The sequence below is a fragment of the Lotus japonicus genome, chromosome 4 (genome assembly GCF_012489685.1).
Source record: "Lotus japonicus ecotype B-129 chromosome 4, LjGifu_v1.2".
Taxonomy (NCBI): domain Eukaryota; kingdom Viridiplantae; phylum Streptophyta; class Magnoliopsida; order Fabales; family Fabaceae; genus Lotus; species Lotus japonicus.
Genome location: NC_080044.1, coordinates 76,571,105 through 76,707,908, shown reverse-complemented (window position 1 = coordinate 76,707,908; position 136,804 = coordinate 76,571,105). Strand labels below are relative to the sequence as shown.

At 37.8% G+C, this 136,804-nt stretch overlaps 20 protein-coding genes and 1 non-coding gene across 25 annotated transcripts; 16 read left to right on the top strand and 5 right to left on the bottom strand.

Moving 5' to 3' along the window:
• Nucleotides 1–19,601: 19,601 nt before the first annotated feature.
• Nucleotides 19,602–22,946, bottom strand: LOC130711807 (legumin B-like). The gene is made up of 4 exons (XM_057561554.1): nucleotides 22,664–22,946; nucleotides 22,124–22,335; nucleotides 20,684–21,413; nucleotides 19,602–20,148 (listed from the first exon to the last, which is right to left on the bottom strand). The coding sequence occupies exons 2-4, from the start codon at nucleotides 22,317–22,319 to the stop codon at nucleotides 19,995–19,997; spliced, it is 1,080 nt and encodes a 359-aa protein (XP_057417537.1). The 5' UTR covers nucleotides 22,320–22,335; nucleotides 22,664–22,946; the 3' UTR covers nucleotides 19,602–19,994.
• A 1,848-nt stretch (nucleotides 22,947–24,794) lies between these two features.
• Nucleotides 24,795–27,431, bottom strand: LOC130715229 (legumin B-like). The gene is made up of 4 exons (XM_057565306.1): nucleotides 27,272–27,431; nucleotides 26,706–26,913; nucleotides 25,635–26,364; nucleotides 24,795–25,042 (listed from the first exon to the last, which is right to left on the bottom strand). The coding sequence occupies exons 2-4, from the start codon at nucleotides 26,899–26,901 to the stop codon at nucleotides 24,889–24,891; spliced, it is 1,080 nt and encodes a 359-aa protein (XP_057421289.1). The 5' UTR covers nucleotides 26,902–26,913; nucleotides 27,272–27,431; the 3' UTR covers nucleotides 24,795–24,888.
• Nucleotides 27,432–31,108: 3,677 nt separating this feature from the next.
• On the top strand, nucleotides 31,109–35,973 carry LOC130715940 (kinetochore protein NUF2 homolog). Of its 2 annotated transcripts, XM_057566099.1 has the most exons (12): nucleotides 31,109–31,348; nucleotides 31,439–31,657; nucleotides 31,733–31,826; nucleotides 31,918–32,100; nucleotides 32,599–32,688; nucleotides 33,320–33,427; nucleotides 34,145–34,198; nucleotides 34,447–34,561; nucleotides 34,871–35,028; nucleotides 35,109–35,204; nucleotides 35,498–35,613; nucleotides 35,745–35,973. In XM_057566099.1, exons 1-11 carry the CDS (start codon nucleotides 31,179–31,181, stop codon nucleotides 35,588–35,590), a joined length of 1,380 nt encoding a protein of 459 aa, XP_057422082.1. In that variant the 5' UTR covers nucleotides 31,109–31,178; the 3' UTR covers nucleotides 35,591–35,613; nucleotides 35,745–35,973. The 2 variants fall into 2 exon arrangements, with proteins under 2 accessions (XP_057422082.1, XP_057422081.1); XM_057566098.1 differs by having other exon boundaries at nucleotides 31,110–31,348; nucleotides 35,498–35,973.
• An 895-nt stretch (nucleotides 35,974–36,868) lies between these two features.
• Nucleotides 36,869–41,964, top strand: LOC130715718 (putative transferase At1g60990, chloroplastic). Its single transcript, XM_057565836.1, has 11 exons — nucleotides 36,869–37,253; nucleotides 37,507–37,540; nucleotides 38,412–38,485; nucleotides 38,613–38,678; nucleotides 38,802–38,866; nucleotides 39,038–39,125; nucleotides 39,201–39,266; nucleotides 39,781–39,946; nucleotides 40,380–40,463; nucleotides 40,612–40,739; nucleotides 41,350–41,964. The coding sequence occupies exons 1-11, from the start codon at nucleotides 36,948–36,950 to the stop codon at nucleotides 41,533–41,535; spliced, it is 1,263 nt and encodes a 420-aa protein (XP_057421819.1). The 5' UTR covers nucleotides 36,869–36,947; the 3' UTR covers nucleotides 41,536–41,964.
• A 1,217-nt stretch (nucleotides 41,965–43,181) lies between these two features.
• Nucleotides 43,182–45,408, top strand: LOC130715715 (probable receptor-like protein kinase At1g11050). Its single transcript, XM_057565834.1, has one exon. The coding sequence runs from the start codon at nucleotides 43,238–43,240 to the stop codon at nucleotides 45,176–45,178; it is 1,941 nt and encodes a 646-aa protein (XP_057421817.1). The 5' UTR covers nucleotides 43,182–43,237; the 3' UTR covers nucleotides 45,179–45,408.
• A 1,609-nt stretch (nucleotides 45,409–47,017) lies between these two features.
• LOC130715716 (probable receptor-like protein kinase At1g11050) lies at nucleotides 47,018–50,031 on the top strand. The gene is made up of 2 exons (XM_057565835.1): nucleotides 47,018–47,165; nucleotides 47,991–50,031. Exons 1-2 carry the CDS (start codon nucleotides 47,108–47,110, stop codon nucleotides 49,829–49,831), a joined length of 1,899 nt encoding a protein of 632 aa, XP_057421818.1. The 5' UTR covers nucleotides 47,018–47,107; the 3' UTR covers nucleotides 49,832–50,031.
• Nucleotides 50,032–58,140: 8,109 nt separating this feature from the next.
• Nucleotides 58,141–59,887, top strand: LOC130713695 (probable receptor-like protein kinase At1g11050). Of its 2 annotated transcripts, none has more exons than XM_057563491.1 (2): nucleotides 58,141–58,294; nucleotides 58,674–59,887. In XM_057563491.1, the coding sequence occupies exon 2, from the start codon at nucleotides 58,948–58,950 to the stop codon at nucleotides 59,791–59,793; it is 846 nt and encodes a 281-aa protein (XP_057419474.1). In that variant the 5' UTR covers nucleotides 58,141–58,294; nucleotides 58,674–58,947; the 3' UTR covers nucleotides 59,794–59,887. The 2 variants fall into 2 exon arrangements, with proteins under 2 accessions (XP_057419474.1, XP_057419473.1); XM_057563490.1 differs by having other exon boundaries at nucleotides 58,143–58,450.
• A 6,211-nt stretch (nucleotides 59,888–66,098) lies between these two features.
• LOC130710808 (transmembrane 9 superfamily member 1) lies at nucleotides 66,099–72,922 on the top strand. The gene is made up of 12 exons (XM_057560175.1): nucleotides 66,099–66,291; nucleotides 67,827–68,025; nucleotides 68,109–68,213; nucleotides 70,079–70,096; nucleotides 70,197–70,294; nucleotides 70,380–70,532; nucleotides 70,654–70,788; nucleotides 70,896–71,062; nucleotides 71,285–71,379; nucleotides 71,471–71,844; nucleotides 72,062–72,335; nucleotides 72,446–72,922. Exons 1-12 carry the CDS (start codon nucleotides 66,202–66,204, stop codon nucleotides 72,511–72,513), a joined length of 1,776 nt encoding a protein of 591 aa, XP_057416158.1. The 5' UTR covers nucleotides 66,099–66,201; the 3' UTR covers nucleotides 72,514–72,922.
• A 1,169-nt stretch (nucleotides 72,923–74,091) lies between these two features.
• Nucleotides 74,092–74,809, top strand: LOC130711442 (ferredoxin). The gene has a single exon (XM_057561063.1). It carries the CDS (start codon nucleotides 74,187–74,189, stop codon nucleotides 74,613–74,615), a length of 429 nt encoding a protein of 142 aa, XP_057417046.1. The 5' UTR covers nucleotides 74,092–74,186; the 3' UTR covers nucleotides 74,616–74,809.
• Nucleotides 74,810–74,948: 139 nt separating this feature from the next.
• On the top strand, nucleotides 74,949–81,852 carry LOC130711441 (phospholipase D delta-like). The gene is made up of 10 exons (XM_057561062.1): nucleotides 74,949–77,371; nucleotides 77,988–78,104; nucleotides 78,293–78,487; nucleotides 78,739–79,011; nucleotides 79,273–79,341; nucleotides 79,621–79,768; nucleotides 79,906–80,054; nucleotides 80,472–80,645; nucleotides 80,756–80,953; nucleotides 81,427–81,852. Exons 1-10 carry the CDS (start codon nucleotides 76,433–76,435, stop codon nucleotides 81,718–81,720), a joined length of 2,556 nt encoding a protein of 851 aa, XP_057417045.1. The 5' UTR covers nucleotides 74,949–76,432; the 3' UTR covers nucleotides 81,721–81,852.
• A 324-nt stretch (nucleotides 81,853–82,176) lies between these two features.
• TRNAR-UCG (transfer RNA arginine (anticodon UCG)) lies at nucleotides 82,177–82,250 on the top strand. The gene has a single exon. It is a non-coding gene; the product is annotated as a tRNA-Arg (tRNA).
• A 1,478-nt stretch (nucleotides 82,251–83,728) lies between these two features.
• LOC130711440 (magnesium transporter MRS2-4) lies at nucleotides 83,729–87,271 on the top strand. The gene is made up of 4 exons (XM_057561061.1): nucleotides 83,729–84,207; nucleotides 84,471–84,916; nucleotides 85,509–85,787; nucleotides 86,544–87,271. The coding sequence occupies exons 1-4, from the start codon at nucleotides 83,877–83,879 to the stop codon at nucleotides 86,820–86,822; spliced, it is 1,335 nt and encodes a 444-aa protein (XP_057417044.1). The 5' UTR covers nucleotides 83,729–83,876; the 3' UTR covers nucleotides 86,823–87,271.
• A 1,467-nt stretch (nucleotides 87,272–88,738) lies between these two features.
• On the top strand, nucleotides 88,739–93,920 carry LOC130711439 (uncharacterized protein At4g06598-like). 2 transcript variants are annotated; one of them, XM_057561060.1, is made up of 6 exons: nucleotides 88,741–88,905; nucleotides 89,037–89,077; nucleotides 90,316–91,060; nucleotides 91,769–91,844; nucleotides 91,966–92,092; nucleotides 93,262–93,920. In XM_057561060.1, the coding sequence occupies exons 3-6, from the start codon at nucleotides 90,333–90,335 to the stop codon at nucleotides 93,459–93,461; spliced, it is 1,131 nt and encodes a 376-aa protein (XP_057417043.1). In that variant the 5' UTR covers nucleotides 88,741–88,905; nucleotides 89,037–89,077; nucleotides 90,316–90,332; the 3' UTR covers nucleotides 93,462–93,920. The 2 variants fall into 2 exon arrangements, with proteins under 2 accessions (XP_057417042.1, XP_057417043.1); XM_057561059.1 differs by lacking the exon at nucleotides 89,037–89,077 and having other exon boundaries at nucleotides 88,739–88,905.
• Nucleotides 93,921–94,794: 874 nt separating this feature from the next.
• On the bottom strand, nucleotides 94,795–98,158 carry LOC130713866 (ubiquitin-like domain-containing CTD phosphatase). Its single transcript, XM_057563686.1, has 6 exons — nucleotides 97,785–98,158; nucleotides 97,547–97,691; nucleotides 97,337–97,451; nucleotides 96,852–96,915; nucleotides 96,596–96,761; nucleotides 94,795–95,471 (listed from the first exon to the last, which is right to left on the bottom strand). The coding sequence occupies exons 1-6, from the start codon at nucleotides 98,048–98,050 to the stop codon at nucleotides 95,226–95,228; spliced, it is 1,002 nt and encodes a 333-aa protein (XP_057419669.1). The 5' UTR covers nucleotides 98,051–98,158; the 3' UTR covers nucleotides 94,795–95,225.
• Nucleotides 98,159–100,948: 2,790 nt separating this feature from the next.
• On the top strand, nucleotides 100,949–102,181 carry LOC130713383 (protein FAR-RED IMPAIRED RESPONSE 1-like). Its single transcript, XM_057563155.1, has 2 exons — nucleotides 100,949–101,905; nucleotides 101,992–102,181. The coding sequence occupies exons 1-2, from the start codon at nucleotides 100,992–100,994 to the stop codon at nucleotides 102,179–102,181; spliced, it is 1,104 nt and encodes a 367-aa protein (XP_057419138.1). The 5' UTR covers nucleotides 100,949–100,991.
• A 595-nt stretch (nucleotides 102,182–102,776) lies between these two features.
• LOC130713493 (protein MAINTENANCE OF MERISTEMS-like) lies at nucleotides 102,777–104,062 on the bottom strand. The gene is made up of 2 exons (XM_057563257.1): nucleotides 103,308–104,062; nucleotides 102,777–103,219 (listed from the first exon to the last, which is right to left on the bottom strand). The coding sequence occupies exons 1-2, from the start codon at nucleotides 103,959–103,961 to the stop codon at nucleotides 102,878–102,880; spliced, it is 996 nt and encodes a 331-aa protein (XP_057419240.1). The 5' UTR covers nucleotides 103,962–104,062; the 3' UTR covers nucleotides 102,777–102,877.
• Nucleotides 104,063–106,031: 1,969 nt separating this feature from the next.
• LOC130711201 (guanosine nucleotide diphosphate dissociation inhibitor 1) lies at nucleotides 106,032–111,252 on the top strand. The gene is made up of 13 exons (XM_057560717.1): nucleotides 106,032–106,307; nucleotides 106,457–106,519; nucleotides 106,597–106,680; nucleotides 106,904–107,011; nucleotides 107,103–107,275; nucleotides 107,762–107,873; nucleotides 107,999–108,079; nucleotides 108,188–108,250; nucleotides 108,733–108,834; nucleotides 109,265–109,389; nucleotides 109,908–110,118; nucleotides 110,211–110,285; nucleotides 110,994–111,252. The coding sequence occupies exons 1-13, from the start codon at nucleotides 106,221–106,223 to the stop codon at nucleotides 111,042–111,044; spliced, it is 1,335 nt and encodes a 444-aa protein (XP_057416700.1). The 5' UTR covers nucleotides 106,032–106,220; the 3' UTR covers nucleotides 111,045–111,252.
• An 870-nt stretch (nucleotides 111,253–112,122) lies between these two features.
• Nucleotides 112,123–119,686, bottom strand: LOC130711396 (acetolactate synthase small subunit 1, chloroplastic-like). Its single transcript, XM_057560989.1, has 12 exons — nucleotides 119,338–119,686; nucleotides 119,026–119,239; nucleotides 118,802–118,885; nucleotides 118,611–118,679; nucleotides 117,511–117,594; nucleotides 117,219–117,371; nucleotides 116,435–116,521; nucleotides 115,591–115,695; nucleotides 115,351–115,473; nucleotides 113,812–113,964; nucleotides 112,892–112,957; nucleotides 112,123–112,417 (listed from the first exon to the last, which is right to left on the bottom strand). The coding sequence occupies exons 1-12, from the start codon at nucleotides 119,550–119,552 to the stop codon at nucleotides 112,334–112,336; spliced, it is 1,437 nt and encodes a 478-aa protein (XP_057416972.1). The 5' UTR covers nucleotides 119,553–119,686; the 3' UTR covers nucleotides 112,123–112,333.
• A 3,521-nt stretch (nucleotides 119,687–123,207) lies between these two features.
• LOC130712789 (integrin-linked protein kinase 1-like) lies at nucleotides 123,208–127,826 on the top strand. Of its 2 annotated transcripts, none has more exons than XM_057562602.1 (12): nucleotides 123,208–123,894; nucleotides 123,997–124,071; nucleotides 124,211–124,315; nucleotides 124,825–124,910; nucleotides 125,140–125,260; nucleotides 125,446–125,525; nucleotides 125,624–125,686; nucleotides 125,797–125,921; nucleotides 126,162–126,247; nucleotides 126,973–127,097; nucleotides 127,178–127,309; nucleotides 127,436–127,826. In XM_057562602.1, exons 1-12 carry the CDS (start codon nucleotides 123,466–123,468, stop codon nucleotides 127,440–127,442), a joined length of 1,434 nt encoding a protein of 477 aa, XP_057418585.1. In that variant the 5' UTR covers nucleotides 123,208–123,465; the 3' UTR covers nucleotides 127,443–127,826. The 2 variants fall into 2 exon arrangements, with proteins under 2 accessions (XP_057418585.1, XP_057418586.1); XM_057562603.1 differs by having other exon boundaries at nucleotides 123,318–123,894; nucleotides 123,976–124,071.
• On the top strand, nucleotides 127,586–131,001 carry LOC130713382 (protein FAR1-RELATED SEQUENCE 5-like). Its single transcript, XM_057563154.1, has 4 exons — nucleotides 127,586–127,648; nucleotides 127,773–127,858; nucleotides 129,525–129,657; nucleotides 129,741–131,001. Exons 1-4 carry the CDS (start codon nucleotides 127,586–127,588, stop codon nucleotides 130,962–130,964), a joined length of 1,506 nt encoding a protein of 501 aa, XP_057419137.1. The 3' UTR covers nucleotides 130,965–131,001.
• A 36-nt stretch (nucleotides 131,002–131,037) lies between these two features.
• On the top strand, nucleotides 131,038–133,315 carry LOC130714334 (uncharacterized). Its single transcript, XM_057564233.1, has 3 exons — nucleotides 131,038–131,319; nucleotides 131,402–132,264; nucleotides 132,370–133,315. The coding sequence occupies exons 1-3, from the start codon at nucleotides 131,040–131,042 to the stop codon at nucleotides 132,553–132,555; spliced, it is 1,329 nt and encodes a 442-aa protein (XP_057420216.1). The 5' UTR covers nucleotides 131,038–131,039; the 3' UTR covers nucleotides 132,556–133,315.
• The last annotated feature ends 3,489 nt before the right edge of the window (nucleotides 133,316–136,804 follow it).

Below are 136,804 nucleotides of genomic sequence, written 5' to 3'. Positions count from 1 at the left end.
ACAGCCTTGTTTAATTTGCAACAGAGGCATAATGAAAGCCTTCAATCCTTTATGGGGCGTTTCAATCAATTGTCCGTGCATTTGGAGGATAAAATGCCTGAAATTTGCATTGCGGCTTTTGAATTGGGTCTTCAATCAGGAAGTTTGAACAGCAGTTTGAGTCGTAAGCCCGTGGAGACAATGGCGGAGTTGCGAAGCAGGGTACAGGGTTTCATTCGGGAGGAGCAAAGTGATCGCATAAAGAGAAACCGTAAAAGTGCGGCGGTAACTGGCCAACAACAGCAGTTAGATTCGAAAAAGGCGGTGGTTAATGATCAGCGTTTGGGCGGAGCGGTTACAAAAGGAGAGAGAGATTACAATAATTCAAGTCGTTTTGATAACCGCTCTAATTTTCACAATCGTGCTCAGCCTTATGGAAATCGTGGTTATGGATCGATGACGTGGACCAGAAACCAACAAGACAGGTCGACCCCACTCGCGGTTAATTTAACTGAAGCATTGCACATGTGTCTGGAGGCGAACACAATTCGTTTTCCTAAACAACCAAAACGCCCACCAGGCAACGTGGACAGGAGTAAGTGGTGTGAGTACCACCGAATCGCGGGACACAATACAGATGATTGTTTTACCCTAAAGAAAGAGATTGAGGCATTAATAAAAGCAGGCTACATGCGTCAACTGGATGGGCGAAAGGAGTCAGAGGGAGCTGGAACCTCAACGAAGCGTGATGATACAGGGAAGGAAATTGAAGAGTCTGAACCAAAGAAGCAAGCTGGAGGTGAAACTAAAGGGCGCATTCATTCTATATTTGGAGGATTTCGAGGAGGAGGTATGACTAATTCTTCAAGGAAAAGGTATGTTCATTCCATTAATGCTGTCTATACAAATGATTGGGGAAGCTGGGGAATCAATCAGCCCGATATTACATTTACTGTTAGAGATTTTGAGGGAGTACAGCCTCATGAAGATGATCCCATCGTGGTGATGTTAAAAGTTGCTGATTACGAAATTGAGAGGGTACTGTTGGATCAAGGGAGTTCTGCAGATTTGATATATGGCGATGCATTTGAAAAGTTAGGGCTTACGGAAACTGATCTGTTACCGTATGATGGGACGTTAGTTAGTGGACTGGGCGAGCCCCTAGAGGGGCAACGCCCAGCATATATCCCGCCCTGAGGCGGGGCCCTGGCCTTCAGTTGGGCCTTGACCTCGGAGGCCCAATTGGCCCAATAGGTAGTACCCAAGCTCTATAAATAGGAGGTAGTTATCAATTGGAAGGGACTTTTGGCCCATTTGATGAAATAACACTTGAAATTCAGCACTCTCTCTTATTCTCACTCTCTCTTGGCACAATCCCTCCACCTCTAGGTACTATGCCTCTCTTCAATGTTCGTTCCTAGAACATTTGGCGCCGTCTGTGGGGACCGAAAACTTTCTACTCCCATTCACGTGGATTGATTGTGCATGAGGTTACCTCTGATTGTGATTAGGCAATTCTCTGGTTTTCCGATTTTGATTCTGTGACTAGTGTTGGTTCTCCGATCGAGTTTGCATCATTTCTGGTTTGGATGGAGACTCGACGCATGAGGCAGCATCATTCACCAATGCGACAGCGGATTTCGCCTCCTCGGCGGCCTCATCGTGTGGACCTGGATTCTCCGGTACGAACGACAGGAGTACAGTCGCCTTCTCCTCTTCCATCACCACCACCTCCTCCATCGCCTTCACAGGTAGGATCTCTGGAGCGCTCACCAGAGAATTCACCTGCTCCGGAACAACAGCCGGCGGTGACACAGGAGCAATGGCGCCATTTGATGCGCAGTATTGGCAACATCCAGCAGCGGAATGAGCATCTACAGGCTCAGTTAGATTTCTACCGTCGCGAGCAGCGAGATGATGGAAGCAGAGAAGCAGACTCCGTGGCTGAGTTCCGTCCGTTCTCGGAAGATGTTGAGAATGTGGCGATTCCGGATAACATGAAAACGTTAGTTCTGGATTCTTACAGCGGAGATTCCGATCCGAAAGATCATCTTCTGTATTTTAATACGAAGATGGTGATAATTGCGGCGTCAGATGCGGTGAAGTGCAGGATGTTTCCATCGACGTTCAAATCGACGGCGATGGCGTGGTTCACAACTTTGCCGCGTGGATCGATTTCAAATTTCAGAGACTTCTCATCCAAGTTTCTAGTGCAATTCTCGGCAAATAAGAATCAGCCGGTGACAATCAATGACCTATACAATATTCGCCAGCAGGAGGGGGAGTCACTGAAAGAGTACATGGCAAGGTATAGCGCGGCGTCGGTAAAGGTAGAGGACGAGGAGCCTCGAGCTTGTGCTTTAGCATTTAAAAACGGTTTGCTGCCGGGAGGGTTGAACAGCAAATTGACACGTAAGCCGGCGCGCTCGATGGGAGAGATGCGTGCTCGTGCCAGCACTTATATTCTCGACGAGGAGGACGACGCTTTCAAAAGAAAGCGCGCGAAGTTGGAAAAGGGCGACACGTCGCCCAAGCGCGTGAAAAAAGATAGGAGCGGCGAAGATAAGGGGGATGGCAAACAGCAGAGGCCGGGTAAGGGGAAGTCGGTATTCAAACCGACCAAGGAACAGTTGTATCCACGGCGCGATGATTATGAACAACGTCGGCCTTGGCAATCTAAGTCTCATCGCCAGCGGGAGGAAACTGATATGGTGATGAACACAGATGTATCGGATACGCTCCGAGGGGCAAGCGACGCAAATCTAGTGGATGAGCCGGAGGCCCCAAAGTATCAGCCACGGGACGCCAATCCCAAGAAGTGGTGCGAGTTCCACCGGTCCGCCGGGCATGATACGGATGACTGTTGGACTTTGCAGCGGGAGATTGACAAGTTGATTCGGGCGGGATATCAAGGAAATCGTCAAGGCCAGTGGCGCAATGGAGGCGATCAAAACAAAGCGCACAAGCGGGAGGAGGAGCGAGCGGACACTAAGGGCAAGAAAAAGCAAGAATCAGCGGCTATCGCCACAAAAGGGGCTGATAACACGTTCGCTCGACACTCAGGACCGCCCGTCGGGACCATCAACACCATCGCCGGGGGATTTGGCGGCGGTGGCGACACTCACGCGGCGCGTAAACGCCATGTTCGTGCCGTAAATTCCGTTCATGAGGTCGCTTTTGGATTCGTACACCCTGACATAACAATCTCGATGGCGGACTTTGAGGGGATAAAGCCTCATAAGGACGACCCGATTGTGGTGCAGTTAAGGATGAACAGTTTCAACATTAGAAGGGTACTCCTGGATCAGGGTAGTTCGGCTGATATTATCTATGGTGATGCATTTGACAAGTTGGGACTAACTGACAATGATCTAACTCCATACGCGGGAACCTTGGTAGGTTTCGCGGGGGAGCAAGTAATGGTGCGGGGATACATTGATCTAGACACAATATTTGGGGAAGACGAGTGTGCTAGGGTTTTGAAGGTAAGGTATCTGGTTCTCCAGGTGGTAGCATCCTACAATGTCATCATTGGGCGAAATACGTTGAATCGCCTTTGTGCTGTAATTTCGACAGCCCACTTGGCGGTCAAGTATCCGCTAAGCAGTGGAAAGGTGGGAAAGCTGAAAGTGGATCAGAAGATGGCGAGGGAGTGTTACAATAATTGCCTTAACTTGTACGGCAAGAAGAGTGCGTTGGTTGGTCATAGATGTTATGAAATCGAAGCTTCGGATGAAAATCTTGATCCCCGGGGCGAGGGGCGAGTAAATAGGCCCACGCCAATTGAGGAAACGAAGGCGCTAAAGTTTGGCGATCGCACTTTGAAGATTGGGACCAGACTGACGGAAGAGCAGGAGACGCGCCTGACAAAACTGCTTGGGGAGAACTTAGACTTGTTTGCTTGGAGCTGCAAAGACATGCCTGGAATTGATCCAAACTTCATATGCCATCGGTTAGCATTGAATCCAAGTGTCAAGCCAGTTTCACAACTTAGGAGGCGCTTGGGTGGCGACAAAGGGAAGGCGGTGCAACAGGAGGTCGACAAGTTGTTGGCGGCAGAGTTCATCAGGGAAGTGAAGTATCCGACGTGGTTGGCAAACGTCGTAATGGTGAAGAAGGCGAACGGGAAATGGCGAATGTGTGTAGATTACACAGACTTAAACAAAGCATGTCCAAAAGATTCGTATCCCCTTCCCAGCATCGATAGCCTTGTTGATGGTGCCTCGGGCAACGAACTGCTTAGCTTGATGGATGCTTATTCTGGCTATCATCAAATCCGCATGCACCCGGCAGACGAGGACAAAACGGCTTTTATGACTGCCAGAGTCAATTATTGCTATCGCACCATGCCGTTTGGACTAAAGAACGCTGGGGCTACCTACCAAAGATTGATGGATAGGGTTTTTGCTAGGCAGGTGGGAAGAAACATGGAGGTTTACGTTGATGACATGATTGTTAAATCAGTACGAGGTTTAGACCATCATCAAGATCTGGAGGAAGCATTTGGCGAAATAAGGAAGCACAGTATGCGCCTCAATCCGGAGAAATGCTCTTTTGGTGTTCAGGGGGGCAAGTTTTTGGGATTCATGATCACATCCAGAGGAATCGAGATAAACCCAGAAAAATGCAAGGCGATTCAGCAGATGAAAAGCCCTTCCAATGTGAAAGAGGTCCAACGTTTGACGGGGCGAATAGCAGCTTTATCTCGGTTTCTTCCCAAGTCTGGTGACAGATCTTTTCCTTTTTTCAAGTGTCTTCGCAAGAATGTCGTATTCGAGTGGACGGCGGAGTGTGAGGAAGCTTTCGTTCGCCTCAAGGAACTCCTATCGTCACCGCCGATCTTGTCGAAACCAATACAGGGACACCCGCTGCATTTGTATTTTGCTGTGAGCGATAGTGCTCTGAGTTCTGTGATGTTGCAGGAGATAGATGGCGAGCATCGAATTGTTTATTTCGTTAGTCACACACTCCAGGGCGCGGAGGTCAGATATCAGAAAATTGAGAAGGCGGCGCTGGCGGTCCTCGTCACCGCCCGGCGGTTGAGACCTTATTTTCAGAGTTTTCCCGTGAAGGTGCGGACGGATTTGCCCTTGAGGCAAGTATTACAAAAACCGGATTTATCAGGTAGATTGGTCGCCTGGTCGGTTGAATTGTCAGAGTATGGTTTGCAATACGATAAGCGGGGCACGGTTGGTGCGCAGTCACTAGCTGACTTTGTGGTCGAGTTGACTCCAGATCGGTTTGAAAGAGTGGACACTCAGTGGACTCTCTTCGTGGATGGATCCTCCAATAGTAGTGGCAGCGGCGCGGGAGTAACGTTAGAAGGGCCGGGGGAACTAGTGTTGGAGCAATCCCTGAAATTCGAGTTCAAAGCAACGAACAACCAAGCAGAATATGAAGCTCTCATCGCCGGATTGAAGTTGGCGCGGGAAGTGAAGATCAGGAGTTTGTTGATAAGAACGGACTCACAATTGGTGGAGAATCAAGTGAAGGGAACTTTCCAGGTCAAAGATCCTAATCTGATCAAGTACCTTGAGCCGGTACGGTATTTGATGACACTCTTTCAAGAGGTCGTGGTGGAGTACGTTCCTCGGGCAGAAAATCAGCGGGCGGACGCGCTAGCCAAACTGGCGAGCACGCGGAAGCCCGGCAATAACAAAAGTGTGATTCAGGAAACGCTGGCGTACCCAAGCATCGAAGGCGAGCTCATGTCCTGCGTAAACAGAGGGAGAACATGGATGGATCCCATAATATCTATCTTGGCGGGGGACCCGGCAGAAGTGGAGCAATGCACGAAGGAGCAGCAGCGGGAGGCGAGTCACTATACTCTCATTGACGGACACTTGTATCGCCGTGGTTTCTCGACGCCATTGTTGAAATGTGTATCGCCAGAGAAGTACGAAGCGATAATGTCTGAAGTACATGAAGGAGTGTGCGCGAGCCACATCGGGGGAAGGTCTTTGGCTTGCAAAGTGTTGAGGGCGGGTTTTTACTGGCCCACCCTCAGGAAAGATTGTATGGACTTCGTGAAGCAGTGCAAGGAGTGTCAAGTGTTCGCGGATTTGTCTAAGGCACCGCCAAAGGAGTTGGTAACGATGAGCGCCCCGTGGCCTTTCGCCATGTGGGGTGTGGACTTAGTTGGACCTTTCCCGACCGCCAGGGCACAAATGAAGTTTATATTGGTGGCGGTGGACTACTTCACTAAGTGGATTGAGGCTGAACCCTTGGCCAAGATTACTTCTGCAAAGATAGTCAATTTCTACTGGAAGCGTATTGTTTGCAGGTTCGGGATCCCAAGGGCGATCGTATCTGACAATGGGACCCAGTTTTCAAGCAGTCAAACAAGGGAGTTCTGCAAGGAAATGGGCATACAGATGAGGTTCGCCTCTGTTGAGCATCCGCAGACGAACGGGCAGGTGGAATCTGCAAACAGGGTAATCCTACGAGGACTAAGACGACGGCTCGCGGAGGCTAAGGGAGCTTGGTTGGATGAACTTCCGGCGGTGCTGTGGTCGTACAACACCACCGAGCAATCTACTACAAGGGAAACCCCCTTTAGAATGACCTATGGGGTAGATGCCATGTTGCCGGTGGAGATTGACAACTTTACATGGCGGACTCGACCAGGTTTTGAAGAGGAAAATGAGGCCAACATGGCGGTGGAGCTGGACCTTTTGTCGGAAACGCGCGACGAGGCGCACATTCGGGAAACAGCGATGAAGCAGCGCGTGGCGGCAAAGTTCAACAGCAGGGTTCGCGTCCGAGATATGCAGGTTGGCGACCTGGTCCTCAAGTGGCGATCGGGAGCCTCGGGGAACAAGCTTACCCCCAACTGGGAAGGGCCCTACCGCATTATTAAAGTTCTTGGTAATGGGGCCTATCACTTAGAAGAGCTTGATGGGAGGCGGTTACCTCGATCGTTCAATGGTTTGAGCTTGCGCTACTTTTATAGTTGATTGCAGGCGAGAAAGTGAACAAGTCGGAATCGCCGGAGCCAGATATCTTTAAGATTTTCCGAAGTGTTTTCAAATTGTCCAATGTACTGCAACGACAAATCAATAAAATAAGACGAAAATTCACGAAATTCGTGTCCAAAAAATTCCAGGGATTCCCTGACGATCGGAATTGCCGGTCGACATAAAGAATTACGGCGATCACTAAGTGGGACAAGCTTGATCCCCAAAGGGGCTTGCTGGAACCCTGAAGGTTGTGGCGATTCCACAAATGGCCTTTGACGCCTGGGAATCACCCTCCGGAAAGTCTGACGTGATCGCCGGTCCCGTAAACGATGTGCTGGGTAAGTCTCGCCAGAATACGACGAGCGCCGTTAACTAGGCAAAAGTCTTGGGACCCCCAAATGGCCATTGGGATCCAAGCATTGTAAGCCCCGAGCGGGCAAAGCCCCGGGCGAAGTCCTCGAGAATGGAGGCCGTTTCTTCCTATTAGGGAAAAAACGTCTAAAGTCTTGGTGGTGGAATACCAAGCAACAAGTCCTAGTTAAAATTAACGCACGAAATCGTTAGGCGTAATTCAATCATATGACGCGTGAAAAATAGCGCAAGATATAAGGTCGGCGAATGAATAGGAGGGAAGGCGAGGCGAGTAGTGTACGGCGAAAGCATTCCAATATGACTTACAACATATCCAACGGCGATATAAAAAGCTATGGCGAAGGGTTGCTTAAACATAGACGAATGGCGGAAAAGTACACTACAAGGTGACAGTAAAAGATAAAAGTAATGTTAAAAATTACATTATTCATTGTTTTCTTTCTCCTGTTCTTCTTCTTCCTCTTCTTCTTCAGTCGCTGTCCAGAGGTTTTGGTCAATCAGGGGAGGATCGTCAGGACCAACCAGTCCTGCGGCGGTTATCTCTTTCATTACTCCCATGGCGCTAAAGTCAAAGTTCGGGTACAAATGTTGGGCCTGGTCTTTGGCGAGGTAGAAACCGCGCTCGCGGTTGTCAAGGGCGATGTCAGCGGCTTGTTCCCTCGCCTCAATGGCTTTGGCCTTCTCCGTCGCCAGCTCGTCCTCTAGACTTTTGATCTTTGCTAGTTAGGAAGCAATTTCAGCATCTTTCGTGGCGAGGGCCTCGGCATGAGTTTCGGTCGCTTTCTTGATCTCCTCGGACGTAGCCTGCATCACCGCCTCCATGTCAGATTTCGCCAAGGCCAAGGACTCCGCAGACTTTTTCTCTTGCTCCGCCAACGCCTTTTTCACTAACTCCAGCTCAGCGCACAGTATGGCAAGCTCTGACTCCTTAGCAATCAGCGCCTCGCCTCGGGCGATCAAGTCCTTCTCAGCTTGCTCTTTTTCCTTCTTGCAAGCTTGAAGGCTTGCATCAAGCTCATCTGCTTCTTCCTTCATCAGCGCCAGCTGATCCTCCAGCTCGCCGATTTTAATCCCCGCCGTGCCAATCATCTTGTCGGCATAGACTTTGTCTTTTCCTGCCTGCGTCGCCAGTTTGTCGAAACGCTTTTCCCAAGCAGCGGCGGCTTCTTGATGCTTAGCACTTTCGGCCTTCAACCGCTCAGCTTCAACGTTGGCGGCATTGAACTTCTCAAACGTGTGAGCAAAGATGCACCCAGCGCGTAGGAGGCAAGCAAGAGTCTCCTCCTTGGTGACATTCAGGCCCTGACTCAAAACTTCTTTTTCTATAACGTCACGGTTGAGACCAGCAAGTAAGAATTCTGAGGGTTCAATGGCGTTGGGGAGCATATTATAGTAGCTTGAAGAACCGACCTCAGGAGCAGGGGCTTGTTCAATTTGAGCTGCTTCAGAGGTAGTGGCAGCGCCAGGACAGGATTCTTCCCCTTGATGAGGCGGGGAAGGCATGGAGCCCGCGTCATGTGTTGAGGGCGGGCTAGGAGGCGCATCTTGGCGAGGGGGAGACTTTGGGGTTTCATTTTCTTTTTCCTTATCTCCAATAGGAGTGTCGGAAGATGCAGCAGCTTTTGTGGCTTTAACGCCGGCGGAGGCGACTGTGGCGCCAATAGAGGACTCAGCGGCAGCAGCAGCGGTCGCACCGGCGGAGGCAGGGGAAGAAGCCTGTACGGCGGTTGGCTCGGTAGCTGCGGCGACAGAGGCTTCAACGACTTTTTTGCCTTTAGGCGCAGCAGCAGTGGTGGGCTGAGCGCCAGGGTTGGATGTGCCGGCGTCGGAGGAGGCTTTGGTCAATCTTCTCCTTTTGGGAGCTTTGGTGCTCTCGACTTGGTTATCAGCACCGCCCCTTTTTTTCGCGTCACCCTCAGTGTTGAATTTTGGGGAAAAGCGAGCCATTCTCCTCTCGCGGGCCTTCAGGAGCTCGGCGTTCGTGAAATTCATATCTTCTGTAACAATAAAAAAAAACGATCAGTGATAACATAGGAGTCGAGAAAGGAAATGTCAATAATAAAAGTGCGCTATGGGCAACCTAAGTATTTGGGAGTTCTTGAGAGGTCAGCGCCCTCAAGGACTGTTGTGCAGTCAAGGATGGGAAGTGGGGCAAGGAGATTAAGAAAGGCTTTATCGTTGGCGGACAAGGAATCCTCTGAAGGATCGGTGATCCCGTTGGGCTTCTCTGTCCAGTAAAGAGGAAAGAGGGCGGTCCCGTCTCTGAGGGTGAATGCTTCTGGGTAGGCGGGATGAACCGCCACACGGAAGTACTTTCGTGCGAAAGAGGACTTCGCGTTACTTTTGTGGGGATGCAAACACTTCCGGCCGGCTCGGGCCTTCAAGGAAATCCATCCTTTGTTTTTGATGGACTTGGGGTCGACGTCGTAAAGGTAGAAGAAACTGGTGGGGGATGGGGCGATGCCGACAGCGGCGCTTAGGATTTCAAAACATCGAATGAAGGCCCAGGCGTTAGGGTGGAGTTGACAGGGAGCCGCGTTGATGTCGCGGAGGACGGTTTGGACAAAGGGCGAGAAAGGAAGCCTGATTCCAAGCTCGCTAAACATGTATTCGTACGCAAAGAAAAAATGGGATCTCTTTACGTCGCCGTCTGGCTTGTGAAGCCAGGGGCGATCCCCGGGACTGCAAACCCAGATCCTGAGTTTGGCGTTAAACTCATCGTCATTGGACAAGCCACCCAGGGAGTTCACGAATTGCACAATGGGATCGCTGTCTTGGAAGATGGAAGGTTGATCTATAGCCTCGTGTTTGGGGGCTACTTGGACTGGAAGGGGCAGAGTGGCGTAGGTTTGTAGTCGGTGAGCTGGGATCTCCGGAACCTCTAAACGGAGGCCGCCGGCAGTGGTGGAGTCAGGGTCGCTTTCGGAGGAGGAAGAAGAGTGATTAGGGGAGGTAGGGTTTGAAGCCATTTTTAGAAGGCAGTGAAGTGAAAGAAAAGAAAAGATCAGTATGTGTGCGATGTAAAGATAAGGACAGTGGGACTCACCGGAGTAGGATGTGAAGAGTGGGTAGCGGAAAGGGTGATAAGCGACGGCTCCGGAGCGGAAGTGGGCAGAAGGAGTTTGGTAAGCGATTAGGGAAGTGAAGAGGGGTCTTGGAAAGGGATGACAGTGGGGAAGAAGGGTTTTTATAGGAGAAGGGGAGAAGCTGGAAGGGTGACGCGTGTTGGACGCGTGTGGAAGGTTGGAAGTCATGGTGGTTTTGGGGAGGTGGGTCGCGTGCAAAGGGGAGTTACTGCGCACGATGGGACGGTTATGAAAGGTGAAGTGACGGTTCCGGAGAAAGAGGGAAATTGATGTAACCAACACATCACGTGGGGCAGCCACGTGAGGCAGATAGAAATTTGAAAGGGTTTTAAAATAAGGGTAAAAGGCGCGAAAAGCCTCGCCACTATAAGGATCAAACGCCATCGCCTGACGATTGACACCAACAATGAAGTTCGGTCGCTCATCGGGGTCACCGCCAGTCAATGATTGAATGATCGGCACATGACCCATGCCTGCCACCTTTCCCGCCGGCGAGAGATCATACACCTGCTCCAACTTGTCACCAATACAAGGTAGTCGTTCTCGCCGCTTGCGGACTTGTGGACTTGCCAGCTTGGTTTGCTCGTCAAGTCAGTGGACTGGGTAACTAAAAATGCTAGTTTCCTTTTGCTCACGCCATGTTGGCGGTATAGTTAACTTCTCTTTTCTCAAGCCATGTTGGCAGTGTAGATTCCGGTGTACAATAAGACATGTAACAGCATCTAAAAGACACCCTTAGCTCTCGAACCTCGAGCTCGGTGTCTTGTGGACTAGTGGACTGGGCGAGCCCCTAGAGGGGCAACGCCCAGCATATATCCCGCCCTGAGGCGGGGCCCTGGCCTTCAGTTGGGCCTTGACCTCGGAGGCCCAATAGGTAGTACCCAAGCTCTATAAATAGGAGGTAGTTATCAATTGGAAGGGACTTTTGGCTCATTTGATGAAATAACACTTGAAATTCAGCACTCTCTCTTATTCTCACTCTCTCTTGGCACAATCCCTCCACCTCTAGGTACTATGCCTCTCTTCAATGTTCGTTCCTAGAACAGTTGGTTTTTCAGGTGAGAGGGTATTTGTTAGAGGATATGTGGAGCTAAATACTGTGTTTGGTGAAGGTAAAAATGAGAAAGCTTTTGCTATTAAGTTTCTTGTGGTACAGTGTACATCGCCGTATAATGTGCTTATTGGAAGACCATCGCTCAACAAGCTTGGGGCGATTATTTCAACAAGACATTTAACAGTTAAGTATCCATTGGATAAGGGCGGAGTTGGAACTTTGAAGGCTGATCAGGTGGTTGCTAGGAAGTGCTATTCTGACAGTTTCAAGCAGTATGGTCACATGGGGAAAAGAGCAGTGAAGGAGGGACATAGAGTTTTTGGAGTTGATGTTGATCAAGATGAGGTTAGTTTGGACCCGAGAGAGGGTTTTTCAGATTTCAAGGTGACCCCGGAAGAGGAAACGAAGACAGTGAAGGTGGGCGAAAGGAATTTGAAAGTTGGGGTAAATTTAACTTCAATTCAGGAAGGCAGACTGGTGCAATTGTTAGCTGAGAACATGGATTTGTTTGCTTGGAGTGCACGCGATCTTCCAGGAATTGATCCAGAGTTCATTTGCCACAAATTGGCATTGAACCCTGGTGTGAAGCCGATCGCCCAGTTGAAGCGTAAAATGGGCGAAGAGAAAGCACTGGCGGTGAAAACAGAAACTAACAAGTTAATTGATGCAGGTTTTATAAGGGAAGTGAAGTATCCTACTTGGTTGGCTAACGTTGTCATGGTCAAGAAGAGTAATGGAAAGTGGCGAATGTGCACAGATTATACGGATTTAAACAAGCACTGCCCAAAGGATTCATACCCATTGCCAAACATAGATAAGTTGGTGGATCGGGCTTCGGGATTTGGAATGTTGAGTTTGATGGACGCATATTCGGGCTATCATCAAATTCGAATGTATGCGCCAGATGAAGAGAAAACATCATTTATGACGAATCAAGCGAATTATTGCTATCAAACCATGCCGTTTGGGCTTAAGAACGCAGGAGCAACTTATCAACGATTGATGGACAGAGTCTTTGAAAAGCAAGTGGGGCGTAACATGGAAATTTATGTGGATGATATGGTGGTCAAGTCAGAGGAAATGGGCGGTCATTGTACGGATTTGGCTGAGGCTTTTGGAGAAATTAGGAAGCATAATATGCGTTTAAATCCGGAAAAATGCTCTTTGGGAATTCAGAGTGGAAAATTTTTGGGCTTTATGATTACTCGGAGAGGAATTGAAGTTAATCCGGATAAGTGCAAAGCAATTCTAGAAATGCAGAGCCCAACATCAGTTAAAGAAGTGCAGAAGCTAACAGGAAGGATTGCGGCTTTGTCACGATTTTTACCATGCTCAGGGAGTAAGGCAGCTCCGTTTTTTCACTGTTTGAGGAAGAACAAAGCTTTTCAATGGACAGATGAGTGCGAACAGGCTTTCCAAACTCTAAAGGAGCATCTAGCTAAGCCTCCCATATTGTCAAAACCAATTCCAGGTATTCCGTTGTCAATTTTCATTTCCATATCAGATAATGCTGTGAGTTCTGTCTTATTGCAAGAATGTAAAGAGGAGTTGAAAATTATATATTTTGTGAGTCATGCTTTACAAGGGGCTGAGATAAGGTATCAAAAAATAGAAAAGGCTGCACTAGCCTTGATTATCACCGCCCGGAAGTTGAGGCCTTATTTTCAAGGTTTTCAAATCAAAGTCAAAACTGACTTTCCCCTACGCCAAGTACTTCAAAAGCCTGATTTAGCAGGGCGTATGGTTTCTTGGGCTGTTGAATTGTCAGAATTTGGTATAGTATTTGAGAAGAAGGGACAAATAAAGGCGCAGGGCTTGATCGATTTTGTGAATGAGATGTCTCCGGAAGAAAGAGTACCAGAAGAAGTGGCATGGTTTTTGTCTGTGGATGGGTCATCAAATCTGAAAGGAAGTGGAGCTGGTGTAGTTTTGGAGGGACTAGGTGGAGTAATTATTGAGCAATCTCTCAAGTTTGACTTCAAGGCGAGCAACAATCAAGCAGAATATGAAGCAATAATAGCAGGGGTGAGGCTGGCCTTGGAGATGGATGTACGTTGTATTGTAATAAAAACTGATTCTCAGCTTGTGGAAAATCAGATAAAGGGAGATTATCAGGCGAAGGATGTTCAGTTGGCTAAGTATTTGGTAAAGGTTCAGGAATTGTTGAAGCAGATGGACAAGTTTCAGGTAAATCATGTTCCGAGGGAGGAAAATACAAGGGCTGACATACTATCCAAACTTGCAAGCACGAAGAAACCAGGGACAACAAGTCTGTGATTCAAGAGACTTTGAAGGGTCCAAGTGTGAAGGAGGATGATGTTATGATGGTAACGGGCGGAGCAACTTTAGATTGGATGGATAGAATTCGAATGTGCCTGGAAGCGGATGGATCAGATTTAGCTTTGTTTTCAAGAGACCAGATACGAGAGGCGAGTCGTTATACAATGATGGGTGGACAACTTTACAGGAGGGGCGTAGGAATACCATTGTTAAGGTGTGTTAGTAAAGAGGATGCAGAAAGGATTATGTTTGAAGTGCATGAGGGGGTTTGTGCTAGTCATATAGGAGGAAGATCTTTGGCTTCGAAAGTGTTGAGGGCAGGATTTTATTGGCCTACGTTAAAGGGCGATTGTATGGAATATGTTAAGAAATGTGAAAAGTGCCAAGTTTTTGCTGATCTTCACAGGGCACCTCCTGAAGTTTTAAGTTCAATGAGTTCTTCATGGCCATTTGCAATGTGGGGCGTAGATATTCTGGGTCCATTCACTCCGGCAGGGGCGCAAGTCAAGTTTGTTTTGGTGGCGGTGGATTATTTCACAAAGTGGATTGAAGCAGAGTCAATGGCGAAGATTACAGCTGAGAAGGTTAAAAAATTTTATTGGAGGAAGATAATCTGCAGGTTTGGAGTGCCAGCAACCATTGTTTCTGATAATGGAACACAGTTTACAAGCAGGAAGGTTAGAGATTTTTGTGCAGAGATGGGAATTGAGAACAGGTTCGCCTCAGTTGAACACCCGCAATCTAATGGGCAGGTTGAAGCAGCAAACAAGGTGATTTTGAATGGCGTAAAGAAGAGATTGGGCGAAGCAAAAGGATTATGGGCAGATGAATTGATCACAGTGGTTTGGGCTTACAACACAACACCCCAATCCACTACTGGAGAGACACCTTTCAAGCTTGCTTACGGAGTTGATGCAATGATTCCAGTGGAGATACAAGACATGACTTTTCGAGTGGCTACATATGAAGAAAACCAGAATCGGGAAAATGTTCTAGTGGACTTGAACTTGGCGGATGAGGTAAAAGCAGAAGTCCGTTTAAGGGAGGCTGCAGTCAAACAAAGGTCAGAAAGGCGTTATAATACACGAGTGGTGCCTAGGAGCATGAAAGTGGGCGATTTGGTATTACGCAGAAAGGCAAAAAGCCCAACCGATTCAAAGCTGACACCTAACTGGGAAGGCCCATATAGAATTCTGCGAGATTTGGGGCAAGGGGCTTACCACTTGGAGGAGTTATCTGGGCGCAGGGTTCCAAGGGCATGGAATGCACAACACTTGCGCTATTACTACAGTTGAAGTTGTGTTCTGTTTATTTTGTTTCAGTGTGTTTTATTCTGTTCAAAGACTACGTCGTGTTCGTTGTTTGTGGTTTCTGTATTTGTTTAAGTGTCAAGACTATGTGGTTTGTCTATTAAGACTTGGTAGCATGCACTCTTTTCTCTACCCATTAGGGAGAGTTTTTAACGAGGCATGATGTTAATTGTTAATGAAAAAACAGGTATGCACTCTTTTCTCTACCCCAGGCGGGAGAGTTTTTAACGAGGCATAACCTTTAAAAATTTCTTGAGTGCTTTGTTAGCATTTAAGTTACTTTTCAACTTAGGTCTATCAATTGGGCGATTCCAGACAATTGAGAAAGAGTAAGTCTCTTAAAACTAGAGCGTTTGGCCACGAATTCATAAGCATAGCCTTAACTTGGATTAAGCTTGTCCAACTTAAGCACAAAGTCTCCAAGCGAGCAAATTTCTATATCAGAACAAATTGCGCTTCTGATCTTTTTAATTTTGATTCACTTCAAAATGCAAAGGCCTTATGAATTCAAAGAATAGTTGTGAAAGAAAAATCAAATTTTTCTTGAAACAGAAAATTTTGGTAAGCCCAGGGCTTTGAGTTTTATAAGGATTTGTCAAGGCTTTCTTCATAAGGTAGGCAACTTGTTAAGATCAACGCCTTTGTGGATAACCGAATCCAGAAGAAAGGTATTTTCGCAGTACATTATTTTCATATTCTTATGCTGTTAGAATAGTAATTTAAGTTTAGAGAACACAATAACTTTCGAGTCAAATTACTGAGTTATTACCTTTTAAGAAGGAAAGGAATGAGAGATTTTGGAGGAAGATAAGTGTTTTTAAAGCATAGTATAGGGGTGATGCTGAGATTTTGAACTTAAACTTTGTTGCATTAATATTAGAGGGGGGCGTTACATTTAAATAAAAGCGGGGAATGCAGGAAATAAAAAGCGGGAAACTAATCAACCATTTGGTATAAGACCAACGGGAACAAAATATTATTTCAACTTTTCCTAGGAAGGATCAATTGCTTTCCCCTTCGCCCTCTTTGTTGTTGTCATTGTTGTCTTTGTCTTCTTCTTCTTCTTGTTCTTCTTCTTCTTCTTCCTCATCAAAGTTGGGCGTGATTAACTTTCCTTCAATGATCCTAGCATAAGGATCAACGCCTTCAATCTTGATAGGCACGTCAGGATTTAGGAACAAGATTTGTTCCTTAGCTTTGTTAAAGCCAGCTTCAAGTTGGGAAAGAATGGAGGCTTTCAAAGATGCCGCTTCGGTAGTGAGATCATCAACAGTCTTGTTCAAAATTTGCTTTTCTGAGGCCAAGGAGTTCGCCTCTTCCTTCATTTTTTGTGTTTCTTCTTCCTTCGCCTTAAGTAAGGCTTCACCTTCTTCCAGAGTCTTTTTCAATTTTTCAAGTTCTAAAGCCAGGTCAGCGGCTTTCTTCTCGTTAGCCTTGTTAGATTTTTCCAACAGCTTCATCGTGGACTTCAGTTTTTCATTTTCTTTTTCTTTATCTTCCAGCTTCTTAGCGTTAGAAAGCCCATCAAAGCTGCTGGACTCAATTTCTATCATCTTGGAAATGGCAGCAATTTCCAAACTTTTAGTCATGACGGCTTGGCAGGCTTCTTGAAGCCCAATTTTCCTCATCTTTTCCTTATCAGCTTCAAATACAAGGTTGGTCTCCACAAGGGAGTTGAAGTTGATGCGGGAATCCCATAAGGAAGTGATTTCTTCTGAAGTCATGTCTTCGAATTCTTTCAGTTCGTGTTTCCACGAGGGAGGTGGAGCGCTGGAGGAACCATATTGGTTCGCCCCTTTGGTTGTAAATTTCTCCAGCGAAATTTGAATGATGGCTTTCTCAGCAGACTTCTCAGTATTTTGGTTTTTCTTTCTTCTTTTCGGGGCTGGATTCTTTTCAGTTTCAGATTGACTCCCTTCAGGTTCGTTCAGAGACTTAGCAGGGGATTGCTTTTTCTTCAACGCTTGTTGTTCGCGGCGGAAACGTAGGATGTCATCTTCAGAAAGGCGAGACATCTTCGCTGAAAGTTGTAGAATAAGAAAACAACGTTAGGATCATACATGGTTATTTGGGGCGAATTAGGCCAAATAGAATGTTCTTACCAACATATTGGGCTAAGTTTCTTTTCTTGAATGCTTCATAGAAGTCATAAAGGTTCAAGTGAATCGTTGACAAGAAGTCAATTTCATATTTTTCAACAGGGGTAAGAGAGGATTCGGGAACTGTGTGGATAAGTTGGGGCTTATCGGTCCAATAGAAGGGGAATCGAGGGGTCCCATCGTCAAAGTAAAAAACATCTTTACTTTGTTCGGATTCTTTTAGTTTGAAAAACTTGGATTTCCAGTGTTTAAAGTTACTTCTAAAGAGGGTGAATACCCCACGCCCCCTGGCAGAGGACAAGGAAATATATTCCCCTTTTACCTTCATGCCAGTAGTTTCAAAGAAAGAGAAAAACTTTTTGCACGTGGGTATTATGCCTAAGCAGGTGCATAGTAATTCAAAAGCTCGAAGGTACGCCCAACCGTTAGCAGAAAGTTGAGTAGGGGCGATATTCATCAAGGTTAGGCTTGAGCAAGTGAAATCTGGAAGGGGAAGTTCGTAGTCAAGGTCTTGAAACATAGTTTTAAAAAAGTAAGTATGGTTTTTACCGTTGGGGTCGGGCTCACCGAAACAGCAGGGTTCGTCGGGGGCGCAGGCAACTATATCTAAGTGGGCATCATTACCGTCAGCCCTAAAGTTATATTGGGTTATCAAATCCATTACTTTGGATACAGTACGGAAGTCGCTGTATCTAGTAGCAACCGCCCGAGAGATCCATAAAGAGTCAGCGGCTGGAGCCTCTTTACGTTTCTTAGGTGATTTACGAAGATTTTTTACAACCATTTTTGGGGGCAGGGTTCCCTGAAAATCAAGAGGAAATGGGGTTTGTCAGGTAGGAATTTTTAGTGAGTAAGTGACGGAGTGGGGTGGATATTTAAGTTTAAGTTTGGGGGAAATTATCTATATTCAGAAAGTAATTGGGTGCTGTGAGTTTAACAGAGAGGGGGTTTAAGAGAAGTTGAGGGAAGTAGGATATGAAAAATAAAGAAAAGTTGAAAAGATGAGTAAAAGTTTAAGAGAAGAAGAGATTACCAGGAAGAGAGGTGATAAGATCTGGAAGGAGATGGGAAGTGTTTCTGGCGAAATTCCCAGAAATTCTTCAAGTACTCGAGGCAAGGCAGTGAGTATTCGAAATTCCCAGAAATTCTTCAAGTACTCGAGGCAAGGCAGTGAGTATTGTTTAGAATTATAGAGAAAGTTACTAAAAAGTTGGGAAGGTAGAGAATGGTAAGAAAAAGATTTTGAGTCGCGTTTTATAGTGTTGGTGGGTTCCAGGCGCGTCGATTCATCTTTAGGCAGAATCGATGAGCTTTGAAACGTGTCTCTTTAAGGGCCTTTAATTTTTACCTTGAAAACATTTCTGGAAAGAGAACAGGTTTGCCTGTAGATAGAGTTAAGGATAGGTAATTATTGCTTTTGTACCGTTGGTAGATTTATGTCAGTGGAGATTAAATGCTGAGCGGAGGCGAATTTTGGGAAACGTCAGGCGTCGTTTCACCATGAGGTTTCAAATTTCAAAATAGTTGCATATCTTATTTGCGATTATGATAGGAATGTGACAGTGAAGTGATGGGAGGAGATTTCAGTCAGAATCTTAAAAAAGAGGGCAGGTGGAGTAATTTTAGTAATCAACAAGGGCGAAGCTTCTTTTTGCTTATTGAAGAAGGCGAAGCTTCCTTTGTTTGCTACAGGGGCGAGGCTTATGTTTAGGCTTATGTTGTTCATTATGTGACATCTTTTGAATATAACAGTTATTTAAGTTTAGCGATTTTTGACTTTAAACGTTTAAGGGCTTTGAGTATTGTACTGTGGGCTTGCTTAAAAGACACGCTGCACCTTAAAATGGCTTTTAAGCTTGGGTGTCTTGTGGGCTTGTGTACTGTTATTGGGCTTACAATATTTGTATCAGGTGGGCTTACCGAATTTGTACTATTGGTCCAGGCAACCCATGACCCGAACGGGTCAAAACTTCATAATATATAAAGAGGACATCGCCCATGCGGTGGGGGATCCAACACTTTTTTACTCATTTGCTATCTTGTCATTTTCTACTTTGGTTGCTTAATTGCTTAGCCCTGACCGGAGATTTAGACCGGAACAATTGTTAATGCTTTAACTTGTCAAATTTTGTAGAAGAAATCGCTTATGAGTATTTGAAAATTTCCTTCTTTCTTTATCATTTCTAGTCTATGTTTAAACTTCTTAGCATTTTTATTTTACCTTTCAGTTTTCCGTGTATAACAAAAAAACATACCATTTCTAGAGTCTTTTATGCAGTGGTATTTTGCCACCACCTGTGTGACCTTTAATTCAGGGGATACTTCACTAACAACAAATTGTAATAGCGGATAATGAAGAAAGTGTCAAAAAATTGAGCATTTCTCCCAACCTCTTAAAGGTTTGTCACATTTTTTTTTGTTTAAATCTGCTCAAACTTTTCCACTTACTGATCATTGAAGACTGTCCAAAATCACCAGGAGTGATATTACAATACAAACAGATAAAACATAACACATTAAGATTAAAACATGTTCACTCATACTAAAAATCATACTGAGAATATCACTGGGGCAAGCTCACTTTAAGAACGAGTCTAACAACACTTAGAATTAAAAGATACCCAGCTTTTTCTTGGCACAACACTTTGCCACATTGGAAGTGAGCCACCCCCACATGTTGAGACATCACTCTTTGACAAAAGAAAAAGAGTTGGGCTTGTATATCGTGGCATAACACCAAGATAGCAACCAAACCTACGACTATCACAACCACAAGCTAAACTGTTTGTTTTGACCCAAAAACAAGCCAATACTGTTTTAATTTATTTATTTTTAATGACACAACAGTGCATCATTCAAGAGGAAGGGGGGATGATACTTGAGGTTTTCTTGATCTTGGATATGAAAAGCTTTTGAAATTCTGAATCCACTTTAAGAGACACTTCTTGCACTTCAGGTGCTAAGGAGCCCCAAACTGATGCCTTACCAGAGAACTCTTCAAACAAAGGCCTGCAAATAAATATACATACAATTATTTTCATCAACACTCCTAATTTACATGTCATACTTTAAGAGTATAATCAACCATTTTTATTTCATCTCATCTTTATTTGCTACTTTATGGTGGATTAACACCATAATAGGAAAACATCAGATTGAGTAAAAGTGATTTTGAATGGCAAAATAGATGTTTGAGACCCGGGGAAGTAATTTAGATTTCATATTAATTCTGTTAGAACTTAGAAGTTACATAGAGTAAGTAGATGTTGCATTGAAACATTTATAACTTGATTTCACAATTAATATTATTCTACAAAAAATTTGTTTTCATAAATTATATTCAAATATAAACCACTTCGCTTTCAACTCAGCGTTACTATAATCAATATTACCAAAATCAATTCTGACAACACCGATCAAAGTGCGTTTAAAAACTTGGTATGTTTCCACATTTGGGAAAGAAGTGGTTTTTGACACTAGCAAAAATATTCCAAAAAGATTTAAAAGTATATCAAACATGCTGTTGAATCCAAACAAGACTTACTTTTTAGTTGTTACCATAGTGTAGCTCTCCATTCCTTCTTCCCCTGCAATTTGAGCAACCACAAAGAACTTAGGCACAAGAAGCAAATGACCAGCCTCAACATGACTGTCCAATGCAAGCTTTCCATTCAAGCCCACAATTTCAATCTTGCCACTTCCTCTAGCAATGTACATCAATTGAACAGCAGGGTTTGCAAGGTATGAAGGTGCCTTAACAGCATTAGGTTCTAGCTTCACTCTAATCACACTTAACCCAACATCCCCAATAAAAGGAAACTCTTCCTCTGTTAAAGTTTTAACTAATCCACCATTTTTAACTTCAACTTCAGGGGTTGCAACATCTATGTCATAGACTAGCTCTTTGGTGAGGTTAATTTGGGGTTTTGGCATGGGTTGGTTTTTATCTAGCTTGATTATCACAACCTCATTTTGGCTTTTGGTTAACTTGCTCACCTCATCATCATTGTTCAAGTGATACGCTTTGCTTGTTAGCTCTGTGGAGAAAGCTCCTAGAATTCCTTGAACTCCAGATAGAAAGAAATAGGAGAAATCGCCAGGAACATGAGCGTTTGAAGTGTCCCCAAGAAAAGTAATGATGAGATCTGAGTCTCCATCATTGAACCACCATGAAATTGCTCCAAGAGGTACTGGTATCACATCTCCCTGCTTGAGCTTCAAAACCACCTCTTTTCCTGTGTTGGGAAGTATCATCCCAACTACGCCATCAGTTCCTGCATGTTTGTTATGCAATTAAGGAAGTTTGACTCAGTAATTAGCAAAGTTATCAGAGAATTAATACAATTATACATCAGTGAGTTCATTAAATGATTGAACATGTAAATGTATGTTTGGATTTGTGTTGAACTCAACATCCATCCATGTTTGTATCATCATGGTAGAATCTTATATCTTAGGTGATACGCAAACAGGAAACCAAACGGGCTAAAGATCAATTACCATTGTTTCTCACTACTTTACATGTCAATAATGTCATCATATATTCTCCTCGCATTATCTCTTCTCACAACCAAACATATTACTAATAACATGTTTGAAAATCCTCGCACAATTATCCTAAAGCCAAAATTAATTATGAGAACAAAAAAAATTGTGAGCAGTTTCTGTGATCTAGATTCATTGCAGTAGTTGGTTCCTGCAGCTACTGCAATTAAGTTTCGTACTTTCAGAAGTTTTGGGAAAACAAATTGTGTTAGATTCACTTTCAAAAATATAAATACACTCCGAAACTTGAACTTTAGTAACACATAAAAAAAATCGCTTTTCAAAAGTGCAAAATTTGACTGAAAATGAAGTAAATCTAAATTTTAAATTTTGTATGTCAGAATTGATTCTTAAGAAAAACAATGAGTTAACATGCTAGAAGTTAATGTACAGAAAAAAAAAAAAAAAAAAAACTAACTAGAAATGATAAGGCTCTGACCTTCAACGATATAACCAATTTTGGAGATATCTGCATAATGAGGAAGAGCAAGGCCCCTAGGCTGAAGCACAAAGCGACCAGCACCCACATTGGTCTTAGCCAGAAGTGGAACTTGAGAACTTGTCCATGTGTAGTAACTACCACCATCTGCTTCAATGAATGGTTGTGCTGTCTTTGGTGTTAAGTCCATCTCCATTGATTTTTTTTTTTCCCTTTAATTTGCTCATCATCATAGGCATTATTTCAAATAAATTAGTTAGTGCTCCAATTATATTTGTAATTTTTTTTGAATGAAGTAACTCTTATAGATTCGTTGATAATTTTTTTCTTTCTGTTTTTATAGATTTGTTATTTATTTTCAGTTGAAGCACATCTTAAAAGTTAGATCTTTCATATTCAGTGCATCTCAAAAGCTCAGGCTATCTAATTCAGCTGATGGACAAATGAAAATTCTGCACTCATAGTACATAAGCAACTCTTGATCTTTGATATACAAGATTAGAAAAACCATAAATACATAGAAACCAATCTTGAACATACCTGTGATCTAGGTGGAAGTAGATACTATAAAGACTTTGCACAAACCACCTTCTTCCACGCCTTCTTCCTTTTTTAGTGAATCAAGAGACTAAAAAAAACAGAGCAAAGAAGAACTCAGCAATGTGGGGAGATCCTTCGTCTATGAACATGGTGAAATTCTTAGCTTTGCTCTTGTAGCTCACATTTATGACCAAGAGAGAAGGAGAATGAGGTTTGGTTGTGACTCTGGTGAGTGCCAAGTGCGTAATGAAGGTTGGTGATTTTTGAGGTTGTGGATGTGTGTTGTACTGTTGTAGGTAGGATATTGTATTTTTAATGTTTTTGAATAAAGATAGATTATTTTTAAAGTGAGCTTAATCAATATCATCCAAACCATAATCATTTTTTTTAAATCACATTAGTTACAAATCATCAAGATATAAATCACGTGTACTTAAACACAATTTTATTCAAAATCAGATTAATTCAAACACTATATTTCTAACGAAAATCCAAACAGATACTTAGAATTAAGGCTTAATTGCACTTTTGGTCCCCCAACTATGGTCTTCCTGCGAAAATCGTCCCTAAACTTCAAAATTAGCAAAACTCGTCCCTCAACTATACACACAGTTGCACTTTTGGTCTTCCGTTAGCATTCCGTCAGAAATCTAACTGAAAATGATGACATGGCCTTTCTTAATTAATTTTAACTGAAAAAAAAGTTTTTTTAATTAAATAACAGCAAGGTTTGACAAGTTGGTTTTTATTATTATTATTATTATTATTATTATTATTATTATTATTATTATTATTATTATTATTACTTAACTCTATTATCAACTGGTTTTATTGACAAGTGCTTTATTCAATCAAAATATTCAGTGTATGAAGGAGACGAGCGATGCAACAAAACCATCCTTGATTAGTAAACTTCCATACTCGAAAGAAGTTTCTTGTGGTGGCTATCACACCTGTGTCTTGACAAGTAATTCATCAGTTTTTAGCCTAACGCAGGGTTTAACCCATCTTCTCCATCTTGGTTCTGCTCTGGGTTATACCCTCCGCCACCTCCTGAACCAGATCTGCGTGGCGAACCAAAATGACAGTGATGAGATGGTGAAGCTTGCGGCCATGGGAAAGGGAGGAGCTTGGTGGCTGGCTGTGCAGATCTATGGATGGGCTGACTGGGTTCGATGTATCTCAGAGGTGATGGTTGGCTTCTTGTTGTACCACTGATTCTCATCTCTCTGTGTTTGTGCACCATAGCAGAACCAAGATGGTTATGTTTCTCTGAAAATTGAAGATGGAACAGCCAGATCTAGTTCTACCGCCGCCACTACTCCTTGGTACCATGTTGTGGTCGTAACTCGTCCCTAGTGGGTTTTGGGGGTTGCGGCAGGGATGAAGTTTTGGGTGATTTGTTTGGGGTGATGATTCTGGGTTCTTCATTCTGGGTTTTGGGGTGATGATTCTGGGTTTTGGATTGATGATAGAATTTAGGAAAAATAACTTAGATTTTTTTTTATGACAAACACGTATTAATTTCCTTTTAATTGGTCTGGAAATTTCATCTTGTATATATGCAGTGATGATGATGGGTATTTTGATTATGATTTTGGGAAAGGTTCCAGTGATGTTAGGGAAAGAGGTTGATGAAAATGCTCACTGTAATATTGAGGAAGATGAAGAAATTTGGTGACTGAATTGTGAATTGTGACGGATTATCTCCGTCACTAGTCCCAAAAAATAAAAATTCTATTTCTTAATTATATTATTAATATTTTTCAATTAAAATATTATTAAATAATACCACATCAGCAATCTGTTAGATTTCTGACGGAATGCTAACGGAAGACCAAAAGTGCAACTGTGTGTATAGTTGAGGGACGAGTTTTGTTAATTTTGAAGTTTAGGGACGATTTTTGCAGGAAGGTCATAGTTGGGGGACCAAAAGTGCAATTAAGCCTAGAATTAAAAGGTACAAACGTTTTGGTGGGAAAAAGGTAGCCAGCTTTTTTTTGGCACAACACTTTCTCACATTGGAAGTGAGCCATCCCCCACATGCATGTTGGGTAGCCTTAAGGAGTTGGGCTTGTATATCGTGGCATAACACCAAGATAGCAACCAAACCTAGAGATACTCATACAACTATCACAACCACAAGCTAAAATGTTTAATTTGACCCAGGAACAAGCCAATACTGTTTTTAATACATTATTTTTAATGATACAGGAGTGCACCATTCAAGAGGAAGGGGGGATGATACTTGAGGCTTTCTTGACCTTGGATATGAAAAGCTTTTGAAATTCTGAATCAACTTTAAGAGACACTTCTTGCACTTCAGGTGATAAGGAGCCCCAAACTGATGTCTTACCAGAGAACTCTTCAAACAAAGGCCTGCAGATAAATATACATACAATTATTTTCATCCACACTCAGCCTAATATACATGTCATACTTTGAGAGTATAATCAACCATCTTTATTTCATTTCATCTTATTTGATACTTTATGGATTCTCAAATGGATTAACACCATAATAGGAAATGTATGTAGATGTATACTGCATATGCTAAATGTGTGTTTGGTTCACAGCTGAAAAATCTCAGATTAAGTAAAATTAATTTTGAATGACAAATAAATGTTTAAGACTCATTTTGGAGAACTAATTTAAATTTCATATTAATTATGTTAGAAGTTACATAGAGTAAATTTTGCACTGAAACATTTATAACTTGATTTCACAATTAACATTACTCTACAAAAATTATTTTTTTCATAAATTATATTTAAATATAAATAACTTCGCTTTTAACTTAGCGTTACTATATTCAATTTTATCCAAAATCAACCATGTTCTGACAACACCGATCCAAAAAACTTGCTATGTTTCCAAGTTTGGGAAATTAGTGATTTTGGAAACTAGCAAAAATATTCTAAAATGAATTAAAAGTATATCAAACATGCTGTTGAATCCAAACAAGACTTACTTTTTAGTTGTTACCATAGTGTAACTCTCCATTCCTTCTTCCCCTGCAATTTGAGCAACCACAAAGAACTTAGGCACAAGAAGCAAATGACCAGCCTCAACATGACTGTCCAATGCAAGCTTTCCATTCAAGCCCACAATTTCAATCTTGCCACTTCCTCTAGCAATGTAAATCAATTGAACAGCAGGGTTGAGAAGGTATGAAGGTGCCTTAACAGCATTAGGTTCAAGCTTCACTCTAATCACACTTAATCCAACATCCCCAATAAAAGGAAACTCTTCCTCTGTTAAGGTCTTCACTAATCCACCATTTTTAACTTCAATTTCTGGGTGTGCAACATCTATGTTATAGACTAGCTCTTTTGTGAGGTCAATTTGGGGTTTTGGCATGGGTTGGTTTTTATCTAGCTTGATTATCAGAATCCCATTTTGGCTTTTTGTTAACTTGTTCACCTCATCATCATTGTTCAAATGGTACACCTTGCTTGTTAGCTCTGCGGAGAAAGCTCCTAGACTTCCTTGAACTCCAGATAGAAAGAAATAGGAGAAATTGCCAGGAACATGAGCATTTGAAGTGTCTCCAAGAAAAGTAATGATGAGATCTGAGTCTCCATCGTTGAACCACCATGAAATAGCTCCAATTGGTACAGGTATCACATCTCCCTGCTTGAGCTTCAAAACCACCTCTTTTCCTGTGTTGGGAAGTATCATCCCAGCTACACCATCAGTCCCTGCATGTTTGTCATGCAATTGAGGAAGTTTGAGTCAATAATTAACAAGTTATCAGAGAATTAACACACACATTTGCATTTTTGAAAATTTTTGGATTATATTTTTTGTCTTAAATACACTTATAGAAATATAATAAATACACTCTGAAACTGAATTTCGAGAAGAAAAAAAACCGCTTTCCTAAAGTGAAATATCCAAAAGTGAGAAATTTGACTGAAAGTGAATCCAAATTTTAGATTTTCTTGTGTACCCTTATAATTGATTCCGAGGAAAAAAATGGGTTAGCATGCTATAAGTTAATGACCAAATAAAAACAAACTAGAAATGATAAGGCTCTGACCTTCAACAACATAACCAAATTTGGAGATATCTGCATAATGAGGAAGAGCAAAGCCCCTAGGCTGAAGTACTAAGCGACCAGCTCCCACATTGGTCTTAGCCAGAAGTGGTACTTGAGAACTTGTCCAACTGTAGTAACCACCACCATCTACTTCAGTGACTGGTTGTGCTGTCTTTGGTGTTAAGTCCATCTCCATTTTTTTCCCTAGCTATGCTCATGACCAAAGGCATTATTTTAATGAATTAGTTAGTGCTCCAATTAGATTTGTAAAATTTATATATTTTATAAAATTCATTAAATGAAGTAACTCTTATAGAACTACAGGACCACTAAATATTCGTTGACTTTTTTCTCTGTTTTTATAAATTTGACATTTATTTTCAGTTTGAAGCACATCGTATAAATTAGATCTTTCATATCCAGTGCATGATCCCAAAAGCTCAGGCTATCTAATTCAGCTGATGAACAAATGAAATTTTTGCACTCATAGTATATATGCAACTCTTGATCTTTGATGTAAAGGATTAGAAAAATCATAAATTCATAGAAATTAATCTTGAAGGTACCTGTGATCTAGGTGGAAGTAGATATAACGAAGACTTTGCACAAACCACCTTCTTCTTTTCTTTTTAGTGAAACAAGAGACTAAGAAAACAGAGCAGCAAGCTCAGCAATACAAGGGGATCTGAAAATGTCCACGCTAGGACATCAAGACCGAGCTATACTATATATAATAAAAGTTTTTAGACTATCAAATTGTTTAGACATGTAGAGAAAGAGAAAAAAAAACTTTAAAAAATTAATAAATACTATGATATGATACGATAAAAAATTAGAGATTAAGAGAAAATATGGTGTTTGATACCAGTGATACGTGCTTATACCGTAAGTGTTTGAATGGTATAAGGTGATGTAGGTCTTCATAATTGTTTGAATACTATTCTTATTGGGTGAAGAGAATAATATTAAACAAATGTTGATCAACTTAATGACGTGGATTGCTTGTTAAAAAAAAACGTGGATAGCAGAATAATTTATTCAATTATTGATGAGATCCATAATGCTTGACATAATAACTCAATATATACATAATGAGGGTCGATAGCAGTGATAAAAATTTGTTGATTAAATTTTTGAAATTGAAAATTCGATTTTAAATTAGGAGAGACGCATTCTTGAGAAGATATTTAACTTTTACAAACTCAAATTCAAGATAGAGATATACTATACTATATAATAAAAGTTTTGAAAATGTATAGTATATTACCAAAGTGTTTATACCTCATTACTGAGAAAAAGAAAAAAAGAACTTTATGTGATGTTTGATATGGTGTAATATTATAAAATGAGTTTAATGGATATGCACGGACAGTGTAAAATAGTTTTACACAGTCATCTAATCAAATCATGTCATATAAGAAAGATAATTACATTTGACTTTAATTTTAATTAAAAGAATAAGATATTTTTTAATTTGGAGGAATTCAATTAGATGTCTGTGTAAAACTATTTTACACTGTAAGTAAGTGCATATCCATTAAACTCTTATAAAATTAAAGACGTAGAGAAAAGTATACTTTGAGTTTGATGCACGTTTGTCCAGTAAATGTTTGAATACAAGGTGACGTGGGTCTTAAATAATGTGATGTTTGAACGAGAAGATCGAATAATATTAAACAAATGCCCCTCTAATAATGTGGATGCAGAATAATTTATTTATTTATTGATGAAACCTATAATACACAACATGAGTAATGATATATACACACCTCATTATTTATACACTTCATTTCCACATATTTTTATTTCTATTTCTCTCATCTTATCATCTATCACATCTTAAACTTTCTCTCTCTTACTTTTTATTTTCTTCCTATCTCTCTCCTCTTCCACCTCTTTCCACCTCATTTAGAGGTGTGAACAAATCATTATTGTACACAACATATATAGTTGTGAGATCGAATAATATTAAACAAATACCGCTCTAATAATGTGGATAGCAGAATAAATTTATTTATTTATTGATGAAACCTATAATACATAATATATATATATAGAGATGTATCATATGAGAAAGTCTTTCTTATATGAGTATGATAAGAAAGATTTTGAACCATTAAATTAAAAGACTCATTTAAGTGAGTCACGTGCATGTGCTTTCTCTCCTTTTCCTAATCCTAATTCCCTGTTTTCTTAATCTTCCCTTGTTCTGGAAAAGATTCCACCTCACGCTCCCTTGTTCGTCGAGCAACGCCGCACCGCCCACCACCTCCCCTTTCTTTGAGTTGCTCCGTGCTCGTTCATGGGAGGTTGTATCGCGTCAACCGTTTAAAAAGTGCCAGAGCTAATTCAATTTCTATGCAAACCCCTGTTCATATCCTCACGTGTACTATTCTATTTTTCCATGTCTATAAAGATCAAATCTGACCAGCATCCAAGTTGAATTGTAGTCCCTCTAATGTTGTGGGGATCTTGTGTTTGTCTTCAATTTGAATTTGTGCCCCAATGGATCTTAAATTACACAAATAAATGAGTAGAAAAGAAGAAAATGACACAAATAACTGGATAGATCTGAAATTGCTTTTATTTTCATGTCATGATGCTCCTCGAACAAGGGATGCATGCTTGTAGAGGCGGTCCTTGACAAGAACGTGAATGAGTTTTTTTCCTGAAGAAAAGGATTAGGAATTGTAGGAAAAGGAGAGAAAGCACCGTCACGTGACTCACTTAAATGAGTCAGTTAATCTAATCCGTTTATTTTGATCTAATGACTCAAAATCTTTCTTATTATTCTCATATGATACATCCCCTATATATATATATATATATATATATAGTTATAATGAGTGTCAGTCGCGGTGGTTAAAAGTTATTGTTTGAATTTTTAGATGAAAAATTCAATCTTTAATTAGGAGAGAGCATTCTCGGAAAAACATTTAACATTTAAGACAAATTCAATAACCATGATTGTATCAATAGTAGAAGATACATATAATTAATCCAGATAAATAACTCAATATTCATTTAAGTAAATTCCTGTTTAAGCACACCATCTGCCATATCACTTAAAATAATAATACAAATTATATTCATGTGGATATCCAATTCCTGTATCGGCCTTTTAAAAACAAAATCCTGTCTGATCACTAAGATCATTTACAATGGTTACTTACTTTCAACACCACTTTTTCTCTTCCCAACACTCCACATCATCTTCTCTCTTCAATTCAACACTCATTCAACTTTTACCCACTTTAATGGTTTTTCATTCAACACCCTACCCCACCACTTTTTTACTTCATATTTTTATTCCAAGTCACTTTCTCTCTCCTCCAACGACCAACTAAAACGTGCCACACGTTCCCACCATTATCTGCTGCCACTTTCTTTCTCCTGCTGCCACTTTCTCTCTCCTCCCTTTTCAGATTCAACTCCGTTGAACTCTCTCAACAAACCTCAACACCTCTCTCCTTCACCTCATCTTCAACAAACCTCAACAAACCACTACACACCCTCAACAAAATTCAACTTCCCTCTCAACATCCCCCATTGTATTTGGTCTAAGACTAACATATATTGGGCGCGCCATTATTGGGTTGCAAAGTTGCAGTGAATGATTACATTTTTACATTGGGATAGTAAAACACAGTTTTCAAAAACGAAAATGGGAGAAATCATGAAAGCACCTTTATGCTTTGCATCCATCATCCATGTGTTTAGAACCGGACTGGTCTCGGCAGAGGTATCGATCGGTTTAAAGTTCAATATTCTGACCATGATTAAACCGGTAATTAATAATTGAATCGGTTTAAAGTTAGTATTTTAAGGATGAAGAGACCAACATATAAATTTTGAGTGAAAAAAATTTATCTTTAATAATCAAAACTGTCTTGTTGGTCAAAATACATTTAAACTCGTGATATTCTTCTATCTAATATAATACGAATTCGTAGAACTCAATTAAAACTTACTGTAAATGAAGAATTGTAACGAATGAAGTAGAGTAGAACAAAAAGATAAAGAAGTTTACATAAAACTCTTATATAGAACAAAATGATGTCATCTAAATGTTTGATTGTCATTATTTTAAGAAAATCTTCATACACTTTCAATATCACTTTGCAAAATTAAAGATTAACACTATTCATTTTCTCATGATATTTATAGGTGTTCACTGATTTAGATTGAGCCAATGATCATGATAACCCTAACAATTTTGTTTTTTGATAACCTAAACTAAATCTTGTTAAAAAAAAAACCTAAACTAAATCAATATAATCTTCATACATTTTTTCTTTTGGGCCTCTGTCTCTGGGCCAGGGAAAGTACCCAATCCCGGCCCGCGGGAAAGCACTAGGCGGGAAAATCGCTCACTGTTTATATTTCAATTTCAATTTTCTCCTCTTCTCTCATCTTCTCTTCCCGCACGGAGAGGAACTGAATTCTCCGAGTTGCAGTTACCGGAAGAAGAAAATGGCGGTGTCGAACTACGAGTACCCGAGGCTCCGGCGGCCGGAGATCGCCGCAATCCTAGCGCAGTTCCAGATCGCGAACGTGACGGAGCAGGATATCAGCAACCCTAACCCTGATTTGATCTACAATCTCTACACTCGCATCCTCATTCATCTCGATTTTCTCCTCGAGTATCTCTCTTTCTCTTTGCTTCAACCGTCGCTGTTTTCTTCACTGTCTTCTCTTGTTCAATTTTTGTTCAATTTCGTTTTCAATTTCAGGGAAGATAACGAGCAACTCAACTTCGATGATCTGGAGCAGCTCGAGAACCCCGATCTCCATGTGGAATCAGTCCGCGCAATCAAGCTCTATACGAAGATTAAGGAACTTCTCGACGCGCTTGAGTGCCCTAGGAAATTCACCTTTGCTGATCTTCTCATGCCGGAACCACAGAAAACCGAGTTCTTCCTCGGCGCTCTTCTCAATTTCTGCCTCGACAGGTCGCCGCTCTCGCTCTTCTTCTTCTCTTCGTTCTCACTTACTCACTCGCTAAAACATAATTGTGTTAATTTCAGGGATTCGCGAATGAATTCGATATCAGAAATTGTTGATGAGTTCAATGCTTTGGAGATGCAGCGGACGGAGTTGGAGGAGAATAGAATTTTGCAGGTTTGTTGATGGATCGGAAATTGGTTTCTATTTATTTATTTAATTTTTTGACTGTGATGAAATTGGAAATTAAGTGTGTTTTTGGATATAGTTGAAAGCAGAAATTTCTGAATGCAATGAAGCGAGGGAGAGAGAGATGCCTCTTGTTCAGGAGGTTGATGCGAAGGTTAGAGAGCTTCGTCAAACTATCGGGGCACTGAATCACAAGCAGGTGTCATTGAGGACTACTATAAAGAAGTTGAAGGAGGATAAAGACCCGGAGATGGATCAGAAGGTGAATTTATTGTTGTTATGATATCATCATATATAATCTTGTGTCTTGATGTTGGTGATTTTCGGATGGAATATATATATATATATATATATATATATATATATATATATATATATATATATATATATATATATAAATATGTAGAAACAACAGTAGAGGAGTAAGAGTTTATGTAAACAATTGACTTGGGCTTCCGTAATTGATCTTTGGATAATGTGATCTTGTGAATTTACTGCAACCTGCAGTTTTGACAGATTTAATGTTTGTTTTTCTGCTTGTAACAATCAGCGGTTAAAGCTTAAGCAGATTAAATCGTAGTGTATTTAAGTGTTTCTTCACTAGTGTAGACATTGGAAATGGCTTTCTTTCTGGTGATTCTGGCTGTAGGTCTTTATTCTCATGCATGCTTAGGACTACTCTTAGGTGGTACATGGTGATAAATTATGTTATTTATTATGATTCTAATTTCTATGTCGTATTTTTCCTTCTTACTTCCAGATTTCTAATGCTGAATTTACACTGGTACAAAGTGTGCAAGAAAATGTAAATCTACGCTCAAAAATTGCTCAATCACCTGATAAAATACAGGTATTGTTTTATTTGATTCTCGCCTATCATGAGAAATTTGTGATGAGAAATTTAGGACCAGTGACAAATTTCATGCAGTTTACACTGTTCTATTGGAGGCATAATCAAAGTTATTATGTTCTTAGCTGCAAAAATGTCTTGTGCTTTGCATTTCTCTAGCCAATCTGCTTGTGTGAATAACTGAATACTGATATTGTATTGGCAATTATTGGAGTACCTTAACTGTATGTTGTTACCACGGTATAATCAAGTACTACTTTTGGAATACATTGGCAATTTTAAACCATTACCTTTTTTCCTTTAAGTCAGTAGGTGCTTATTTGCATATTCTATTTTACTTCGTAATTTCCGCCATGGTGTTATAATGAAATATGGTGGTAGTGATTATTTTCGAAATGCTTGTAAGTGTGAGACTTGATTTCAAAAGAAAACAGTTGTGGGAAACAAATTGAAAATTAGAGGAAACTGGAAACTAGAGGGACTAATTTTTTTGGTAACTATGAAGTTTTCGTTGCTGTGAAATTGAGCAAAAAGTGCATGCATGGCTAGATGTTTTTGCTGTGTACAGTGATCTAGGAATTTTTTCCCTGCCTCTTTACTCATGATTTTGCTCCATTGATTTGGCATGAAGAGGGCTTTAGAGGAAAAGAAATTAGCTCGAGAGGAGGCAAGGAATGCTGAAAGATTATATATGCAAACTTTCCATGAGAAATCTGCTCTTGTTGAAGTTTATTCCAAGGTATTTTGTTACAGACTTTGTCAATTTTCGCCTTCATCCGCGTTTGGGTCAGTAAAGTAATATAATTTGGTGTGTTTAGGTACAAAACTTAATTAAACCCTTATTTTAATAAATACTTATCGCATAAGTGCCTTTTATTTATAAGCTTATATGAGAAGCTTATGAAAATAAGTTTAAAAGAGCTTATGGGTAAGTTAGAATCTATTATTGCTTAACCAAACACATATTTAAGTGCTCATGCTATAAAGTAAGCTGGAAACAGACTCTTCCCAAAGCACTAGTATATCAATACAATTTTGTTTGACTATTGTCAACTTCTTCCATGATTACTTAAGATTAACTTTAGGATGCAGTTGCAATGTAATTCTGCCCTTGTGAAGCCTCGACCTATTAAGCTGTATAGCACATTTATCAATGGAGTAGCCAATTTGTTGGCTGCTGGGTTGGAACTGTGCGTGCTGAATTTTCCCTTGTAATGGGGTGTTGGGGCTTAAAGAATAAACATCAATATAAAATGGTTAATTGAAGTACATAAACTGCATTGTGGAGTTTGCCACAAATATTGTTGTTCAATCTTGGACAACATTTACTTTTTTGCACTGACCTGCCCATTGCCCATCATTTCCAAAAACAAACTACAAAAATAAGCATTGAGTCATATGGATATGTTCATAAAGTTCTATCTAGATTAATGTATCGCTTTATCTTTTTTTTTAGGTTCAGAAAAAAATGTCAAAGCACTACCAACAGATGCAGGCTATACAAGAACAGGTATTAACATACTCTTGTGAGTGGACTCCTGCTCTGACATTTATTAGGATGAGTGAAAATTACCATGAATCCTCCCCCTGTATACTGTGGAGAGAGAAGCTTTTTTTAAAAAAATACGAATGGAGCTCACAGTTGGATCTGTCATAGAGAAGAAACATGAGTTGTATTATGATCAATGAACGTTTTCTTCCTTGAAAGATTATTATTGTGCAAATCCTCTTGTTTGATGTCAGTAGCACCTCCTATAGGTCAATTCTGCTAAATCTATTGAAAAGGATCTAAAAGAATTAAAAGCTAAACTTAGTGATGAAGAAGTACTGGAGAAGTCACTTGAGGCCAAATTGGTGGAAAGGCAAAGTAAAGGTACGTTCTTGTGCAAGCATGCCATGTCTTGATTTTGAGATAGATGATGTAGGCATGAACAATGTTATTTTTCATGAAGAACATTCCACAAAATTCATTCACAAGTGCGCTGGCATGATTTTTATCCAATAATCTGGTTTTCTTCTTTTTTTCCCCTTGAAATGATTTGTTGACTGAAGCAGCGCACTGTGTGCTGTTATTTTGGAATTTCACTTTTATGGAAAAGCTTTCACGTTTTGTAGCACTTCTCTTTAAGCATGGATGTATATTGTGCCTTCTCTTCAGCTTTTTGCATTTTTACTTCCTCAGTTGAGCAGATGGAAGAGTTGAGGAAGCAGTTGGAGAAAGAGTGCAGTACTATGTGCGAGGAAGCAACTAACTACCTAAGCAGTGCAAAATCGGAGGTGGAATCTAAGAGATGCACCTTAGAAACGAGGCAGAGAAATGTTGAGGCTGTATTATCTGAGGTACCTTGTCTTAAGTTTCATATAAATTCAGGCAAGTTTAATGAAGGAATAAATTGTAATTTCTTGTCTGCAATTGGCAGGTGGATGCTGTAAATTGTAAAATTACATCAGTAAAAGAGTTGGCATCAGTTAGAGTGGAACAGCTAGATCGCAAATGTGAAGAGATAGTTGTCGAGGTACATGGCCATTTAACTTCTTTCAGAAACCTGTGTGGTCCAATCAACCTGGTTGTTTCAAAAGCTCCAAACTGCACTCGTACATCATGAATGGCAAATAATAATTAAAACTGAATTTCGAAGTTGGTCTATATCAATTACAGCTTTCACATGTATTCTACCTTTATTTTACTGTTTATTTTGTCAGAGTTAGATGAGCTTGAATTCTTGCTCTCAGCACGGCCATGTTGATTACTAATTTTGAGCGATGACTTGTGTGAAATAACTGAACTATTGTGTTTGAATTGTTGCAGTTTCATAAGTATGCAAACTCCATTTCACGTGTTATTAAATCTGGACCAGAGGCAACTGAAAGAGGAGAATTTGACATTGTAGATCCCGTTTAATCAGACTGGACTTGCCCTGCAAAGTTGAGTCATGAGTACATGTTATCCTCAAGACCCTGCCATAATTTATTGTGCTATTTTTTTCTTTGCTATGACTCATGTAAAGTTACTTGTATCTAATGGTTTATGCCTGTGTGATATCATCTTGCTGCAGATGGTTTCCCACGTCAGGGTTCTTCAGTGCTTAATCTAATGGGTTTGTTTCCGACTATGTATGCTCTAGTAGACTAATTTACCTAACTAGTTCATCCTGGGTAGACAAATTTTATCTTGATAACATTAGTCTGCAAAAAAATCAAGAGTTAGACTACCTACAAGGATGAAGGCCGATATTTATTTTAATACTTTTAACACATCTTTATTGTAAAATGAATTTATATGGACTTCACTGAATTATTAGGTTCTATATTTTTATTTGGTAGGAGCTACTGTTTTTTATGCAACTCGTATTAGTTTCTTAATAAATTGTGTTAAAATTATGAAAGTATAATACATTATTAGCTTCTCTTGAAATGAATAGTAATATTATGTTTAAAGAATTTGTAACATAACTAAACAAAAAAAATTGTAACACAAACGATAAACTATTAAGCATGTGCAATGATATAGTGTGTTTGGATACACTTTTTTTTTTGATACACTTTAAATCCACATTAGGAAACATTCTAATGAAAAAACACATTTTTGTAAAGGAACAAATGAGTTATATTTGATGAAATAACTTTCACTTTTGTTTATGATGAAAAGGAGTATACCTCCACCCTAATTTTAATACAAACATGCCCACAATAATTTGGAAAATGCTAGAATGCACAATTATGATTTAAAAACAATTTCATTTTCATTTTGTTGGCTATCATCAAATGCCAACAAAATGAAATGCGTTGCGGCTAGCTTGAGTTCTCTTAAACAAATTTTATCAAAAATACTTTTGTCATCTATGATCTATGTCATGCCGTAAACGAATCATGTAATACAACACTTCTCTGATGTATAACATTTTATTTAAAAAAAAATAATAATTATACTGTATGATAATTTTACGGTGAACCATATTAAAATTGATCGACCCATAAAAAAATACTTTTAACTAATATTGAACACACATTATTTGCAATACTTTTATGTGTTAAAATTAATTTGTTAAGAAAGTTATAATATTATTATCATATATTATAAAATATACATTTTTTAAAACATAATATAGATGACAATATATTTTTATAATTAAAAAAAAAAAAACATGTAATCCCTTCTTTCTTTTTTTCATTATCTCTTGTCTTTCGTCTATGAATTTTCGATTCACTCAAGTTTCAGTTCAACTCCAATTCACTTGTTAGCTTCCTCCTCCTCCGAAATGACAACAGTGTCATCACTAGCATCAACATGCTTGAGCCCTCGGAGCAAACCACGGTGTCTGTCTGTTTCGCCCAAACCTTGTTTTCCCCGAAACCTTCTCCATCTGATGAAGCAGAAGAAGAAGAAGCTAATCTCTTGGTCCATCTCAGCTCATGCCTCCCCTTTCGACCTTTCCCCTCCTCCCATCGACCATGACTTTCTGGATGCTGTCAAAACCGCAGGCGCAGAGGTTTCTGGTGACGGAATCGTTGAAACATTTCACACTGATGAAGAAGCGCTGGATGCTGCCGACAATGGGGTTGCTGTATGTATTCTGTTCTATTCCTTTGGATTATCAAATTGTAATTTCAGAGTTTCCACAAAATACTTTTTGTAGTAATGTGGTATTGAATTTTATATGAAAAAGTTAATACAATTTTGAAGTCTTATATAAATATAATTCAATATGAATGATTAGTTGATTACCAAATTATTAAGCTACATTTGCTATTGTGTTAGATAATGTGCGATTTTGTTTTTTGCTTCATTTAATTTCTCTGTGGCATCTCATGGTTTAGGTTGTGGATCTTTCACACTTTGGCCGGATAAGAGGTACTTGCTTTTCTTGAACTATTGCCTCCCCACATTAGAGTAATGCATGTTCTCAGGTCTATTGGGATTATGTAGAGTTAAAACTGTTGCAAACATGTCCAAAACTGCTACTAACAAAAGAAGGGAAGAAATATTTGTTTTTTCCTTTTAATTTAAGTCAATAGTTTGGTGTCGTAAAACGTCTTTCATAGAATAAGAAGGTGAGCAGCTGTTTTAGAGCTAGAGCACCACATGATCATGTGTCCCGGGTGAGCCTTAGGGTCCTCCTAATTTGCTGCTGGTCATTAGTCAATGTCTCATGAGAACTGCAGTCCAAACTGAATACTAAACCTGGAAGGGTGATTTGGATGTCAATGTGGGTTTTCTCTTTATTTGAAGAGTGAGTCAGAAACCAAAAATAGGGTTTACATGGAAATTCACCAATGCTATTACAAGTTCACACTCTTTCATCGAAGATAGGGGGAAGATTAAATGACTATCATCAGCAAGAATCATTTCAATCTGCTGCTTGTTATCATGCATGTTTCTCTGGAATGGATATTCCTGACATTTTTGGCATTTCTAAGTGGTATATAGTTATTGTATCAGGGACTGGTGAAAACTAGAAAAGCTACCAGAATGAAGAATCTCCCCCAAAATGTTAAATTTACATATAATTTTACAGATCTGCATTCTCTTAATCCATACCACATGTGAAGGGAAGCATGTCACGAGGAAAAACCTCCAAAAAATAGTCAGACTTATATGTGAATTTAATACATTTGCATTGCTATTAGTTCTTAAAGCTTAAGTTATTGGGAGAGTTGGTCCTTGACGTGATTTAATGTTTTCTTAACTTTTAATCCAAATATTTATGCTACTTGAAATGAAGTCAGTGGAGAAGATCGCATTCAGTTCCTTCACAACCAGAGCACTGCAAACTTTGAATGTCTACAGCCAGGGCAAGTAAGTATTGGAAGAGAGTCGCGCTGTTTGACTGCATTTGTATTATTTTCAAGTTATTGTCAATTTATTTTATATTTCATATTATAATACAGGCTTAAGTAATAGGATCTCTAACTGAAATCGCTAGGGATGTGACACTGTTTTTGTAACGCCAACAGCTCGAACAATAGATATTGCACATGCATGGGTCATGGTAATTTCTTTTCTTCATTACTCACAAAATTAATTTGAAGCTGTCTTTCTAGTTTCTACAATGTATTACATCTTAATTTTTCATGTGCCTGACCCTGACCACTTTCTCTTGTTGCTTTGACAGAAAAATGCAATAACACTAGTGGTTTCACCAGAGACATGTGGGACCATTACTGAAATGCTGAACAAGTAAGTAACTTCTTGTATGTTGTAATGTAAAGATTCACCATGGAGGTGAAACTGCAAAAAGGATTAATAGAGAAAACAAATCGTTGTTTTTCCTGATTAATATTATCAAATGCACTTTTTATTGAAAATATTATCAAATTTAACTAAATCTTTTACATGTATGATTTTAAGGTACATATTTTTTGGTGACAAGGTAGAGATTCAAGACATCACTAAGCTAACCAGCTTATTTGTTTTGGTGGGACCCAAAAGTGGCCAAGTAAGAGATATTATTATACCTATTCAGTCTGGAGAAGAACAAAGTTGGTAATTTTCAATATAATGAAATGAACAGGTGATGGAAAACTTAAACCTTGGTGATCTTATTGGAAAACCATATGGCGCGCATCAACATTTTAATGTAAGCTTGATCAAACTAGTTATTTTTCTGTGATGTTTGTGATCTTTATTGGCTGTCTTTCTTATCACTAGTTTATCACTGCAAGATATAACTAGTCATGCATGTTTGGTACTATTGTCAACTGTTTGATTATGTTTGCCTTAACCTGTCTTATTTTCAACATAAAACACCTCACATGCGCAATCATGTCATTTGTGCTTCTTTTCGGTATCATGTAGCTGTTTCTCATAGATAACTTTGATACTTTAAAAAGGCATAGATAACTCATGTATAACAAATTGCAACTTTGATTTTGGCCAACAGTTTCTATGGTTGCATCTTCTACATGTCTTCCAAATTTCAAAATGAGTTAAATATACATTACTTCCAAAGTAGTGAAGTTTCAACTGCAATACCAAATAGAACTCTCACTCTCTTATGTTTTTCCCTTAAATTAAATAAAAAGCTTAAAGACCTACATAATCTGTGAATACTCTTGTGAAGAAATTCTCTTAAACATATTTTTAATTTGTAGGTTGATAAGCAGCCTGTAACTATAGGGGTTGGAAACCTTCTTTCTGAAGATGGTTTTTCATTGTTGATGTCTCCAGCGGCTGCTCCCTCTGTGTGGGAAGCTATTCTTGCTCAAGGGGCTGTCCCAATGGGTTCTAATGGATGGAACAAATTACGGGTTATACGGGGTACTGAATTCTTTAGATCATGTGTATATTTCTATGTTTCTATCTTGTAGTTATCAACTCCTATTTTCTTAAGGACATGTACTGTTTTGTATGACAACCCCCCTGCCTCTTTTGCCCTCTCATTATATATCGTTACGCCATAACAAAATTTCCCTCCAAATCCCATGACTGCCACACCTTCAGTTTATTACATTAATCATGTCCACACTGTTCATGCATTGGAGCCCCTGATCCTCTACATCCCATTTAGTTCCTGGTAGCATCAACTATAGTATCAGGGGATCTCTTGGTATAGTGTCATCTATTAAATGATAAGTCATGTAAGAGATAAATATAGGTCTGCAATAAATAACTTTTACTCCTGTCTGTGTCTATATATAGTTTCATTCACTAGATTCCTATGTTCACTTTGGATCATAACTTGACTTCTCAGGAAGACCTGCTCCTGGAATGGAGCTTACAAAGGAATTCAATGTACTGGAGGCCCATCTATGGAATTCAATTTCTCTAAATAAGGGTGCGTGACTGCTCTTTTGCCAGCATGCCACTGGCGCCCTGATAATATTAATCAGGAAAAACTCCAGACTACCGGGCAGGGCGCCACTACCAATATGCATAAAATGTTATGACTTGCTTGATAGTTAGTCTGATTCTGACTTTCTCAGGTTGTTACAAAGGACAGGAGACTATAGCTAGGCTCATAACATATGATGGAGTCAAACAGAGGTTATGGGGATTTCATCTTTCTGCAGCTGCAGAACCAGGCAGTATTATTACGGTTGATGGGAAAAAGGTGCTATAAGTTTTTCTTAGAGAGAGAATTACACTCTCCTCCCTCGAGAGAAGCTTGAAATACTCCCCCTCCCTTATTTTAGAAACTACAAGGGATGTGAATACAGGTTCCAAAATAAGAGGGGACGAGAGTGTAATCAAGCCTCTCTCAAGAGAGGGGGTTTTTCTTAAGTGAGAGTGGTACTATTAGATTTAATCATAAATGGTCATGATAGTAATTCCCAGTTTTGAACTAAAGTCTAAAGATGACGTACACCTGATGAAAACTCTAGTTATAGTTATAACATTGAATATGTCTCTTTAAAGTGAACTTGTTTTTAAACTACACAAATAAGACTATATCTACCATTTAATTTTAAAACATTGTAACTTTAACTCAAAAATCTAAGGGGGTTGGTTCCAATTTACTTTAGTGACAAAATTACTTTAGGGAAGCTTATTTACTCTACAACATGTGTCTAGAGAAACCATCCTGCCAAAGTTATGGATAATTAATAGCAATTTGGTATGACTAAGTAACCTAGTGCTTTCGATGTTGGGTTATACTGTCATCCTAATATTCCCTCTTGAATAGATTGGCAGAAAATCAATGGTTTTTGCAATTTGTGCAGATTGGAAAGTTGACTAGTTATACATCTGGAAGGAAGCAATCTGAGCACTTTGGATTAGGCTACATCAAGAGGCAAGCTGCTTTGGAAGGAGACACAGTAATTGTTGGAGACAACATCAGTGGAACAGTGGTGGAAGTACCTTTTCTTTATCAGCAGCGCCCACCATCTGGAAGTTCAACTTCTTGATTCTTTTGGTATGGAGACATCATCATTGTGCTTCAGTACAGTGCTCTAGGAGTGGGCCTCTGCCGGCTTCCCCAGCATGCCACTGGCGCCCTGCCCGGTAGTCTGGAGGTGCTTTCTCCTCGATCTACCATTTTTGTAACAAAAAAAAGTATTGAATTGAGGTTGTTAGGTAGAAGTGAAGAAATGCGTGCACAATACTTGCCCCTTTGGTGTCTTCTAGTTAAATATTATCTAATCACCAAAAGCAAAATCTTCTTTGATAATAATTCATCAGTAGGTGAAGAAAAACCCATTCTCCAAAGCTATGGAACTTATGTTTAGACTTTAGAGCATGGAATCAATGTAATTCCTTTCATATTTGAATTGGTTGAAGTGTGTGCAACATCAAAACCAACCAATAATTTAGATTATTAGGTTCTTTCTTTTTTCTTTTGAGTTGTTAGAGTGTAATTGATTTCAAATTTTATGCGTTGAAAATAATGTTTTTACTATTTTTTAAGACCAACCCAACCCAAGATCTTTAGTTTAAGCTGAGTTTATTTAAGTTTATATTAGCATAAACACTCGAGTGTTAGAGTAAATTTATGAAAACAACTTATATGTATCTAAAGTTGTTTTGAGTTTGATAAATTGTTCAGATTAACTGATAAATAAATGCTTATACTTACATACAAGTTATTATTATAAAGCTTATTTCAACAAAGCTTCTTACATAAGCTTATAAATCAGGGCTTATGTGATGAACAATTTACGCACACACATCCTTTATTTTTTAAACGTTAAGCACAAACATAAGTAACATAGGCTTCCTACCTTCCGTAAACTTTTTAATTCTAAGATATACTAAAAATTACACCAAGGAATAAAAAGAGAAACATTAAACTATGAAACAAGATAACTTATGAATTACCACTAATCGTGTTAATCAACTGATATGAAATTGTTGTAGTTTAAGCAAATATGTTTCGGATTTGATTTTTTAAAAATGCAGGCACATTAAATAGTTGCTAGGAAAGGTTTTTTTTTTTTTTACTATTAGAAGTGATCTTAGCTAACTTGGATATGATTGTCTCGGTGGTGGAAGATAAATCCTCTTTGAATCAAAATGATAGTCTGTGGGTTCACCTAATTGAGCTGGTGATGGAAGACCAATTCCAGGGATCTTTCTGACTGATATAGCACACCCAACTTCTAGAAAGTTCATTACGTGCTGTAATTTTTTTTTTTTGAATTCAAGTAACACACTTCAGAAAAAAAATAGTAAAATAAATTTTAACAACCTCCTGTTATATATTATAATTATAATGATAGTCTCAATCATAATCACTTTCAATCAATTAAAAAGCAATTTAAAAATGATTTTAGTTCTTTATGTGTGTAGTTTATGACTAAATTGCAGATAAAATATGTGTTACCAAAAACATTTAACATGCTTTAAGGCTTAAGACCTTGTATAGTATAGCAGTAAAACTACTACACGTATGTGTAAAGCATGCTTTTAAGCGTATGAAATGATAATATAAAGTATTCCGTATTTACCGAAAGACATGGGAATATTTTCAGTAGTTACTTTATTCTTCTGACTTCTCAAAAGTTTGTGCATTTAGTGGCAGAACCCCACTTGCTACTAAAATAGAATGAAATTGTCTAGTATCCACCCAACTTCAATACACACACAGCTTTTATAGACTTCTCCTAAAACATGAGATCTATGTCTATTTCTGTAGTTCTTGTCTTCATCTTTGTCGTGTCTTTAGATCCAGTTTTCTCACTGAATCTTGCACCCTCTCCTTCACCACCCTCTACCAATGAATCTACATGTCCAGTGTCCATGAAATATGTCCAAACTGTTGCTTGGAACTCCTCTTCCTGCCATAACTTCCAACCTTTGCAATCCAAAAAAGACACACATGAAACAATCTGTTGCCAAAACCTCTTGTACCTCTTTGGCATAGCACTAGCTGAAAATCTCAAGAAAAACTCTCTTTTCCAGCTCCATAACCTCTCCACCTCAATCTCTTGCCTTCAGGATTTCCAATCCAATATCTCTTCAATCTCACTTTCCAATAACCTTGTCAACTCTTGCTTTGAGCCAAGTGAGTTTGTCATCACTCCAAATTTATGTGCCCAGATTCAAACTAAGCAAGATTGGGTTAACAGGGTTGGTTCTGCTAACACAGAACTGGTTAACTCTGCTTGTGCAACAGACCTCACTGATGTTGCTCAGTGCAGAAAGTGTATGGCTGAGGGGGACAAGGTTCAGCAGATTCTGGTTTCCATTGATGGTAATCCTTCACATTCCCAAGATTGCTTTTACTTTCTAGTGCTTTATATTGCTGGAGTTGTGAATAGGTTTGGACCTCAGAGCCAAGGTGTTTTGTCTTGCATTTTTACTTTGTTGGTTAGTTCACATGAGGATTCCAGAGAGGAGCATGACCACCATGTTCTTGTGATTGCTTTAGCAGCTTCATTTGGATTATTTCTGTTCATCTTGTTAGGGTTGTGTTTTTGGTACTACACTAGGTGGGTGAAGAGAAAAAAATTTGAAAATTTGCTGGACTCTGGTGGTGGACCAGAGGAACTAAGGTTTAACCAGAGATTGAGACCGAACACTGGGTTGATTTGGTTCAAGTTTGAGGACCTTGTTAAGGCTACCAACAATTTTTCAGCTGAGAATTTCATTGGGAGAGGCGGGTTTGGGACGGTTTACAAGGGCACTCTACCTGATTGTAAAATTGTCGCAGTGAAAAGGATTGAAGAATCTGATTACCAAGGAGATGCTGATTTCTGCAGAGAGGTGGAGATTGTTAGCAGCTTGAAGCACCGCAATCTGGTGCAGCTAAGAGGGTGTTGTGTTGTTGATGAGGGTGAGAATTCTGAGTATAAAGGAAGGTATTTAGTTCTTGAATACATCCCAAATGGTAGCCTTAAAGACCATCTATTTCCAACAACCATGGATGATCCAAATGCAGTGAAATTGACTTGGCCTCAAAGGAAAAACATAATCTTGGATGTTGCAAACGCGTTGGTTTATTTGCACTATGGAGTTAAACCTGCTATTTATCACAGAGATATCAAACCCACCAATATACTACTTGATGCGGGTATGAGGGCAAAGGTTGCTGATTTTGGGCTAGCTAAACAGAGCAATACTGAAAATAAGTCTTTTCTAAATACAAGAATAGTTGGAACTCATGGATATCTAGCCCCAGAATATGCACTTTATGGTCAGCTAACTGAGAAGACTGATGTGTATAGCTTTGGTGTGGTTGTTTTGGAGGTAATGTGTGGAAGAAAAGCTCTTGAGTTATCAGGAGCACCGACATTCTTGCTCACAGATTGGGTTTGGGCATTAATGAAATCTGGTCACATAGAAGAGGCTTTGGATCCTTCTATGTTAATAGATGGTAACTCTACTAGGAACATAATGGAGAGGTTTTTGCTTGTTGGAATACTATCTTGTCATGTATTGGTTGCTTCAAGACCAACAATTTTGGAAGCTTTGAAGATGTTAGAAGGGGATATTGAGGTTCCACCAATTCCAGATAGGCCAATGACTCTAGGGAATTATATGTTTTCAAAGGGTGATTGTTTGGGGATGAGCTCAGATTGTGATGTTAATGGTTGTAGAATCCACCCTTGATGAATTTGACAAGAACAAGTTGAGGGAAACTGTGTTCATGAATTTTTTTATTTTTTATATTAAAAACAAATTGATTTTTATGGATGAGATCCTATGCAATTTTCTAGAATTCAGATTTACTGTTGTTGACTGCAAGCCGTTCGATTAAGATTCGACAGATCATGTATTTATATTTTATTTACTGAGATCAAATATGAACAATCCAATCTAAATGCAATGACTTATATTGAGTGGCTGCCTCAAAAATAACTGCAGTTTATGCTTAAACATTAACAAATTTGATAAGAGTACATGACTATACAATTATACAGGATAAGGTCATAACTCATAATGCAGGTCTCTGTAAGTGTGCTGTAAGAATTCATTGCAATCCAATATAAAGTTGTTGGAGGCCAATTAAAAGTTGGATAGGTTGCATGTCTTTATTGACCATTGATTCAATGTTGAATCCTGTCTTCTTTGTCAAAACCTGCCTTCTTTGAAGCTAGATCCTTTTTTTTTTGACTCTGGTTGAATTACAGCTCTCAAGGGTAAAATTAAAGCACTGTGAGATAGCGATAACGAATATTAATACATTTTATAAAAAGCCCAAAAATATTAATAGTGGTTTATATTCTCCTACTTAGGGAACGCTAATTGAATGATTAGCTAGAAAAAATAATTATTTAATCAAGCAAAAAAGCTATCATGCTACCCATTAAGTATGAATATCTAGCATGTTTCATCAAGCAAGATAGCTTGCATGCTCTTCCAAGCATGAATAAAACCACCTGGCACCAGGAAATAATTTTACAAAATAATATCCATATGTGCGTACCTCAACAATCATTTTAAGTTTATCATATTTAATCATCAATGGATAATTTATCAAATACGAACATTCCCACTAACCAAATGCAGACAAAATACTCAGTACACTCATATTCTTAACATATGAAGACTCTAAACTTGGGTCCCTTGGTCAATTGATTGAATAAGATATGAATATGTCAACTCATTATGCTGATCCTTGACTTTCAAAACACATTTGACATCAAATGTTTATATACCAAAGGGTCGTGCAATTTGAACCGGTGAGATTGACATTCAATCCACATCTGCATTTTCTGGAATTTTTATACCGTCAGTAAGGTGTATTGCTACAAAATTAGCAACTGTTTCCGGTAACAGTTTTTGTAACTTTACACATTAATAATGATTTTAGACATATATCAATTGAATGCCGACCGTGTGCTGCGGTTTATAAATAATTTTCCTATATCAAATATTAAGAACATTGTAGTATCACAATTACAACACTAATTTCCTATATTTAATTTAGTGCAGACTAGCTTGTTAGTGTTGTTTTACTTACTTATTTCAGAATTCATATTTTTCCTTCATGGGGTTGCCATCACTTCCTTAGTATATTTGGGTGAGGAGTTACCCTCTTGGCCATTTGAGCCTAGTGTTTAGTGTTTGTTTGAGGCTTAGCCCGTCATGTAATAGAAAAAAATAAAACACTAATTTCCAATGTTGTACCATTAATACCTCCAATATGAAATCTTGTGACAAGTTTCATTATTAATAACTAAGTTAAGCAAATTATTTCTCTTAACCAATGTATATCCAAATCGATAATCACGAGATTAATTTTTTCTCATACTATTAACACGCTATGTGATAGAGGTTGATGACTGAATTTTTATTTATTTATAAGAGTTGAAAATCAAACTTCTAATGATTTACTTAAGTGACGAACTAGTACGATAAACCGTATCGTTAACACATTGAGTATAATACATTAACACAATATGCAACAAAATACATACTTTTGAATATGATCTAATTCTAAAAGAACCCAAATTCAATATCTCCCCTCCACTTCCCTGTACTCATTCTCTCCTGTCAGGTGGGTCGCTCTGCGCCTCACAGCCTTCTCCACTTCACATGGCGGAAACCGCCGCTACACATCTCAATACCTCACCATTCCTCTCGATTTTGACAGGTGATTCCTCCTTCTTTCCACTCCGTGATTCACATATTTTGTTCCATTTCAACTGTTGTGGAGTGGGGAATCACGCAGCAAAATGTGATTTTGAATTTTGTAGTTTACTTTTTGTTTTGTTTTGAATTTCTTTTAATATGGATGAGCTTAGTTGATAGCAAGACCCATGTTATAATGAATTTCATTTTGGTAAATGGACTTGCAATTTGGAACTAGTCTATGAAGCATTTATGTGATGTAGGACCTTTAGAAATAGTCTATGAAGAGTTTCTGTGATGTAGTAGAACCTTTAGAACTAGTCCATGAAGAAGCTTTATTGTGGCACACAGAATCATGCCGTTTCTGCTTCAAACAGTTTTTCAAACATAGGGTGACCATCAATGAGTCAATTAAATTCTACCCCAGTATATTATATATACTACATATATATGCTTATCAAAAAAAAAAAAAATATACTACATATATATAGTCAAAGTTCGTTAAGTCCAGTCACCCTACGACTATTTTCAGATTCAAAATTTAGTCAAAGTTAGTTAAGTCTCTTCATCCCTCCCCCATGGTGTGTTGTGTGGAGACCAAACATGATAATTCTTCCCTCGCACTCGTGCTGCATTGCCAACTGAGCTACCTCTTGTGTTGACCAACCCTGAACCTTGGTATGGTTAAGCAATGATTGAAGAGTGTTTCTATCTATGCATTAACTGTTCATAAGCCATTCTCCACTACATGCATAAATAGAGCAAAAACATGTAGCTTCAACACCAAGAGTTATGCACTATATGGAGTCCATTTTTGTGTTTCTTCTGATCTTTGTTGTGTCTCCAGATCTAGGCTCAGCTGCACCCTCACCCTCTACCAATAACTCTATGTGTCCAGTGTCCATGAATTATGTGTTAACAGTCCCTTGGAACACCTCTACCTGCCAAAACTTCCAACCCTTCCCATCCAAAAACCAAACACAGACAAGCCAATGTTGCCAAACCCTCTTGTCCCTCTTTGGCATAGCACTAGCAGAAAACCTCAAGAGAAACTCCCTTTTCCAACTCCCCAACCTCCCTACCTCTATCTCATGCCTTCAAGACTTCCAATTCAAACTCAATTCCCTCTCACTTCCCAAAACCCTTGCTTCCTCCTGCTTTGACCCACTTCAATTTGTCATCACTCCCAACATCTGTGCTCATATTCAATCCAAGCAAGATTGGCTCAACAGGCTTGGTCCAGATAACATAGCACTGGTTAACACTGCCTGTAAACCAGACCTCAATGTTCTCACCAATTGCGGCGCGTGTGTGGATGAAGGGCTCAAGGTTCTGCAGAAGCTCACTGCCATGGATGGGAACACTTCCCATTCCAATGATTGCTTTTACTTCACAATACTTTATATTGCTGGAGTTGTGAATGAGTTTGGGCCTGAAAGCACAGGGACTATGTCTTGCGCTTTGGAATTGCCTCTTAATTCTGATTTAAGTTCCAGAAACAAGAGCCATTATCATCTTGCTCTTGTGTTTGGGTTAACTGGAGCTTCAGTTTCCTTCCTGGTTATCATGTTTGGGTTTTGTTTTTGGTACACTAAATGGATGAAGAGGAACAAAATTGAAAATTTGCAAACCTTTGCTAATGATCTAGAGGAACAAAGGTCCAACTTTAGATTGAGACCACAGACAGGGTCCATTTGGTTCAAGTTTGAAGATCTTGACAAGGCCACTAACAAGTTTTCACCTCAGAATTTCATTGGTAAAGGTGGATTTGGGTCAGTTTACAAGGGCATTCTGCCTGATTGTGAAATTGTCGCAGTGAAAAGGATTGAAGAATCTGATTTTCAAGGAGATGCTGAATTCTACAGAGAGGTGGAGATTGTTAGCAGCTTGAAGCACCGCAATCTGGTGCCGCTAAGAGGGTGTTGTGTGGTTGATGAAGATGATAATCATGAGTACGGAAGGAAAACAAGGTATCTTGTTCATGATTATATGTCCAATGGTAGCCTTGAAGACCATCTCTTTCCACACTTGGACAGTGAAAATGAAAAGAAAACTCTGACATGGCCTCAAAGAAAAAGCATAATCTTGGATGTGGCAAATGGGTTGGTTTATTTGCACTGTGGAGTTAAACCTGCTATTTATCACAGAGATATCAAGCCCACCAATATATTACTTGATGCATGTATGAGGGCAAGGGTTGCTGATTTTGGACTGGCCAAACAGAGCAGTGAAAGCAGGTCTCAGCTAAATACTAGAATAGCAGGAACTCATGGATATTTAGCCCCAGAATATGCATTGTATGGTCAGTTAACTGAGAAGAGTGATGTCTATAGTTTTGGTGTGGTTATTTTGGAAATAGTGTGTGGAAGAAAAGCTCTTCAGTTGTCTTCATCTGGTACACCAGCTTTCTTGATCACAGATTGGGTTTGGTCATTGATGAAATCTGGTCACATAGAAGAGGCTTTGGATGCTTCTCTCATGATAGATGGAAATTCCTCATCTAGAAACATAATGGAGAGATTTTTGTTGGTTGGAATTCTTTGTTCTCATTTAATGGTTGCTTCCAGGCCAACTACTTTGGAGGTTTTGAAGATGTTAGAAGGGGACCTTGAGGTTCCATCAATTCCTGATAGGCCAATGACTCTTGGGCAACACATGTTTTCCAATGCTGATTCAACAGAATGGTGAAAAACAAGATGTAATGGTTGCTAGCAATCAAATTAAATTGTGACCCTAATAAGTGAATTTTACTTGCAAAGTAAGACTTCAAATTACATTATTACCACCTTGTGAATGACACTGTTTAATTACCACTCTTGAACGGATTTCAGTTACCTACAGTGAAGGATACCTTACATTCACTCATTTATGATATCTGAACTTTACAATAGAGATCGATCGTCTCATATTTTTTATTAAGATTGGACGGTAGAAATATCATAAAATTTAAGTGCTCCCGATAAAAAATAACATGACTCTTTATTTGTTGCGTGAATGTAGGAATTTATGAGTGTAATAGCGAACCAAATCAATCAATAATATGTGTTTGGTTTCGTGTTTGGGATTTGTAAAATCACTTCTCATATTTGGGATGTGATAATATGTGCCACTTTTTTTTAGTCATTTTTGTGATCAATTTTAAGCGAGGAAAAGAAATAAATAAAAAAGAAAAAGAGACGCCAGATTTTTAACGTGGAAAACCCTCTCACAATTCTTACAATGAAAAATAAATATGAGAATTGTGAGAGGTAAAAACCACGGGACCTAGTCCAGAAAAAAATATCCACTATAAAAATCATAAGTACAACTGTACAAGTATTCTCAAACAACAACAACAACAAAAAAATGCTAGCTTGAGCGTCTTCAGTATATTCCTCAGCCAGCTTTGCTTTTCTACTGAAACTTGAGATCATCATGAATCTTCTGTCATTAAAAAAGTAAGGGAGTTAGAAAGAATAAAAGTAGAATGAATCTATTAATTGAAATTGAGAAAAGAAATGGTTAATTATAAGTGTGTAGAAATAGGATAAAAGAAAAAGTTGAGTAAAAGAAAATTATAAATCAATGAACCTGTCCAGCATCTCCACAGAGAAAATAGGTTGTTTCAGCTACTTGTGCACAGCAACTGGACCCTTTGTAACATTATTGTGGAACTAGCTCACCCAACATCCATAGCGTCCGGTGTTCTGAAAAACAACACAAGAATTATGAGAAATGTTCAGTATGTAAACAAAATCCAAACTAAACACTAATGAAACTTAAAAACGAAAAAAATATTTAAAACTTAACACCCTAAACCCCCCACTACCACAACATGGCAAGCAAACAAAAATACAAAGACAAAAAAAATCCTCACCAACATGCCCATCCATGAAATTAGGAAATGCACTAATAAACAAACCTCCATAGTAAAGGCTAAAAGATAGAAAACTCAAATTAAATGTTAGGTGCAAAGCTAAATTAGGAGTGTGCTCAAGCAAGAAAAACAAAACAAACCCAGGGACACACACAAATGGAAAACCTTTATACACCTAAGCAACTTTTCTTTCATTGAATTTCTTCACTGCCAAAGAAGGAGCACAAATCCTACATGGGGTCCCGGGATGTGGTGATGGTAATTGCCTCCCCACTTTTTCAACCGTTGAGTTTCTTAGACGTACTCATGCCTCATTGGCAGCGGAGTAGAGCCCCTTTTTGTCACGTCTTTTATAAGTAATTTAAATAACACCATTGACGGGTCAACACTTATTAATGTTAGGGATTTCTTCTGCCTCACTCGTGTCCTTCAACGTTTTTATTATTTTTGACAATCAGTCGGCAGCGGGAACAAACACACAATCCTCTGACAGAAGTAGCATGTCCATACCGACTGAGCACTCACCTTGGCAGCGGGATCGAACACACACTCATTTGATAGAAGTAGCCCGTCCTTACCAAGGCGAGGCAAGCAACATAGTGAAGCTTATGGCTTATGCATGCCCTTCAGATATTTTTATGAAGCTCAATTTGTCTAAGACCGAGGAGTTACATCAGAGCACCCTTTTAGGTATTATGTGTCAACTAACATCTTTGATGAATATTCAAATACCGTTTAGACGTTTATTAATTTATGTAGTAGAATTTAGTGCTCAATCAAGGCAAATAATGAAATGCAACTACTAGAATATTGCTCAAGTAAATATAAAAGCAACACATTTGATACAACCCCACAAGAGTACTGCTTGCCATATTGACAAGAGACACACTGACATATTTAACAACGCTCCCAACCCTTAAAAAACAGTTTTCACTAATAACCAAAACTAAAAAGGTTTAAAACTAGTACATACTCACATTCATTTCATAGGCATGCAAAAACTCTCTACTAATCACTCTTTCTTTTACTGACTCTACCAACACAGGCAAAATAAAATAAGACCAAAACTCAATAAAAAGAAACACAAAACATGCCGCCAAAACATTAAAACACACAACAACAGAACACAACACATGCAATTAAACCATTAAAATTGAAAGAAAAAAAAAACAGCAAAGGTAAAGAAAACTCCCCTATCATCAGCAGAGTAGGAGGACCAGCCTCAGAACATGGAGAAGGATGAAAAGGATGAAAGCATGGACTCCAAAAATGATATAGTCGGGGTGGAGGTCGCCTTTTTTCTATAAAATATTATAAAAAAAAAGAGTTAAAGAGGAAACGTACGTAATAGCAATACTAATCACTAGATATTATAATTTAAAATTGAGAAACTAACGATTTTTTGTCGTGGTTGTCGTCATCAGGGATGAAAACGTAATCCTCCATTATAGTAGGCAATGCTGGCCTCCAACGTGAACGACACCGACTAGGCTGAGGAAGTGGCAGAGGGTTAGCCACCACCTTGGATGGCGGAGCAGCCACCTTAGATGGCGGGGTAGCGGCGCAGCTGCGGCGGCTGCGACAAGATGGTAAACACTTCCGGGCCATGATGGTTGAGGTTGTTTGAGCTGTTAAACCAAAAAATCAAAACTAAATAAATAATTGAGTTATTTGAATATCAAAAATTGAATAAATGGATTTATTTATTTTGAAACTAATCTAATCTAATCACATATATAAGGTAGTTAAAAGAATCCTATGTGTACCGTATTAAACCCAAGAAAAATTTACCATTCTGAACAGTTAATGAGGGCAATTTCAAAACCCAACAAAACCGGCACATAACTAATTTAGGGTTAGGGTTAACATATGGCTTCATACAAGTTGACTACGGAAAAAACTTACATTAAGTTTCTTATGTTTATTTTATCAAGTTCTCTATTGAATCATTGACAAGTGGACTTTCTTTCTAAAAATAAATGATAGTATTTATTAAGATTGAATTGTTTAATTTTAAAAAATTAGACACATGTCACTATATGATTGAAGAACTTGATAGATTGGATTTAAAGAATTTGATGCAATAAATGGATTTATTTATTCCAAAACTAATCTAATCCAATCACAAATATAAGGCGATTAAAAGAATCCTACGGATCACTGTTCCGGATTAAACATAACAATAATTTATCATTCTGAACAAGTTAATGAGGGAAATTGCAAAACAGATTAATTTGTGATTAAATGAGAAATTAATTTAGGGTTAACATATGGCATCATACAATTTGACTACAAATAATAGAAGAAAAATTAAGTCTTTTTATCAGGGAAAAACACATGATCATGTAGCAGACATCGACCCAGAAAAGCAAAAAATCAATTGGTGGATGCCCATATGAATTTTTTTAACGTAACCAAACAAATATACTCAATCAATGCGATTTCAATTCGGAAATTCTGCAAATAGAGAAAAAAGGGGTTAAAGGTCGTCAATGAGTTTGTAAACGAGTTTACGAAAAATAACCGCGGTTATTTATACAAAAAAGGGTTCAATATTATTTTTCGTCAGAATACTAAAATCAAACTCGCTTACAAATTCAGGGACTAATTTGACCATTAACTCAAGGAAAAAAAAAACGAAGAAACCCCATTTATGGCATAAAACCGAATTCAGAATCAAAAAGAAAAAGTAAATACAATAAGGAAACAATGATCATACAAGTTTTTTTTTGAAAGTGTGATCATACAATTAAGTCTTTTTATAACGGAAACACACATGATCATGTAAAAGACATCGACACAGTAAAGGAAAAAAATAAAATTCAATTAGATACCCATATGAAAAATACGAGAATTTTGAAGCAAACAATGTACCTGAATTGCACGAGAGAGACTGAGAAGAAAGGAAGGAAAGTAGAAGCAACGTGCCCTCACTGCCCTGTCCCTAATTATAATGTAATTCTTTAATCAAATCCATATATAGTCAATTTTCGGAATAAAATCAGATATTTTGATTTGTATATCAAAAAAGATTTGATCCAAACTTTAATTTCAAAATTTTCAAATGACTTTTGCACGTCATCACAATTGGGTCACATCTTCAACTGGGAAAAAAGAAGAAGCTAAAATTCAATATTTTTCATAAAATTTTCAATTGAAATTTCCCCACAATTCAAAATTTAAATGGAAAAAAGGTCACTCAACATTTAAAAATACTCACAGAGCCCACGCTCCTCTATCTCACTATCTTCTCAGATATTTGCCTAAAGTAAATAAACAAACTCCATATATATATGCATAGAAACAATTATGTTAAGAGAATCAATTTTGGTAACAAAACATTCAAATTTTGAATGCAGTAGTACTAATGTCGATAGCATCAGCTTCAAATTTGTTCCCAATACCATTTCAAAATAAAAAAAATTGTTCCCAATACAAGCGGTTAAATCCTAGTGAACGAACTAATTTACGCTGTAAAAAAAAACTAATTTACTAACAATTAATAACTAACATTACAGTTTTCTGATGTATAAAAAAAAAATAACTAACATTACTTTCAAAAAAATAACTGACATTTACTTTCAAAAAAAAACTAACATTTGCCTATTAAAAAAAAACCAACAACCGGGTTCATGTTCTTCTTCTTTTTAAAAAAAAAATATTTCATCGTTTTGTAATGTTATCTCAACCTTTTATTGTTACAATTATTACTATGTTTGTGAATTAAAATTACATTCATTCCGTGAATGATGATTGGAGAAAAGGTTGCTACATTAGGCGTTGGATTTCCTCTTTGATTACCTTTTGCTTTCAGCGCATGATTAACTTTACGGCTCGTTTGATTGTCAGGATAAGATAAGAGCAGGATAGGATAAATGATAGGATAAAGACATGATATGATAAGCGTTTGAGGTGGACAAGATATTTATAGGATATGATAGAATCAATGAAAAATATATCAAATTTTCCTTTGAAATAAAAAATTCATAATATTCATAAACTGATATCCTATCATTTCAGGATAATTTCTATCATAACTCCCCCTCATGATAACTCCTACACATGATATACATGATAGGATAAGGGACATGATAGTGTTATCCTATCCTGCTGGCGCAACAAACAACATATTACAGCAGGATATGATTACTGCATTCATATCATGTCTGCGTATCCTCCCCACCAAACGGACCCTTAAAGGATTCTATTAGAAGTGTTATTGTAGATTCCTGCTTTCAGGTCATGGATAATGGGAGGGAGGACGTTACCAGAAAAGTATACGCCCACCCTTTACAAATTTTTTATGTTCAAATCGCTGCTGTATGCATCCTTGCTTATGCATTATCCCAAGATATTGAATCCAAGCTCTACTCGCGCGCGCCTCTGGTGGGCATCCTAGGAAGTCACAATAAAACCTATATCGAATCCTGATTTCTGCTTAAACTCATTATATATATTGAAGAAGGGTTATCTCCGCACTAGGAGTTGTAGCATTAGGGAGAACTATTGAATATTCCCTTGCTCTTGCACTGTTTGATTCATTCTGAACTTGAACGTTACTTTTGATTCATTCTCATTTTTTTAACTGATATTAGCAAAAATATGGCAAGGGTCTTGAAGGATGCTTAAGGATCTCTGAATCTGATGATATATAATGATAGTCCTTCATATACAAATTTGCTCTTTTTAAGACTTTCTGTTTGTTTTTTAATTTTGATTTGATATTGTTGTTGAGTCATAGATTTTGTGGATTGTAGTTGGGAGGAGTAACGCGGCTCAGATATTTCTGCAATCATCAACAGGTAATAGAGTTTGATATGTGTACAGTAATTAGCATCAATACATATTCAATGATTCATTGACTTCAATGCATATGATTTTGACAATGCTTGCTTTTGAATGTGATATAGTGATACAGCGGAAGTCGTACTAGGATTGCAAGCGCAAATCCTAAGGAAAAGGTTTCTGGAATCCACCAGAAAGGAAATTAGCAAGCGCTAAAACCCTAGAAAATACACTGGAATCCACCAGAGAAGAAGAGAAAACTCTTAAATTTTATTATCAATCAAAACTCAATAGGTTATGCCTTACAAGTGCTTAAATAGGAAAAGAAAATATCTTAATAGAAAAATAAATAATATCCTAAAAGATCCTAATTGAAAATAAAAGATCCTAATTGAAAATAAATAAGTTCTTAAAAAAAATAATTAAGATCCTAAAAGATCATAATTACAAATAAGTAAAATTACTAAAATACTAAAATTATCTTAAAAAGCTCCTACATCAGTCTCCTCTTCTTGTAAAGAACTCGACCTCGAGTTCACATCACGATAAAGGACTTCAGTTGCCTCAAAATACCAGGATCAAAAGGCTTCCAAATTAAACCAAGGAGAGTAAGTGTTGAATATCTAATAAAAGCACATGGAAAAGAGTGTGGAGACTCCTGTTTAGAAACACTAGCATCCATCTTGTTGATGCCAAGATCAAATTGTTTTCGCCAAATACCATGAAATTGAAGGAGTGTGATTTCTGGATGAACTAGCCGTGATTGAAACAACTTCCAGTGGCATGGAATAAATTGTCTGAATTGCGAGTTAGACAAGTTGGATTGCAGCTCCTTTTTCTCAGGCATATTACCAAACAAATGGGGTGCAAACTTGGGAACAAGGACATATCGAACCTGAGGCACAACCATAAGTGTTAGATTGTAAGGTGTGAACACTGCCTCGATGCCCAAATTGACAGAGGTGTCTGGCTCAGATATAACATGGGGAACAACCTCTAAGATGTCATCAGATCCATATAAAAGAGAACTGTGTGTTGGTGTTGGTGTGCTCTCGCTGCACAAATCATCCATCAACGTTTTTGCCTCATCTTCCAGGCCAACAACGGAGGATGGCGCAAATGAAATTTGAGAATCAGATTCCGAAGAAGTTGCGTACATAGGTCTTGTAGAGGGACATGAATTTGAAGTAGGTTTTGGTAGGGGTAATGGTAAGGAAATTGGACCTGCAATCGGTGATATGTTGGGGTAAGGATTGATAAGGTTTGGAGCAGCAGGTTGGGGGTGTGGAGTTTCGGTGGTTTTAGAGGTTGGGTACTGAACTTGGTAATAAGGATGAGATACGGATGGTAAATGCAAAGATTGGGAAGGTAAAGATATAGCGGAACGATTGTTGTTGTTGTCGCGCGGAAACCTATGTGGGTTCCCTCTCCTGTCTCGTCGCCGGTTACCGTTGTTGGTATTGTTGATCTGCGTCGTTAAAGCCGCCGTGAACGTCGCCATATGTTGTATCATCTGTTGTGTCATATGTTGCGTAATAGCAGTTAGGGCCGCGGTAAGAGCCACGGTAACATCCTTCAGGTCTGCTTTGGTCATTGGTTGATCTTCCATGGTTGATCAAGCAAAGAAAAGAGACAGGAGAAAGCCTGCTCTGATGCCACTTGATACAGCGGAAGTCGTACTAGGATTGCAAGCGCAAATCCTAAGGAAAAGGTTTCTGGAATCCACCAGAAAGGAAATTAGCAAGCGCTAAAACCCTAGAAAATACACTGGAATCCACCAGAGAAGAAGAGAAAACTCTTAAATTTTATTATCAATCAAAACTCAATAGGTTATGCCTTACAAGTGCTTAAATAGGAAAAGAAAATATCTTAATAGAAAAATAAATAATATCCTAAAAGATCCTAATTGAAAATAAAAGATCCTAATTGAAAATAAATAAGTTCCTAACAAAAAATAATTAAGATCCTAAAAGATCCTAATTACAAATAAGTAAAATTACTAAAATACTAAAATTATCTTAAAAAGCTCCTACATCATATAGGTGGAGTGTGATGTGTACAGAGGTTTTTTTTTTGAAAGGCATGTGTACAGAGGTTGTGCAGCAAATATGAATTCTCTGGTCAAGGGAAGAACAACTTGAAAAAATAGGATTACTTGAACCTAACGGTATAATTACTGTTGTAAAAAATAAAATAAAATGGAAGAAGTTTATCAAATCATCCTTGAAAACTGTGTTTTGAATTTTGGAGTGTTATCCTCTCTTAGTTTGTGCTTAATGTTATCTATGATGTTATGGTTTTATTTATTATATATATTATGAGCATGATTGGAGTCATATAGAGTCAACGACTTTTAAAATGGACTGAATGAGGTTGCTCTAAAGTCTATAGTTGCATTGTTGAATGTTGGTCTATGCATTTTATTTCCTGATATCTATGTTAGTTAGCTTTCTGCTACATCAAGAAAAAATATATACAAATGACTGGCATTATTCCATCAAATACACTAGGTTGGCTTTTATATCCTTTTCCTTGCAACCCATTAATCATATAGCATTATGAATCTAATCATGATCGGTTCATTTCTTTCTTTCTTTTAATTTTGTCCTGCTCAATTATGGGTGCGTGCTGGAGGTTGTGATTTGTTTCTTCCAATTATGAAAATTGTAAGTGTTTTGAATTTTGGAATGTTATCCTCTCTTGACTCCAGCTTAATGTTATCTATGATGTTATGTTGATCTTCATCCTCTCTTTAAGATGGACTTGATTACAGCTTCTGCCTTGGTGTTGGTATCTATAAATGAGATTGCTCGAAAATTGTGGTCTATCAGTCTATGCATGCATCTTATATCTGTACTACAAATGTGCTTATTGTTTTTATTGTGACAGCATCCTGATGGAATTTTGAAGATGAAGAAACTAAGAAAAGATGTCCTCAAAGCAATTGCAAGAATCTGGCATTGAAGTCAATGAAACCGATGAGAGAGACACTTAAGCAGAAGATAATTAAGTCCATCAACTGGATTGTGGAGCAATGGAACGGGACTCTTTTAAAGGTGAAAAATGGAGCAATGGAGCTGATATGACTGTGTAAGGAGAATTAGTAGACCAGCAAAAGATGTTTGCAGCGTGCTAGGATGAACTGTGGGAATTTATCAATAGGATGATTTATTTATTAAATCTTTGTATCAGGATGATTTATGGTATGCAAAAAGCAACATGGTTTTATGGTTATCTTATGGTGTATTTTCCAAAAGAAAAAAAAGAGCCATTCCATTATGAGGATGAGTGGTATCTTGTTTATGATTATATGCCGAATGGTAGCCTTGAAGACCATCTCTTTCCACACTTGGACAGTGAAAATGGAAAGAAAACTCTGACATGGTCTCAAAGAAAAAGCATAATCTTGGATGTAGCAAATGGGTTGGTTTATTTGCACTGTGGAGTTAAACCTGCTATTTATCACAGAGATATCAAGCCCACCAATATATTACTTGATGCATGTATGAGAGCAAGGGTTGCTGATTTTGGACTAGCCAAACAGAGCAGTGAAAGCAGGTCTCAGCTAAATACTAGAATAGCAGGAACTCATGGATATTTAGCCCCAGAATATGCATTGTATGGTCAGTTAACTGAGAAGAGTGATGTCTATAGTTTTGGTGTGGTTATTTTGGAAATAGTGTGTGGAAGAAAAGCTCTTCAGTTGTCTTCATCTGGTACACCAGCTTTCTTGATCACAGATTGGGTTTGGTCATTGATGAAATCTGGTCACATAGAAGAGGCTTTGGATGCTTCTCTCATGATAGATGGAAATTCCTCATCTAGAAACATAATGGAGAGATTTTTGTTGGTTGGAATTCTTTGTTCTCATTTAATGGTTGCTTCCAGGCCAACTACTTTGGAGGTTTTGAAGATGTTAGAAGGGGACCTTGAGGTTCCACCAATTCCTGATAGGCCAATGACTCTTGGGCAACACATGTTTTCCAATGCTGATTCAACAGAATGGTGAAAAACAAGATGTAATGGTTGCTAGCAATCAAATTAAATTGTGACCCTAATAAGTGAATTTTACTTGCAAAGTAAGACTTCAAATTACATTATTACCACCTTGTGAATGACACTGTTTAATTACCACTCGAAGGATACCTTACATTCACTCATTTATGATATCTGAATTTTACAATAGAGATCGATCGTCTCATATTTTTTATTAAGATTGGACGGTAGAAATATCATAAAATTTAAGTGCTCCCGATAAAAAATAACATGACTATTTATTTGTTGTGTGGATGTAGGAATTTATGAGTGTAATAGCGAACCAAATCAATCAATAATATGTGTTTGGTTTCATGTTTGGGATTTGTAAAATCAATTCCCATATTTGGGATGCGATAATATGTGCCACTTTTTTTAGTCATTTTTGTGATCAATTTTAAGCGAGGAAAAGAAATAAATAAAAAAAAAAAGAGACGCCAGATTTTTAACGTGGAAAACCCTCTCACAATTCTCACAATGAAAAATAAATATGAGAATTGTGAGAGGTAAAAACCACGGGACCTAGTCCAGAAAAAAATATCCACTATAAAAATCATAAGTACAACTGTACAAGTATTCTCAAACAACAACAACAAAAAATTGCTAGCTTGAGCGTCTTCAGGCGATTCCTCAGCCAGCTTTGCTTTTCTACTGAAACTTGAGATCATCATGAATCTTCTGTGATTAAAAAAGTAAGGGAGTTAGAAAGAATAAAAGTAGAATGAATCTATTAATTGAAATTGAGAAAAGAAATGGTTAATTATAAGTGTGTAGAAATAGGATAAAAGAAAAAGTTGAGTAAAAGAAAATTATAAATCAATGAACCTGTCCAGCATCTCCACAGAGAAAATAGGTTGTTTCAGCTACTTTGGCACAGCAACTGGACCCTTTGTAACATTATTGTGGAACTAGCTCACCCAACATCCATAGCGTCCGGTGTTCTGAAAAACAACACAAGAATTATGAGAAATGTTTAGTATCTAAACAAAATCCAAACTAAACACTAATGAAACTTAAAAACGAAAAAAATATTTAAAACTTACACCCTAAACCCCCCACTACCACAACATGGCAAGCAAACAAAAATACAAAGAAAAAAAAAAATCCTCACCAACATGCCCATCCATGAAATTAGGAAATGCACTAATAAACAAACCTTCCATAGTAAAGGGTAAAAGATAGAAAACTCAAATTAAATGTTAGGTGCAAAGCTAAATTAGGAGTGTGCTCAAGCAAGAAAAACAAAACAAACCCAGGGACACACACAAATGGAAAACCTTTATACACCTAAGCAACTTTTCTTTCATTGAATTTCTTCACTGCCAAAGAAGGAGCACAAATCCTACATGGGGTCCCGGGATGTGGTGATGGTAATTGCCTCCCCACTTTTTCAACCGTTGAGTTTCTTAGACGTACTCATGCCTCATTGGCAGCGGAGTAGAGCCCCTTTTTGTCACATCTTTTATAAGTAATCTGAATAACATCATTGATGGGTCAACACTTATTAATATTAGGGATTTCTTCTGCCTCACTCATGTCCTTCGACGTTTTTATTATTTTTGTCAATCAGTCGGCAGCGGGAACAAACACACAATCCTCTGACAGAAGTAGCCTGTCCATACCGACCGAGCACTCACCTTGGCAGCGGGATCGAACACACACTCATTTGATAGAAGTAGCCCGTCCTTACCAAGGTGAGGCAAGCAACATAGTGAAGCTTATGGCTTATGCATGCCCTTCAGATATTTTTATGAAGCTCAATTTGTCTAAGACCGAAGAGTTACATCAGAGCACCCTTTTAAGTTATTATGTGTCAACTATCACATCTTTGATGAATATTCAAATACCGTTTAGACGTTTATTAATTTATGTAGTAGAATTTAGTGTTCAATCAAGGCAAATAATGAAATGCAACTACTAGAATATTGCTCAAGTAAATATAAAAGCAACACATTTGATACAGCCCCACAAGAGTACTGCTTGCCATATTGACAAGAGACACACTGACATATTTAACAACGCACCCAACACTTAAACACAGTTTTCACTAATAATAACCAAAACTAAAAAGGTTTAAAACTAGTACATATTCACATTCATTTCATAGGCATGCAAAAACTCTCTACTAATCACTCTTTCTTTTACTAACTCTACTAACACAAGCAAAATAAAATAAGACCAAAACTAAAAAAAAAGAAACACAAAACATGCAGCCAAAGCATTAAAACACACAACAGAACACAACACATGCAATTAAACCATTAAAATTGAAAGGAAAAAAAACAGCAAAGGTAAAGAAAACTCCCCTATCTTCAGCAGAGTAGGAGGACCAGTCTCAGAACATGGAGAAGGATGAAAAGGATGAAAGCATGGACTCCAAAAATGATATAGTCGGGGTGGATGTCTCTTTTTTCCTATAAAATATTATAAAAAAAAAAGAGTTAAAGCGGAAACGTCAGTAATAGCAATACTAATCACTAGATATTATAATTTAAAATTGAGAAACTAACGATTTTTTGTTGTGGTCGTCGTCATCAGGGATGAAAACGTAATCCTCCATTATAGTAGGCAGTGCTGGCCTCCAACGTGAACGACGCCGACTAGGCTGAGGGAGCGGCGGAGGGTTAGCCACCACCTTGGATGACGGAGTAGCCACCTTGGATGGTGGGGTAGCGGCGCAGCTGCGGTGGCTGCGACAGGATGGTAAACACTTCCGGGCCATGATGGTTGAGGTTGTTTGAGCTGTTAAACCAAAAAAATCAAAACTAAATAAATAACTGAGTTATTTGATATCAAAAATTGAATAAATGGTTGGTTGGTTGTACTAGCAGTCATTTTGTTTTAGCAACTTGCTTGTAATCTTGCTATTAAACTGGTTGAGGTCCAATTTCTAAAATATCAAAATAAAATTAATAAACTGATTAATTTAATAAATAATTGAGTTATTTGAATACCAAAAATTGAATAAATGGATTTATTTATTCCGAAACTAATCTAATCTAATCATAAATATAAGGCAGTTAAAAGAATCCTACGTATCACTGTTCTGGATTAAACATAACAATAGTTTATCATTCTAAACAAGTTAATGAGGGCAATTCCAAAAGAGATTAATTTTGTGATTAAATGAGAAATTAATTTAGGGTTAACATATGGCATCATACAAGTTGACTACAAATAATAGAAGAAAAAAATAAGTCTTTTTATCACGAAAAAAACATGATGACCCAGAAAAGCAAAAAATAAATTGCTGGATACCCATATGAAATTTTTTAACGTAACCAAACAAATATATTCAATCAATGCGATTTCAATTCGGGAATTTTGTAAATAGAAGAAAAAAAAAAACAACCAAAAAGAAACCAAGAAACCCCAATTTCGGCATAAAATCTAATTCAGAATCAAAAAGAAAAAGTAAATACAATAAAGGAACAGTGATCATTGACGGCAAATAATAGAAGAAAAAATTAAGTCTTCTTATAACGGTAAGACACATGATAGCAAACATCAGTAAAAGGAAAAGAAATCAATTAGATGCCCATATGAAAAATTAACGTAATCTAACAAATGTACTCAATCAATGCGATATCATTTTATGCTAAAAAGTAAGTCTTTTTATCACGGAAACACATGATCATGTGATCGACCAGAAAAGCAAAAAATCAATTGGTGGATACCCATATGAAAAATTAACGTAATCCAACAAGAGATTAATTTATATACATTGACGGTGTAAAATTTTTTACACCATCATTCAATCACAATCTTCCATTTTATATTTTAGATATTATTAAATTCAAAATTAATTGTGAAATAACAAAATGGAGGGATGTGATTGAATGATTATGTAAAACTTATTTACACCGTCGGTGCATACAAATTAATTTCATCCAACAAATATACTCAAACAAAGAAAAGGTACATGAATAAAATAAACGAGAATTTGGAAGGAAAAAATGTACCTGAATTGCAGGAGGGTGTGAGAAGAAAGAAGCCGTAGAGAACGTAGAAGCAGAGTGAGGGTTTATATAGGATTTCGTTAATTCGTTAAAGATTATCAAATATCTTTAAATAATTAATGTATAAAAAAAATAAGATAATTTGGATTTTTTTTGAAAGAGATAATTCAGATTCATTTTTGTTAAATAATATCTTGTTATAAGATGAGATAATTTAAATTTATAATCTATCTACATCTACATCTATATCTATATCTTTATCTATATTTATATCACAATAAAAAAAGATATATCTAAAAGAATATTTTTATCTAGAATGTTTTGCCACATAACACCTCATATCATCCCAATTCCCTCCGAAACAAAAAACCAATAACAAATTTTATTTTTGAACATCCAATAACAAATTTTATTGAATCTAATTAATTGATTACACTTAAAAAAATCAAAATAGGAAAGATATACCCTATATATATAAAAAAATTAATCTAATTAATTGATTACACTTTTTTTTAACTTATATTTTCACCAAATAATATATATAAATTGTTTTACTTACTCATATTATTATATCATTCATGTCTCCAATTAAGCTTTAGTTTTTCTTCCTTCCAAATTAAAGCAATAATCTTTTTTTAACTTAACCATTTTTAGTTAAAAATCAGCTTGCACACTGCTAACAAAAGTGGACATTTCAAAAAAAAAACAAAAGTGGAAAAAAGAATTATTAAAAAAGAAAGAAAGTAGTAACTTTTATATTTCTATATCGATAAAATTTCCAATAAATTTTCCCTATATACGTTTATTTATTTAAATAATCTCACTTTCACCAACAAAAGTCCACAATATTAATAAATTCTTAATCATATATTATAGTACACGTCACCACCAAATTTTCCATTATGAGTAAAGTAGATAAATCTACGTTTGAGTTTGGCTTATCACTCATCTACCTCTATTCCTTATGGTGAATAAATACACAACGTGAAAATATTGAAAATATGAAATAATCTTTGAAGGGATTTTCTAACTTACTAACAACTAGCCACTAACATTTGCCTATACAAAACAAAACAACAACTAAAAAAACAAAAAGAAACATTAAGTATAAAAACCATACAAATTTATGATTTCATATATCTAAAATAAATTTAGTTCTCTTAATCCATAAAATGTATTTAAAAAAACACACAAAAAACCAAAATGAGTAACTCCGTGCATCGCACGGGTTAAAGTACTAGTGTATGCATAAATGACAAGTTTTATTACATTTTAATATTTTATTATATTTTTGTTTACCATCTCAATATTTCTTTCATCTCATATCATGTAACATAAAAAAAAGTCAATTACTTACAAGAGAAGCATCCATTCAACTCATTGGAAACAATATTTGATGCTAGCAATTCATTAAAATTACCACAGTTACTTAAATTTGGGTAGCTAAATTATGAAGTTGGATACATCTATCATCTTATGTTCATGAGTTCTTGTCACTTAAGCTATCATTCGAAAATGACTTTATATTTTATTAAAATAAAATTTGTCCTTTAACTAGTCTTTTTACGGGAAAAATAATTTTAAAATGATTAAAATTTAATTTTATCATAATTATTTTAAAATTAGTTTATTATAAATTTATAACGAAATAGATAAATTTTTAATATTTAGATATTAAAAGTATAATTTTCTAAACAAATAAAATATATGTTAAAATATAATGTATAAATATAAAATAGCTGATTGTTTGATCCTTTCCGTCATAATCTGGGTCTGTTTATATGGTTTTGGGCTAGGTGGGTTTCTCTTTTTTGGTTTGGGGTTGACTATATTTGTGTGTTGGTTAGCCTTTTGATGTACTAACCTTCATCAAAATTTTTAGGAGATCGTTATATGAACCCTTGTGTTGTTGTTCAGCTCGTTAATTCTGGTTGTGATCCCTTGCACCCCTATGTCTCCCTTATCAACCAGATTCGAGCTTGGAAGAAGACTTAGGAGTTTTGTTGTGTTCATGTCTGTCGGGAGACCAACCAATTTAGATCCCTTAGCCGACATAGCTCATGAACTGGGGTTGGGACTTCATGTCTTGGATCGTTGCCCTCCTCCGAATTGTTCAAATTTGCTTTTGTTTGATGTTTCAGGAGTGTCGTTCCCGCGCTCTACTCGCGGGTAATTTTCTTTTTTTAAGGTAAAAAAAGAGTTACTATCAATTAAAATTATAATATCATCATCATGATATGATAATAAGAATCGTACAAAATAAGAATTAAAATATAAAAAAATGTGTTTCCATTCTCATTCTTTGACAACGTAAATTACTACTATAGTCCGTGTTGTTGTGTTGAGCACTCTGTGTGTTGTGTTGTTGTTTCTCTTCTCTCTCGTCGACTCGAGTCTTCAATCTCACCCATCACATCACCACCATGTCCTTCAAATCGCGATCCCTTTCCTCCTTCTTCTTCCTCTTCCTCTTCTTCTTCTCTTCTGCTTACGCTTCCGACTCAGATCACAAGGTAATTTCTCCATTTCGCGAACCCCCTTTTACTTCGTTCTTCCCGATCCTACGCTTCGATCTACTTTCTGTTTGCTGAATTGGGATTTCGATCTACCTATAGTTTGTTTTTTTAGCTGTTACTAGCTCCGAATTTGAATCTGTTAGCTTCTGATTTTGTTTTAGAACGGAATGGTTGGGTTTTATAGTGTTAGATCTCAACTGGGTTTTGGCTTGTGCTTACCCACCTGAGTATTTGTCAATGTAGGTGTTTGCTGTTCAATGTTTTGCATTTTCTTTGTGAGTGAGATTCAATTCAATGTTATTAATGGATGATCCCGGATAATTTTATTTATATTTTTTTTAATGTTTGAAAAATGTAAGCATATGGTGCTCTCTGTGCTATTTTAGTTTCCAAGTTGATTGTTGAGTTAAGGTTCAGTTGTTTTGAAACACCCAACTGCGGCGTTAACAACGTGCTTTATCATTAGGGTTTGATATCTAGTTTATGTGTATCACTTGTCATTGAAGTCTTAAAGGGACCCAAGATAAATGTGCAATGATGCTTTGCCTGAAATTGGACAGAGATGACAATTAGATATTGTCAGAATGGAAGAAAAATAGTTTTTACTTGTCTCTGCTATCTATCTGTCCGCAATCCTTTTGGTGGTAAAGATTGATGTGAAGGGAGATAACCTTATTTATCTAGTGCATGTTTGGATATCTGATTGGAGAAGCTTGCTTCAAAATGGAAATCCAAACATGAACTTGACTTTTTTGGTTAATCTCTCTGCTGTCTGGTAGCAATCTTTCTAGAGTTAAAAAGGTTCAAAACTTCAAATGAGAAATATTGGTATTATCGAGTATGTAGGATTCACTAGGCATCAGGATTTTTAATGTTGGATTACTTGTTAGATCAGGGCATTATCTTATGTTTTATGTCCAACAACACTATTATCTGGTTCTCAATATCTAAAATTGCCTTCCATGATGGAGACTTTGGATTTTGATTTTTTAATGCAAATTAGTTTGATATCATGTGGACACCCATTGCGTCATGTTATTAATGTTTGCTCGAAGCCTTAAAATATTGAGATTCATGTTATGCTCTGCCAATCTGTGGGGGTTGGATGTTTGATTAGGAAATCTACGAGCGTGTTTGGATACGGGCTTATATACTAGAAAATGCACTATATAAGCTCCAATAAGTGCTCTTTGGTTTACATCCAAATGGGTACATGATATAGTTGACTATCATACAGTGAACTGAACTCAAATCACATCGATGACTTAATTTTTGTTGCTATTTTTTACTTAGACCAATGGTCAGTTTTGTGATTCTACAAATCGTACATATAACTTTGCTTCATCTATGGCTGTGGTTTCTCTACTCTCCATATCCTTAATCTGCTGTAACTTTAAATCCAACCTATCAGTAATCTCTGAGTCTTTTTTCCCGCTTTGCTATTGAAACAGATTAAATATCTATTTTTCATTTGTATTTTCAAGTGGCGATTGGCTTCTCTTTTAAATGGATGTATTTTCTTTTCATTGCAGTATCAACGAGAAGACCCAGTTACCCTTTGGGTTAACAAAGTTGGTCCATATAACAATCCACAAGAAACATACAACTATTACAGCCTCCCATTTTGCCATCCATCTAGTAGTTCGAGTGCTGCACACAAATGGGGTGGTCTTGGTGAGGTCCTGGGTGGCAACGAACTCATTGATAGCCAAATTGAGATAAAGTTTCTAAGTATGGAGGCTTTTGTTGTACTATTTATTTCATTAAAGAACTCAATAAAATAAACTAGCTTTAATGGATGCTCCTTTTTTCAGGAAATGTGGATAAGACTGTCTTTTGCCAGATAGATCTCAGTGATGCAAATGTTAAACAATTCAAGGATGCAATTGAGAATAACTACTGGTTTGAATTCTTCATGGGTATGTTTTGCATGGTTTCTTGCACTTATTACTTTGAGAACTTGTAGAATGATTGTAATCTCAACAAATGTTGAAAGCTCAAAGAAAATTTTCTTTGGTCATCACGTTAACACAGAGGATAACATAGCTACAACGCAGAAATGTATAGCAGAGGTTACCATAAAACACTCACAAACTAAGAAACACATATCACTACACTTGGGGGAGAACCCCTATTTGACTGAACAAAGGGGTTGAGGTGAATAATATTTCCATTCCACAGGACCTATCCCCTTGCTTGTTGTATTTGCTGTCCAATTCACTGTATTACTTCACAGCCTTGGAATCATATCAGGGAGATCTCATTAGAAGAGGCGAGTAGTAATTTTAGGTAATGAAAACTTCCAATCAATCCCCGAGGAGACTGAGCAAGCAATGAAGTGGCTTGAGAATCAGTTTCAAACTCACCAGAACAGTGAAGTGCTCATTTGTAAACTAAGTCCATTCCTTGATGTTATAGAATTGGATCAGAATCAATTGAAAATAAACAGTTTTTAAGATAAAGTCAGTCCCAGCTGAGTATCAGATTAATACGAGAACTAAGATTAAGATGTTAATACAGAAAGAAATCAGAAACAGATCCTTCAAGTTATCCGTATTCATTTCTCTAACCCCCACTACTAATTGACAGTTATTGTAATGAAAACTACTTGTGATTCTAATCTTCTATTACCAATTTTCCCCTTCCTACTATAATCCCTCATAGTGAGACGTGAGGTTTGGGCTTCTGGAGTAAGACAAACACTTGAATCTAGTTCTGGGTTTCGCTATTTCATTTCAACCACACCGATAGCTCAATGGTGATTGTTCATAAGGATACCAATCTTTGTCAAAGAACAGAGAATTGAAATTTCTTGGAAGTTTGGATCACACTTGTACATAATGTCTTTGGAAATGTTGGAAGGCCTATTTTAATTCTACTAGATCAAGTTATTGACTCATTGAATGCATGTATTTATTGGTTTTTGTACAACTTAGATGAATAGGATTTCTAAGGTTCCTTTAAAATTTGAGAGATCAACTTGATCTGTTTCTTGAGGCTGTGATGGTGGAATATTTTGTTTTTGGTTGCACCAAGGTATTCCCACAGCCGGCAACCATGAGATGAGACTAATCTCCACAATGCTCTGAGATCACATGGTGCACAAATATAAACATAAAATAAGTTGAAAGTTTATGACACATCTTGCTTGGCTTTCTCAGGTGGCTGGGTGTTAACTTAAATCACGTGCATTCTTTATCTATGTTCTTTTCACAGCCAAGACCGACACAGTTTAATAGAAGATTAGAAGTAGAAAATTATATTATGTATTCCGATTATCTGGTTGATTGGGAACAGATTCATTAGTAGTTGAGCTGCTATTTTCATCATGTATGATTATTGACATAGAATGCTTGAAACACTGACTATATATTCTTCAGCATGGAAGCAAAGCTTTGCTGCATTTTGATCTACTAGGCTGGGTATTTTGTGATATTTGTAGTCATCAGAACTGGAAGAAATATCAAGTTAAGAATTCTTGATGTAAAGTCATTTCTTAAACATTCTTGATCTTGAATACCTTAGTGAGTGTTAGTTTTCCATATTATAAGCACTAGAACCGAAAGAAGTATGAAATTAATAACTCTGTGTGAAGTAATTTTCTTATGCATTTTATTATGTTTTTGCCTTAATGTTGCCAATGAGAATTTGTTGCTAGCTCCTCATTATTTGTTCTTATTTAGTAATTCCTGCTTTTCCCTCTTCTTTGGGTGAATAACTTACTTGCTCTTGTTTTTTCATATTGTTTTTTATCTGCTCTGCGATGCGCTAAATACAAGTTCAGATGATCTACCTTTGTGGGGTATGGCTAGAACTGTCTCTTCCTCTTTATCTTTATTTGATATGATTTTGTATTTCATTTATTCATCATTACTGACTATGCTTTTTTCCCCCTGTTCAAGGATATGTTGGTGAACTGCATCCTGATAAAAATAGTGATAATGGCAAGCATGTCCTTTACACACACAAGAATATTATTGTTAAATACAACAACGATCAGGTCAGAAGTTATTTAAATTTCGTACTCTATCTTTTGAGGGGTTTTGAATCCTTGAAGTTTCATATTTAGGTCTATTTCCTTGCAGATTATTCATGTTAATCTCACTCAAGATGTCCCAAGGCCTTTGGAGGCAGGGAAACGTTTGGACATGACATATTCTGTCAAGTGGATTTCTACTAATGTAACTTTTGGACGTCGCTTTGATGTCTACCTGGACTACCCTTTCTTTGAGCATCAGGTACAGCTTTGTTTTTAAGATTGAAATGGTGTTTACAATTAGTTAGTTCTGGCTATGTGTTCATCCATGTTGATCCTACCTTCGCCTGTCACTGAAAATTTTGCTCTTTTTTCCCTTCTAGATCCATTGGTTCTCCATTTTTAACTCTTTCATGATGGTCATCTTCCTTACTGGATTGGTGTCAATGATATTAATGCGAACTCTGAGAAATGACTATGCAAAATATGCTCGGGAAGATGATGATTTGGAAACTCTGGTGATGGTTTCATGACTCATATCTGTTCTTATTTATGGGATATGGATTTTCTCCCTAGAAAAATCGTTCTAATTTTCAAAATTTGGTCATTATTTACATGCTTACAGGAGAGAGATGTTAGTGAAGAGTCGGGCTGGAAACTTGTGCATGGTGATGTTTTTCGGCCTCCTCGCTATTTAGTTATTCTTTCAGCTGTTGTTGGCACAGGTGCACAGCTAGCATTGCTGATTCTTCTTGTTATCTTGTTGGCTATTGTTGGGATGTTGTATGTCGGGTATGCACATAACCTTCAACTGACTGTAACATTCATCTGAATGATGTATTCAATGACATTGTAGTTGTGCATAAATTTTACTTCATGTAATAAGCGCATGACTATTGCTGCTTGCGTATCAAATATTTACAAAACTTCTAGTTTTTTTGTATGGACTTTATGTTGTTTGTCCTTTGCTCTTTCATTCATTTTCAACTAAATTTCCTTCATTGCTTGTCTCAGGCGTGGAGCAATTGTCACAACCTTTATTGTTTGTTATGCTCTCACATCATTCATTTCTGGTTATGTGAGTGGGGGAATGTACTCGCGAAATGGGGGTAAGAATCTCGTTTAAGTTTGTCTGGGTGGCTTTGTCTAGGCCCCCCCTCTCTCTCAATCTTTATATAACGCTTGTTATCTGTTTGTTAGGTAAAAGCTGGATTAAATCCATGATCCTTACAGCTTCTATGTTCCCATTCATGTGCTTTGGAATCGGCTTTGTCTTGAACACAATTGCTATATTCTATGGCTCTCTAGCAGCAATCCCATTTGGCACAATGGTGGTTGTTTTTGTCATTTGGGCTTTCATCTCTTTCCCTCTAGCACTTTTAGGCACAGTTGTTGGAAGAAACTTTAGCGGTGCTCCAAATAATCCTTGTCGTGTAAAGACTATTCCTCGTCCCATTCCTGAGAAGAAGTGGTACCTCACACCCTCAGTGGTTTCTCTTATGGGAGGACTGTTACCTTTTGGCAGCATATTCATTGAAATGTATTTCGTATTTACTTCCTTCTGGAATTACAAGGTGAATTACTGCGCTATGACTTGTTTCAGTAATAAACTTTCTATTCTACTTATTGGTTTGGTTATGAAGGTTACTTGTTCCTTATCAGAAAGAGCTATATCAAGGAAAATTGTCCTGATAATGGTCATTTTAATTAAATATGTTTGTATTTCAGTGGAAGCTGAGTGAATACAAGCACTGTTAGCTTATATATTTTTTCCTCCTTTGTGACAAGCAGGTGTACTATGTGTATGGATTTATGCTACTGGTTTTTCTGATCCTGGTCATTGTTACTGTTTGTGTGACAATTGTGGGGACTTACTTTTTGTTAAATGCTGAGAACTACCACTGGCAATGGACTTCTTTCTTTTCAGCTGCCTCGACAGCTGTTTATGTGTATTTGTACTCGATATACTACTACTATGTCAAGACAAAGATGTCAGGCTTCTTCCAAACCAGCTTCTATTTTGGATACACTTTGATGTTTTCTCTTGGACTAGGAATTTTATGCGGTACGTGTTCTTAAGTTTTATGCTGAATGAACCCCATTTCCCTATTACCTGCATAAATGCTTTTATGCTTATTACTTGAACTGGGTTAAAGTTTTTCTTCTAACGTGCAGGTGCTGTGGGATTTCTTGGTTCAAATTTGTTTGTGAGGAGGATCTACAGAAATATCAAGTGCGATTAAGGCTTTCTGAGTCAGACCTGAGCACCTCCATAGGTTTGATGCTAAAGACAAGAAATTTCTTGGAGGAAGCCTCCGGTCATGTGTGGGGAACCTAACAATGTTCACAGGTAGAGAATCACAGGGTTGAGGATGAGGATGTATTCTTTTTTTATATTGGGGAAGCCCTGAGATTTTTTCCCCGGCTGTAATTGACCGTCTTTATAATTTTATAGTTAGCACAATATCCAACTCTTGCTAGTCTTGTGGCTACTGTTTCATCCCCTTAATAGGGGGCCCATTGAAGGACTCTTGTCTAATTCCCCAACATGGTTTCAAGTATTCAATATATGTATAGAGGGGATGAAGTTTTGTGCGTCTGAATTTTGTATGAAGATCCTGAATATCATTCTTATTTTATGTACTTCACTCACACCCCTTGTTTAAATTTTAATTGTTGGTTGCATTGTATTTACTGTTTGGTTTTCTTTCGACTTTGTAAATATTTTTCATGTCATCATGTCTGAGACTGAGTTATGGCTGGAAAGTGAGACCGGACCATTGTTGATCTTATAATATGCTACTTCTTAAGCTACATTGTAGTTGTTATTAGGCAAACAATTTATGCTGCTGTACTCCTTGTCAGTGAACTATCTTTGTCAGTTTTGTATTTCACTCTGGATTTCAGTGGACTTAATGTGTGACTGCATGTTAGGTGAAGCTTCAATATATGTTTTATTCAATTGCTGATGTGTGAAAAATTTAGTTAGATAAGAAAAAATTAAAAGGAAGCAGCAGGTAAATAATGGTATGATTGGTAGAGATGTGCTGGGTCAGTAATCACTAATCAGGTAGCTGTATTAACATAATTATGCAGCATTCGGAAGTGCATAAGCAATCAATGTGTTTTGACAATCTTATAACAAAGTTTACGATCTATCTATCAGCTCTTTTAAGCTTATTTTTATAAACTTCTCAGCTTACATATCTATTTTGAGCTTATTTTAATGAGATTTAAAATAAGTTTATGAACTAGCACTTATGAGACCGTGCTTGTATAAGAGAACCTTATTTGAAACTATGACAAATGTCTTCCTGTGTGAATCTTGAAGTTCTGTTTCATTTCTCTCCTCATCTTTACCAATATATACCAAGTAGATACTTGAGTCTTTAAGCATTTAGTAATCATTAGGTGGTATGTATGTAGAAAGATTTGTTGGGAGAGATATACTCACTTAATGTGATATTAGATAGTCTCATGGCTGCTGACTTTGAGAATATCTTGTTGTAAAAAAGATCCAATATATTTTGCTTTAAACTTGGTGTGACAATTATGAATAGCAAGTTGAAGTGGAGTTTTGAAAACCCTTTTGGTAGATATATCTCTTACATCCAATGGCTATCAGTATATTTTTGTCCATAAATCATTCAACTTTCCATGGGGCCAAAATTCTTGGAACCTTGTTGAAAGAGGATTGTGCCAACCACAATCACCTCCAACAACCAATGGTGATAAAAGTAGATAACAAAATTAAAGTGTAAAATGCTGCCACATGGCAGATAGGGTTCCATGACACTTCAAACACACTATTTCTACAAGCTCCCCTGTAATCAATTATCACCATCAGTCCCTCACAAACAAGTCCTATCCTCTGCCTCAGTTTCTATCCACCAAACTTGTTCCAACTACCAAAGTAATGGCCACCACACCAGCTCTCTCAGGAACCATGGTGAACACCTCCTTCCTGAGGAGGCAGCCATTGAAGGCATTCCCAAACGTGGGTCAGGCTCTGTTTGGCCTGAAATCTGGCTGTGGCGGCCGTGTCACCATGGCTGCTTACAAGGTGAAGCTCATCACCCCAGAGGGACCTTTCGAGTTCGAGTGCCCGGATGATGTTTACATTCTTGACCATGCAGAGGAGCAAGGCATTGACATTCCCTACTCATGCAGGGCTGGCTCTTGCTCTTCCTGTGCTGGGAAAGTTGTAGGAGGGAATGTGGACCAGTCAGATGGTAGCTTCCTTGATGATGATCAGATAGATGCTGGGTTTGTTCTCACTTGTGTTGCTTACCCTCAGTCAGATGTTGTTATTGAGACCCACAAGGAGGAAGAGCTCACTGCTTAAAAAAATGACAAGTGATGCTTTGAATTTATATTCAGGGATTAACTAGTAGAATTATATCTTGATGTTCTGTTTCTTGTTTTTAATTTTGTTTTCTCCGGATATGGTTGTTTACTTTCTATGAAGAATGAGTTATTCCTGATTTAAATGTACGTCTGGATACCATTCAGTATAACGCAAACAGATTTTCGTCTCAATTCATAAGAAGAGTTTACTTGTGCGTGCTAATGTTTGGTTGCACTAGTGTCATTTTTATTGGTTTGTAACTCTTTTCTGGGATCACTAGCTTTTGTTCTTGATGTTCTATGTCTTGCTTCAATTTTGTTAGTAATTTGGCTAGTGATGAATTAACTCACTAGTCTTTCTTAGGATATGGTTGTGTTACTTGTTTACTTTCCATGAAGAATGAGTTAACACTGTGTTTGGATGCCTATGAGAGTAGCTTTTTCATCCTTCACATGGAATATTCTTTGCACAAGAAATGCATAAGCAACCAACCACTTTAATGCTGATTTAATTCTTTCACATGTGGTAACAAGTGACGTTGTTGCTTAAACGTTCTATTTAGCTACTTTCAAAAGCAACCACCCTCATAAAAGTTGCTCTTATTAGATTCTTTCATAATCACTTCTCCCTTAAATGTCTAGATTTAATTTCCAAACACATACTCTAATACCAATTGATAACTCTTTGGCAAGTGCATCAAATTGCCGTCTTGTAGTAAAAAGATGGCATCCACTAAGTCTAGAATAGTGTGTTAAGCACCTATTAAATTAGTCAAATATATATTGTTTAAATTGATTGGAAAGTTGCTTTTTAGTAACGTTTTGTGACAAAAAAAATTGTAATAAACGAAATGCGGTTAAATTTGACAGGTAAATGAGAGAAAAACCGTGCTAGAGCTATAATTTCATTAAATCAAAAATATGTTCTTTTGTGGGGGTTTATTTTATTAGCGGCGAATTTTAATGCCACAAATTATTTATTCTTGCTTTTAGTGGCGCTGGAAACCGTTGCAAAATGAATCGATGACTAATTTCGCCCCTTTCATCAATGTTAGGGACCAAAAGCTATGACATTTTTTTAGAGGGATCAAATCCAATTAACTCCTATTTTATAGGACTAAAAATATATTTAACCATTTTATTATTGTTATTATTATTATTATTTTCTTTCAAGTATGGTTTTCAGTTTGGATTTGCCAATTTTGGCTATAGAATTGAAAAATCAAGAGAGAGATATGGGTTGCAAACATTCAATTCCATAAGATTTTCCACTATATTCGGTCTACAATACCTTTCTCTTGCTTCTTGTGTACGTGGTGTTGGACCATGCACTTGATTGGAGAGTTGTTATCTGAATCCATATTTAAACATTTTTATTTTCTGTTCTTCCCTTTTTCTTTTTCATTTTCATTTTCATTTTTTGCCATTGGCTTCTTCTCTTTTCCCCAGAAAATATTCTTGTTCTTTTCATTCTGTTAAGAAAATTGAGACCTGAGAATTAGTTGAAGAGACATGTTGAATTTGCCATCATGCATGTTTTCCTTAGAACCGATGTTGATTTGAGTTAGCTATATATAAGGATCTTAAGGTGGTCAACACATTCAGTTTTGCGAAACCATCACATTACACATGATAAGATGCATCTATGATTTATTTTTGGTTCCTACGTGCATTTTTGGAAATCTTTCTACAGTCTAAAGACAAAATCAATCCTCAGAAGAAGCTTATGTGGGCAGCTTCTGGATCCCATCATTGATTAAGTAAAAATAAGTTGATCCAAACATGATATCTTTAATTTAGAACTCATGCATCTTTATGAGTTCTCAGATTGAAATGGATGGTCGTGGTGACATTCCTCCCCAAAGGGAACCAGTTTTCTTACATGGTGATTTGGATATTTTGATAATAGAAGGCAAGTCACTTCCAAATTTAGATTTATCTACTGAAGCAGTTAGAAAATGCATCACTATGGGAAACATGTGCACACCTCCATTTGTAAAGGGACTCAAGACCCCTTCAGGAAAAGACAAGATCATAACCAGTGATCCTTATGTCTCTGTCTGCATAGCAGGAGCAACCATAGCTCAAACCAGAGTGATTTCTAACTGTGAGAACCCTTTATGGGATGAGCATTTTGTTGTTCCTGTTGCTCACCCTGCTCAAAAAGTGGAGTTCCTTGTGAAGGACAATGATGTTCTTGGTGCTGAGCTCATTGGAGTAGTGGAAATCCCTGTTGACAAAATTTTGTCAGGAAATACAGTTAATGATTGGTTTCCCATCATTGGTCAACATGGAAATTGCTTAAGACCTTACCCTGAATTGCATATTTCTGTTCAGTATAAACCAGTTGGAGTGATTAGCCATTCAGAAAATGAGGATGGCATAACTAATGTAGGAGTTCCTAAAACATATTTCCCTCTTAGGAAAGGAGGGAATGTGACTTTATATCAAGATGCACATGTACCTGATGGCATGCTACCTGAAATTCAACTAGAAGGAGGAAAAGTGTATCAGCAAAATAAGTGTTGGGAAGATATGTGTCATGCAATGTTGGAAGCTCACCACCTGATATATATTGTAGGATGGTCTGTTTATCACCCAGTGAAGCTTGTTAGAGAGCCAACAAAACCACTGCCTTCTGCTGGGGAGCTTTCAATTGGAGAGCTGTTGAAATACAAATCACAAGAAGGACTCAGAGTGGTCATGCTGATTTGGGATGATAAAACTTCACATGACAAGTTTCTTTTGAAAACAGTAATTCTCATTACCCTGATGAAAAAAACAAACATGTTTCTTAGCAGTTATATGGTGGACCATGTTAAATACTGGTTCACCCATGAATCGTGTATTTATTACTAATGTTATTTACAATATGCTTCTTTTGTGCTAAAAGTAAGTCTTTTAATTTAACTTGTGAACCAGATTTTCTTGGTCCACTATACACTTCTTTTTATAAGTTTATATATGATTCTCTCAACAACTTTGAGGGAATTTCTCTTCCTTTTTTTTTCTATATTGTTTTATCTTGAAATATTGCAGGGTGTTCTTGTCCCTTCCCTGTTCTACCAGTTAAATTGTAAATGTTAATTAGAAAATGTATCAGTATGACTATAACCTCACATGGGTGGTTTTTAAATGACATGACACAATTTGATTGGTAGGATAGTGGAGGGGGCAACAAATGGAGACATAGGATTTTGGGTCCATCCATGAGATGAGATGCTAGGTTGTGAAAATTACTAAAACATATTTCTAAATGGAAAATTTACTACTTGGGTTATTTTAGACATAGTTGTTACTAATTGAGTATTGTTGTTTCATTTGATTTATAATTGATGCACATTATAACAATTGATTTTCCTGATTGCAGGAAGGTGTCATGCAGACTCATGATGAAGAAACTAAGAAGTTTTTTAAGAATTCCACTGTTCATTGTGTACTATCTCCACGTTATGCAAGCAATAAGCTCAGTATTTTCAAACAACAGGCATGGAGTTCTTGCCCTTGAATTTATAACTATGTTGGACAGAGATTCTATTGCATACACTACCAGTATTGTTACTTCTTAACTAGAAGACTTCACAATAATTTACTGTCATTAATATAATACATAGCAATGTACTTTTTCTTTTTAAGTTAAAACAAATACTAATTCTTTTGAAACTTTTGGTCCAGGTTGTAGGAACCCTCTTTACGCATCACCAGAAATGTGTGCTTGTAGACACTCAAGCTTCTGGGAATAATCGGAAAATAACTGCTTTCATTGGTGGTCTTGATCTGTGTGATGGTAGATATGATACACCTGAACATCGACTTTTTAGTGATCTAGATTCAGTTTTTCATAAAGACTTTCATAATCCTACGTTTCAGGTAAGTGATTATTGGAAATATTGAAGAATTCACATTAATTAAGTATAGAAAGAAAGTAGATTCACAAATACAAAGAGAAAATATAAGTAATTGGTTGTTTAGCTTCAACTGAGGTCTCGAGTTTAGTCTCTATAAATGTATTTGCGTTAAATACTTGTTAGGGAAGACATAATTGCCTCTGCGGAATATACATGTGGTTTGAACTAAAAAAACATAAGTAATTTGTTGAAATTGGGTTTTATATGATACAGATGAATTCGGGTGGACCAAGGCAGCCATGGCATGACTTACATTGCAAAGTTGAAGGTCCAGCTGCATATGATATATTAACCAATTTTGAACAAAGATGGAGGAAGGCGAAAAAATGGCGCGACTTCAGGCTAAAAAAAGTGACAAATTGGCATGACGATGCTTTGCTAAAGATAGATCGGATTTCATGGATTCTCAGTCCATCTTGCGGTCCCAATGGTGAAAATAATGTTCATGTAACTGAAGAAAATGATCCTGAGACTTGGAATGTGCAGGTATGGAGGAAACATGTTTGATAGAATCTGACGACGAATTTGGATCCTCTGCAGCTAAATGTTCTCTGCATCCCTCTGTAGCAATAATACTATATGCTTTTAGCTTAATCATGAAATCATCTTCGCCATTAAAGATAAATGAAGAATTAATATTTTGCAAGAGAGGGATGCACTAAAGGAGAGGATCCTTATTCATCTGAGGACATGTCTCACCCTTCTTGATGAAATCCAATAAAGATTATGAACAAGCATTTAATACAGGTATTTCGGTCCATAGATTCAGGATCTGTGAAAGGATTTCCAAAGGATATTGACAAAGCTAAGGATCAGGTGAGAACAAGGTTGTACGTGTGCTCGCTTGTACTCTAAATACTTAGTGTGTGTTTGGATACCAGCTGAGTACAACATGAACAAACTTACATCTTAATTTATCAAGAGTTATGTTTATTTTTTGTCTCGATTTGGACCGGTACCAATAGATATTCAAACATACATTTGGGAAGTTGTCTGATCATGAGTTCATTAACTTTGTATCATGATGCGGTTCAAGTTATGCTGGAAAAAAAATTAGTATCAGTCTTTAAAGTCTAATATTAACTTGTTTTGCAGAACCTTTTATGTGGAAAAAATTTGAAAGTTGACCAAAGCATCCACATTGCTTATGTAAAAGCAATAAGATCAGCTCAGCACTTCATATATATTGAGAATCAATATTTTCTGGGCTCCTCATATCATTGGCCTTCATATAAAAATGCAGGTAGCTAAAGAAAATTTTCCAATACCATCATCTTTACATTACATTTGCTAGCTTTTGATTTTGCATTGTTAAAAAAATCAAATTGGTTATTAACTGCAAACTTACAAAGGTTGGTTTTTATTTCTTATGTTCAACAGGTGCAAATCACTTGATTCCCATGGAGTTGGCCTTAAAAATTGCAAGCAAGATCAGTGCACATGAACGTTTTTCTGTGTATATAGTTATACCAATGTGGCCAGAGGGGGTTCCAACTAGTGCTTCTGTTCAAGAAATATTGTTCTGGCAGGTTAGACCAATTTTCTAATCTATTCTAGTTATATTTTGTAGCCATAGTTTGGTAAGTAGATTAATAGCATGTTTGGATTCACATTCAGATCTTTCAGAATCAATTCTGCTACCAATAAAAGCTACCAAGAGTAGGTTCTTCAAGAAACAATTCTACTTCTAACATGAAAAGTGACCGTGTATCCAACCATGCACTAAAAAGGAATATAATTGAACGTTAAATTATGTTCTAAATTTGTGAATATAAAAGTAGAATAGAAAACCAATTGGGTGGGGATTGTTCTAGCTTAAGTAAAGGTCTCAGTTCAAGTCACTTTAATACAGCTGCGTTAAATGGGTAAGTTTTGTCGCTCATGGTGCTCATATCTAGCTGGAACAAGATTTGACAACCTTTTACTTGAAATTTGAATGATTACAGGGACAAACAATGTCTATGATGTACAGGATTGTTGCAGATGCTCTTAAAAACGCAGGTCTCTCTAATCAGTACCATCCACAAGATTATCTCAATTTTTATTGTCTTGGAAAGAGAGAACCTCAATCCCCTGAAAGTCCATTAACATCAAATCAACAATCTGAAAACCGTGCTTTGGTATGCTAAACTACCCTTCTATTTTCTTAACCAAATGTTAGCATGATCTTATACTTCCACTATACCTACATTATGATCTTATGATAAATTCTCCCTCTTTCTTTAATCAGGTATCAGCTAAAAAATTCAGACGTTTTATGATTTATGTTCATGCCAAAGGAATGGTAGTTGATGATGAATATGTGATCATTGGATCAGCAAATATTAACCAGAGATCATTGGATGGGTCAAGGGACACAGAAATAGCTATGGGTGCTTATCAACCAAAATATACATGGACAGAAAAGAAATCTCATCCATATGGCCAGGTTTGAAGCTTAAGTTGAGTTTATTAATAAGCTAGAATAGCAGTACTTGGAAATGAGCATATTAATCTAAATGTGAAAGTATATTTATATTCCCAGTTTATCCTTAACTTATTTTTTAGCACGTGATGCAAACACGTAAAATAGGGAACAGGGTTTCCTGTCGTCAGGGATATCTTGCTTTCACGCATTCAGCGAATTTTAACCATTGGCTCAAAAATTTCATTAAGATCAACGGTATACATGTCTTAAAATCTGAGTTGATCAATTAAGATCACTGCTCAAATTCATTTGCCGCATGAATGTATGAATTCCCGAATGCAGCGAATCCATTTCATATACAGCTATACAATTGGAGTTACTAATAGATCAATTCTATGGTGGATCATGTTAGAAAAAAACTTACTAGTTGGTCAATTTTATGTTAAAAGTTAGTCCACCCTTGAATCTTGTTTCTACTTGTTATACCGATGCAGGTGTATGGTTACCGAATGTCACTGTGGGCTGAGCACATTGGTAGTCTTGATGATACTTTTGCAGAACCTCACAACTTGGAATGTGTTAGACATGTCAACAACATTGCTAGACAAAATTGGCGCACATATGTGTCTGAAGAAGGAACCCATATGAGAGGACACTTGATGCAGTATCCAGTTAATATCAGCAGTGATGGAAAAGTCAGTGCCCTGAGTGGTCATGAATCTTTTCCTGATGTAGGTGGCAAAATACTTGGATCACATAATTCACTTCCAGATGCACTAACCACATGATGAGTCAATTTATACTCTTGAAATTATCTTTAGAAACATAATATTGTAACATTTTATAGTCCTGATGATGTAGCTAAAGGATTAATTTGATTATATATTCTAATGTAGCTAGAGATTCTCCTTTATTTCCTATAGTGATTGAATCTCTTCTTTTTCCTATCACATATTTTGATAATGGAAAGAATTGAAGAAACATGAAGCAAACAAATAGTTTCATTTTGCTAAGGGGGTGCATAATAAATGTGTGAAATTCTGACTTTTCTAACTTTTTTCTTGTATAGCCCTTCATATCACTGTTTATTTATGTGTTCTTTTGCCAGAAAATTAAGAAAACAACATAAATAGAACTGATGATAAACTGTGAATTAATATATTTTATAAGATTAATGATTGATCGAGTTTTGAACATACACTCTAATAAATAAATACGTAGAATATATTCCTTTATTCAAACAAGACCGCATAGCGCAGTGGATTAGCGCGTCTGACTTCGGATCAGAAGGTCGTGGGTTCGACTCCCACTGTGGTCGTTTTTGGCTGTTTGCTTAAATTAACATCAAATATCAACTTTTGTAGCACTCTGCACTTCTATAATTAAAATAAAGGAATCTTTTTCTTCTTTCGTTTTTTTAAACCATTGTAGTTATGAACAATTCTATGACACTTTATATAAGACGTTAAAATTAGTAAATTCTTTTTTTTTGTTGAAAGAAAATTAGTAAATTCTTCAATTATTCAATACACATGAATATAGATTTTCTTACATCAAAATATAAGTTTAATGCATTTTGAGAATGAAAGTATTTTTATTTATATGTAATGAGTAGGCCTCATCTAAAAATTGACTATTAAATATTTACTTTAGGAAGTTTGACTTTTGTGTGTCTCTTTCAAGTAACTATTAATAAATTAATTGTAAAAAATTATTAATAAGTTTAATATAAAATAATTAATAATTAATCCATATTTTTTTATACATCGGAAAATTAGATAAAACAAGACAAAACAAAGAGCCAGAGAACGAGTCATTTAAGATGAAAGGTTCAACTTCCACCGGAGATAAATGAACTCTTAACAATTAGAATTAACACCTAGTTGTGCTAAGCAATCTACTGTCATGTTACACTCCATTGGTATCCATCGTAGTGTCACCTGCCATTGTCGACGGAGAAGAGTTGCCACCTCCCCTACCCGCGGACAGAACGCGTGAGTGACATCATTATTAACTGCTTGCAACATCTCTTTGCTGTATGTTTCTGCAAAAAATAAATAATCATTTCATGGCTCATATTTTTTTTCCCCAATTTTTTAGCCTCGCAATAACCGGCTCATACACTTCATTAAGTCCTGTTTAATATCTGACAAACGGATACTCATTTGGCACATAACAGATACGAGTATACTACCCGCGGGTAGTGGTGCGCGAGCACAGGTTTAGGTACTCGCGCGACTACCATGCTTAGCTCTTATGTTCCATCAATCCGATCATAGCTTTTATACCAAACCAAACCAACTTTTTTGTTTTCTATTGCTAATTGTTTTTTTCTTTCTGAAAATCTTGCTAATTGTTATTTAAACAGATTTGATTAGTTAAATTTAAACCCAACAATTTATAACCATATATATCTTCTGTTTACCAAAAAATATATATATCTTCTAAATTCTTCATCCTAAAATATTATTATTTTGGCTAAAAAGCATTTTTTGCCCCTGATGTTTCAAGTTTGTGCAAATTCTGCCCCTATCTATTTTTGTCGATGTTTCTACCCCTCATGTTTTCCAACAGTGCACCGTCTACCCCTCACGGAGGGGTAGGAGGGGTAGACGGTGCACTGTTGGAAAACATGAGGGGTAGATGGTGCACTGTTTGAAAACATGAGGGGTAGAAACATCGACAAAAATAGAGTAGGGGCAGAATTTGCACAAACTTGAAACATCAGGGGCCAAAAGTGCTTTTTAGCCTTATTCGAAAGTGTTACCTTTTTCTCCATAAACAAAGAGTGAGTGAAGGGTTGAGAGGCAGAGGAATCTTTATGGAAGATGCAACCGGAGAAGAAGACGAAGAAGAACACCACCACCACCACCACCACCACCACCACCTTTCAATTGAGAATTCTCACTCTCCTTGAATATCCAATTATTCATAATTATTAATTATGGGTAAAGGACCATTCTCCTTTCGCCGCTCATCCTCCCGCCGCCGCTCTAAGAAGGCCACGCTGCCGCCACAATCGCCGCCGCTCCATGCGACCGAAATTTCCGGCTCGCCGGTCGATAACCGCTTGGTCCTCGGCGGCGGTAGCAGCGGTACGGTAACGAAGGCGAAGAAGAAAACCGGCGGTGCCAGGCTGTGGATGCGGTTGGACCGGGCGGGGAAGTCGGAGCTCGTGGAGTGGGATAAGAACGCGATCATCCGCCATGCGTCGATTCCCGCCAGAGACTTGAGGATTTTGGGCCCTGTCTTCTCTCATTCCTCCAATATCCTCGGTAAATTGATTTTCAATTCAATTCAAATCGGTTTTTAGGGTTTCTCTGAATGTTTGATCGTAGTGTTCGTGAATTTGGAATTTGGATTTTGATGGAGCCTGTGATCTTTTATGATTATTTCTGATCAATTAGGTTAGAGAGTTTCTGAAGAATGATTAAGGTGTAGAATTTGAAATTGAAGGTTTAATTAGAATATTTATGGTTATTTAAACTGGGATTTTGATGAAGAATGATATTGGATATGCTTTTCATTGTATTTGCAGCGAGGGAGAAAGCGATGGTGGTTAATTTGGAGTTTATAAAGGCTATTGTAACTGCTGAAGAAGTGCTTTTGCTTGATCCTCTTCGCCAGGAGGTTCTTCCGTTTGTTGAGCAGCTCAGGCAACAGCTTCCGCATAAAAATCAGCCTAAACAGCTTCTAGGGCCTGCAGATGAACAGGAGAGTGAAATGCAGGTTTCTACTGGCAGACAATGGTTACCTGTGCCGGAGGCTGCGGAAGGTTTGCAGTCAGAGCTTCCGTTTGAGTTTCAAGTTCTGGAGATTGCTTTGGAAGTTGTCTGCACGTATCTGGACTCGAATGTGGCAGACCTTGAGAGAGGTGCTTACCCTGTTTTAGATGAATTGGCTAGGAATGTTAGCACCAAGAATCTCGAACATGTGCGGAGTTTGAAGAGCAATCTTACTCGTTTGCTCGCACGTGTGCAAAAGGTATGCTGCATAAGATTTGTATTGTCAAAGGTTGCCTTGATTCACTGAGAATTATTCTTTTGTTGACTAGGGTTGTGGAAGCTGAGAATTGGTGGATTAACCTATAGGAAAATTTTAATGTTCTTAATCTATCGATGGGATTAAAATATTGCACAAGACTGAATTCTTGTATGCAATGTATGTAGTTTGTCTGACTTGGACTGGTCAAGAAACATGTAAATAGAACCCATGAGAGGGGCTTCTTTTAATTGAAGTGACAAAGGAATTATTAGTTATTATACGTTGATATGGTTTAATTTTTTTTAAAGAAGCAGTATTAACATATGATTCTTAGTCCTTGTGAGTTGCGGGCCTGTGGCACATATAATATAGAGAATCATGCAGTTGTTGAACAGAGCAAGAAAAGCAATTTCCCTCGTTAACCTTATGTTGTTGACTCCTCCATAGTCCTCAAATAGGAAATTCTATAGTAGGTTTTTGTTTGGCGTTTTATAAAGACAGATAACCGTAGCTTATGTTACCACACATCTAGTGATGCATACTGTCATCTTTGAGATATCTTACTTAGGAAATGTATGGTCCACTCTTACAGGTGAGAGATGAAATTGAACATCTATTAGATGACAATGAGGACATGGCACAACTATATTTGACTAGGAAGTGGTTGCAGAATCAACAATTTGAGGCTAATTTGGGAGCAACAACCTCATATAACCTTCCAAATAATGCACATGTTCGCCGAGTTGGTTCTACCAAAAGTGGAAGCCTTGTGACCAGCAACTATGAGGATGATAACGATGTGGAGGACTTGGAGATGTTGCTTGAAGCGTATTTTATGCAGTTGGATGGAACTCGTAACAAGATATTGTCGGTAAGTGTTCTTATGATCAGATTGTGGTCAAATCATGTCTGTGTCAAACTTTGAAGGTTGATACTGTCACTTTTTTTAATTTATCGTCCTATCTAAACTATATTATGATTTTTTTCTTTTAGACAATGAAATTCACAACTTATATTTCGCTCCATATGTACCTGTCAACACAAAGTTGTGACTTGTGAGTCTTACTATAGTATAGGGCAGTACAGCGTCCTTTTACTTTTTTATTCCCACACAAACATCACTGGGTTGTTGCTAGTTTCAATGTGACACTGCTGGGAGCTTTCCCTCAGGAATTATAAGCTTCTACAACTTATTCTAATCTCACCCTCTGCTGGGGCCATCAAATTTTGTTACTGTAATTTTAGAGAGGGGGTACTGGTAGTTTGTCCAACTTTGTTTTAGTTCAGGATTTCAGAAACACAGTATTGTCTGACTAGTTGGAAAACCAGTGCTTTTTATACTGTTGATTTCCTTTTATGGTTCACTGTGAAACTAGTAGAAAGGCTACTACTGTACTTTTTCCCAAGATTTTATTTTTTTTGGGGCTGGGGAGCTACTGTGTTTTATGGAATATTGGGATTTGGCAAAGCATTCTCGATCATGAATTGTCTGCTGAATTTGATTAATGTTTATATGGTGAGAATTTGATTGGGATCTTGGAAGTTCTGAAGAACGATAGATGTTCTTCAGTCTATCGTTCTTCAGAACTGGCAAAAGTTCTTACTTATTTTGGCTTCTGATTTGCAGGTTAGAGAATACATCGATGACACCGAAGACTATGTCAACATCCAACTTGATAACCATAGAAATGAACTTATTCAGCTGCAGTTGACATTGACTATTGCATCCTTTGCTATTGCTGTTGAAACTTTGATAGCCGGTGCATTTGGTATGAATATTCCTTGCCATTTATATAACACTCAAGGAATATTCTGGCCTTTTGTGGGGATCATTTCTGCAGCTTGCGTATTGCTTTTCCTGCTTGTCTTAGCATATGCTAAATGGAAAAAGTTGCTGGGATCGTAAGTATTGCCTGGTCATCAGTGATCCGAAGAACAGATCCGAACAAGTCCCTGAAAAGAAGGGACTTTGAAGGTTGTATCTCAATTTCTCACAATTTATTAAGCTGATGTCTAGGATGTTGAATATTGCTTTTGACATGGTGTACTTTATAGCTGACACTATTCACACAGGCATTTTTCATTAAGCAGATGTATGTAGTGTCAAATAAATCTTCACACACACATAATTATAGGCTTGATCAGCTTATATGTGCATGGCAATTGCATAAGGAACATTTTGGTGGGTATAATTTGTGAGCAGCCAACCACATCACAAGAAAGTTCACTTTGAACACAAGCAATTTTAGAGAGATATATATAGAGTATAAGATGTGAGAAGACTTTGGTAGGTTTGGTTTTCATTTTCATTTTTTATTTTTCAGTTTTAATAATAAAAATGTCATCTTACTTTCATTTAGTTTTAAAACAGGCGAAGCCTCTGTTTATTTTGTAGTTGGATAAAATTAAGTGATAAAATTAAATTTGTTTGAATAAAGTTTGAAATAATGAATTTTTTTTTTGGTGCTTAAATAAAGATGAAATAATGAAATAATGAATTTGTGTTTGCTTTTGGTTGATTAAGATATGTTAGAAGCAGTTTTTACGGTAAAAAAATTAATAAAACTTATGTGATAAAACAAATTTAAGATTAAGTTTCGAAAGTGAATTTAAGATAATGTCGTTTTTTAAGGAAATGATCAAAGTGTCTCTTTAACCAGGGGTAATTCATAATTGACTATAGTCAATGTCCTTGTTTCTCCTTTTTAAATTGAACATTTGTCAAATTTGCACATATATATTTGATAAGGTCATATGTGATTTGCGAGTTTTTTTTCCCCTTTTCATGTAATGATGGCGCAGTAACTTGAATAAAATTTGCTAGAAAACTTGTGTCAACCGAAACGAAATCAGGTCAAAATATTTAATTAGGCTAATCTTCACAAGTTGCCAATTTATTACAAGTGTAATGGGTCAGGTTAAGGAAAAAAACAAATTCAAGTTGATTTAGAAAATTTGATTAGGATTGATCTGAATAAGGTCATCGGTTTTTTTAAAACAATTAAAATTCAATCTAAAAATTAAAGATGTGAAAAAAAAAATTATCTTTCTTAATATGATACCTGCCTTTGCGTATTAAGCTTAATTAGTCACTTAGTGCCTGTTTGGGTGGGCGTTGGATGCCCCAAACGCACGTTGCCAACGCTGAAAACAGGACGCTCCAAGTTATAGCTTCTCCCCCAACGCACGTTTCCACCGCTCCTCACAGCTGTCCCAAACAGGCCCTTATATATTGACAGATGTTTATCACATAAGAAATTTATTGTACTATATGGTCAGTAATTTTTTTTTTACCTGAGTTAGTGTTTATAGATAAGTGATAAATTATTATTTTATAAATTTAAACAAATAACAATTCAATTTTTTTTGTTACACCAATGTATTTTCACAGCCGACAGTCATGAGACTAATCCTCTGAGATTTCTCTCAACAAATTGAGTTTCTGATTAGATGTTTAAGTAGTTCAGTCATCTACCAGATGTGTTAGACTTTGTTGATATAATTGCTTAAATACTTGCAATAAAACTCTTGGATTGGCCAGTCATAATTAAAAAACAGTTGAGTAATCTATTCTTACCCAAATTGAACCAATTATTACCCAATTCCAATCTGGCATCTTACAAGTTGGACAGCGATGCAACAACTTGTACTTCTTTTCTACTCTGGCCTAAGTTTTATTTATTTATTTATTTATTTATTTATTTATTTATTTATTTTATAAACTCAAAAAAAAATAGTTTTGGAATTAGTGAGATTTAAAGGGGTGAAAATGTGAATTTACAAAAGTTGTAGGAACAGTATTATTATACTTGGTCATGGTTTTACAATCAACCCCAAAGCAAAGCTTGAACGAGAAGAGAAAGAGAAAGGTTGTTGAAGAAAACAACGAACCCTAACTCGAATCTAGAGAGAGAAACAAACAAACTTTGCTTCGATTTCAAGCCCTTTTACCATTGCATTTTGGGATCTCGAATCTTCAATCTGCAAAGGTCAGCTACCTATTTTCCCCTTTTCTTCTTCCCAATTTCTGTTTTGTTTCATTGCGAATCGCATCTATCTTTCAATTTTCATCCTCAATTCGTTCAATCAGCTTCAAATTGTTGCTTTATTCATGCCACAGCGTCACACATTGCAGCATTTTGATTGATTTTGCTATAAACGGTAATTTAATTTCCTTTGTTTAGCTTTTATTTTCTTTCCAATTTTCTGAAAATGCATGTGTATGTATGCTTTGGGTAAATTCTATTGGAAATTCAGCAGCGATTCAAAGTTTCTATCTTTGATTTGTTTCCTCATCTGGGTCTTTGGGTAAATGAAACAGGAGCTTCAGCAATTGGTTGCAAAGTTCTATTAATTTTTTCTTAATTTGTCATCTGTAAAAAATTTCTTATTGGATTCGATCCCTCGCCCGAGTTAGTGGCTGCAAAGTTTTGGGTTTTTCTTTCTGCCAGTTTTTTTTTTTGAAAAAAATATTTTTGTTGGATTCTCTGTTCCATTGGTGATGAACTGTTATTGCCTGGGAAGGGTTCGGAGACACGATTGTTTCGGTTTGATTTTTATTTAAATGAAATTAAGAAGCTAATTTGTTTAGCAATATAACAGTGGTTTTAACTTAAATTGGTGATTATTATGTGTGATGGGATCATCGATGCGCTGGGTTCTGCTTTATATCAGGTTATCCTTGCTTATAGAGAAATGTACAGACCGATTGGTATGTGATGATCCCATACTGGGAGGGAAGGAATGGTTGACAATTTAAGTCAACTATCTGGAATAATATCCATGTAAAATGAAATTTAAGATTGTTCATGAGATGGGTGGACAAATATTATAACTACATTTGAGAAAGTAAAAGAAAAGATAGATCCATTAAGCTGCCGGCATGACATGGCTTTTTATGTAATGAAATGTGTACTTCAGTAGAGCTCTGGTATATTTAGTTTATAGGACTGTCAATGAAGTTATCTGGTTTTACTCATTTACGAAATTACGAATTTAAGATTAGCCAGATGCTTTATTTTTCCAAAGCTTCCTTATTTACATGTAGGTGGTTCCTTGTATGTTTTTTTTCAAGAATATAGGGAAGCAGGTGCAGCAACACATTTGATGTACTGAGTGCATTGCATTTGCATATGCACCAAATGTCAATTATTTGGAACATATACAGGCATACTTATAGCCTTATAGCCATAGGATCTTTGTACTGAGTAACTGAGTTTGCGGTTATATATTTGTAATTGAGAACATAAGAATATCTGATTATCTTTTTATCTTGGTTTTATTGTTTAAATTTTCATTAGAAGATCCTCCCAAAATAGTTTGTTGTATCTGTTCTTTATATTATCTTTAAATGCACTTATATGGCCACATGCTCTGATTCATAGAATGTTATTTGACAGGTATTGATTCTGCTTCTATGGCAAACTCAAAGGGCTCATCCAGTGTCAGAAATTTGATGTATCCTGGAAAGCATGCTCTGCTTCCTCCTAAAAGCCCGTTTCCTAGTGTTTCCCAAGCATATGCTGATTATCTCTCAATTCCCGGAGTTGGTTCAAAGGCTGTTAACAAATCTAGAGAAGGAAGCACACACCACCAACGTACTTCATCTGAGAGCCATGTTATTGAGGAACAACCTTCATGGCTTGATGATCTACTTAACGAGCCAGAGACACCTGTCCGAAGGGGTGGTCATAGGCGTTCATCAAGTGATTCTTTTGCATACATAGACACAGCTAATATGTCTAACATCACTTATGCAGACCAGGACGAGTATAAATATAAGAATTTGATATCTACTCCATCTTGGTCATCTCAAGACTTTGACCGCAACAAAGATGCTTATCATATACCCATGTATGCAGAAATGAACTTAGCAAAACAGAAAAATAGGTCATGGGACTCTTTTTCAAATGGGGTGACAAGTCTGGGTGGTGTTCCATCTGGCAAAGACCATGTTGCTTTTCAAAGTTCAGGATCACTGACACCTTGTACACCACATGAAGCAGATGGGCTTCCACCAACTGTAAATGAAAAAAGTGAGTCCATAAAATCTGGCTTACAGGATGCAAGATCATCTTTTGAAAGAAAGGATGGTTCTCATGCAAAGTCATCTGCTTCTGAAACAGATACAAAACGTGCTAAACAGTATGTAGTCTTTTTTTCTAATTTCTGATTTTATGGCTATTATAGTGATTGCTTGATGTTACTACACTTGGGTATAGTCCTCCTGGTGGACCAAAGTACTTTGTACTCCTTCCATTCAAATTATGACACCTACCCATGTATGGTTAGTTACCCATACTATTTAAATTCAAAATTATAAAAACTGTCACTTTTACCCTAGTTTTACAAAGGGGAGTACTGAGTGTTCGGTATCCCGGGAGGACCAAAAAAATTCTCCAGACTTGGAAGGCTGCAAGTTTTGGTGAATGAATGATTTGATCCTCTGCTTCTGTCTCTTTTTAGCTTCTCAATGCAGAATAGTTTCATATAGCAAAGCCATGAATAAAGTCTATTCTCTGTCATTGACCCTTTTTAACTTTTCTAGATAAACTCCTTACAATTGTATTATTAAATTCAAAATTGTACTAATTGTGGCATATCACTTCTTAATAAAGTAATTAAAAGGAGAATAGACATTAGTAATAATGTTTATTTGTGGCATGAAGTGATGTCTGCGTTACTAAAGCTGGTTACCATTTCCTGAGTAGAGTAAGCAGTTGCATCATGCTTCTCTTTATATAATGAAATCAGTTACTTTTTGTTATTTTTGCTACTTGATTTGCAGAAGATTTATAATCCCTACAAATTTATATGTGGAAACACTCTGTAACACTTTAAGTTATAATGCAGGCAATTTGCTCAACGTTCAAGGGTTCGTAAACTTCAGTACATAGCTGAGCTGGAAAGAAATGTACAGGCTTTACAGGTTAGTTTTGGCATACATAAGGCATGTTATGTATGAGGTGATATTTTTTGAAAATGCATTCATATACGATAGCAGAAAGTTGGAAATTCTGATTTTTTTTTTTTTTTTTGTCATTACGTAGGCAGAAGGGTCTGAAATATCTGCAGAGCTTGAATTTCTTAACCAGCAGAATCTTATCCTGAGTATGGAGAATAAAGCACTCAAGCAACGTTTAGAAAGCTTAGCACAGGAGCAGCTTATCAAATATTGTAAGTTTCCATCTTATGAGAATTATCCATTTGGGTTCTCAAGTATTGGAAGTCTTTTTTGCTTGGAAATGTTGGGTTATGCATTTCATGTGAGTTGAGTACATATGCTTACGTAGCCCAGCTGGTAAATACTTGTGAATTTATGATGCAATTTATAGTATACATTTGGTTTATTATCTGAGTTTGATTGTAGTATATAAATGGCAAGCAAGTATGAAGTTAATTAAGTTCTACCTTCTAGTTCACTAGTTGTAAGTTACACACACTTGAGTGTTGAGCAAATTTGGTATTTAGTTGTTTTCCGATTCTTATTTGCATTTTCTTAGAGAATTGTCGTGAGTGCCGCAATGAGTCTTGTTTATATGAAGGCTAATTGTAGAAGTGAAGAGTTTTTTCTCCTCCCACTATATCCATTTAATAAAATAGTGAGATAAAATTAGAATGACCAGCCTAAACAAATATTCATTCTCATGTATTCTCTCCATTCAAAAACTTCTGTTGTTTTAGGACATGCACAGTTTAAGAGTTCATCAATTAATGTGTAGTTTGACAAAATACCCTTATTTAATGCTGAGTTATATTGATAAAGAGAACCATAGTTATTAGTTAAGTGATTGGTGAGAATTGTGATATGTGAAATTAGGAGGTGGTAGGTGAGAGATATAATATTAAATGAGGGTATATATGGAAGAAAATTAGACAAATAGTCTTGCATTTCTAAAACAACAGAAGTTTTGGAAAATTGGTAAAAAGCTAAAACAACAAACGTTTTGAATGGACGGAGTACGTTTTTATATTAAAAGAATCTACCATATAGGATAGTGATGTAAGTTACTGGTTAATATATGACCTCAAGAAACTTGGTTCGGATCAGTTGGCCACCTGAACCACCATGTGATGGAACTTGTCTTGCAATGCAAGGTCAAATTTCACTCGAATCCCTCATGGCCCAAGCCACTTCATCAGATAATCAAATGTGTGAGTGAAGATCAGCCTCACGCCCAAAGGGTGTGGGGAGTGGGGACACCTCATGTGAGACCAGGAACATGGCCATTTTAGGCATGTGTGAGTGAGGATGAACCCATGAGTTCTTTTTAGGCATGATTTATTTCATCAGTTTTGACAATAATTTGTTTTGTTCACTGAAAACTGTGCAATGTGAAATTCAGTGGAGCAGGAAGTACTGGAAAGAGAGATAGGAAGATTACGTGGATTATATCAGCAGCAGCTGCAGCCGCAACAACAACCATCTTCTAGTCATAGGCGCACAAACAGCAGGGACCTGGAATCGCAGTTTGCAAACCTTGCTCTAAAGCACAAGGACACCAATTCAGGGCATGACCCTGCGACTGGAGCACTCAGAATTTAGATCTGCAGTAGCTGTAGCCTTGTTCTGCCTCCACATTCAACATGTGTTGCCATGCCTGTGATCGAGCTGCTTCCTTCCGACATGCGGGATTGTGCAGAGATTTCTAGCATATACCCTCTCTCTGCCCGCCTTGCTGATTTTTTCAGCCTTCTCTTAGTCTTGTTTTATATTTACTTAAATTATTGCCATTTAATGTGCACCTGGTGGTCATTGCTGAATCTCATTCTATTTCTCAGTTTACCTACCAGAGGTGGTAATTCAACAATTTCAAAGCTTTCACCGCTACTGTGTTTTCAGTAATTAACTGAACACCCCCCTCATGTGAATCTCCAATGTTGTGGAATTTGGCCTAGTGCAAATAGCAAACATCTCAGGGCTGTTTGAATGTGCATTATTTGTATGGATAATGTTAAGCTTCATGTTTGTAATATGATTTTAATGAAGTTCATGTTTTCTCAAGACATCTGTCTGAAAGCAGTGAGGAAATGATCTGGAGACATTCTTTTATTCTGTCATTTCCTTAAAGTTGAGCTTTCACTTATAGACCAAGCAAGAGGGTTTAATTGGATCCTAAAAATGGAGGGAAAAGTCTTGTTTAAAATGAGCTTAATTATGAATGGCTTTCGTTAGAATATATTTTTCTACTACTTCCAATGTTTGCCATAGTTAATTTTGAGTACCACATTATTTATTTTAGGAATTAGCTGAAATGAAGTTTTAAACATTCTGATTATCATTGTTTCTTTTTTTTGACAGACTATCATTGTTAAAATTACAATCGGAATTTTTATTTTAACTTCTTAAGTCTTGTAATTATTTGTTAGTGTTTAAATTAGTTGCTGATAATGTTGTGAATCCCATAAAAATTTATCTGCATGAACTGTGTTTACATTGAAATGGATTAAAATGTACATTCACCGTTCGAAAGAATGGAATATAATATTTTAAGTTAAAAAGGAATTAAGGTTAAGAATCAGTATGAAATGCAGTGAGTTGATGGTTATGACTTATGAGAGTGTCTCCAATTGTAGACTTTACGGTTGGCAGATTATTTTCCCTCATTGATTAATGTCATCATCTTGCTTCTTGACTTTCAAATTTCCACTACTATTGTTCCTTGCATCAATTACACGTATATCATATTTTACTTTCAAAATAAGAAAATAGTTCTCGGTTTCCCTTTTACCCCTTTTTCATCTCAACAAATGATATTCTCACTAATATCCTTTCATTTCTCCCTCACGTCTACAATTTCTTATATTTAGAAGAGGATTACAAACAAAAGCAAACATGGTTTTCTGACAACAAAAATCAGGAAGCATAAAAACAAGAATGATAAGAGTCAGACTAAAACCACTACGATTGACCTTAAATTATACATTGTCGAGAATTAGAATCTGTAACACTTTGGATATCAGTTACAGTTGTCACAACCAGTCATTTCTCATTGGCAACTGTAAATTCGGAAAGTAACCACAAAAACCGGTTTGATCCGAGTTTTGTACTCATTTCTCAACAAGTCATGAAAACACATAATTTTCTCAAGCATAAGAATTACTAGTCTCCAGGAACCAGTGCATAATAATTGCACAATAATTATTGGTCATCTTAGATAGCTCCACACAGCTGCCACAGGGAGTCATTTTCTCTGTCATTCACTCCGTCCTGACTTGAAATGAAAAATTGAAAACCTCCGGCTAAGCAAAGTCTCTTATAGAAGCTGATCTTCCATACCAGATTCCTCTTATTGAAGTCCATTATCACTTATCTGTGCCTACGCCTTTTAGCATTTTCATCTGTAAATGACTCCCAGTTATGATGGTTAAGCTTGCTCAAGTCATCAAGCTCTGCAATGGCCAGTAAGTACTGGGTAAGTTTCACTAGTTCCTGATCACTATCTCGGTTGGCATGAGCCTTCCTGAATGGCCTAATTGTCAAACCATTCTGTGGGTTCATCACGAAATTTCTTCGAAGGTCATCAAACATGATAGTATTTGAAGCATTGTAGAACTGACACAAAATTAGAAACCACCATCAAGACAACAAGATCATGAGTTATTAGTGCAAAAATTCAAAATAGATTCAGCTTACAACAAAACTGATATGTCAACAGTTACATTTTCCTTTTTTTTTAACTTCAATGAATAAGCTCCATTACCCACCCTAGGTTTATGTTACTTACTGTAATACTCAAAATAAGTAAACATCTTTTGGATTTTCATGAAGATGAAGTTGCCCGACAAAGTAGTAGATATGTATGATAAAATAATATATGATAACATAACTTTGGCCTAGTTTGGATTAACCTATAAGCATAGTAATCAAAATCGGACTTACGGCCTAAATCGAGGAGGGGATTTGTAAATCATAAATCGAGATTTAGCAGTTTCTATATATACGCATATAAATTCTTATGTGCATAGGCCGTAAAGTGTCATAAAACATAACGGGGACCTTCAACACAGAACAAGGGAACAGAGGAGCTTCAACAGAGAACAGGGGAGGAAAAACTGAAGAAGAGCGGTCACATCGCCAATGCCGTCGTCATCGCTAGTGGCCATTGTCGCTGCTTGCAGATCCCTTGGTAAGGTCAAAGTCGCTGTGGTTTCTTTGAGGTGAGTGAGTGTTTGTTAGAATAGGGAGGGTTTGTGTTTCAAACCCTTGAAAAATAGGGATTTTAGCAATTGGGTCGAGCAAAAAAACAGGTCAAAACCTGTAAGGAAATAAATCACACTAAATCGCAAAAACTACCTAAATGGCGATTTTGATCTGATTTCACGATTTTGGTCCGATTCCATACCGATTTAGAGGGATTTGTGATTTGGCGATTTGAATCGCGATTTTGAGTACTATGTTTATAGGAGCTGTAAGCATTTGGTTCCTATCATTGGAAAAAGTACTTAAAAATCTATAGGTGTTTATACACAAGTTAAATGAGCAAACTTTTGAAAAAAGTTGAGGTGCAGAAATCAATTTCGACCTATGGAGGAAGCTATTATTTGGAAGGCACATATTCATTCCAAGATCATTACAATCTCCTTTTCCTACAAGTGTTCAATGAGAAGTTTGTCCAAACTAGTTTTCAATTTGTAAACATAAAGAAGGAAAAACAAATGGCATGTTATACATCATACCTCAGGGAACTTAGCCCAGATCAAACCAAGTGGCTTGCAGTCAAAGACCCCACGAGAAGGCGTCTGAACAGTGATCATTGCTAAGTGGTCAAGAAGCGCTGTGATCTTGTAGTTAGGATTATCCAGAACCCCAAGTTGTCCCATCTTAAGGTTAATCCATTTCATGCTGCAGAAAAACATTAAAACCATTCAAGTTGCAGCCTTGAAGGGTTATTCTTCCAAAAGAATAAGAATTTAACAGAGTAGATGATCGCACCTGGTCGCAGACCATATCATAATGTCATACTCGGAATAAACTGATGCAAGAAACTCATGAAGGTCTGCAGAAGGAAAAAAAAAATCATAACTTTACAAACAAGATGAAAAGGTAAAAAAAAGGAAAATTGCATTCCCATACACAATAATTGATTAATGAATAAATGTAAAAGAGCCTACGATACCACGACCCTAAACAAACTCAGAAGTGAAACAAGGAATTATCCAGTGTGGTTAAACGCGGATCACACAAAATAGTGGAAAGCCAAAATTCCCCTATGTCAAGCTGCCCTCGAGCGGAAAATAGCAGTGAGCCCTCGGAGGGCTACGCTATAGCACCGTAATATCCGCTATTTAACAACACTGTAATTATCTAAAACTTCCGCTTCGTCCCAAAGGGTGTGTTAATTAGGATGAAGTAAAAATTAAAGCTTGTCCCGAAATTATAAATAAAATTATAGTAGATAGTTGAAGAGGGTAAAATACAAGGTCTCATAAGTTGAAGAGGGTTCTCAGCAGTGGACCGGTGATCGAAAAGGGTGTAATCAATATCCAGAACAAGGAGTTTCTTTCCTTCTCGACACGGGTTTAGAAGCTCAACCTGCAAGTTACATGGTAAAAACAATAACAGGATTAGATACAATACAAGTCCTAAAATGCTAAGCAGAGTGGATTGAAAATGATGAAAATACATACCTTGAACTGATTAATGCGCCTAGTCAACTTGTGCTTGTTGACTTCCATGTCTTTGATGTCAATAGCTTCTTCTTGAGGAAGCTCAAGATCATCAATAATCTCAGGAGCCTCCACTGGATCCACAATCAAATCTTCTTCAGTAGTCCTGAAATGCAAAACAAATCAAATCAAATCAAATCAAATTAATATGAAACCCTAACAAACGAAGAAACAAGGGAGGGTAGGGCGAAGTGCGAACCCGATCATGGTGAACTTGAGTGCGGAATTGAGGGAGAGTTGAGAGAGTAAGAGTGTGTCATCGTTGAGTTTAGAACCGAGTTTAGGGTACAGGAGCTTCTGGCGAATGGGTAAAACGTTGGTTAGCTCGCAGATTCGACGCTTGAGTTCGCCGACGGTGTCGTCGCCGCAGACTCGGACGGTGTAATCCTTGCCGGCCCATTTGACCTTGAGTGTCATCTCCTCCTCCGATGACGGTGGCAATGGCACTGAAGATGAAGAAGCCATGTCTCTCTGCCTCTACCTCAGCCTCAGTCACACACACTTCTGCAACCCTCGGTGAGTACAGTAGCTGTCTGTCCCTTATGACGAGTATTGTGTTGTGTTGTGTGCACTTAATGAACTTTGTATCTTTTTTTTCTTTTATCATTAGGTTTCGTCTTTAGGTCGAAAATTCGATTTCTATGAACCGAACTCCTAGAAAAATATCTGACATTCACCACACTTGGGTTAGAGTTACGATAACAATTTAATATATAAACTCATTCATTTATACAATAGAAAAATGGAGGTTGATGCAGATGCAACTGTCGTCTTCCTTTAATATGTCAGGTTAGTCTATGTATAAGACCTTATGTATCTATGTCCTAGCATATGTGCCCTGCGTAGGGCCTCCATGTTCTTCTTCTGGCCCCTTAGCCGGCCACTCTTGGACTTGTATGTACCTAGCCTAAAAATATAATTTTATAGTCAATAAGAATGGAAGTATGATAGATGAAAGTAAGTTGTATATACAAAACTAACCACTAGTAAAATATTATCAAACTCTGATGACTCGGGAGTACTAGCAAGGGATGTGAGATATGATGATATCATACCAAGCACTCAGGTACACACTTTTCCAATATCGCAGCTCGAACCCCTCATCAACAACTTGAGTGGTGAATTTGAACCAACGCTCATTCGTCTCCTTACTTGTAATTGTTACTTACTTGAGGGGATGAGAAATTCCCTGCAGGTGTCAGAACTATTTGAGCGCTTTCTTCGGCATATGAGGTTGTATGATGTGTGAATACTAGATGTACCCCGAGTACATAGCAATATTCTGTAACAGACAATGAGATATTTGATTAACATACATATGCCAAGTGACAACGTTTAAAACTATGTCATATAGATCGATTTGCATCTAAACTAGACCATCAATCCTCTTGTAAGTCCACTAGGCCTCCTCGGGCAGTGATGGACCCAAGCATAACAAAATGGGGTTGCCCCTCAAGAGAAAATTTTCCTTAACAAAATAGTGTATAAATGTTATATTTGCCCCCTTAGAAAAATTATATTATTTCTTCTAATTATTCATTGTTGATTTTACTTAATATGTTAAATTTCGCCCTCTCATGTTAAATGCCTTTAGATTTGAGTCTGTAATATTAACATGCGCATGTATAAGATCAAATTTGTATATTAAAGCAATGAAAAATGTAAAATCCATATAAGAATCAAACACGTCTCGCGGTCATGTAACTTGCCATAAATCTAGCCCCTTCATCTTGGCATCCTCAAGTTGGTCATACAAAAATGTGAGGACAATTGTGCGCCAAACATATGGCTCGACAATCTCCATATCCTCAAAAGAGTGAGAAGGTAGACGACGTTTATGTACGACTGACTCTTGTTGGCAAAAACAATACAACCAACAAGATGGTGAAGAAATGCTCTAGGCGATACGTGTAGCCTCAAAACTCCTAGTTGCAATCGCCTCTATAAACCGTTGGTATAAATGAGAATAAGACGTGCATCCAACTAGTGTGGTTAGCAAAGCCTCAACATCCCACTATAATCAAGTTTTGATTGAAATTTTTTCTTATTTGAACCCTAGTACTCTTTTATTTTTCTCTATCTTTTGTACATTTTAACGGAAAGCATAACCAAATTAAAAAGTAAAAACAGAAGAACAGAGCAAGAGAGAAAATAGATTAATCATAACAATAATAGTAAATAAAAGGTAAATATAAAAAAAGTGTGATTAAATTGAAGGACATAGATTAGAGGGGAGTTGGGTTTGGGGCCTCCCCTATGGGGCTGCGCGCCCCACCTTTTTTTTTTAAACCCAAAAGTGCCCTACGGAAAGGTACTTTCCGTATTCAATTTAACTGAATACGGAAAGGTACTTTCCGTATTATATTTTGATGAATACGGAAAGTTATTTTCCGTATTTAACTCTGACAGGATTCCCCCTTTTTCCACCATTACTCCTCCCTCACCAACTTTCACCAACCCCTCACCAGCCCCCCTGAACCTCCTCAATGCCTCCAGACCACCCTCTCTCTCACCCTCTCCTACCTCACTTTCATTCCCAAGCTCTCCACCACCATCCACTCCTTCATTTCCCAAGCTCTCCACCACTACAACAAGTGTTGTAGTAGAGGTAAGTCTATGTGTTTATTTGTTGTTATTTTGTAGGATTAAGTAGTGGAAGTAGTTAGATTAAGTAGTTTAAGTAGTTAGATTAAGTAGTTTAAGTAGTTAGAAGGATGGGTTTTTGAATTCTGAGTCGTGATATAATACGGATTGTTATCTTCCGTATTGAATATGGAAAGGTACTTTCCGTATTCAGTATGGAAAGTAACAATCCGTATTCGGTATGGAAAGTATATTTCCGTATTGAGTATGGAATGTAACTTTCCGTATTCTCTTCCAGGGATGACATATTCATTTTTCTTTGGTGAGTCACAATTGATTGAAGCTGGATTTCACAATGGTCAACCTGAAGAGGCCACTACAGAGGTGCCACCACCAGCATTTGTGCCCCCGTGTATAAGTATAGATGTCTCGCATTTATTTGCAACTGATCAGGTATTCTTTGAACATATTTTTGCATTGTTTTGAGAGTGTAATATATCAATTCTTATTATGTCTTGATCACCCTTGTAATCAATTCTTATTATTATAACAGATTTTCCCTACCCGTGATGATCTTATCAATTGGGTTCATGGAATTGCGATTGAAAATGGATATGTTACGTTGATCACAAAGTCAGATTATGGTGGGAATGGAAGCAGAAAAGCTTATGTCATGTTGGGGTGCGAGAAGCATGGTAAATATGTTCCTTATAGAGACCCTGACCTTGTTGAAGGGACGAGATCACAAAAGACAGGTTGTCCTTTTAGACTAAAAGGACGACCTAGGAAAAATGGCATAGATAGAGATTGGCGGCTAAAGGTGATGGAAGGTATACACAACCATGAACCAGCTAGGTCACTACTTGGGCACAATTTTGTTGGTCGTCTAAAACCCGGAGAGAAGGAGCAAGTGGGAAAAATGACAAGGAGTTGGGTTCCACCGAGAAAGATGTTGTTGACTTTGAAGGAAAACAATCCTTCAAACTTGACTACCATATCTCAGATTTATGGTGTTTGCAAGAGGTTAAGAAAATCCCTCCGCGGGGGATTGACAGAAATGCAACACTTGTTGAAGAAGTTGGACGGTGACAAGTATGTCCACTTTGAAAGACATGAGCCTGGATCGGAAGTCATTAGGGATGTATTTTGGGCTCATCCAAATGCTATCAAACTGTTCAACACATTTCCATATGTAGTGATTATGGATTGCACATACAAGACAAACAAATATGCAATTCCCTTGCTTGAGATTGTTGGACTGACTTCCACAGATAAGACATACTCCATAGCCTTTTGCTACATTGTTAATGAGGGCACAGATGACTACGTTTGGGCACTGGAGTGTATGAAGTCTCTATTAGCTGATCAAGCCATGTTGCCTAAGGTGATTGTTACTGACAGGGATCTTGCCTTATTGAGTGCTGCTAAGCAAAGCCTTTCTAACACTACACATTTATTATGCTTGTGGCACATCAACAAGTGTGTTTTGGCAAAGTGCAAACTCTATGTTGGCACAGATGATTTTGCTGAGTTGGTTATGATGAAGTGGGCAGAGGTGGTGGATGCTGCAACAGTTGAAGAATTTGAAGTGAAATGGATGCAATTGTTTAATATGTGCAAGGCAAAATACAGCAACTTTACCTCCTATTGTTCTACTACATGGTTGGTTCACAAGGAGAAATTCGCCAAGGCATGGACAAATCATGTGATGCACTTTGGAACAACAACAAGTAACAGGTAAAAAAATTACATGAGCTTAATTTATGCGTTGTTTGTTCATTTGATAGATTGTTGTTAATAAGATATCTATTTGTTGTTTGCAGGGCTGAGGGTGCACATGCCAGTTTGAAGAAGATGTTACGGGATTGCAAGGGTGACCTGGCCACTTCATGGGATGCGTCGCATAGTTTGACATGTAATCGACATACTGAAATATTAGCATCGTTTGAGCGCAGTATTCACAGAATTGATGGAATCTGCCACTCCGCTGGGCACAATCACAACGAATGTTGAGAGAGTAGAGAGTGTTGTTGCTGTTATTAAATCATGCACTCCCAATGGTTTCGGAGATGCCAAAGTTACCCTCAAGGTATTTGCTCGCTTTTGTCCAGCTTCTTTAACCGTCAATTTGTTGTCTCATTTTCTCTCACGATTGCATTGATTTAGGACCCTACGGGCACCGTTGACGCTAGCGTCCATCGCAAGGCCTTCACTGACGGGAAATTTAGGAATGTCATAACTGTTGGATCTGTTCTTGTTCTCCAAAAGGTCTATTACCTTAAACATTAATCTTGCTTCCTTTGAACAAGTACGCATTAATCTTTTAAATTTGCAATTTACTTGCAGGTTGCTGTGTTTGCATCGAGTAAATCTGTTCGTTATCTGAATATAACGTTGCCCAACATAGTCAAAGTATTTCCACAGGATAGCGGACCCCACGACTTCATCGATATCACTGAGGATTAATTTTGTTTTCGTGTTGCTTCTGAATAATTTCGTGTACCCTTTAAACTGTTTGCCATGAATTATTTATGTTACTTATCCTGCCTTTGATTATTTACGGTGTAGTTATACGAGTTTTTTTCAATACAAGAGTCGGCATATAATGAGTGAAAATAGAAAGCATGATTAATATAAAGAGAGTCCTAATACAAAGAGTCACATGTCATAATATAAAAATACAAAAAAAATATACAAATATATAGTCAATCACTCGCCCCGACCCCTACCGGCCCCTCTACGACCTCTAGGTCCACGGGCTCTGCCTCCACGGCCTCTGCCTCCACGCGCACCCTCTGCAGGAGCACCCTCTCCACGGGCTCTGCCTCCACGGCCTCTGCCTCCACGCGCTCTGTCTCCACGACCTCTGCCTCCTGCAGCTCTAGCTCCTCGGACAGCAGCAAAGGCTACCCCCTGGGTACCAATGAAGGCATTGGATCTAATAAGATCCAGCGCCCTCTCAGTGAGGGATCGGGAATGCGTGCCCTCTGCAGGAGCATCTGGCACCTCGAGTGACTGCTCCAACAAGTCCACGGCCCGACGCATAACAGTCTGCAAAAATAATGTAGATACATTAGATACAAATAAAATATCATGAACAAAAAATCACAATTGAATGGAAAATAAAATTCAAACTTACCACTGCACTGAACTCCTCCCTCCTATCATCAGGGATGATGAACCGATGGGACACAGCGCTGTACCACCTCATGTAATCCTCCACAGCCTCTCCCGGATATGTAGCGGGGATCCCCTGAGGGCGGAGGTGCGGCGCAAACTCAGCAAAGGCAGCATCTGCGGTCTCAGCAAGGGACCCAGACGTCTGGATCTCAGAGGGGTGTCGAGGGACATCCTGTATGAAGCCAAACTGGCGCAGAACCCTCTCTGGTAGATGCCGTCGAACAACACGGCCAAATGGCGACCGGATGTAGCCAGAATACATGGCCCTCGGATCCCGTGGTCGATGAGCCCGATGGTCCTCAAATGGGGTCCATATAACGTCATCCACCGTCAGCTCATCGAGCATGACTCGCCTCTCATCAAGGCCTGCATGCCCGACCCGGGACATAGCCCACCGCCGCGCCCTAGGCTGGTCCTGCGAGTACTCCGGATCCGCCCTACGGATAATGACGCGGTCAGAAAGGTACTCGTAGACCCATCCTAGCAGGAGCGAGGTAAAACCTCCCATCTGGGCCGTCCCCCTCCTGGACGCTCGACTAAGCTGGTCGTATAGCGTAGCGAGCGCAATCGCGCCCCACGCGTACTCGCACACTCGACCAAGATCCTCCAACATCCCTATCCAGTAGACGGTCGTATGGTAGCCTCCGCTCTTGCTAGCAAAGAGCGTGGCGCCTAGCTGGTTCACCAGCCAAATCCGTGCAGCGTCCTCATATCGTTGCTCTACAATGAAGTGAATTAAGTTAATAGTTTATAACAATACAATAATAATAGATACAAAGACAATACAATAATAATTAAGACATACTCGCCAACGCAGCCTCATACCGGGTCTGCAAGACCCCAAAGCGAATAGTCTGGGACCTATTCGTATCAAACTCAGCCTCATAAATACCAACAGATCCTCCCATCAACTGAGCACAGAGCGCTGCACACTCGTCCCTCTCCCCCCTCCCAGGCGTATAGAACCTCGACCCCATGGGGAGATGGAGAAGAGCCGACACGTCGTCCAAGGTGATAGTCATCTCCCCGAACGGCATGTGGAAGCTACTAGTCTCCTCATGCCATCGCTCCACAAGGGCCAAAATAAGGCCTGCATCTGTCACCGGGTAGCTGCAATATGGTAGCTGATGAAGACCCGTCTGCTCAATCAACTCTCGAACCCGCCTGTGACTGTCTGAATCACCATCACAAGCAAGGTTCCAAACCTTCCCCCCAGCTGTGGCCACCTTCAACTGTCGACGGTCCACATACCGCTCGTCTGTGCGTAGGAGTGCATGCCACGCCCAGGGAGCCTTGTGATCAGCATAATGGGTGAGGAGCGATAGCTCAACAGGCCCCCCCGGAAACGGCGGCAACCTCTGGATCAGGTCCTCCTCGCCACCCTGTGCCCCCTGCTCCCCCTGCTCTGGCGGCAGGACATCAGCATCAACAGTAGGCGGAGGAATACTATCCTCGTCAGATCCTCCCATGCCGGATGAGGCCTCGCCTGATGACTCCTCGCCGGAAGACTCCTCGCCTGAGGACTCCTCGCCTGAGGACTCCTCGCCTGATGACTCAACCATGGGAGAGGGCGGAGAAACAACTGTAGGTATCTCAACCGTGGGAGACGGCGGATAATCAACCAGAGGAACCTCAATCATGGGAGACGGCGGAGAAACAACTGGAGCTGAAGCCTCCACCGCCTGAGAGGTTGCAGCATGATCGCCGCGCCGGCTAGAAGCATGTAACCGCCGGTGTCTATCCTCAGTAGCCCCGACATCCTCACTAGAAGCATGAGACCTCTTTCTGTTCTTCATTCTCACTATATATTCAAAGCAAACATTCACTATATATACCATTTCAGCCATAGACAGAAACATGATGCAAGCAAATGGAAAATTCCTAGAATTTTATAAGTACATAGATGATAATCGGATCTTCTGTGGATTATGCATGCTTGGATCAACTTTTATTTTCCTAATAATCAATTATGGCATCTAGAAACTACTCACAAATGCTTTGGAAACCTTCTATAATTGATTCTGAACCCAGAATCAATTATAAGTGTTGGGTTTGATTCTGAGATGAATACGGAAAACGTTTTTCCGTATTCAATACGGAAAACCATGTTCCATACTGAATACGGAAAACCATTTTCCATATTCAATACGGAAACCTGTGATCCGTATTTACCCAGAAACGCCATTAACGACAATGAGCTATCGGCCCTAAACCCAAACCACATTCAAGACATTTCAGCCAACAATACCTCTACACAAGCAACAATCGACTACCCTAGGGTTCAATGATTAACATAATTTCAAGTTAAATGGGGAAAATCCAAAAATCCTTACCTCTAGGTTTCAATTCTGAGAATGGGGTTGTGAAGAGCTTTGATGGAGATGATGGAACCTTTCAAGTACACGGTTCAAGCAAGGGGAGCGACAGAGATCGAAGGTTGAAGAGGGGAGAAGAGCTTGGCAAAATACGGAAATGGGTTTGAATAAACCCTTGCCGGTTTACATACTAATATAATACGGATATTAAACTTCCGTATTCAATACGGAAATGTGTCTTCCGTATTCTATTAAAGGGGGGCGTTCCAGTAATTTCCCCACTTTAAGTGGGGCGGGGAGCCCCATAGGGGGGCCCCAAACCCAACTCCCAGATTAGAGTGGTGTAAGCAAGCAAAGCATTGCGTCAAACACTAGACATTCCATTCCATTCCATTCCAATCCAATCCCCATCGATCTATTTCCCTTCTCCTTCTCTTCTTCCACCGCTCTCATTTTGAATTATCCAAATACCAGAGAGAAACCTGATCGAAACCCTAAAAACCTCTTTCTCTCTGTTCCGAGATCTGATCTGAGATCGCGATCGAAATCGATCCACCATGGATGAAGAGTACGATGTCATCGTGCTAGGCACTGGTCTCAAGGAATGCATTCTCAGCGGTCTTCTCTCCGTCGATGGCCTCAAGGTACAATCTCCCGAGATCACCAATCACGATTTGCTTCCTTCTTGTTTTTTCTCGAATCGAAACAACAATCTGTTATCGATGTTCAATCCACGTTCTTCAAATCGAATCGGCGGTGATGTGTTTGTTTGTTTGTTTGTTTGTTCGTTCAGGTTCTTCATATGGATAGGAATGACTACTACGGAGGAGAATCTACCTCGCTCAATCTTAATCAGGTACTTTATTCCTCTTCAACTATTATCATTCAAGTGTCAAATGATGATTTGATTGATGGTTTCTCTGTAATCTTCAGCTCTGGAAGAGATTCAGAGGAGAAGACAAGCCTCCTCCACATTTGGGCTCTAGCAAGGACTACAATATCGATATGAACCCTAAGGTATTCATTGATTTGGTCTACTGATGCATGTGCTCTTTCTATATATATAAGCATATGTGATATGATTCTCCATGTCTGACTCTTTTTTTTTTCTTATGGGGTGGCTAGATTATTATGGATAATGGCAATTTAGTCTAGTGATGCATATGCTCTTTCTATATATTTATACATATGTGATATGATTACTCATGTCTGACTCTTTTTTTTCTTCTGGGGTGGCTAGTTTATTATGGCTAATGGCAATCTAGTGCGGGTTCTCATTCATACTGATGTTACCAAGTATCTATATTTCAAAGCTGTGGATGGGAGCTTTGTCTTTAACAAAGGAAAGGTATGCTTGAGTTATTTCTTGTCGATCATGTTGGAAAGTTTAGTTTGGTTTTGATTTTGTTTTACATGCATTAATTGCTCTGTTGTTGTAGGTTCACAAGGTGCCTTCAAATGACATGGAGGCCTTGAAGTCCCCGCTTATGGGAATATTTGAAAAACGCCGGGCCCGCAAGTTCTTCATTTATGTTCAAGATTATGATGAGAAGGATCCTAAGACACACGATGGGATGGACTTGACCAGAGTGACTACTAAGGAACTGATAGCGTATGTATACACTTGTTTTCTTGTCCATTCAACAAGCCAATTTTGTATTTGCCTAGATCCTGGGCATAAAACATTTGGAAATTGGTATGAGAATAATTACGATGTCTTATTCACCTTAATATGGCATCATATTTAATTTTTCAGTCATATAGACTTGATAGTGAAATGCAATTGTACGATCTAGTTCCGTAAGTCTGTCATATATATATATATATGTGTGTGTGTGCATATGACTTTGAAAACATGATGGTGACATTTTTGTAATTTAAATGAAAAACAAGACGTGAAAACAAAAAAATAATATCTGAAACTAAATATGCTTGAAATGTGTGAGAGTTTAATCTTATTTGGCATTTTTTATTAGTGTACTGTGTACATATATACTTGCATGTCATTTAGTTACTATATTTTATATAGAGAAGGAAATTAGAACTTTGTGTGGATGGAGTCATGGAATATTTTGCTTTTGTTGTTGACCTGTTACAGAAAATTTGGCCTTGATGATAACACGATAGACTTCATTGGCCATTCTTTGGCGCTTCATAGAGATGATCGCTACTTGCATGAACCAGCACTGGAAACTGTAAAGAGAATGAAGGTAAGTGTACTGGTTTATTAGCACCTGTTAATATTTTTCAATTATAATTGGAAGTTTGATCAAATTCCATTTGGTTCCTAAGCTATATTTGTGTCCTTATTTGTGCTTATATTTCCTACTTGTAGTTATATGCAGAGTCTCTTGCACGCTTTCAAGGGGGATCACCTTACATATATCCTTTGTATGGTTTAGGGGAACTTCCCCAGGTATTCATAATTATATCTATATTCACGCATCGGCTTCATCTCATTTTAGGAATGTAGTGTTGGAATTCGTTTTGCTCAGGTTTTTTAATTCTTTTTTTTTTGGTTCAGGGTTTTGCACGGCTTAGTGCTGTTTATGGTGGAACATACATGTTGAATAAACCTGAATGCAAGGTAGATATACTCTACTATACTTATATGCAACCTCCCTCCCCAGTAGTGTAAGACTTGCCACACTTGAAGAATTACAACTTTTAATAAAAAAATTGTTCATCGATCCAATTTCTGGCCCATAACTATGTTTTAGATCTTAAATACCAAATTTTAGAAAGTTTGAATAAAATTATATCATAAAATGGTTTATATTTTAATTTCTTTGGATAAGTATGTTTTAATGCTAGTTTTTTGGTGCTGTGTATAAATAAAGAAAAGACAGAAAACTAAAAAAAAAAACTGGCGACAGTTTTTGGGTGCTGTATACCAAATGATAGATTGAAGATATTCTTACTGAGTCAAAAACTATGTTGAATTATGTGAAATTCTAGCTTGATGCTAAATAACTTGCAAATAATTATTATACTTATTATTTTGATTTTGTAGGTGAACAACCTGCTAATATTCTTTTGGATATAATCTTCATTTTGCTTGAATTCCAGGTTGAGTTTGATGAGGAAGGGAAGGTTGTTGGTGTCACATCTGAAGGAGAAACTGCAAAATGCAAAAAAGTTGTTTGTGATCCATCATACTTACCCAGCAAGGTAATATAAATTAACTCTAATTTGACTTTTTGCATCTCTGTAGGTGTTGTGAGAGTGAAATTTTCTTGGTTCTTGAAGTCTTACGAGCTATTCTAAAAAATTGGGAAAAGAGTGTACAACTACGCTAAATTTTATGCTTTTATGAATCAATTAAGAAATTAACCCCCATTGATTAATAGGTCATAACAATAGTAGTTCTGGTATTAATTGGTATGAAGTGAATGCCAGTGCCTATTTGCAATAACCAGAGTTTACAGTGGCCGCTGTTCTCTAAAATATACATTACCAGCTTTCTTATTGAAAGGAGTTTGTAAATGCTGCTTTTGAAAGAAAAAAATTAATGATCAATGGTGGACTGCTTTTAATTTCCAAATTGATTCTTGATGCGAGACTCCATCCTTCTTAATAAAAATTGTAACCATTTCAACAGGTGAGGAAGGTTGGTAAAGTTGCAAGGGCAATATGCATCATGAGCCACCCAATCCCCAACACCAATGACTCTCCTTCTGTGCAAGTTATTCTACCTCAGAAGCAGTTGGGCAGAAAGTCAGACATGTAAGTTTTCAAGCAGTACGTTGAATAATAGATATTTAATCAAATGTGTTGTATCCACTATCCATTTCTTGCAATATACTGGTGCAGCAGATCACCATTATTGATCCTGCAGTTGGGACCGTAAATTAGCAAGGGCAAGCTTTCTTAACTGAAGCTAAGCCCTTCAATTTTTATTGATTTGTTTTTCTCCAGACATAATCAAACACATGAAATAATATTGCTTCTTTAGAAATCCTTTTAGCACTTACTAATAAGTTTATAGTATTCAGTCTTTCTCTTCCTTTTTCACCTATACTTCTTAATTTCAACAACTACAAATGTAATGCTAACCGAAGTGTTATGGAACTTTGCAGTCATTCCAGCTATAGAAGGCATACCAAAAATACGAAGAGCCTAAAATGATTTCATATTTAAAAATTGGAAAAATGAACATTATTCTGGCATTTGATTTTCGTTAATTGTAGATATACTTGTATTTTCATAATTTCACTGATGTTTGATTCCATTGTCCTGGGCAGGTACCTATTTTGTTGCTCATATTCTCACAACGTTGCCCCAAAGGGAAAATTTATTGCATTTGTATCAACGGAGGCAGAGACAGATCAGCCTGCAATTGAACTAAAACCCGGAATTGACCTTTTAGGACCTGTTGATGAGATATTTTTTGATATGTATGACAGATTTGAACCAGTCAATGAACCCTCCTTGGACAACTGCTTCATATCAACAGTGAGTTTACTTTGTCTTTCTTATATATATATGTATGTATGTATGTATTATTTGGATAGGCCGGCAATGATACATTTATATTTTTTTGACAGAGTTATGATGCTACTACTCACTTTGAGTCAACTGTAGTGGACGTCCTCAACATGTATACAATGATAACTGGAAAGGTGAGTTTTGTGCATCGGTGCCTACTTGTTTTTGGTGCTTGCATTAACTTGTTAGTGCCACAAATGATGAAAATGACATTGTTCTACTATGTGCATTTGCTCCCGAAGTAAAAACTAAAAGTAAATTTGGAAGTTCTATCTTATCATACGTAACCACTTTTACATTTAAGTCCTACAAACATTAGGAATCTATTTTCTTAAGGGCCGTAAGCCCAGAACCCTTATATGGGGAAATAGTTACTTAGCGACAAGTCAATGCTTGAGAAGAAAATTATGGAATTACATCCATGAACAGTTGGTATCCCATTGACTTTGGGTTTATGGCTTCAGGCTCTTGTTAATTTTCTTCAGAATTTAAGATTCCCTTGTTTCCCTCTCCCTAAAGCTAAAAATGGCTGACATTGACAATAATTCAATATGATGAGTTGGATATCTAATGTTTGTTCCCCTACCTCTTACCACTTGAGCTATCATTCGGGGACATCAATGATATCTTTAAAAACAAATGAAGTTTTCTTAAAATGTTGACTTGCGCACAAATTTATAATTTACCCAGGAATTTGAGTGGATGGAAAAAATTCAAGATTCTAAATGATTGTGTTCTAATACACCAATGAGATATCTAGAATAGTTCAACATATACTCTATCGTTTCTGGTTAATTGGATGATTTTGCAAATTCATACATTAACTTGGTGATTTGGAACAGGTTCTTGACCTCTCTGTGGATCTAAGTGCTGCTAGCGCTGCAGAAGAGTAAAGATAGCTGGTTGATGTCCTTTATGTTTGTTCTGTTGCTGATGGGATCAATATGGACTTTGACATTTTAAATAAGTTTATGATATAAAATGTTCTGTTCTGTTTTTTTTAAAGAACACTTCAAAGTTTGTAGAACAGATTTGGTTGCAGGGGAACTTCTCCCGTCCAGCTGCTCTGGTTGTGCTTATTACAATTATTATGTTGACAAATTTGTTGTGTTGCATTGGTTGTAGTTTTGGATTTTTTATTTGCACCCTAGCAAATTGCACAGTTTAAGTACCTTGAATCAATTATACAAGGATGTTAGACATAATTTGGGTGGTTAAAATGGAAAAAAACGTCATGGGTTAGATCAGTTAGACTACTCTAACTTTCATCTCATGGTGGCCTTGTGAAGTAGAAGTAGAAGTAGATGGAAAAACAGTTAAATTAGTATGAATATGTATAAAGTAGACTTTATTTAAATTTAACTTGATTATTGTATTATTTATTAAGAACAATGAGCCTTTTATTTATTACCATATAAAATTCAAAAAATTATGATTTAACTTGTACCACACCATGTAGAGTCAAACCAAAAAAAAGCCAATCTTTATCAGATGAATTTGATATGGATTATCAAATATTTTTTTAAGCCAAATCACAACTTTTTTTTTATATCAGAAAGATAAATTGGACTCGCAGGAATCGATCCCTAGACCTCCCCCAGAGTTTTGCATATGCCCCCAGCCTATATGGTCCTCCAGCTGGGGGACCATATAGCCTATCCTACGGGGACAAATCACAACTTGTAGCAACCTTCAACCTAAGCTTCACACTCAAATTTCTCTCCGTAGGATCTCTCTATACTCGGTCTTAAGAAATAAACAAAGTGTTTGTTTGAGATATCAGTTTTGCCCCAATGGAAACTGGGTTTACCAAACGTTAAGGGCGTGTTTGTATTTTTAATAGCGCACATACAAAGTTAGTTTGGATATGCTTCTGGCTCTCATGTGTCATTGGAGTAAATGTGTTTTTGACCAACTTCACCGTAAATACACACCATGTGTTGTTAGCAGGAATTCCCATGCACCTCAATGTCATCAATGTGTCTTGTGTCATTGGTATCAAGGAGGCTTCCGAACATAAATACAGACGCACTAAAACAATTTGCATCAAATTTACGCATTGGGCTTGGACATTACACGTTTACGTCAACTGTAATGGGTTTTCGAATAGAACACAAAACCACACATCTAAAGAGAAAGTACAATCTCAACTACAAGGCGAAAATTTCTGGCGAAGGGATAATTATAAAGGAAAAGAGTATCCACGCAAGTACTTGGAGTCCACACCTGATTCTCGGACTAGTGCAATGCGCCCAGTTCGTGCCACCTGAAACCAGAAAAAAAACATTACAAACACTGAAATCAAAGTTAAAGAGCGCTGGTGTACTATACAAGCAGTTATCCGGCTATGCTTAGATACCCGTTGGCGTAAGTGCTGTGGTAACAGACGTTAGCACTCACTTCGAGAGAAAAATGAACGAAACTCTTTTGTGGATTGAAATGGAAGTGCTTTCACGTTAACTCAACTAGTATTCAAACACACTCCCTTGTTATATAATCATTTATTACTTGTTACTGGTGGAATTTTAACTAGAACCTTCAGGATGAAGTACAGCATATACAGGGTTTTTTTCCTCCAGGATAAAAGAAAGGAATGCCTTGGAAGATAATACAAGCAAAGAAGTAAAACATGTTGCACAGAATTAAGGAATGCATCAGATATGACTCTGGAAATAGATGGAGTGTATTTAAACAAGTCAACTATCTCATTATGTACGTAGAAAAGATTTCAAAGACAAACCTCACAAATGCCATATGGTTCTAATAATCTCTGCAATGCAACCATCTTGTCCAGATCTCCAGTAAGCTGGAATAAGTGCATATCAATTAGTTCCTCCAGAAACAACTTAAAAATATTAAAAGATTCATTTATTTGATTCAGTAATTTGATACTTCATTTATACTATTGGCACTAGCTTGCAAAAGCAGGAAATACTTCAAAGAAACTAAACACAACAGAGAAAAAAATATATCAAGTTCCCAAGTTTTCTGTCGTCAGCCTAATTTCATAATGTAAAAAGCCGTAACCTGCTGTTCAATAATCATAGCCTAGTTGGGAGGAATGTCATGAAGTTTGCACCAATATGATATCATCAGTTAACATGAGCTATATTATATTTCTTAAGGAAATGTGTTAACTCAGTGCCCCGTTTTATCATTTATATCAATCTAAAAGAAGGATAATATAAACAATTTTAAAGTTTGTGTGCGTGCGCGCCTACTTAAACCTAAAATTCTATCTGCTACTGTAAGACATAAGCAATTCTATTGCTCACAGCTAACAACCTCTATAAAGGAAAAAGAGCGAGGAATGCTGCAGACAATGAGCATAACTGGTTCTTAACATTTCAAGATAACAAATAGCTTAATGCTATCTATTCATATGACCTAGGAAATAAGGGCCACCAGTGCACTGCCTCATTGGTAGTAGCTTTGTTAACTGTTGGAACTTGGAACAAATCTACATGCAAGATCCAACAGAAGTTAAACTGCCAACAAGGCATGATCCTTGACCTTGTAGCATAATAAAACTCAGCTAAACTAATTTGCTTCAGTGCAACTAAGCACATTATAGTTGCTAAGTTAAGCATTCTATCAATGTTGCGTTGGTGCTAAATATGATACTATATCACCTGATTGAAAAATCTATATAAAATTCACCTCGAGGGTTATTGTATGATCGGATACATCAACAGCTTTAGCCCTGAAAATGCTGGCAATATCAAGGACATCACGTCGTGCAGCAGCATTTACTGCAATCTTTATTAGCATTAATTCTCGCTCAGCAAATGGCATGTGTGTCAAATCACGAACCTGGAGAAATATCAGTGTAAATCTAGAAAATTACAAAATGGACAGATTTTTTTAAAATAAAATTTGATCAAATATTGATGCACTATATGTATCAACACGATTCTCAATGGTAAAGTAAAAAAGAAATATAAAGATTTAAGCTACATGTAAGAGATTTAACAGAATGTTGTTGGGTTGATATTCCTAAATGATATTAATCAGGAAGATCAGAGCACTCAAAATCAACAAGGGTTTCTCAAAAAAGATAAGTGCAGGACGATTAAGTTTCAGCAGTGCCTTCTATTATTCACATGATATTAGAAACAGAAAATCCACTCACACCGTTAACATTGTATCGAAATCAATTTTGTTATTGAATTGGTCACTTATATCCTGCTAAAGGCTTCCAAGACATATGTCCTGTTGTACCCAAGTGCAAAAACAGAAAAAGCAGCAAGGAGTTCAATGTGAACTATAGGCCTATGTCCATGAGCACAAAATAAAGAGAAATGTCTACATTCAATGAAGATTACATGGAGTAGCCACTTGGTGTTTTAAAAACCGAACCGGTCATTGAACTGTAATAATTAAATATAGATTTTCAATATTATATGATATATTAAACAACAAATAACATAAAATGTTAAGAAGTTAAGTCAATTTCAAATTTTAAATTGACATTACATGATCATTTTATGTTTTATAAGATAAAAAATTAATAAGAAAAGGTAAAAAATTATAATCCATGTATGTAGGCCTTTCTAACTACATTGAACATTTATGTAAATATTTTTTTATTAAATTTAAAATAACAAAGGATTGTAAATTAGTTAGTTCAAACAGGTTCAATGCTACCATATTCTGACCAGCTTTCACCCAATTCGATTGGTTCACCAGTTCTTGCCAGTTTTGAGATCAAAAGGATTTTTAAGTTAAAATTAAAGGAATGGTCACTCGACTGGTTTTCGGTTCAACTAGTCGGAATGGTCAGTCCACTCTAAATTTTATAACTCAACACTCAAATCCTAAATCCAATACACCTAAATCCTCACTCATGGAGATTTAGTTCACCCTGTTATGTAACCACTGACATTAATAAGAATATAAGATCATGCCGCTGGGAGTAAACTACAGGTTTGTCAGGGACTAGCCTAGTTGTTCCTCCAGTCTCACCACAAATCTCCTTGAAAAAAGCTTAGTTGGATCAATTTATAGACTTTTCTGGTCAAGTAACAGGTTGGGGTAAGCCCAATATGTTCATTTCTGTGTTTACTAGGACACTGATGGAAACCCGCACTTAAAGTGCAACAAGACACTGCAAACTGTAATAATATAAAGGTTATAAAACTAAAAGCAAGCAATTTATTTACAGGATGCGATGAGATATATTTAGTAGAGATTTTGAACCTCATGCAGCTCTATTAGCTTATAGAGTTGCTGCAACAACTTGCCAATTGACTCATCTGTCCCAGGAACCACGGTTGTAAGTCGCGAAATTCCTTCAACTTCAGAATGTCCTACAGCTAAACTCTGGAAATAACAGAAACCACATTCAAGCAGATAAGAGAAAGGAGAAATTAAAATGGCCATACATATATCCATGCAATTTTATACACAAATATGAAAGAAAACACTGAAGAAGAAAACCTGAATGTTATAGCCCCTTCTAGAAAAAACTCCTGTGACAACGTTTAGAACTCCGGGAACATCATTCACAAGCATGGATAAAGTGTGTGACCGAATTCCGCTAGTCTGAAGGCATTATCCCAACAGTTAGAAAGTCATATGCATGTCATTCATAAAATCCATGAACATTACATGCTATTGACCAGTAAGGACTAACTACATTTTCTGCTCCTCACAAGCATAAAACATTTTTTATGAGAATTGAGACTATACAGGATAATAGATTTATTAAGTAATTTTGAAACAAGATTCATACAATTTGGTGCCAAGCCTCTGATACTTGAATTTTAAAAAGAAAATTCTTGTTAGCTCAACTAAATTACTAAAGTAGATTTAAGTACAAGAAAATAACGGCAAGGATATCATAAATTGTAGTTCTGCTAGGTAGAGTCAGGGTTTTCTGGCGATATTTTAGGGTTTTTCTCAGGTCCACTAATAGTGAGCTCTAATACCAGCTAGGCACTGTGAACACATTGAAGTACGCAGTATTGATCTGAAATTGCTTGACAAATAGCACTCAGCAGTATGATATTTACACATGCCAGAAACTTCTATTTACAAGGCAAAGATTAAAAGGATGCAGCTCCAGTGAAAACTATCAAATACATGAATATATCATTCAACTATGCACAAGAAGTAATTACCGTAAGTATTTCTATTGATGCTGAAACAATTCACATGGAAAATAGAGAATCTCAACAATATCAAACTTTAAACACTAAAGGGGGGAAGACCAACACCAGGTAGAAAAGGAAACGAAAAAGGGTTACATATAAGGACAATAAGCAACATTAAACCATCTTACATCTTCATCATTGAGAACACCCCAGTGAGCATCAAGTACTTGAGTGACTGTAAAACTGTCTGGAGGCTCTATAGGATAAACATCTCCCTTCACAAAAGCAAACATTTCAAAAGAAAAGGTCAGAGACAATATCTGAATTTACTAATGACAAAATAAATCCAAGTACAGAAGGGGTGTCGAATATTGGACATGTACATAATAAGCCACTGTTGGCTTCATTCTGTCCAATAGTTACAACAGGTTTGTTCTCGTTGCACAAATGCATGTTAGAAATGACTGACAGTTCGCTTAAAATTTCAAGGAGCAGAATACCCAAGAGAGGACATGATCAAAATCCTTTTCCAGCACTAACTTAAGGGAAATGATATGTTCTGAATAACGAAACTGTTGCATTCCAACTAGTTCCACAAAAAAATTGCAGAAACTGCAAACAATCATTAAACATCAGCTTATGTGTTTTAACAAAACCTTTCTAGCAAATGATAAAAAATTGTTCCAAAGCAAGCAGTAGAGGTAAAGGATTTTCAGTAGTAAAGATCATTAGCTGAAATGTCATCAGTATTCGAGATATGCACTAGAATCAAAACCAGAGTAATACTCTCGCCTGATATAATTTTGCTTCATGAAACTAAGTTTGCTCACAATTTTCAAAACTGATTTTTGAGAGGAATTGTCAATTATTTAATCTCAAATGAATATATTTCAAAGTTAAAGTTGAATTGTTCTAATTTCAAAAAATAGGTAAAAATGGAACTGCTAGCATTAAGACTATGTAAGATCATACCCCTACAGGCGCATCATTTTTGTCAACAGGATTTCTATTTTTCACTCCCACAAGTGCATTAATAGCTGGCTTTCCTTCAAGATCTGGATACGAAGCAGCTGAATACCGCCAAAATGGAGCTGATGCACCCATCTTTTCCCTTCTTAATGCGATCTAAGTGAAATTGCATCATCAGATAATAATGGATGAGCAAATTTTGCAGAATCTTACAAATTACAATATAATGAATGAGAAAGTGGACAACATAAAACCGTTAAGGAAATTTCTAAGGCACTCAATTGAACTTTCAAACCTTTCCAGTTCTGGCTATTTCTTTAATTCCAAACTTGCTTAAATTTCTTTGAACTGCAACCAGCTTCCCAGGATCTCCAGTGACCTGTAACATTTATAAAACAACTCACGTGAAATTACAACCTTATTTTATCACCAAGAAAATCTAGTAATATATTGTAATTAATAATGGTAACTGTGATGACTAAATAATTGTTAGACGAAATGGAAAAGATAAAACCAAAATTGAGTGAATATGGGTACCGAGAGATCATATCAACACACTATTTATACCAACCTTAGTATCCTAATTATACTATTATGTTATTTTTATGCAATAAAAGGAAGAGTTCAACACATTGAGTATATTCCCAAGATGAACCATCTACAAGGCATCGTGCCCCACTCTTGTAATGCAATACTTCCAATGATCAATAAATACCATAACAAAAGAATAATGGTTTCCCCCCTTTCACAACTACACTCCAATTGAGTGTGAAGCCCACAGCAAGTTAACAATCCACATCCCAACCACAACCAGAACTTTGATGATGGCCATAAAATTACTTCCATTTGCTGCCACCTTTTATCCAATTTCTGAGAATCAATCCTTTCACATGACACAGCCAGCACTATTCAATCTACCAACATTTAAAATTATTTTAGCCATAGCAATGAATTAGCTTTAGGCAGTTTGCAATTGACAAAATTATGCCTCCTTTTTAGTGTTGTAAATGTAACACACATAGGAGACACTCTCAAAAAATTTTAATTTACACCAGTAAGTTATACTTGGATAGAAAAACTTGAGAATGTTTGTTGTTTGAGATCCTAATGTCTTCATAAATTTTTTCTTTCTGGATGCATTTATCTTATAATAACACATAAATTTTATGTATTTATACAATAGATAACTCAAAAGAATCAAAGAAGGTTTAGCAAGACATAAATAGGCCAAAAAGATAAATGATAAAGCAATTCAGGGAAGCAACTATACAATGTATACAGAGCATACCCTTCAGCTACAATAAGTGTTACAGGTTGCATACAAATAGAAAACAAACATGCACCAAAAAATTAAGATTAAAGATCAAAGCATATCCAAATCAGTCCAGCAATAACCTCAATTGTCACCGAATGTTCCGATATATCTACAATCTTAGCTCTGAATATGTCCACCAACCACTTCAGCTGTAAATTCCCATGTAAAAACGAATCAATGAAGAGAAACAGACAAAGAATTATACCACACACACACACACACACTCACACACGTGTGTGCATATGATTACAACATAACATTTGGTAGGTACCTCAGCACGATTTTGGGGTTCAGCATGCACTTTTATGAGCATCAATTCGCGTTCTACCTGAGGCTCATTTGATAAATCTTCCACCTAACAATCAAATGAACACATTCAGCATAAACCAGTGAAAACAAATTTGACTTAGATTTTTGTTTTCTTCCTATACAAAAACAAGCCAATGCAAACAAACAAACACAAAATAGAGCAAGTCACATAGGGTTGTGTGGAACCTTCAGAACGTTGGCAAGCTTTTGAAGCTGCTCCACAACTTGACGCAGCACCGTCTCAGTTCCAGATACAACAATGGTGAAGAGAGCCTTATCCTCATTGAGGCCAACAGCGAGTGACTCAATGTTGAATCCTCTTCTCGCGAACACTCCGGCAATCCGGTTAATCATTCCGCTCTCATCGCCGACGAACACCGAAATCGTGCGTCGCCGAACCCTGCATTATCATTATCAATTCATAATTGTAAGTAACAAATCACTGAAATCAGAGAAACAGTTAGTGGTAATGAGGAATCAGAGATGGAGAGCACGTGCTTGGATCGAGAGGAGGAAGGGGGAGGGCCGTTGGGAGAGACGGTTGTGTCTCCGGTGGTTGCGGCGGTGGTGAGGGTGAGTTTGTTGTGGCGGAAAGTGGTGGGAGAGTGAGGTATTGAGATGAGGGACGGTGGTTTGGTTGGGAAGAGAGTGGTTGGTTTTGGATGAAGGGAGTGGAATTTCAAGGTTTGGAGTGGTGTTGCAGTGGCCGCCATGGTTAGCTCAGTGGAGCAGAGGAGAGTGGTGGCGGCACCTTTTGGGGGTTGCTGCGCCTCTCTTAGCTTTATATTGTCTTGTCTTGTGCTTTTTTGGAAACTAAATTGAATGATGATTGAAGTGTGAATGGCTCATAGATTATGCACATTTTACACATTATATTACACACCAACTTTCTCTTTTGTATGATTTTCAATTTTTTTTTATTTCTCTTCTCTTTTGTATCGCATCATTGTTCTGACAGACTCAAATGACCACGAGGCTCAATATCATAATGGTCGGTTAAGAGGATTCACAACCAAGTAAACGTGGTGCTAGCCGGCTAAGGGACCAAAATGAAGTCTTAACTCATTCAACAACTAGTCGAGCAAAGGCAAATGAGGTTAATAATCCAAAGAGCATTCAAGCATAGTCATTATATCATAAGTTATTCACAATAGCTAAGTTAAGGTTAAACGTCTTTACTATTGTTCATGTCGAGAATCTAAATGTCAAGATAAAATTGTAAATCATATTTTAATTATAGACGAATTTGTCAGGCGGATAGAACAACAAATCAATGAATTGGAAAAATCAATATATGCATCACTAAAACCATTATGTAGAAAAGTCTTATGAGAGATTTATCCGTAATGAACAAAACCAAGACAATAAAAAGCGAGCTCTTTTTTAGTCGTATCAGGCGCATCAACTTTGGTTTGACTTGCCTTGTCCGTATAGTCAGTCATCGATGACAACCATTTGCCGAGGACATTAGTTTGGCCCATCTTGACGCTCAGGGACGAACTTATTTTTACATATCTTCCTCACATTCATGCCTTTCAATGGAGTCTCGTATGCACCGGTAGAAGTAATTCTAAAATGTTTAAACATGAACATATAATGATAGTGTTGGCTTAGTGGTAATCATAATACAAATAATCAATTTACAAGATCATGGGGCACCTGCGCCCATTAAGTTTTCTACAAGTATTTTTTTTTTTGAACTCAAGTTTTCTACAAGTATACATGTAAGTAGTATTGTCTTCATAGTATACTAGTATTGCCCTAGTTTTATATTACTACTAGCTGCAGTGTCATCAACCAGTGAAGGATATATTTACAAGGTTGTGTTCCCACTAAGTTTTTCAGTAGTATACATATTTAGCTTAGTGCCATCACTTTTGTCCCTTTTCTATTTCCATTTCTGCCATTTTTTCTGGTCAGTCTATTCCTGCCATAACACATCTCTTTTTCATTTCTGTTTTTATTTTTTATCTGTCAAGCTCCTTTCGCTCTACCCAAGCAACTGGGCCGTGTTATTGGCCTTCAACTCTAAGTTTTTTTCTATTCTCTTTTTTTATTTATTATTAAACCACATGAGGGACTAAAACCATAGGCATATGACAAAAAAAGTTGTTGTTAATTTTAAGGTGATGAAAAATAATTAACTCTAGAAAATATTTAATTGAAATTTATGCAGTATTTTTAATTTGTATACAAACTTGCATAGGACAATTAATTATAATTGATATTAAAACTTTTAAGACTAATATTTCAGTACTAAAATTTTACATATGCATTTTACCTCCACATCCATCACTACTCACTAGTGATAACCAAATTAAATAGCTTCGAAAAATATCACATGTTAAGAGACATGCCGCAATATTCCAAATGAGTTTATGGCCATGGCTAACTATAAAAAAAAAATATGAACAATCCATACAGTGCATTGCTTTGTTTGGGCGATTTTTGTCATAATAATTAATCATTTTTTACTTCTTTATTACAAGTTGTTTAAAGGTATGGATAGACACCATCCCCTAATAAGGACAAAAATAAATCTTATCCGATCCCTGTTATATTTGACAGCACCACTTTACAGCACCACTTTAGTGGTGTTTATTCATGTAGATCTTTAATTATCGGAGAGATCATAAGATAAAATATTTTAAAGCTGAAAAGTTCATCCATGTGTTTGAACCACAGAAAAAAAAATACATTAATTTATGTGACTATTCTAAAAAAATGACAGTAGCTAGCTATGTGTGTCAACAAAAATGAAATAACCATCCCTATCATGTAAAATGGTATAAGGATAGCTAGAGACCATTACATGTTAGTTTTAATACCTCCCAGTGACATGTTATTATATAACTTTTGATTATTGTGAAATTTTATATATACTACATATGTGATAGTATTTTTTAATCCAAATATCCAATTATGAATTTTAAAGAAAATATCAAAATGTGTGGACCCTTCATGTAACGTGAGAAATGGTGTAAGGAAAAATGCAATTATTTAGCATTCAAAAGCTAGCTATCATAAGCGAGGGTGTATTGCTATTTATTATGTGCAATCAGTTTTATAAATAATTTAAGTCAAGTTGTCCGTGTTTTATAATTACTTACTATAAATAACTAGTTGTGGTCAACTTGTAAGATTTTTCTTTAATCGCACTTGTTGGATCCCTATAAACAGTTGCTTGATTTCAAAGTAACAACCCATACTACTGCCTTTAATTTTGATAGCAATAAGTGTATAAGTGTACGCTTGTGTTAAATTTTTATAGCAAGTTGCCAGAGTCCCTACTACCACCATCATATTAAGGGGAAGTTATGTGAATCAAAATATCTTCTTAACTATAATCGATAAGAGTAGTCGCACTTATTTCACAATCAATGCATTAAGCAATAGTTAATGAATTTATTCATTTAGAAGAATTCAAATTTAAATTCTTAACCACTTGTTTTCAACAACGTCGGTGTTGGGTTAGGTGTTGTCCCCTACTCTCACAGAAGTTGTAAGACTTAGGTGGGCATTGGTGTTGGCTATAGAGCTTGACTTTTCAATCGGTGTCCTTTAAAACCGATTGTCTTCCGATTACCGTTTTTTATGTTGTCAGTTTGATTATGTTTCAGTTTTATTTGTTCGTCGTTCTAGCAATAGTGATGCAGAGACTACCTTGCTAAGCGTGCCTCTTCTTTCCCACCGTCCATATGGATTGAAGAGGTTCCGCCACACATGTTGTTCCCTTAGTATAACTTGTGATGTATTAGCTTCTATATCACCTCCTATTTAATCTATTTGAGACTTCTTTCAGAAAACGAAACCCACATTATTTACATTATTAGTTCTCTATAACTTATCTCCCCCCAATAATGATTTCCAGACATATAAACAGTGGATACATTCAATATAAATTTATTTTTTCTCTTTATCTCTTTCTTCTATTATATATTACATGAAATACTTATACCTTCTTTCTTATTTTCTCAGAATGAATGTCTGCACTATGCGAATGTCTAAAATGAGGGGTTGTCTTAATGACTCATAACAAAGTTTGAGTTAAATAACTCATAATCCAATCACATTAGAGATAAGTGAGTTAGAAATTAATTAATAAATAAAATATATAAATTTCAACTCACTTATCTTCAATGTGATTGGATAATCGATAAATAACTCATTTAAACAACCCCTAAAATGATTTTCATAAATAAATAAGTGGGCCCATAGCCCCGTACCCATAGACAGTAAGAGTGACCTAACTAATTGAGTCAAAGTCAAGAAATAAACGTCCTTATTAATTCATGACACCCCACCTAACCACAGTTGTCCCATAGCGGCAAAACAAAACTCAGAAGCCATCACAATTCGAGACCAAAAAAGAAAACAATACGAAACAAAAGAGATTTTAACGGCTTTTTTCCCGCAAATGTGTGGAATTCATCGGGATCCAACTAAAAAATATCCTAATTAAACAAAAAACAAATAATTCCCACTATTTTTCTTTCCATTTTCCCTCACAGATTATCACAAAACACAAAAAATTCAATTCATTTTCTTCTCTTTCTCTTTGATGCAGCATGTAAAATCCCCTCTCTCTCTCTTCAATTTCCCAATCGCGATCTAGAGAGAGAGAGGATGGAGAGCATTGCCGCGCAGTTAAAGCGCGGCATCTCGCGGCAGTTCTCGTCGGGTTCCCTCCGGAAAACCCTCAGCCGCCAGTTCACGCGGCAAGCCTCCCTCGATCCGCGCCGGAACAATCTCCGCTTCAGCTTCGGCCGCCAATCCTCCCTCGACCCGATCCGCCGCAGCCCCGTCGATGACGACGACGCTGAACTCACCGTGCCGGAGAATCTCGACTCCACCATGCAGTTACTCTTCATGGCTTGCCGTGGAGATGTTAGGGGAGTCGAGGACTTGCTCAACGAAGGCATCGATGTTAACAGCATTGACCTCGACGGTCGCACCGCGCTTCACATCGCCGCATGTGAGGGCCACGTTGAAGTCGCCGCGCTTCTTCTCAGCCGTAAGGCTAACATCGACGCTCGTGATCGTTGGGGCAGTACGGTAATTTCATCCTTCTCAATTCTCATCATGTATTGTATGGTTATAATATTGCTATAATTGGAAATTCTGTTTACAATTCAGCTCGTGATTCTTGATTTGCAGGCAGCGGCTGATGCAAAATACTATGGAAATACAGAGGTTTATTATATGTTGAAGGCTCGCGGAGCGAAAGTGCCGGTAATTTATCATTCTCTGCATGTTTTATGTGTTGATGAATTCATGAATATGTATATGTAGCTAACTGTGAATGTGTATTAATATGTGTTGAATTGAATTGAGGGAGTTTTTGATTAATATGTATCTTTGATGTGGTTAGAAAACCAGGAAGACTCCAATGACTGTTGCGAATCCTCGCGAAGTTCCGGAATATGAACTCAATCCTTTGGAGCTGCAGGTTCGGAAGAGTGATGGTATTTCAAAGGTGTGTTTTTCTTTTTTGGTATATTTTACAACTTGGGTTCGACTAGGACACGGTTTCTGTTTTTAGAAATGTTTATTGATGCTTGCAACTGATATAACTATTGTGACTCTTGGGGCAGTTTTGTTTTCAAGTTTTTCAATTGAGGTGGTGGGCTGTAACATTTTGCTTTAGTAATGTAATATGTGTAGTAACTTGGGAATTGGGATATGATGGTTTCCAGGGTCCATTGAATTTTTACCTTGCCATATTCTTCTCAATGAGCTATGTGCACTGGGTTCTCTTTAGCAACCATGTGGATGTGGATCATTCATTTTTTTCAATCTTTGATTTTTGTTTATAGTTGGTGCCTCATGTGTTGATGTTATGTGTATTAGGAAAAGTTGCTGATAAGTGTTGGAAGGGAGTTTATGGATCTACAAGCATCTGACACTATTTAGTTACATAATGGCACATATATTAAAATTGGTTGCTTGTAGTTCTTCACTCTTGTTTGATCAATCTCTTTGTAGGGAGTGTATCAAGTAGCTAAGTGGAATGGCACAAAGGTTGCAGTGAAGATACTTGACAAGGACCATTATTCAGATCCTGAGAGAATGTACGTATATACTCCTAAGCAATGAAGCTTGTTTGTTTGAGTGTCTGCATGATATGCTTCTTGACTGTCAACTGGATTCTTTGATGCTACTTGGCTAAGTTTTTGTCTGACTGCATAATCACGCACTATTTTTCACTTTGATTTTTGGTTAAGTGTGGTTTAAATTGCTGCTTATTTCTGTAATTTATTACTGAACCTCGGCACTGAATTTTTTCTATAATTCACTCAGAAATGCTTTCAAACATGAGCTCACATTATTAGAAAGGGTACGGCATCCTAATGTGGTCCAGTTTGTTGGAGCTGTCACTCAGAATATACCTATGATGATTGTTCGAGAGTACCATGCTAAGGTAACCTTTCCATCTGTCCCTCTCATAGCATTGCAAAGGGGGATTTGTTTTTTTTTTTTAGGGTACAGACTAGGTGGAGCATTAGAGATGGTAAATCTTAGCGATAAGAGAAACTTTAGTGGAAGTAGCATAGTAAACCCCTATTTACAAATACATCATTGCTCATATTGATGTTGATTTTACAGGGTGACCTAGCAGGCTATCTTCAAAAGAAAGGGCGTTTGTCCCCATCAAAAGTTCTACGGTTTGCTCTTGATGTTGCTAGGCAAGTAACCATTTTAAGGAACTATATTTTATGAAATCTTTGTGAAAACGTCTTCAAGGTTGTTTATATAAGATAACTTGATAATTTGTTCTTAACAGGGGCATGAACTATCTTCATGAGTGCAAACCCGAACCAATTATCCACTGTGATTTAAAGCCAAAGTAAGACCACTTAATACAATTTGGTGTATACTTATGTGTGTATTTTGAATGAGATTTTTCTCATTGGGATTGCTGTTTCTTTAATATATGAAATTTCGGTAAGGTGCCAGAAATATTTTGCTGGATAGTGGAGGGCAATTGAAGATAGCTGGATTTGGCAATGTGACATTATCGCTAATCTCACCTGATGAAGCAAAGCTGGCAAACCCTGAGGATAACACGGATCTCCTTTCGAGTAAGTTTTTTAGCATATCCAATTTTTTAACTTGGATTTCATCTCCTTCGAAATTGATTAGGTTTTTATTCTTCAGAAAAACAATGCCATGCTTTATGGTTTAATTTAATTATAACGTGTTAAACATACAAGATTTTTGAATGCAATATGAATTTCCTTTTCAAGAATTGATCGAGTGTACACATTAGGATTGGAGATGACAATTTTTATTAATTAGTGATTTGGCTCTATAAATTCCAGGCTTGTACGTGGCACCAGAGATTTACAAAGATGATGTGTTTGATAGAAGTGTGGATGCGTATTCTTTTGGTCTTATTGTGTATGAGGTAACTACTTTTTTTCAAGATAGTTTTTCTTCATGAGATTCTTGTTTTTATGGGTTTGGGCTAGTATCTTGCCTTGCCGTCAGAAGGCACATGTGAAACCGTGATGCTTAGGCTAATGCACTTAAGTAGAAAAAAAATTGCCCTAGCAACCAGCTACAGATTTTTATGCTAGTGGTAAACACTCGATCTACTGGTGGTATTAGAACCAAGGTCATGAGTTAACTCAGAAGGGCAATAGGCCGGGCGCAAGTGCTGGGGGACAGGAGGGGAAGTTTGATGACAATGTTGTCTTTACGTTTTTTTCGTATGTTTTGTTAGACGTACATATAAAACCATTCATGTGCCTTCATCCAACAACTTAGCTTTTGGTATAGTTGATTTATAACATGGTATCAGAGTTTCTATGACCAAGTAGTCTAGAGTTCGATCATTGTTGTCCTTATTGTTCATGACATGTTTTATGTGTTATTTTGCTGATAGTTCTATTTAGTGATCTTATTAGTTGGGACTAAGTTCATAAAATTGTAGTTTGTTAATGTTATTGATGCACTTGCTTGTTTCAAAGTAAAAAGTTAGTAGCTTTTCTAAATGTATTTACTATTCTTGAGACAGTGATTTAGTTTTGAGAGCATTTTGATTTTTGAATTTATCAATCTGGTTTTCATGTATTAGTTGTCTATAAATTGGAATTCAACAATTTTTAAAATTTCTTTTATGAACCCCAGATGATAGAGGGTACACAGCCCTTCCATCCCAGGCCTGCGGAGGAGGCTGTAAAACTGATGTGCTTAGAAAGGAAAAGACCGCAATTCAAGATCAAAACAAAAAGTTATCCTCCAGATTTGAAAGAGTTAGTCAAATTTAAATTAAAAATTCAGCCTTCAAGCTTCACTTTATTTAAAAGCTGTCTAACTATCATGGTGTATGCAGGTTGATTGAGGAATGTTGGGATCCAGAACCTGTTGTCAGGCCAACATTTTCGCAGGTCATTGTACGATTGGACAAAATTGTTGCAAATTGCTCAAAGCAAGGGTGGTGGAAAGATACTTTTAAACTTCCTTGGTATGTTTCCTAGACTGATTATGTCCTTGAGCAAAACTTTAATTTCTTTGGAGGAATTCAAAGTGGTAGAGTTTTCAAGTATACCTTGAAATACTTCTAAACTTTGTGAGGTGGGAATATGTGCAGGAAATAAATAAATAACAAAGGACTCACCATCATAGAAAGGAAGAGATGCAGATCAGAGTTACATACTCAAAACCAACTTGTGAGCATCATGTTGGTGTACTGTTAATAGCCATCCTCAAAACCAACTTGAGCTCAAAATTAAGCATGAAAATGAATTTCTACAGTTTCACTTTTGTTCTCTGTCTGCTAGAGGGCCTGGAACAGCTCCTCTCTGTAAAATTTGGTCAAGAACATCTTTTCTAAGAAATTTTCTGATGGACAATGTGTTTTCTATACTTACTAATTGACCACCATGTGCTGCAAGTTGGAAATGTGTACTATTTGTGACATTATGCAGGCGAATGCTAATAAGAATAATGATAAGATATATATGGGACATCATTTGACACCAGGTGTTGAACTTGTAGACTTGCACTCTCATCGGTTGCCCAAATCCTTGTTTTCTTTTCTTTTTTGTTAAGCAGAACTGCAGAAGGACAAGTAGAATATTTAGTTGGTTATTTTTTTCAGATCTAAAAGCCATTTTGCTGATTGATTAAGTGCTGAGATTTCTGTGTCTACTTGTTGTTTTCTGAATTTGCTGGTTATTTTAGATCTAAATGCCATTTTTTTCTTTTCTCTTTACATATTTTTTCCATCTTTAACCTTTCTTTATACTCCCTCCGTTCCAAAACTATTGTAGTTTTAGTTTTTTCACAAAGTTTAAGAGTTCATTAATTGGTGTTATAATTTGACTGAAACACCCTTATTTAATATGAGTTATAAGAAAGAGAGAGAATAAAAATCATTGGTCAACTAATTGGTGAGAATTGTGATTGGTCAAAATAAGAGGTGGTACTTGGGAGATACACTATTAAATGAGGGCATGAATGGAAGAGAATGAGATAAAGTGCTTTGGATATGTAAAACAATAATGGTTTTGGAACAAAACAAAAAAGCTAAAACTACAATAGTTTTGGAACGGAGGGAGTAATTCCTAGGAGTTTTCGCTTTTATTATTATTAGCTGAACCAATCCGATCATGAATGAGTTTTTCGGTTAGGTTTCAGGACAAAAAAAATGAAAATTTGATTCAACCCAACTCGATCATGTTTGGTCTGGTCAGATCGGTTCCATTTTCTGCATCGCGACTCAGTGTTGGTTTCTATGCTCTGGACGTTTGTTTTGATTATTGGCTTCTTTACCCAAATGTGGTTGTACTACTGAACATCTAGTTTGCAGGATTTCATTTAGGCAACTCAATTGCAGGATCTAAAGGAGAAACAAAATTAGAGGGATAAAATACCATTTCAGAGATAAAAATATCCAAGAAAATGCTTCGTGCTTCAAAATCTGACCTTGCTGTAAATAAAAAAAAATAATTTATACCCGTTAGCAATACACGGGATTTGGGTTTGGCGCCCCACCCCTTAGGCTACGCGCCCCAGCCTTTTTTTTATTCCAAAATTACCCATCGGTAAATGATTTGCCGATGTCAAAATACCAATCGGTAAATCATTTTCCGTTATTGTTCCTCAGTATGAACACCTTTATCCCATTACCCAGAACACGAAGAACAATATCGGTTAATCATTAACCGATTCGTATATTGATATCGGTATATCATTTACCGATTGGTAATCTGGCAGTTTGATCACCTTTTCACCATTACTCCCCCATCCACCAACCCCTCCACCATTACTCCTCCCTCCAACAACCCCCCACCAGCCCCCCATAACTCGCCCAAACTACCTTATTCTACCATTACTCCACTCCTCCCTCACATTTCACCTTCCCACCACCACCACCATCTCCACATTTCCACCACCACCACCACCAACACCACCACCACCAAGGGAAAGCTTTTAACTTCTGGTAAGTGTTGTTAGCTTTGGTACTTTATTTATAGTTAGTTTAAGTAGTTAGTTGTTAGTTTAAGTAGTTAGTTTAGTTAGTTAAGTTGGTAATTTAGGCTGCTGTATCGTGAACTGAATCGGTAAATGAATTTCCGTTAATGTATCGGATTATGATATTTCGTTATAGTACCGGAATTTTATTTACCGTTATAGGGTCGGTTATTGATTTACCGTTTTTGTTCCAGGGATGACAGAGTCCTTTTTTTTGGTGAATCACAATTGATACATGCTGCTGGATTGGAAAATGATAATCCAGAGGAGCAGCCATCACTAGCTGAACCTCCGATTATATCTATAGATGTCTCTCATTTGTATCATACTGATCAGGTACTCATTGCACAAATTTTTGCATACTTTATGCTTTGTTTATGCCTTGTTTTATGCATTATGCCTTGTTTATCCTGAAACAGCGTTTCCCTTTGAAAGATGATCTTATGAAATGGGTTCGCGACATTTCTATGACAAATAATTTTGTTTTGGTGACAACAAAGTCTGATAGTGGTGCGAAGGGAAGAAAAGAATATGTCATTATGGGGTGTGAGAAGCATGGTGCGTATATTCCCTACAGAGAACCGGATCTTGTTGAAGGAACGTCAACACAAAAGACAGGTTGTCCTTTTAGGCTAAAAGGACGACGTACGAAAGATGATAAAGGTTGGTGGTTGAAGGTGATGGACGTTAGACACATCCATCTCGCAGCTGAGTCACTACTTGGCCACAATTACGCTGGTCGACTGAATAGTGAGGCGAAGGAGGACGTGATAAATCAGGCTAAGACTTGGGTTCCACCTAGAAAGATTTTGGCGTCCTTGAAGGAAAAAGATCCTTCAAACTTGACTACCATCCAACAAATTTATGGTGTTTGCAAGCGGTTCAGACAATCCGTTCGTGGGTCACTGACAGAGATACAATACTTGCTGAAGAAGTTGGACGGTGAGAAGTATGTTCACTTCGAACGAAATGAACCCGGATCGGAAGTGATTAGAGATATATTTTGGGCTCATCCGAATGCCGTCAAACTTTTCAACACATTCCCATATGTAGTGATCATGGATTGCACATACAAGACCAGCAAATACAAACTACCCTTGCTCGAGATTGTTGGTCTGACCTCCACGGATAAAACATACTCAATAGCATTCTGTTACATTGGCAGTGAGACCACAGATGACTACATTTGGGCATTGGAGTGTATGAAGTCTCTGATTTCTGACCAATCCAGGTTGCCTAGAGTGATTGTGACGGACAGAGATCTTGCCTTATTGAGTGTTGCTTCACAAAGCTTTCCCACCACCGCCCATTTACTATGCTTGTGGCACATCAACAAGTGTGTTTTGGCAAAGTGCAAAGAGTATGTTGGCACGGATGATTTTGCTCAAGAGGTTATGGACAAGTGGGCCGAATTGGTAGATGCTCCAACAGTTCCAGAATTTGAAGCTCATTGGATTGAATTGTTTAACATGTGCAAGCATAAACACAAGTTGAAATTTGCCACTTATTGTTCTACTACATGGTTGGTCCACAAGCAGAAATTTGCCAAGGCATGGACAAATCATGTGATGCATTTTGGAACAACAACAAGTAACAGGTACAAAAATTATGTTATGACTTGTTATATGTATTTCATTTCATAGATTATTACAGTATTAATTCTTACATGTGCGTTGTTGGTTTGCAGGGTTGAAGGTGCACATACCAGCTTGAAGTTGATGTTGCGGAACAGTAAGGGTGACCTGGCCACATCATGGGATGCGTCGCATAGTTTGACCACCAATCGTCACACTGAGATAGTAGCATCGTTTGAGCGCAGTATGAATAAAATTGATCACCTTTTCAAGACCCCTTTCTACACAAATATTAGGGGATTTGTGTCAATCAAATGCCTGAAACTCATTGATGCTGAACTGACAAGAATGCGAGTCTGCGGCGGCAGATGGGATTGCTTATTGAGAGAGACTCATGGACTACCTTGCGGTTGTCAACTTGCAGGTTACCGGTCAACCACTCTCTTGTCAACTACTTCCAATTATTTATATTTGTGATTCAATTTAACATGTCTGTGAACTTGCAGATTATGAGAGGATTCCGTACGAGGCCATTCATCCATTCTGGAAGAGCCTAAGTTGGGAGCATGTACCTGTTGTAGATACTGGCAGCTCAGATATTTGCGGACTAAACCATGGAGAGATGCACCCAGAAGTTGAGGCACTGACACGTTATTTCCATTCTTTGGATACTGGAGGGCAGAGTATGGTAAGGAGGAAGCTTCAGGCGATATATTGTCCTGAAAGGAGTACACTATGTACTCCTGAGCTTCGGATAAAGTCCAACCGCACTCCTAAGTTGAAGGAGAGCAAACAACCCAAGGGTCGAGCAATAGGATCCTTGACTCGTGATCCTTCAGCGTTTGAACTTACTGACAAGAAGATTAAAGAGGAAAAGAAGTCTTCACAACCAGCAAAGAGGAAGAAGCGTGTGAAGAAGTCTGATACAAGCCATTTCATGTGTAACTTTCCAGCCTTTCTCCATCCATATATTGACACAATTACAGATGTTGAGGATGATGGTAACTGTGGCTATAGATCCATTGCTGAATTACTGGGGCATTCCGCCGGTCAGGACGGTTGGCCTTGTGTTAGGGCTTCATTGATACAAGAACTTGAGACCAATGTGTTAATGTATAATAGGATGTGGGGCACAGATGTTGTTTATGGCTTACATGATCGTCTCACTCTTCCTATTGGTGACCCGGCCACCCCTGACAAATGGTTTCAACTGCTAGAGATGGGATACCTTGTTGCCACAAAGTACCAATTGGTTCTCGTATCCTTATCCTTTATGGGTTGTAACACATACTTTCCACTGATAGGAGCCGGCCCACGAGATGAGCATACTGTTATAGCTATTGGACATGTGATAAATCATTGGGTACAGGTATATTTTGACCAAATACACTAATATTTTAGTTGCCTACTAGCTTGTCGATTAATTTTTGTATGTGGAAGTTATCTAATTTTATGGTTATTCTCTAAAATGCAGCTCCAATTAACTCCTGGACATCCTATGCCGACTATTGCTCCCCAGTGGGATTGGCACGCTGATCTTGCCTCCAAATACTGGCGCAACCTATATGGTCCACGTTTAGGCATGTATGATGCACAATTCCAAGCTTGGCTTGGTGCTTTTAGTGGTCATGCGGACTATGTGGACATCACCACAGATTGAATGTTCTTGTATTGTGTAATATTAATTTGTAAACTCTCTGTAATTTGGTAGAATGTAGCCCTTATCACAGGTTGTTGTTAATGATGAAAATCTAGACATCATCGTAGATTGACAGGTTCATGCGTGTACTTTTGGTAATGTTAATTTGATGTACTTTTGGTAATGTTAATTTGATGTACTCTTGTCATTTTCATTTTCATTACCCTCCACCACCAACCCTTACATTACTCTCAACCACCAGCCTCAATCACTCTTCTACCATCCACCAGTACACCTTAAATGTTTTGACCGCACTCCTGAGCTATAAATATATGTTGTGTCTTGCCTCTTCTTCTTACTCTTCATTCCTCATCTTCCTGTCTATTGTGTCTTGCCTCTTCTTCTTACTCCTCATTCTACACAATGGAACAAGACCCAAATCCATTCCTCCGCCATTGCAAAGGTCAAAGCAACAACTCTGGCAGCTCTCGTCCTCTCATTCCTGGCCCGGCTGGCGCCATCCAGGCTGCCATGTATGCCCGTAGATCCACCCCTAACACACCACTCATTCTGACCCAGGAAATCGTGAGGCGTGTGCTAGATCATGGATCAACCGAAACCGATCATGATTTCAACTCACATGCTTGGCTATCAGCCCTGCAAGAGTGGGGAATAGCCACTCCGCTGGGCTCTCTGACAGCGAACGTTGAGAGGGTGGAGAATGTTGTTGCTGTTATCAAATCTTGCACTCCCAATGGGTTTGGAGATGCGAAAGTTACCCTCAAGGTATGTCTTGTCCTTGCTTTTGTAAGGCCTTGTTTTTGGTCCCCCTTGACTAACCGTTCTTATTTACTTCTCAAACGATTTCAAAAATTTAGGACCCCACGGGTGTTGTTGATGCTAGCATCCATCGCAAGGCCTTTACTCATAGTGAATTTGCGAATGACATAACTGTTGGATCTGTTCTCGTTCTCCAAAAGGTCTGAAACCTAAACATGAAACTTGCTTCATTTTTTGGACAGTTAAGCATGGTTTAATTAAAGTATACATTTCACTTGCAGGTTGCTGTGTTTGCACCTAGAGGAACTGTTTGTTATCTTAATATAACATTGCCCAACCTAGTGAAGGTATTCCCAAAAGATTGAGGACCCCATGACTTCATCGATATCACAGGGGAATAATTTTGTTTTCGGTGTTGCTTATGTTTAATTTGGTTGTGTAACCGTTTAACTTATTGTCATGGATTACTACATGCTTTGAATTATTTATATGTTGTCGTTGTTTCTGTTTTTTTTCATTATAAGAGTCATAATATTAAGACTAAAAATATAACACATGTAAATAAAACGAGGCAAGAGTCATAACATAACATAAAAAGTCCTAACATATACATAATAATGGATCCCACATAACAAGTGTAATAAAATCACTCTCCCCGACCCCGCCCCCTGCGACCTCTGGGTCCTCGAGCTCGACCTCCACGAACACCCTCTCCAGGATCACCCTCTCCACGAGCTCTGCCTCCACGAGCTCCGCCTCCACGGGGTCTGCCTCCACGAGCTCTGCTTCCACGAGCTCTACCTCCCGCAGCTGCGGCTCCTCGAATAGCAGAAAAGACAACTCCCTGGGTACCAACGAAGGAACTCCGTCGAAAGAGATCGAGTGCCCTCTCCGTGAGGATTCGGGGCTGTGTCCCTGGAGCAAGAGCACCTGGCACCTCCAGGGACTGCTCCAACAACTCCACACCCCTACGTATGGCAGACTGCATAAAAATAATATACAAAAATAATTTCATTAACAAAAATCACAATTGAATGAATAAAAATAATATACAAGGTTAGAATCCAAACTTACCACGACACTAAGCTCCTCCCTCTTATCCTCAGGGATGATGAACACATGGGACACTCTGCTATACCACCTCATGTAACTCTCCACCGCCTCTCCCGGATATGTAGCAGGTATCCCCTGAGGGCGGAGGTGCGGCTCAAACTCAGCATAGGCAGCATCTGTGGTCTCAGCAAGGGACCCCGTCGTCTGGATCTTAGAGGGGTGTCGAGGGATGTCCTGTATGAAGCCAAACTGGCGCATAACCCGCTCTGGTAGATGTCGGCTCACAGACCGGCCGTAAGGTGTCTTGATGTAGCCGGAATAGAGGGCTTTGGGATCCCGCGGTCGAACATCTCGATGGTCCTCAAAAGGGGTCCATGTGATATCATCCACTGTAAGCTCATCGAGCATGACTCGTCTCTCATCGAGTCCGGAATGCGCGATCCGAGACGTGGACCACCGCTGCGCCCTAGGCTGGTCCTGTGTGTAGCCGGGGACCTCCGTCCTGATAATGACGCTGCTGGATATGTACTCATACGCCCATGACAGCAAGAGGGAGGTGAACCCACCGATCTGCGCTGTCTTCCTGCGGGAAGCACGACTCAGCTGTTCGTACAAAGATGCCAGCGCAATCGCACCCCACGCGTACTCCGACACGCGACCGAGGTCCTCAAGCATCCCGATCCAGTAGACAGTAGTGTGGTAACCACCACTCTTGCTGGCAAAGAAGGTGGCACCAAGCTGGTTCACCAGCCAGATCCTAGCAGCATCCTCATAGCGTCCTTCTACAATGAAATGAATTAAGTTAACAATTATTAATAATACGCTAAAAATAAATACAACTTAATAAAGTAATGATTAAGACATACCATCCATAGCAGACGTGTACATGGTCTTCAGAGTAATGAACCGAATGTTCTGGCCACCTGCCGCCTCAAACTCAACCAGATAATCAGCAACAGATCCTCCCAGGAGCTGGGCGCAGAGCGCTGCAACCTCATCTCGCTCCCCTCTGCCCGGAGTGTAGAACCTCGACCCTGTGGGAAGATGGAGAAGAGCCGACACATCGTCCAGGGTGATAGTCATCTCCCCGAACGGCATGTGGAAGCTACTCGTCTCCTCATGCCATCTCTCAACAAGGGCCAGTATGACAGCTGGGTCTGTCTCCGGTAACCCGCACCAAGGCAGGTGATACAAACTCGTCTGCTGCAGCAGCTGTCGCACATGTGTGTGGGCCTCTGAATCGCCATCACAGGGGAGGTTCCATACCTTCCCCCCAACAGTTGCCACCCTCAATGTCCGACGGTCCACGTACCGCGGGTCTGTGCGAAGAAGTTTCTGCCACGTCCAAGGAGCCTTGTGGTCAGGATAATGCGCAAGAAGCGAAAGATCCTCAGGCCCCCCGGGAAACGGTGCCACCCTCTGGATGAGGTCGTCATCCGCACCGCCCTGTGCCCCCTCCTCTGGCACCACATCAGCAGCATCAATCTCCTCCTGGAGAATAAGAGGCTCCTCCTCCTCACCACTGGCCTCAGAAGCAGACTCCTCGCCACTGGGCTCCGAAGAAGACTGCTCGCCAGATGTCTCCTCAAGAGGTAACTCAACCATCGGAGAGACCGGAGTAGGATGAGGCTGAGGCTCAACCGGAGTACCTGACGGAGCTGTAGCAGATGGACCACCTGACGGAGCTGTAGCAGACGGACACGGAGACGGAGCCCCGGCCGGAGTAGCAGACGGAGACGGAGACGGGGCCGAAGCCTCAACCGCCTGACTAGCTGCTCGATGGTCGCCGCGCCGCGTAGAAGCATGCAAGCGCTCGTGGCGATCCTCTGCATCATCGACTATAGAAGATCGAGACCTCTTCCTCCCGCCCTTCATTCTCCTATGAAAAGCAAACAAATTTAACATCAAATTACAACTTGAAGAACTTTAACAGTTACAACTTGTACAAACATCTCTCATATAGCAACAAACATCTCTCATATAGAAACAAACATCTCTCATATAGCATCAACACCCTTTCTAATTTGTCAATCTAGATAACTAAAATGCAACATTAAGGAAGTTCCCTAGTTCTAATAAGCCGATACCATCAACACCCTTTCCCAGTGTCATGACACTAAAATATTTGAAAATTTGTACAAAATATTCAGCCCAATAGATGGAGGAAAACTAAAAAAAACTGGCTTAAAAAAACTGGCTTAAACTGGTTTACAATCGGGAAATGTTTTCCCATTACAGAATCGGAAAAACATTTTCCATTACAGAATCGGAAAATGTTTTTCCAATTTTACAGTAACCCAGAACCAGAACTGGAAACGACCCACTCGTGCCCATGACCGTTCCATGCCATTTCAGTCAATAAAACCTACCTCTAATCAATAATCAACTACCCTAGTGTTCAACATTCACCTAATAATCCATCAACTACCTCTAATCA

Bases quoted from the DNA above. Each gene is read 5' to 3' on its own strand.
- LOC130711807 (XM_057561554.1), bottom strand. From the start codon at position 22,319: ATGGAGATGGACTTAACACCAAAGACAGCACAACCATTCATTGAAGCA. The intron at 21,414-22,123 runs GTCAGAGCCTTA...ACAAACATGCAG, and splicing joins AATTGGTTATATCGTTGAAG to GAACTGATGGCGTAGTTGGG. The intron at 20,149-20,683 runs GTAAGTCTTGTT...ATTTATTTGCAG, and splicing joins ACTATGGTAACAACTAAAAA to GCCTTTGTTTGAAGAGTTCT.
- LOC130715229 (XM_057565306.1), bottom strand. From the start codon at position 26,901: ATGGAGATGGACTTAACACCAAAGACAGCACAACCAGTCACTGAAGTA. The intron at 26,365-26,705 runs GTCAGAGCCTTA...ACAAACATGCAG, and splicing joins ATTTGGTTATGTTGTTGAAG to GGACTGATGGTGTAGCTGGG. The intron at 25,043-25,634 runs GTAAGTCTTGTT...ATTTATCTGCAG, and splicing joins ACTATGGTAACAACTAAAAA to GCCTTTGTTTGAAGAGTTCT.
- LOC130715940 (XM_057566099.1), top strand. From the start codon at position 31,179: ATGGCGGTGTCGAACTACGAGTACCCGAGGCTCCGGCGGCCGGAGATC. The intron at 31,658-31,732 runs GTCGCCGCTCTC...TGTTAATTTCAG, and splicing joins CTCAATTTCTGCCTCGACAG to GGATTCGCGAATGAATTCGA. The intron at 34,562-34,870 runs GTACGTTCTTGT...TTACTTCCTCAG, and splicing joins GGTGGAAAGGCAAAGTAAAG to TTGAGCAGATGGAAGAGTTG.
- LOC130715718 (XM_057565836.1), top strand. From the start codon at position 36,948: ATGACAACAGTGTCATCACTAGCATCAACATGCTTGAGCCCTCGGAGC. The intron at 38,679-38,801 runs GTAATTTCTTTT...TTGCTTTGACAG, and splicing joins TTGCACATGCATGGGTCATG to AAAAATGCAATAACACTAGT. The intron at 40,740-41,349 runs GTGCTATAAGTT...CAATTTGTGCAG, and splicing joins TTACGGTTGATGGGAAAAAG to ATTGGAAAGTTGACTAGTTA.
- LOC130715715 (XM_057565834.1), top strand. From the start codon at position 43,238: ATGAGATCTATGTCTATTTCTGTAGTTCTTGTCTTCATCTTTGTCGTG.
- LOC130715716 (XM_057565835.1), top strand. From the start codon at position 47,108: ATGGCGGAAACCGCCGCTACACATCTCAATACCTCACCATTCCTCTCG. The intron at 47,166-47,990 runs GTGATTCCTCCT...TTGTGTCTCCAG, and splicing joins ATTCCTCTCGATTTTGACAG to ATCTAGGCTCAGCTGCACCC.
- LOC130713695 (XM_057563491.1), top strand. From the start codon at position 58,948: ATGATTTATTTATTAAATCTTTGTATCAGGATGATTTATGGTATGCAA.
- LOC130710808 (XM_057560175.1), top strand. From the start codon at position 66,202: ATGTCCTTCAAATCGCGATCCCTTTCCTCCTTCTTCTTCCTCTTCCTC. The intron at 70,533-70,653 runs GTACAGCTTTGT...TTTCCCTTCTAG, and splicing joins ACCCTTTCTTTGAGCATCAG to ATCCATTGGTTCTCCATTTT. The intron at 71,380-71,470 runs GTAAGAATCTCG...TCTGTTTGTTAG, and splicing joins AATGTACTCGCGAAATGGGG to GTAAAAGCTGGATTAAATCC.
- LOC130711442 (XM_057561063.1), top strand. From the start codon at position 74,187: ATGGCCACCACACCAGCTCTCTCAGGAACCATGGTGAACACCTCCTTC.
- LOC130711441 (XM_057561062.1), top strand. From the start codon at position 76,433: ATGAGTTCTCAGATTGAAATGGATGGTCGTGGTGACATTCCTCCCCAA. The intron at 77,372-77,987 runs GTAATTCTCATT...TCCTGATTGCAG, and splicing joins ACAAGTTTCTTTTGAAAACA to GAAGGTGTCATGCAGACTCA. The intron at 79,342-79,620 runs GTGAGAACAAGG...CTTGTTTTGCAG, and splicing joins TTGACAAAGCTAAGGATCAG to AACCTTTTATGTGGAAAAAA.
- LOC130711440 (XM_057561061.1), top strand. From the start codon at position 83,877: ATGGGTAAAGGACCATTCTCCTTTCGCCGCTCATCCTCCCGCCGCCGC. The intron at 84,208-84,470 runs GTAAATTGATTT...TTGTATTTGCAG, and splicing joins TCATTCCTCCAATATCCTCG to CGAGGGAGAAAGCGATGGTG. The intron at 85,788-86,543 runs GTAAGTGTTCTT...TCTGATTTGCAG, and splicing joins CTCGTAACAAGATATTGTCG to GTTAGAGAATACATCGATGA.
- LOC130711439 (XM_057561059.1), top strand. From the start codon at position 90,333: ATGGCAAACTCAAAGGGCTCATCCAGTGTCAGAAATTTGATGTATCCT. The intron at 91,061-91,768 runs GTATGTAGTCTT...GTTATAATGCAG, and splicing joins GATACAAAACGTGCTAAACA to GCAATTTGCTCAACGTTCAA. The intron at 91,845-91,965 runs GTTAGTTTTGGC...GTCATTACGTAG, and splicing joins GAAATGTACAGGCTTTACAG to GCAGAAGGGTCTGAAATATC.
- LOC130713866 (XM_057563686.1), bottom strand. From the start codon at position 98,050: ATGGCTTCTTCATCTTCAGTGCCATTGCCACCGTCATCGGAGGAGGAG. The intron at 97,452-97,546 runs GTATGTATTTTC...TGTAACTTGCAG, and splicing joins GGCGCATTAATCAGTTCAAG to GTTGAGCTTCTAAACCCGTG. The intron at 96,762-96,851 runs GTGCGATCATCT...GTTTTTCTGCAG, and splicing joins ATGATATGGTCTGCGACCAG to CATGAAATGGATTAACCTTA.
- LOC130713383 (XM_057563155.1), top strand. From the start codon at position 100,992: ATGGAAGGTATACACAACCATGAACCAGCTAGGTCACTACTTGGGCAC. The intron at 101,906-101,991 runs GTAAAAAAATTA...TGTTGTTTGCAG, and splicing joins GGAACAACAACAAGTAACAG to GGCTGAGGGTGCACATGCCA.
- LOC130713493 (XM_057563257.1), bottom strand. From the start codon at position 103,961: ATGTTGGAGGATCTTGGTCGAGTGTGCGAGTACGCGTGGGGCGCGATT. The intron at 103,220-103,307 runs GTAAGTTTGAAT...TTATTTTTGCAG, and splicing joins GGGAGGAGTTCAGTGCAGTG to ACTGTTATGCGTCGGGCCGT.
- LOC130711201 (XM_057560717.1), top strand. From the start codon at position 106,221: ATGGATGAAGAGTACGATGTCATCGTGCTAGGCACTGGTCTCAAGGAA. The intron at 106,308-106,456 runs GTACAATCTCCC...TTGTTCGTTCAG, and splicing joins TCTCCGTCGATGGCCTCAAG to GTTCTTCATATGGATAGGAA. The intron at 107,276-107,761 runs GTATGTATACAC...GACCTGTTACAG, and splicing joins ACTACTAAGGAACTGATAGC to AAAATTTGGCCTTGATGATA.
- LOC130711396 (XM_057560989.1), bottom strand. From the start codon at position 119,552: ATGGCGGCCACTGCAACACCACTCCAAACCTTGAAATTCCACTCCCTT. The intron at 113,965-115,350 runs GTTCAAAATCTC...ATATTTCTCCAG, and splicing joins AGCTAATAGAGCTGCATGAG to GTTCGTGATTTGACACACAT. The intron at 112,418-112,891 runs GTTTGTCTTTGA...TTCTGGTTTCAG, and splicing joins AACCATATGGCATTTGTGAG to GTGGCACGAACTGGGCGCAT.
- LOC130712789 (XM_057562603.1), top strand. From the start codon at position 123,466: ATGGAGAGCATTGCCGCGCAGTTAAAGCGCGGCATCTCGCGGCAGTTC. The intron at 124,316-124,824 runs GTGTGTTTTTCT...ATCTCTTTGTAG, and splicing joins AGAGTGATGGTATTTCAAAG to GGAGTGTATCAAGTAGCTAA. The intron at 127,098-127,177 runs GTTAGTCAAATT...TGGTGTATGCAG, and splicing joins TATCCTCCAGATTTGAAAGA to GTTGATTGAGGAATGTTGGG.
- LOC130713382 (XM_057563154.1), top strand. From the start codon at position 127,586: ATGAATTTCTACAGTTTCACTTTTGTTCTCTGTCTGCTAGAGGGCCTG. The intron at 127,649-127,772 runs GTAAAATTTGGT...GACATTATGCAG, and splicing joins GCCTGGAACAGCTCCTCTCT to GCGAATGCTAATAAGAATAA. The intron at 127,859-129,524 runs GTTGCCCAAATC...CAGGGATGACAG, and splicing joins GTAGACTTGCACTCTCATCG to AGTCCTTTTTTTTGGTGAAT.
- LOC130714334 (XM_057564233.1), top strand. From the start codon at position 131,040: ATGTTGCGGAACAGTAAGGGTGACCTGGCCACATCATGGGATGCGTCG. The intron at 131,320-131,401 runs GTTACCGGTCAA...GTGAACTTGCAG, and splicing joins TTGCGGTTGTCAACTTGCAG to ATTATGAGAGGATTCCGTAC. The intron at 132,265-132,369 runs GTATATTTTGAC...TCTAAAATGCAG, and splicing joins TGATAAATCATTGGGTACAG to CTCCAATTAACTCCTGGACA.